The following is a 141,477-nucleotide window of genomic DNA, read 5'->3' on the forward strand; positions in this document are numbered from 1 at the left end:
CGTCTGAGCCACCAGGGAAGGCCCTGTAGAAGGATAAGGTAGACCTGAAAATCACTATGAACTGATTCAACATAATTAAGATTTATGCAACTTCCATACAACAGTAGGATGCAAATTCTATTATTATTTCCATGTCAGTGCATAGGAATGCCAATACAGTGTCCCGGATGAGAAACTAGTACCTGGCCTTGAATGGGAGGAGGTGGGACAAAAATTACTGGGTTAAAATCCTGGACTTGCCACTTTCGCTTGCAGGTCCTCAGACAAGTCACTTCCACTCTCTGGGTCTCAGTCCTCTGATTTAAAAAACAAACAACAACAAAAAAGGATGGGCTAAAGAGACATTTCATCTCTTTTTGCCTCCTGAAGTCTGTGCCAGGGTTGTGTGTGCCCCACGTAGAGGGATAGGACTCAACCTGCACTGGTTGTGCAGCCTGCTCTGGCTCCCCCTCGTCCTAGTTGCAACTGGGACCCAGGGTTGGAGATTCCGGGAGGAAATGGAGCGGCAGGGGCTCTGGGAGCTGCTCCTGGGTCCAGTTCCCAGGACTCACAGCTGCATCCTCCGGGGGCCCCAGCTGGCCCCACCGCCCCACCCGCCAGCGGCCTGGAGGCTCCTGCAGATCTCGCTGGCTCATTCCCACGGACATCGTGCCTGGATCTGGGAAGTCCCCTGGTGGGATCTCCAGGGTCCATCCGCGTAGCGACTGCATTAAACCTAACCTGAGGAATTTATCTGCAACCCAGAAAGATGAATCTTCAACCTTGGGTTAGATTCAGCCCGTCTGGAGGGTACAACAATTATCTACATTTTTAATGGGCTCCCTGGTCATTCTGTAGTAAAGGGTTCCCCGGGGCCGTACTTTAAACGGAGTCCCAGTGGGAGAAAGGGGCAGTCCCAGAGCCACAGAGTTGTTCTGTTTTTCTTTTTGGCTCGCTTTGTCTCCATGGCCCTCATATCTCTGTTTTTGACTCTTAAGTCTCCTTCCTCTCCTTTCTTGGACTGGCCCCGGGGTTGGCCTCTCCCCAGGCATCCGGCCCCTTTTGTGATTCCGGAGGAATCCCCCGAGCCGCCTGGCCCCGCCCCAGACCCCACCCCTCCCGCGCGGCGATCTTCTCCCATTGGACTCTTCGTACACCGCCCGCGCTGCCATTGGCTGAGCCTACGTCTTCGCTCGCCCCACCTCCGCCGGCCCCGCGGCGGTCCTTTTAGGGCGGGCGGGGGCGGGGCGGGGCCGCACAGAAGGGCGGGGCAATTGGAGGGCGGGACCGAGCTTCCTGCCCCGCCCCGCCGGGTCCCAGTCCTCCGGCACGAGTCTCGCAGCCACAGCAACGGCCTCTCCGAGGCGGCCGGACAGAACCTCGACGGTCGAACCAACGACTGAATCCCAGAGAACAGGTAAGGGAGGGGTGCTGGGGCGCCCCGCATCTCAGCATATCTCGGGGGCCACTTGGTCTCTCTACTCCTCTCGCTCCCTCTGCCCTGACAACCCCCCTTCGATCAGTATTCCAGCCTCAGTTTCCATCTCCCTCTCTGTTTCTCCCTTTCCCCGTCTCTTGCTGTGGGGTCAGGGGAGGCAGACTGGATCTGATCTGCCTCCCCCCACCCCCCGCATGGGTAGTGCTCTGAGACCAGGACTCTGATGGACTCTGCCCGTTTCACAGTGCAGGGCGCCAGGTCCCAGGGCCAGATTCCAGAGCCAGGAGGGCATTCCAGGTGTGGGCAGCCAGGCCAAAGACGTGGAGGTGAGGATGTGTGTGACTTCTGGCTGATCCAGGCAGCTGAGGGAGTCCGGAGCCAGGCCCACCCAGACTGGCCACCTGGGAGTTCCCCAATAGCCTGAAGCCTTGGTCTCAGTTTTGTCAGCTGTGAACTGGGGCTTCGTCACTGAGGTAATTGGCAGTTGACCTGACCCAGATCTGTGTGCATCACCACCCCCTCTATCCTGGGGGGGCTCAGCTGGAGGAGGGGCAGCCCCATGTGTAAACAGGCCTCTGAGGTTACTTCCTGAGCAGGTCTCAGCCCAGCTGGGGGAGGTGAACATCCTGGGTTTGGGGGTGGGTGGGTAGCATAGCAGGGTGAGGGCAGTTCAGCCCAGTGGTTGGGGAACCCAGACTTTGGAATCAGACAAACCAGAGTTCCTGCTCTGCCGCTCACCACTGTACCTTGAACAAGTTGATTCCATTCTCCCAGCTTCAGTTTCCTGTCTGAGGGACACAATAACTCCCCCAGGGGTGAGGGTAGTTTGCAGAATTAAATGCAGGAAAATGGGCCCTGCGTGTCTCTCCCCTGGCCCCCACCTCCTCCTTCTCACCCCCCTCACTCTGCTCCAGCCACACAGCCGCCACACTCCACCGATGCACCAGGCACCCTCCTGCCTTAGGGCCTTTGCAGGAGCTGTTCCCTTTACCTGAATGCCAGGTGCCCAGGAGCCAACTTTAAAACATAACAAGTTGCCTAGATGGGCCGGGCCAAGGGCCGGTGGAGCCAGGGCTGGGCAGCTGGGAGGGGCGGAGGAGGAGCCGACCCAGCGACGCTGTACCTATGGAAACCAGAACAAAGAACTGTCATCCCAACCACAGGAACACCTGGGCTGAGCTTTGCCCACTTGGCAGGCCCGGTGGTCTGGGACACCAGTGGTGGGTGAGTGCCCAGATCTCTTGAGGGGAGGCAAACTGGGGGCTCGAACCCCACTCTGATGGAGGGTGGGGGTCCCTGAGTTAAAAGACCAGTCAGGCAGGTGCAGATTGGAGGCCCTGTGGTATCCCCTTCTGCTGTGTGGCCTTGGGCAGGTCAGGGGCTGCCTGAGCCTCAGTTTCCTCACCTGAGGCCTGGGGAGGGGAGGGGCCTTTTGGTTGCTTGGTGATCTGATGTTCTGATGTGACGGCTTCAGAAGGCGTCAATGTCTCTGTCTGTCAAATGGGGCCACAACAGGGGGCCTAGGACATAACTCCTGCTTTTGTCATGGAAATAGCTCCAGAGGCAGTTGCTGAAGAAATGACTCAAGCTTGTGCAGGTTCAGCCCCAGGTGTTACAGACTGAGATGACCTAGAGACAGGCAGGACGTGACCTTACAGAGAGCTCGGACTTTTACCCCAGAATCCCCCACGTATACCCCTCCATCTGACGACTTCCACCAGAATCACACCATGTGAGGCATTCAGGAGGCACTCTCTGGCCAGATCCTTGGGATCTTCCAAGACTCCATCCTCCAAGCCTCACTTTTCCCTTCTGTCCAAAGGGGCGGTGGAGGTTGGGGCGTGTCCACCTGGTAGAGACTCTTCCAGAAGGGTTTGTGCTTTGCTTCTATGTGACCTTAGGATATCTGTCTTTCCCTTTGCCTCAGTTTCCCTGGCTGGAGAGTGGGGCCCTTGGACGACATCTCTGGCTTCCTTTCTGGCACTGAAAGGTCATCTATTCATTCAACAAACTGCTTCTGGGTGTCTACTGTGAGGCAAGACTGGTGCAGGGTGCCAGGGCCCAGCAATGACCCAAGTCCATGTGGTGCATGCCTCCCTCCCACCCGGATTCGGCTCACAGACATTCATCCAGAGAAAGTCATTAGGCTTAGCTGTAATTGCATGAAGGACTGGAAAGACGGATGGATGGGGAAGTTAGTTGAGATGGGGAATTTGGGAGGGACTCCTGAGAAGCTCAATGGCAAGAAAGAAATAGCCATGCAGAGAGAAGGGGCAATCCAGGCAAAGGGCACAATCCATGCAAAGGCCCTGGGGCAGCACCAGGCTCCATGGGCTGGTGGAACAACCAGGAGGCCTGTGTGTCAGGAGCAAAGTGAGTGGGGGGCGGGGAGAGAGAAGGAGGGGAGGGTGGGGAGGGGACGGAGTAGGTCGTAAATGGCCTTGTGGGCCATGGGAGGACTTGGGATTTTACTTTGAGGGAGGTGGGAGCCCTGAAGGGCTGTGGGCAGAGGAGGGGAGGACTCGGGTGTTCACCGGCGCCCTCTGGCGGCTTCTCCGGAGAGGAACCCGGGACTGGGGACGGGGACCAGAGACAGGACGGAGGCTGCAGAGAGGTGAGAAGTGGGTGGAGCCGGGACTCTAAAGGGCTGCGTCCACAGTCCTGCCAGGTGACTTTCGAACCTCTGCCACTTGCTGTTAAAAATCAGCTCGAGTCTCAACCTCTCCTGTCCTCTGCAGTGGGGTGGGCTTCGGTCTCCCAACATTCATTTTTGCCATCTGTTCCTTACCCCCAACCCCTGTCCCTTGCCCAACCCCTGCTCTTTCTTCAGTGGAGATCTGACCACCGTGGAAAGTGTCCCAGTTCTTGCCGCAGCCTGGCAGGCAGGCATACCCTGCCCATCCTTGGGGTGGCCCCCGAAGGCTCTGGGAAACCCGGTTTGAGAACCACTGGTATCCCCTCCCCCACCCCCATCTCAGACAAACAGGTAGACCCCAGCCCCGCTTTCTCCATATCCAAATGGGCGCCAAATGTGAGGTCTGAGTGATGGTTGGTAAAGGGCTGGAAGCAGCGGGTACCCTCGTGTTGGCTTCAAACAGCAGGTGCTGTGGTGTTGGCGGAGGGTATGGAATGGGAACAAGGACCGTGGGGGCATTTACCGTGGAGGGCGGAGACCCGGAGCCCCGGCCCCCACCCCAGGCTGCCCTGGGCCCCTGCAGCCGGGGCTGAGGGAGGGGTAGGGGCGGCAGCGCTGGCCCTGATGAGCGGGCCCATCAATTATTGATGCCCTTTGTTGGGACATGAAGAATTCATGTGGAGGGCAGGCTGCTCCGTGGACCAGTGGCATGCGGGAGCGGGCCTCGCCCCAATCATCAGAGTCACTTGCTGTATTGTTGGGAATTTTGCCACCAGTTGTTAATATCCCCGTTATTAAAAATGACAGACTGTCAATAAAACTGGAAGAAAAAATAAATTTAAAAAAATGACAGGTTGTGAACTTACAGTCAAATACATTGTTTAAAACAAAGGTATGGATAAGAATTCCCTGGCCGTCCAGTGGTTAGGACTCCCAGCTTTTACTGCAGGGGACCCAAGTTCCATCCCTGGTGGATAAATTAATCGCACAAGCTGCATGGCACTGCCAAAAAGAAAACACCCACAGAGCTACAGAATACTATCCAGCCATAAAAAAGAGTGAAGGCCTGACACTCGTTACAATGCAGATAAACCTTGAAAACAGGATGCCCAGTGAGAGAAGCCAGACACAGAAGGACACAAAATGTGTAATTCCATTTATATGAAAAAATAGGCAAATCCAATGGAGATGGAAAGTAAATTAGTGGTTGCCAGGGCCTGGGGGAGGGGATGGGGAGTGACTGCTGATGGGGATGGGATTTCTTTATTTAAAAAAAAAAGGGACTTCCCTGGTGGTCCCGAGGTTAAGAATCTGCCTTGTAATGCAGAGGACACTGGCTTGATCTCTGGTCCAGGACGATCCATATGCCTCAGGGCAACTAAACCTGTGCACCGCATCTACTGAACCTGCTCTCTAGAGCCTGTGAGCTGCAGCTACTGAGCCCAAGCACCTAGAGCCTATGTGCCCCAACAAGAGAAGCCACTGCAATGAGAAGCCCACACCCTGCAGCAAAGAGTAGCCCCACTTGCCGCAACTAAAGCAAGTCCAGGTGCAGCAGTTCATACCCAGCATTCCTTCCCCCAAAAAAGAATAATAAATAAAATACATAGATATAGATGTATTTTATTTGCTGGGTTGCACTGGGATCTTTTGGCTTACAAACTCTTATATGCCATGCATGCGGGATCCAGTTCCCTGAGCAGGGATCAAACCTGGGCCCCATTCTTGGAATCTTAGCCACTGGACAACCAGGGAAGTTCAAGGGCTGGGGTTTCTTTCTGGAGGGATGAGAATGTTTCGGAATTAAATAGTGGTGATGGTTACCCAGGTCAGTGAATATATAAAACTCACTGAATTGTACGCTTTAAAAGCCTGGATTTTATTGTATGTGACTTAAATACCTCAAAGTAACTTATAAAAAAGCAAAGGTCATAAATGGTCAAAAATCCTAACTTTCAGGACTTCCTTGGTGGTCCAGTGCTTAAGACTATGACCTTCCAATGAAGGGGGCACAGGTTCCATCTCTGGTCTGGAAACTAAAATCCCGCGTGCCTGGCAGTACAGCCGAAAAAAGAAAAAATATATCCTTTCTAATTATTTTACTGCATTGTGCAATGACCTGTATGCTCTCGAGGTCATTTCTGTTTGGTGGAAATGGTGAGCATTTTGTTCCAACTCTGTGGTCAAGTTGGAAGCTTGAAACTGGCCATGGCAAGAGAATTTACACCATGGATATTGGCAGATGCTACGAACCAGGGTTTGATGTATTGTTCAGTCATCATCTAATCCAGAGGTTGGCCAGCCTTTTTCTATAAAGGGTCAGATAGTAAATATTTTTGGCTTTGCAAGCTGTATAGCCTCTGTTGCCTCTATTCAAGGCTGTGCTTTAATATGTATACAAATGGGCATGGCTGAGTGCCAATAAAACTTTACAGAAACAGGCAGCTGGCCAGAGTTTGCCACCCCCAGTATAATTCCAGGTAATGTCAATAAGGAAAATTAAATTTTAAAGGGTGGTGTATCTCTAGTTGCTTGCTTTCGAATAGCACAAAAAGACTTGAGGGGATATTCCCTCACTGTTGGAAAACCACTGTTGGATTCTGCAAAAAAGGCGCTCACTTGGCCAACAAGTGAGTAAGTGAAGTCCAAGTCTGCTCTGTTCATATGAAAGAAGATCCAGTGGCATCCACATCAGAACTGCTTTCATTTATCCATAGCAACCATAGATTGGCTATTGGTACCAGTTTTACATTTGGGCTTCCCTGGTGGCTTAGTGGTAAAGCACCCATCTGCCAATGCAGGAGACATGTGTTCGATCCCTGGGTCAGGAAGATCTCCTGGAGGAGGAAACGCAACCCACTCCAGTATTCTTTCCTGGGAAATCCCATGGGCAGAGGAGCCTGATGGGCTGTAGTCCATGGAGTCACAAAATAGACATGACTTAGCGACTTAACACCACCACCACCACGTTAGGCAAAACTCACTGAGAACATTTATCGAGCATCGATTGGCTGCGTGAAATTTACAGCAAGGTTTGCTATTTTCCTAAGTTGCACGGTGCACATCCTTTATGTCAGGAAAGTTTATGGAAAACATACGTATGTACCTACATGCCTACATTCCCCCCGTCCTCCCCCCCTCCCCTGGGGGAGCTGGTGGCTAAAAACTTTTCAGCAGGTGGTGAACGGGATGAGTTGTAGCATTCCCAGGGCACCTGGGGAGGAGTGGGGCCCCTGGGAGTCAGGGTGGAATCCCCATCACCCCCATGCCCAGTGTCCAGCACTGGGAATGTGTGGGTGGAGAGGCCACCCCCAGCATGCTCAGTTCAGGTTGGATGGAGGGCCGTGGGGAGAGTCTCCCCATCTGATGGAGACCCCGGAGCTGGACCGTGCCTAGTATGTTGCAGGGACAGTGAGAGAGGTGAACTGGGGAAGGTCACGGATGGGGCAGGGGTGGGGCTTGGCCCTCCTCCAGAGTTTGGGGACTGAAAGGATTGGGAGGAACAGATCTGCCGGGCTGGGTGCCCTTCCTCTCTGGGAGGGCTCACATAGAGTCCTGTCTCCCCGCCTCTGCCTGGGCAAGGAAAGGATGCTGTCGTGTCTAGAGCAACCCAAGGCTCCAGGTCAGTGTTTGGTCAGTTTAGGAGCTGGAGTGTCCGATATGGGGGCAAGGACAAAGGTCAGAGCCAAAGAGACAAAAGTGGGGTTGGCAGAGGGCAAAAGTCTGAGGGATGGAGCCCCAGGGTTCTGGGAAGAACATGGAGTTGACAGTCAGGGACTCAGCGACTGGACACACATTTCACAGATGGGAAAGCTGCCCTCGGGGGCTGGGGCTGGTCTGGGGTCTTGGTGGGGAGACCTCAGAGCTATGGGAGGACTTGGACAGTGGGCTCCTAGGAGGCTGGGGACCAGCCATTGGTCTCCTCTCTGCACGGCCCTGCCCCAGGGCCTTTGCACCTGCTGTTCCCTCTGCCTGGCTCACCTTTCCTCAGACCCCCGCCTTCCAGTCCCAGCTGCAGGGGCTCCTCCTCCAGGAAAACTTCCTGACTGCTGGCCTAGGTCACCTGCCATCCCTGGCTGTCACTGCCGCCCCACCCAGGCCTTATCTGTCTCTGAAATTATCCTGTTTATTCCATGTTCATTGGTTCCTGCTGTCTCCTCCTTCCAGCAGGGGTGACCCCTCTTGGGTGGCTGTTTTGGAAATTTGGAGGGCTTTCCCCCCCACTTGTGATGATAACAGGATGTGCTTGCATTTCGGGGGCAGGGACCAGGGACACTAGGCATCCAGCCATGCTCAGGGCAGCCCGTCAGCTCACAACTCCCTCATGTCCCGGCATCTGCCAATGCACTTTCTATGAATTTGACTATTCTAGGTCTGAGTGGAGTCAGTATTTGTCTGCACCTGATGTATACCGGAATGCATTTTTAAGGTTAACCTGCGACATGTCCTACAAACAGATGGTACTTTTGGAGTTCTTTTTTTGATAGAAATTTGCATCTAAATGTTCACTGTGATGCTTCATTAAGGGGCAAACCTCTGACAGATTCACTCCATCATTGAGTGCAGTGGGCCTGAGGTTTTCTTTTTTGAAGATTTTTGTTTTCTTCTGTGGACCATTTCCATTTGCTCTCCTTATGATTTTCTTTCTTTCTGGCTGTGCTGGGTCTTCGTTGCTGCGTGGGCTTTTCTCTAGCTGCTCTAGTGCTCAGGCTTCTCATTGCAGTGACTTCCCCTGTTGCAGAGGTTGGACGCTTGGGCTTCAGCAGTTGCAGTTCCTGGGCTCCAGAGCACAGGCTCAATGGTCGTGGCTCATGGGCTTAGCTGCTTCGTGGCATACGGGATCTTCCCACATCAGGAATCAAACCCATGTCTCCTGCATTGGCAGGCAGATTTATTATTACTGAGCCACCAGGGGAAGCCCTTAAAGTCTTTGTTGGAATTTTGTTACGATATTGGTTCTATTTTATGTTTGGGGTTTTTTTTTGGCCATGAGACGTGTGGGATCTTAGTTCTCCAGCTAGAGACTGAACCCACACCTCCAGGATTAGAAGCACAGAGTCTTAACCACTGGACCTCCAGGGAAGTCCCAATTTATTTAACATTTTAAAAAATTATTTATTATTTTTGGTTGTGCTGGGCCTTTGTTGCTGTGTGGGCTTTCTCTAGTTGGGGCAAGCAGGGGCTACTCTCCAGTAGAGGTATGCAGGCTTCTCATTGTGGCGGCTTCTCTTGCTGCAGAGCACGGGCTCTAGGGTACATGGGCTTCAGCAGCTGAGGCTCGTGGGCTCAGCAGTCGCAGCTCCCAGGCTCTAGAGCACAGGCTCAGTAGCTGTGGCACAGGGGCTTAGATGCTCCCAGATCAGGGATCGAACCCATTTCTCCTGCATTGGCAAGCAGATTCTTTACCACTGAGACATCAGGAAAAGCCTATTTAACGTTTTTAAAGTGAGGCATTACATATATAAAGGCTTCCCTGGTGGCTCAGCGGGAAAGAATCTGCCTGTCAATGCAGGAGGTGCCGGTTTGGTCCCTGGGTGGGGAAGATCCCCTGGAGAAGGAAATGGCAATCCACTCCAGTATTCTTGCTTGGGAAAGCCCATGGACAGAGACACCTGGCGGGTTACAGTCCAGGGTGTCACAGAGTCAGACACGACTTAGTGACTAAACAACAACAAATATATAGTAAGGGGCACAAAGGTATAAAATATGTCCACTGGATATAGGTGCAGTGAGTGTTCAGCTTGATGATGTATAATCACATATTGTAAAATTCACTAAAGTGTTCATATCCCAAAACATTCTTCTACCCCCAAAAGACATCCTGTCTCCATTAGCAATCACTCTCCATTCTGTGCTCCCCAGCCTCTGGCATCCTGTGTGGCATGGCCAAAAAAAAGATTTTTTTTTTTTTAAAGAAATATTCCAGAGTTCGCCTATACAATTCTGCTCACTGTTCTCACCACCTATTATTTTTATACTGGTGGGTGGAGATAGACAATGCCGCCTGTAGACTCTGTTTCAGGGAAGTGAAGGCACCCAAATTATTTTGGAACAAGGAGGTGGCATGGGATCTAGCAGGCCAGGATCCCTGGGGAGGCGGGGACCCAATCTCTTTTGGTCCAGCTATACAATCTGCCTGATGAGCAGGAGAACCAGGTTCGATCCCCGGGTCAGGAAGATCCCCTAAAGGAGGAAATGGCAACCCATTCCAGTATTCTTGCCTGTGAAATCCCATGGACAGAGGAGCCTGGCGGGTTACAGTCCACGGGGTCACAAAGAGTTAGACACGACTGAAGCGACTTAGCACACACATCCCCAGCCCTGGGGGGGACACAGCCGGTGCTCTATAAACACTCACTGAGGACCTGAATGAGCGTTCCAGTCGAGCCCTGGAAACTTCATCGGGCACTTCTGGCTCATGACAATAGTGGGGTGATCTGGCATTGGGTCCGCTGGGCAGTACCTGGGAAGGCCCTGCCCCCGCCAGGCCCCTCCCGGCTGGCCTGCCCTTGGACCTGGATGAGCACAGCTGGCAGGAAGGAAGGCTGGGGTCTATTTTGGTCCCCAGAGTGCTCCCCTGGGAGAGCAGTCATCTCCCTGTCTGGCTGCTTGGAGCGGGGGCCGTTTCTGATAGAACAATGGATAGAGGCAGGGGTGCTGCCGTGCAGATGGGCTGGTCCAGGTGTCACAGATCTGGGGACTGGTTGGAGGGGCTAAGAGTGTGGAGTCTTCCACTCCACCCCCCACCTCTCTTCCTCCTATGCTTGGCAGGGTGGGGGTGGGGCAAAGCCAGTAAATAGGACCAGCCTCCCCTCTGAACCAGCACGCACGAGCTCAGGACTTGCAGACCGGAAGGTCAAGGCCCAGAGAGGGGCAGATCCCTGCCTGGGGTCACACAGTAATGGAATAGGGCAGAAAGACCTGAGCGCCAGGGTTCTTGGGATCCAGGGAAAGGCCTTCCCTCTCTCTGAGACTCAGTCTGTCCATTTGTAAACTGGGGGACCCAGGGTGCTGGGAGTTCCCTCTGGGTTCCAATGTCTGCAGACACCCTCCCCTTATTCATTCAACAAACACTTACTGGGTGCCTGCTGGGTACCAGACCCCAGGCTGGCCACCAGAGCAAGAAACATACAGCCCCTGCCCACGCTGTCAGGCCTGGTATGATGGACACTGAGACCAAGGGCTCAGGGCTGCGATGAAGGACGGACGCCCAGGGAACCATGGGAGCCAACGGGGCACCCGGCACAGCCTGGGACATCCAGAAGTCTTCCTAGAGGACGTGACAGTAACTCTGAGACTTGAATGAGGAGCATGAGTTTACAGGTGATGAGAGCAGGAGGGGTCCCCATAGAGAGAACAGAATAGAATGCCCTAGGGACTTCCCTGGCGATCCAGTGGTTAAGGCTATGTGCTTGCAATGCAGGGGGTGTGGATTTGATCCCAGGATGGGGAACTAAGATCCCATATGCCACCTAGTGTGATCAAAAAGAAAAATATAGAATGTTCTAGAGAAATTGGTGAGAAGGCATCCTTGCTGAGAATATAGTGGAGAAATAGGTCTGTTCAGAGAGCTAAAGGACACAGAGCTTGAAGGTCAGAAGTCGGGACAGTGGTCCAGCCTCTTGTCCAGGGAAAGTTCACAGCCTGGGGGGCCCTCAGGTTGGCCACAAGTTTCTGCCCTGGGATGGAGTCAGTTCTCCATCCTGACAGTCACCATCCTCCATTTTACAGATGGGGAAACTGAGGCATAGGGCAGTTATGTTGATTGGCCACGTGGTCAGAGCTAGGAGCAGGCCCCAGATATCAGGCCTGGTTTTGTCACGGGGGATATCTCCCAGCCCGCCAAGACTGCGGGTGACTCCCAGGCATCAACTGGGGAAGGCAGAGGTAGCTGGAGTGCTGAAAGGGTGGGGCAGGCCGTCCCTGTGTTGCTGTGTGGCCTTGGGGAAATGGCTAAGCCTCTCTGAGCCTGGTTTCTTCTGCAAATGGGCAACCAGCTCAGTACAATACCAGGCAGAAGTTGTGAAACAGGCACCGGCCACTGCTCAGGGCCTGCCATGTGATGCTGAGTCACCCGCACCCTGCTCTGGCCCCAGCCTGTGGACAGGATCCGGGACTGGTGTGGGGGGCAGGGAGGCCCAGGTCATTCATCCCCAGGCCTACCCTGACCTCTGTGGGCAGCAAGAGGGCGGCTGAGGGTTGGGACTCCTCCCGGCGTCTGAGCTAACACAAAGAGGGGCTTTGTGGGGGCTCCCGTGGCTGAGTGGGCACCCACATGGCATTCCTGGTCTGGCTGGCCTGCAGCTGGGGTGGGGGGTGGATTCTGACCAGAGCCTGGGGCAGCAGTGGGGGAGGGCTGGGGGTGGGTCTCAGGCTCTCTCATTCATTGGGCAGATGTTTCTGGAATCTCCAGAAACAGAGTGGATAGGGAATCATGCCATTACCTCCCCTGAGATCTGTGGTGAGGCAGACCACTGAGGCAGCAAAGCCAGGGTGTGGAGCAGGGACAGGGGATGCCTGGGGTGCTGGGTGACTCATAGGAGGTGCCTCACTGTCAGTTTGGCTGTTCAGGGATGACTTCCTAGAGGTGGTGTCCAGGCGGAGCTGAGGGATGAAGCTGCCAGGGGAAGAGGCAGGGGCTTGGAGGTCAGGGCTTTGGGGCATATATATGAATCCACCAAGGAAGAGGCAGGGGTTTGGGGGCTAAGGTATTGAGGGATGTATAGGAGTTCACCAGGGAAGAGGCAGGGACCCAAATGGAGTGTGGGGCTTGGTCTCAAGAGCCATGAGGAACTTCCAGCTGGTTCTTAGAAGGAAAGAACTATGCCCAGATGTTCAGTTTAGGAGGAATTCTGGTGCTGAGGGGGAGGCTTTAGAGCCTGGGAAATCTGGAAGACGGCCATGGCAGGAAGGACATAAGGGACAGGCAGAGGTCCAAGCTTCTGCAGTCGGAAGCGTGGTTGCTGTTCCAAGAGCACCAGTCTGCCACTCACCTCGGTCACCTTCCCGGTCCTTTCCTGGGTGGAAGCTGATGCATGTCAGTGTTTCTGTATCAAAGGAGTCATCAGAAAGCTGTGCTTCCAAAAACCCCACAAATGGCGCTGGGGAACCCCCAGCCAGCTGCTGCCCCCTGACTCATCCAGGGCCTGACTAAGGCCTCAGGGATGTCTGCTGTAAACTTGTGGGGTTGGGAAGATGGGGGGTTGCTAACTGCGCTCCTCCCCCACCCTGAACGGCCTGAGGCTGGGGTTGGGACCCTGTCTCATGGAGCTGTGCGATGAGGCCAGGACCCTGTGCTCACTCATCCTGAGCCCTTCTCAGCTCACAGCAAGGCTACAGTGCGTTTGCGAGGCTGGAGCCAGGGCCCACATGTGGTGGGATTCAGAAGGCCCTACTCATTAATATCCAAAGTATATAATCAGTTTCATACAACTCAGTAACAGAAAAAACAAACATCCTGATCAGAAAATGGACAGACCTAAATAGACATTTCTTCAAAGACATACAGATGGCCAATAGGCACAAGAAAAGATCCTAATAGAAGAGAAATGCAAATCAGACTACAATGAGGTATCACCCCACACCTTTTAGAATCAATTCAGTTCAGTTGCTCAGTTGTGTCCAACTCTTCGTGACCCCATGGACTGCAGCATGCCAGGCTTCCCTGTCCATCACCAACTTTTAGAGCTTACTCAAACTCATGTCCATTGAGTCAGTGGTGCCATCCAACCATCTCATCCTCTGTCGTCCTCTTAGAATGGCCATCATTAAAAAGTCAATAACAAGTGCTGGGCAGGGTGTGGAGAAAAGGGAACCCTGCCATACTTCTAGTGAAAATAGAAATTGGTGCAGTCACTATGGAGAACAGTATGCAGGTTCCTCAAAAACCTAAAACTAGCACTGCCAGATGATCTAGCAATCCCACTCCTGGGCACATATCTGGACAAAACTATAACTCAAAAAGATACGTGCACCCCTATGTTCACAGCAGCACTATTCACAATAGCCAGGACGTGGGAGCAACCTAAATGTCCATCAACAGATGAGTGGATAAAGATGTGGTGTACATATACAATGGACTCTCACTCAGCCATAAAAAGAATGAAATAACGCCATATGCAGCAACACGGACAGACCCAGAGACTCTCATACTAAGAGAACTAAGTCAGAGAAAGACAAATACCATACACGATATCACTTACATGTGGAACCTAAAGTATGGCACAAATGAACTTATCTACAAAACAGAGATACTAAGGGAACATTTAGAGATACCAAGAGACCATTTCATGCAAAGATGGGTACAAAAAAGGACAGAAACGGTATGGACCTAACAGAAGCAGAAGATATTAAGAAGAGGTGGCAAGAATACACAGGAGAGCTATACAAAAAAGATCTTTATGACCCAGATAATCACGATGGTGTGATCACTCACCTAGAGCCAGACATCCTGGAATGCGAAGTCGAGTGGGCCTTAGGAAGCATCACTACAAGAAAGCTAGTGGAGGGGATGGAATTCCATTTGAGCTATTTCAAATCCTAAAAGATGATGCTGTCAAAGTGCTGCACTCAATAACCTCAGATACGCATATAACACCACCCTTATGGCAGAAAGTGAGGAGGAACTAAAAAGCCTCTTGATGAAAGTGAAAGAGGAGAGTGAAAAAGTTGGCTTAAAACTCAACATTCAGAAAACTAAGATCATGGCATCTTGTCCCATCACTTCATGGCAAATAGATGGGGAACATGGAAACAGTGACAGACTTTATTTTGGGGGACTCTAAAATCACTGCAGATGGTGACTGCAACCATGAAATTAAAAGACACTTGCTCCTTGGAAGAAAAGCTATGACCAACCTAGACAGCATATTAGAAAGCAGAGACATTACAATGCCTACAAAGGTCCGTCCAGGCAAGGCTATGGTTTTTCCAGTGGTCGTGTATGGATGTGAGAGTTGGACTATAAAGAAAGCTGAGCGCCGAAGAATTGATGCTCTTGAACTGTGGTGTTGGAGAAGACTCTTGAGAGTCCCTTGGACTGCAAGGAGATCCAACCAGTCCAACCTAAAGGAAATCAGTCCTGAATATTCATTGGAAGGACTGATGCTGACCTGAAACTCCAATACTTTGGCCACCTGATGCAAGAACTGACTCACGGGAAAAGACCCTGATGCTGGGAAAGATTGAAGGCAGGAGGAGAAGGGGGTGACAGAGGATGAGATGGTTGGATGGCATCACCAATTCGATGGACATGAGTCTGAGCAAGCTCCGGGAGTTGGTGATGGACAGGAAAGCCTGGCAGTGCTGCAGTCCACGGGGTTGCAAAGATCAGACATGAGTGAGCGACTGAACTGAACTGAATGAAACAGAAACAGACCTAGAGACATAGAGAACAGGACTTCCCTGGTGGTGCAGTTTAAGAATCTGCCTGCCAATGCAGGAGACGCAGGTTCAATCCCTGATCTTGGAAGATCCCACATGCCATGGAGCAACTAAGCCTGTCCGTCACAACTACTGAAGCCTATGCGCCTAGAGCCCAAGCTCAGAAACAAGAGAAGCCACCACAATGAGAAGTCCGTGATCCGCAACTAGAGAAAGCCTACACAGCAACAAAGACCCAGAAAGCCAAAAAGAAAGACATAGACAACAGACTTGCAGTTGCAAGTCTGGGATTAGTTAGGAGTTTGGGATTAGCAGGTGCAAAGTATTGTTTACAGAAATGGCTAAACCACAGGTCCTAGGGTATAACACAGGGATCTATATTCTGTAATAAACCATAACAGAAGGCCCTGCCCAGATTTCACCACTACACATTAATTCCTTTAAGAAACAAATTCCCTTAGGTCCCTTAGGGTCCCTTGGGTCATCATGTCTTCAGTGTGGATGTTGTTTGTTTTTACAAGCTTTTCCTAAAAATAGCTTTTGCTATTTGTTCACAAGTTTCTGCATCCCATCCTCCAACAACTCTGAATTTCCCTTCCCTAGGCCTTGGAGCTCCTGAATCTTCCCGCCTAGGATTCCCTCCCCATCTTGTTACCTGTCCCTTTGTCCAGGGCCTTCTGGGGCTTCTTGATCTGCTGGGGAGCCCCTGCTAAGGGCCCTTGCAACATCTCAGATGGCGGCACTTGCTGTGTTTGGGGGCAGGGAGGAAGGGTCTGGCGGTCAGCTCTGCGCACCCAGTACCTCTGTGGAGTGGGCACGTGGGCTCCCCTGGGGCTAGGCTGGTGACCCGCACTCCCGCTCCCATTTCTCAGATAGGTAAGACAGAGGTCGCCAGCATTAGCCGCCTGCCCCTGAAAGGCCCTCACAGCTGGGCCCCGCGGGCTGACGGCGGGTCTGTGTGTCTCCCCCCGCAGGGCAGATGGACACCTTCAGCACCAAGAGCCTGGCCCTCCAGGCCCAGAAGAAGCTCCTGAGCAAGATGGCCTCCCGGGCAGTGGCGTCCGCCTTCATCGACGACACCAGCAGCGAGGTGCTGGACGAGCTGTACCGCGCCACCAAGGAGTTCACCCGCAGCCGCAAGGAGGCCCAGAAGCTGGTCAAGAACCTGGTCAAGGTGGCGGTGAAGCTGGGCATCCTGCTGCGCGCCGGGCAGCTGGGCGGCGAGGAGCTGGCGCGGCTGCAGCGCTTGCGGCAGCAGGCGCGCCGCCTGGCCATGACCGCTGTTAGCTTCCACCAGGTGGACTTCACCTTTGACCGGCGCGTGCTGGCCACCGCCCTGCTCGAGTGCCGGGACCTGCTGCACCAGGCGGCCGGCGCGCACCTGACCGCCAAGTCCCACGGCCGCATTAACCACGTGTTCGGCCACCTGGCCGACTGCGACTTCCTGGCGGCGCTCTACAGCCCTGCCGAGCCCTACCGCTCCCACCTGCGCCGGATCTGCGACGGCCTCACCCGGATGCTGGATGAGGACAGCATATGATGACCTCCGACCCCGCTGCGGTTGCTTGGGGAGGGCGGAGCTCGAAGTGGGACGGAGCTAAACCTTTCCTTCCTGTCTGACTTTGGCCAATCACCCCTCCCCCAACACACACACATACACACACACAGGTGACCGTGCAGCTCCAAAGACCCGGGTGCCCTGTCCTCGGGCCCAATCTCTCCGGGCTCGGAGCCTGGCTCAGTCTGCCTGTGCCTGCGCCTCCCCCAGACACCTGGAGACCCTGCCTGCTCTGGTGCCTTAAGCCACCGTCTGTACCCCTCAAATCACTGGGTGTCTCTGACAGCTGGGGACTTCTCACTTCAGTGTTGCTTGGGCTTTTTAATTCCCGCAGAGAGGGTCACAGGGAACCAGGAGAAAGGGGGTGTTACAGAGTGAACCATCTCACCCCACCCCACCTCCCATTTCCTGGATGGAAGTCCTAACCCCTGGGACCTTTGAATGGGACCTGATCTGAAAATAGGGTGACTGCTGACGTAATTGGTTGCCATGAGTTCATATTGGAGCTGGGCAGCCCCTAATCCACCATGACTGGGGTCCTTTCGAGAAGGGCACATGTGGACACAGACTCAAGAGGGAGAATGCTATGTGAAGGTGGAGGAAGAGACTGGGCGGGCGTGTCTACAAGACAAGGAACGCCAAGCGCTGCAAGCCAGTGCCAGAAGCTGGGAGAGAGCCTGGGACACCGGCCCGGCCCACAGCTTTATGTCGGGCCTCCAGAGCTGAGCAAACAAGCTTCCGTTGTCTCAGCCTCCTAGGCTGGGCACCTTGCTCCACAGCTCAGGAAATGAGGCCAGGGAGCCGTGGTGAGGGCTTTGGTGGGCTCAGGCCTACTGGCGAGGATGGCTCTCTGTCTGCTTGGCATCGTGCCCCTGACTCCCAGGAGGGAGGGGTTGGAGTGTTTCTCCGATGCAGGCTGTCGGGAAAGCTATCTGAGACATATGCCTGTTTTTAAAGGATCGTTTCATATTTGGAAAACAAATACACATAAACACTTGTTTTTATAAGATAGGCCTCAGAGACAAAGCTCAACAAACCTTGGCTTTGGCAACACCAGCAGGTGGGACAATGCTTAACTTGCGGCATGGATGGACATGTGGGGGTGTGGGGGGTGTATTTGCGATTTGTTGGTCAGAAGTGGGCATAGGTTTTAAACGATTGCAAAACCCCACTGCAAGTCTGGCTGTGTCAGGGTGTTTTGAGCACCCTGGGGGGAGGGGGAACAGTGTCCATTTCTGTAGAACCTGGTCTGTTTAGGGGAAACGCTGCCAACAGGAGGTTTGCAGGCCATATTAGGTGAGAAGATGTTTGCTTAGCCTCATTCAGTGTTTGAGACATTTGGAATTAGTTGCCAACACTTGAAACCAAGGAAATTTCATCTCCCAATCTATCAATAGATCTTGAAAAGTCCAGAAAACTCACCTGCACTGCCTGTTGGTGAAGCTGCAGAGGTGGCCCGTCTTTGCTCCGCCACAGTACTCACCACTCCCTTTTGCCTCTCCATGGCATGCTGGGCTGGCTGGTAGATTAAGACCCCAGATCCAGGGCAGCATTTCTGTTTGGTTTCTGCCCTGATAAAGCGAAAGGCTTCCACCCAACAGTCAGCTGTTCCCCTCTCTACCTTCCACTTCCAAAGCAAACGTCCCCTCTTCCCTTGTGCCAAGAGACAGCTACTAAAATTCAAGAACAAACGTGTATTTTGATTACACCAAGAAGCCCCAGATGAAATCCTTTGCCTTCTGCTCTGTTGGCTGAAGGACATCCACATGACAAGGCTTTGGACTTGTTGTCTTGACTCTTTTCATACACTTGAGATTTAATTTAGAAAAAAAAAAAAAAAGAACCGGGACTTCCCTGGTGGTCCAGTGGCTAAGACCCCACACTTCTAATGCAGGGGGCCCGGGTTCAATTCCTGGTCCCACATGCCACAACAAAGACCTCGCACAGCCAAATAAATAAAAAGAATTAAAAAAAAAAAAAAAGAACCAAAGAGAACTAAGTAAATAAAAGCATCTAATAGCTTTCTCTCACCTGCTGGGGTTTCTACCTATTAAAAATCAAGGTTGGGGACTTCCCTGGTGTCTCAGTGGCTGAGAATCTGCCTTCCAATGCAGGGGACACAGCCTCCATTCGCGCTCTGAGAACTAAGATCCCACCTGCCACGGGGCAATTTAAGCTTGACCGTGGCAATGAAGACACAGCACAGCCAAAATAAAAAAGATAACTCCAGGTTGCACACAAATGCCATAGGTTCACAGCCTGCTGGCAGGCTGAATTCCCGCTGAGCTTGATGACAGCCTAGCAGCGGTGGTAGAGCTTGGCTTTGGCAGCCCAGAGGTGGTTCGGTCCTGCTCCTCATCATGACCTGGGGCCAGGCGGCTCTGCTCACCAGGCCCTTGGGGTAAAGGGGAGGCTTATTTGTGTCCAGAGATGCTCTGCCCTGCCCTGCCGCATCGCATCCACCACTCTGCATCTCTGCCAGTGCCCAGGATGTCAAAGTGGTGAGTCCCAACTGACCATACAAAATCAATATTTCTCTTGGCTGGGGTCTGGCCCTCACACAGCTCAGGGCCCAGGGAGCACCATTGCCTCTGTCTGTGTCCTGCTGCCTAGTTTCTGCAGGTGGCCCCGGGCAAGCATCTCCTGAGCCCTATTGAGACCCGCACGTTGCCGTGCTTGGTGAATCGAGCGTCCCCTAGGACTTGTGTGCGTCCAGAGCTGCTCTGGACTCGTGTGCTGTCCAGGGGGCGACAGGACAGAGATGGTTGGATGGCATCACCCAAACAACAGACAGGAGTTTGAGCAAGCTCCCGGAGATGGTGAAGGACAGGGAAGCCTGTCATGCTGTGGAACATGGAGTTGCAAAGAGTTGGACATAACTGAGCAACTGAACAAAAAAAAGAACTGCTCCCGAAGTGGCACAGGTCGTGTGCACTTGACCACTGAGGCTGCTGGTTCTTTCCTCGAGTCCTGTGGGTCCAAGGTCTCTGTCAGTCATTACTGGTTCTGAGCACAGCTGTTGTTCTTGCTTGTGCCTCCCTTGAACAGCTCCTACACCAGTAGTGCTGGAGCCCTGGGGCCAGACCCCATGCCCTTGGTCAGCCGGCTTCTTCTCTGGCTGGCGGGGTCCCAGTAGCACCTGGCTCCTCGATAGCACGCGGGGCGAGCCAGGTGAGTGACAGACACAGAGAGGCCTCAGCCAGCCCAGTGCGGTGATTCTGATCATCAAGGACCCGATTCACAGCCACAGGTTTCTTTCCTCCTGGTCAGAGGCCAGGCAGACACTCCACTGGGGGTCAGACTCCCAGGCCCTGCTGCTAGGAGTGGCTGAGGCATTTGGGGATTTCATTTATTTATTTTTGTTTGCCTGTGGGTGTTTTGCTATTATTTTTAAGTCACCGAGTTTGCAATCCAGCTTCAAAAAAAATAAGCAGAGACAACTATCGGGCGCAGAACAGTTGGTCTGGGAACTTCCCTGGTGGTCCAGTGGTTAAGACTCCACACATCCAAAGCAGGGGATGCTGGTTAAATCCCTAGTTGGGAAAGTAAGATCCCACATGCCATGCCAAAAAAAAAAGAAGAGCCAGTCTTCCCCAGTGCGTTCCCCTCCGGCTAGGAGTGGCCCCATAGGTGAGGCCATGTGAGCCTTGGTGAGGCTGCCTCGGGTCCGACACGTCTGCCTCTGCAGGAAAGTCCTGCCAGGAGGTTCCCTCTGCCCAGGGGTGACTCAGTTCGCCTGTCTTCTGCAGCAAAGGAAAGTAGGAGACCCCAGCCCTGTAAGCCCAGCCAATGCGGGGGGGGGGGGGGCACCAGCGCTGGATGCCAAGACTGTGGGTGCTTTTTAGTTGTCTTATTTATTTAAATATGAAATAACATTTCATTTCTGCCCAGTCAGTCTGAAAGTTGGTCCCCTGGGGAGTGAGAAGAAGGAGGCTGGTATGGGGTCCTGCAGAGCATCCTGGAGCCTGGCCTGATCCCAGCAGGGAGGAGGGGGATGCCCTGGCTTCAAAAAAGCCATGATCCCCGGGAGATGCCCCCATGCTCCCCTGGCCATGTGTTCTGATGCCTCTTCTGATGAGAAGAGCAGTGGGTCTCAGACCCACAATCTTCAGGGTGAGGGAAGGTGGGAGCCAGGTGAGTCCTAGCCCTCCAGACTCCACTCTGGGGCCTTAGCTGTCCTCCAAACGGGGCAACATCATCTGGGACAGAAAACCAAGAGCCCCCAATCCCACCTAGAAAACAAGTACTGGGCCCTCTTGGGGTCCAGCACCTTGCGTGGAGAGGAGGAAAAGCTGCCCTCAGAGGGGCTTCAGGTCACAGTTCGCTGTGTGTTGCCTTGGCCACGATCACCAGCTTGGACAGCTCAGCCTTGAAGGCCCCAGGCCTGTGGGACACTGCAAAGCAAGAGACCCTGGGTTGGTGCTCACCTCTGCAAGTCCTCTGGGTCCTGGGGGGGTGGGGGGTGGGCAACAATGGGGGCAGGGCAGGGGAGGGGCCTCCAAGTGGACTCCATAAGGAAAGGCTCCTGGCCCTGAGAGGCTTATGAGTGATGGACAGGGGGAAGGTGGGGAAGTTGAGGGCCTGTCTGGAGGGCAACAAGAAGCCACAGGAGAGGCTGAGGTAGAAAGAGCTGTGATCACTTCTGCCACGTTGAGAACAGCTGGGGGTCGGAGGTTTGCCCTGGCAAACTTGTCTGACTGTGCCCTGCTCTGCAGCCCCAGCCTGCCTCCCATTCCCTGTCTGTCCTCCCCATTTGTGTTCCCTGGGGCTCAGGGTCTGCCAGCATCCCAGGCCCCTCTGTTCTTGATCTCCACTCTGAAAAGGCCCTGTGCCCTGGAGGACCTGTGGGCAGGGCGGGTCTCCTTCCAGGCCCTCCTAAAACCCCCAGTCACACCACCACCTTCCCTCCCCTCCCACTCTCCACTTTGGTGCCTGGTGACACCCATGGCCACATGGGTTCCTCATCTCACTTCTCCCCTGTCCCTCAGGACTCTCAGGCTCCCTGACTCAGCTCAACTTCACATCCACTGTCTCACTCACTCATCCCCCATTGCTCTCACCCCTCTGAGTCCCAACTCTTTCTGCTCTGCATCTGGCCTGCATGGCTGTAGCTGAACAGGGGTCAGAGGCCACGGGGGTCTCAGAGCCTCAGGAGGTGACCCCTGCCCCTCCTGTCACGTGGCACACACGAGGTCCCAACTTCAATGCCTGAACCTGTCACAGGGCCCAGGATGCCTCCTCCCATACCCCACTGTGGAGCTGAGCAGACTTTCACACCCTCTGTTCTCTGTAAGGGACGGGCCAAGCGTGCCTGCCACCTGTGAGCAAACAGAGGCTTCTACGTTTATAAACAGAAATCAAAGGGAAAACGGCATCCTGTGATATGGGAATGTAGTATGACATTCACATGTCAGTGTTCACAAAACAAGGTCTTATTTGCATGCAGCCACCCACATGCACTTACTAGTGGTTCATGCCTGCCTTGGCCTTGTTGGGGAAGGTCAAGTTATTTCAAAGGGGGGTGTCTGCCCCTAAAGCTGAAAATATTTACCAGATGGCCCTTTTTACAGGAGGGATAGTGGCCTCCTCTCACCAGTGGTCCCTGGATCGACCCCTCATGGGGGTCTTGTCCCATCTCTCACCTTCCCTGCTGGAGAACCTGGGCTGCAGCCCCACAAACCCCTCCACCTACCTGCTGTTTTGGTCACCTCAAATTCCTCATTTTTCAGGGGAACGTCACTCTCTTTTTCAAAAGCAGCTTTCGACTGAAAGGGAACAAGTGGAAACTTTTCTAATCGGGAAAGAACACGGCTCAGTTTGCTTCCAAGAGCAGCAGAGATGACAGACTTGAGATGCTTTTTTAAGCACAGAAAAGAGAATCCGGTGGAAGTGGTGGGTTAATCCACTTACGAAATCATCAACTGGCTTCAAACCTCATGCCTTGCTGCAAATCCAAGGAGGGAAGCATCTAATTCAGTTTTTCCCTTTAGGTGATGTATGGAAATGGCATACAAGTGTGGCAGTCTCTTGAATGTAATTTTTAAAAATCAGAACTGTGTCTTTCTCAGATCAGTTAGAGTAATGGAGTTTTATAGTAAGAACAGATTACTTTAGACACAATTTTGTGGTTGTAGTTTAGTTGCTAAGTCGTGTCTGACTCTTGCAACCCCATAGACTGTAGCCTGCCAGGCTCCTGTTCTTTAAGAAATGGAGCTTCCCAGATGGCGCAGTGGTAAAGACTCCATCTGCCGATGCAGGAGAGGTAAGAGATGTGGGTTTGATTCCCTTGGTCAGGAAGATCCCCTGGAGGAGGGCATGGCAACCCATTCCAGTATTCTTGCCTGGAGACTCCTCATGGACAGAGGGGCCTGGCAGGCTACAGTCCCTGGGGTTCCAAAAGATTTGGACATGACTGAGCGACTGAGCATGAATGTATGCAAAGTAAGAAGAGACCCAAGAGAGTGATGAGTTAACAGACTGATGGTCAGTCTGATGTGTCAACAGGAGGAGCCGTGGTAGCGTTAGGCAATCAGACCCTGGTGGGGGCTGCTGGGGTGGCCACTGCTGTGACAGAGGCTCATCCTGAGCTGACTTTAAGTCAAAGAGATGGTCCTTGATGGCCTGGGGATGCCTAGGGGAAGAGCTGAGGCTTCCCTGGATGAAACCCCGCCAATAGTCAGGCCCCTACAGCAGAAGCCAGTTCCTACAGTGAATCTCTCTTGTCTGTCTCTTGTTGGTTCTGCTTCTTGGGCTGATAAAAGTGGTTTTCAAACTGTTCCCAACTCAGATGCAGAAGCAGGCATGGGCTCTGCAGAGTGGCCGGGCTCTGAAGGGAGTTGTGGGGGTCAAGAGCATGGCGGAAGGTGCTGGCTGAGCCGTGAACCACAAGTCACTGGGGCCAAAGGACGTGGGGCCCTCCCAATACCAGTGAGCCTGCCCACTGGGCCCACTTCTCCCCATCCCCAGGGCTGAGCCCCCCTGCCTCCTGACTTCCTGCCAGCTTGGCCAGCAGGAGACATAGTGGGAGGCTGGTAAAGCCTTACTGGAGGAAGACTGGTCTCTAGGGGCCAACTGGGAGCCCCTCTGGGCACTGCAGCCTGCGACCCCCCGGCCGCCCTCTAAGGGCTTGGTGTCCATCTCCTCATTATCGCTGCCTCCCCACCCCCCACCTGGGGGTCTTCAAGGCGCAGTCCATGGTGGGCCAGCCAGGCAGCCCCCAGTCTGGGCAACACTCACGTAGGCCATGCCGTACTCGATCTCGGCGCCCCGCACCTCTGCCTTGAACTGCGTAAAGTACAGGTAGGACTTGCCCTGGGGCCTGCGAAGAAAGGTGGGGAGACAGATCAGCCTGGGGCTTCGTGTCCCCCACTCCCTAAGAATCTACTTGGGGATTCCATTTTGGGGAAGGACAAACTGGGTGCCTTCAACATGATCTGCTCTTTGCAGAACATTCTTCCAGCTCCATGATGGACAAGCTTCCTCCCTTTCTGCACAGGAGATGTTTGAGGACAGGAACACTTGCGTCCATTTGCTGAACACTTCTCATCCCCTGGACAACATCCCAGGTTCGCAGTGGGGGCGGGGCGGGGCGACATTCCCAGAGGGTGACAAGCACAGGGGTTAACTAGGTAGCAGAGGAGGGTGTCTACAGCTGAGTGTGTCCCTGCGGGGGGCTGTTGGTGGGTCAGCTAAGAGGCTGCAGGATGAGGACCCTGCTCTGGGCCTGTGTGGCCCAAGTCTGTACCCACCTGGAGGGCTGGCACTCCCAAACCCATGTGATATGATGGTCTACAGGCAGGGTGATGCAGCTTGGATGACTAACCTGTAACGAGGGGGCCCCACCCCGGCTCCTCTCCTCTAGACACTTCCCTCTGAGGTCAGGAAGGGGCACAGACAGGGTCTCAACAGGGCTGGTGGTGGCGTGTTGAGGACATGGGGCTCCCACCCTCACACTACTCGGTACCCTGGAGTGGGGTACCGCTGCTGTGTGTAAGGTATCTCCCAGGAGATGGGGACTGTGCACTGAGGCCAGCACGCGTTTTCTTTGATTAAATGTCACCCTCCCTGCTCTCTATCGTATCCCATTTCTTGATCTGTCCCCTGCATTGACCCTGGGCTCTGAGGGTGAGAGCGTGGCTGGGACTTCTGCTGTGTTGGACATGTGTCGATGCTTGAGAAATCGGTTCTATGGAACCTCTCTGGCAGTCCACCCACCAATGCAGGGGACGCTGGTTTGATCCCACATGCTGTGGAGCAACTGAGCTGTCGCGCAACTACTGAGCCTGTGTGCCACAAGAAGAGAAGCCCCCGCACCATAACAAAGATCCTACTTGCAGAAACTGAGACCCAACACAGCTAAATAAAAAAAAAAAAAATCAGTTCTGCTCAGGCGATCCATTCCAGGCCACGGGCCCAGAAAAGAAGGGCCAGGATCCGAAGACACTGTAGACCCTCCTCCCCATCAGGGTGCTGAGCGCCTCCTTCTCAGGCTCCTCGAGCTGCGCTCCAGGCCGTGGGGTTACAAGAAGGGTGGGCACGGTGTCAGCCCCAGGGTGGGAGGTTAAGCCCTTGAATGATGAATGTAACTGAGGGTGACGAAGAAGAGGGTGGTGTCTGGGGAGCCCAGCCCCTCTCTTGGGGCTGCGGCCACTGCCTGAACGCCCCTGCCCCCTGCCCCCCAACCCCCTCTCAGATTCAGCTCTCCCTACCCCAGAGGGTTGCAGGACTCTGTCAGTCTGTGGGCCGCCTAGAGCAAAGGTGCCTTATCTGAGGAGGGGGGAGATCCCACCCCCAGGACCCTGACTTACCTCCAGATGGTGCAGGTGAAGTGCTGGTGGTCTTCGCTGGTCCCCAGACTCATCTGCCACTTCTGGGGAGACAGGACAGATAGGTCAACCCGGGACACACAGCCTCACCATCATGGTACACAGCCTGCACCACACTGGGAGTGAACCCCGATGTCAGCTCTGGACTTGGGGTGCTGATGTGTCAGTGCAAGTTCACTGACCCTCACAAATCCATGTGGTCAGGGATGAGGGTGGGGGGAACGGGGGTACGGGAAATCCCTGTGCCTCCCACTCAATTTTGCTGTAAGAAATAAAGTCTGTTGGGAAAAATAAAAACAAAAATAAAAGAAGGAAAGACAGTATGCTCATGCTTGCTTGTGTAAGGGCAGAGCAGTTCTGAGAGAAGATGCAAAACTGTGATAACCATGGCAACACGCAGGCCGTGGTGGGGGCTGGGCAGATGGAAGGTACTGCAGAGCTTTTCATGTTTATTTTTTCTCTTTCTGAATGACATGTATTAGCTTTTTTAAAAAATTAAATTAAGAAAATGATACCTTAGGGGCTTGCCTGGTGGACCAGTAGTGAGGTCTTTGTGCTTCCGCTGCAGGAGCACAGGTTTGATCCCTGGTCAGGGAACTAGGGTCCCACATACCACTCGGTGTGGTCAGAACATTTTTAAAATTAATAATAATACTTTAATATGGTTCCAAAACATACCACTACCAGTTTATTCTTATTTTCAGGGCCTCCAAAAAGTTGGCCAAATGCAAGGTCTGGTGGCCCGAGGTGTTTCTGAGCTTTGCTAGTAAAATGAGTGTGTCTTGTTTTTCTGAAAGAGCAAAGAAGGACTCTAATCGCTGATAAGCTGTTTTAACACTAGAACTTTCCCACTAATAAAAACAAGGCCGTTTTTATGTTAATTATGATGGGAGTAAATGGTCATTTAGAAGTCTTCTGCCTGCAGCATGAAGGCCGGAGCCAATTACTTGGGTGGGGCAGGCAAGGCAAGTGGACCATATATTTATTTTCTATTTAAAAACTACTGGGCTTCCCTGGGGGTCCAGTGGTTAAGACTCTGCACTTCTACTGCAGGGGGCATGGATTTGATCTCTGGTCAGCGAACTAAGAACCCACATGCTGCACGGTGTGGCCAAAAAATAAAACTGAACAAGACAAACAGAAAAACTCCTGCCCACAGTTTCAAGGGCTCACAGTTTTACGCTGTGAAATACATGTGGGATGGTCTTCCATAGCTCTTAAAAGTTCCATGACAGGCAAATCTTTAAACACTTTTTTTAAGACTATGAAAGCAAACTAAATTAAAAACCAAGAATTTCTTAGCAATACGGCCAACCTCCCTCTGAGTGGTTTATTAAATGAACTTGACTGTGGTCTTGAGGCTGCAGTAGGTGCCCTTGGTGAGGCTCAGATTTTGGCATCAGATACTCACATGCGGGTGTGTTTTGGGGCAACTCATTCAGACAGAGCCTCTGTGACCTTCTCTGGGAGGCTGGGGAGATCAGGATCTAAGCGACCGAGTGTAAGTAATACAGGTAAATGGTCGCCACTGTTGTTTTTCCATTAAGATATATTGACATGGAACAGATAGTGAAATGGACCCATCTGTGTGTTTTTTAAAGATTTCTTGACGTAGACTGTTTTTAGTCTTTATTGAATTTGTTACAATATTGCTTTTATGTTTTGGTTTTTCGGTCAGGAGGCATGTGGGCTCCTAGTTCCCCAACCAGGATTGAACACTCACCCGCTGTATTGGAAGGCGAAGTCTTAACCAGGACCACCAGGGAAGTCGCTGTGTCTGTTCTGAGTTACCAACTGCGACACTGATCAGCTCTGTCTCCCCAGTTGTCTATTCATCGCTGTGCAGTCAGACTGCAAATTCCCAGTCATCACTGATCTGCTCTGTCCTCAGAGCTGTGCCTCTGCACAACGCCACCCGAGTGGATCACACAGGCCACGGTCTCCCGAGTCGGTCAGTCTCATTCTGCCTCACACACGTCTGATTGCATGTGTATCAACAGTTCACTTACCTTTAACAGCTTTATTGAGAAACAGTTTATATAATACAGAATATGCTCTTTTTAATTGCACACTTCAGTGTTTCCCAGTACTTTCAGAGCTGTGCAAGCATCACCAGTATAGCCACTCCCTTTTCCCAGGGATCTTCCCTGCCCAGGGATTGAACCCGCGTCTCCTGCATTGAAGGCAGATTCTTTGCCGTTTGAGATACAAAGGAAACCCCTATCTAATTCTCACCATCCCCCAAAGAAGTCCTAAACCCATGAGCAGTCACCCCCACTCTCTCCCCCAGGCCCTAACAACCAGGAAACCACTGTATCTGTGGATCAGCCTGTTCTGCACGTTTCCCATCAGTGGAACCACCCTATATGCCCTTCTGTGCCTGCTTCTCTCACTGAGCGTCGTGTTCTCGGGATCTGTCCACGTGGTAGTGAGCTGGCCTCACCCCTTTCCATTGCTGAGTGATGCTCCTGTGTGTGAGGGACCATGCTGTGTTCATCCATCATCTGTTGAGGGACACTTGGGTGGCTTCCGCTTGTTGGCTATGACAAATCATGCTGCTCTGAACAGTCACATGCGAGCTCTGTGTGGACTTAAGTTCTCATTTCTAACAGGCAGATACAGAGGATCCAGTGGGCTGTTTCCTGCCAACGGGGCAATGGGCCAGCAGCCAGAGAGCCTGTGGGTCGCACTGTCATGTTCCCGTGGCTCTGCTGGTGGCCCGCGGTCTCTGACGACCATAGTTCTGGCTGGTGCTGCTGGAACAGGTCGTGCCGGACACGTTTGCTCTGAGGTGTTTCCTTTGGGAAGAATTCCCTCATCTGAAATGGAAGAACTGAGCCTATTGCTGGCTCAGAATCTGTGACCCAGCCGCTGTCCCAAGAGTGAGCCTGGCTCTCCTGTGAACTGTCCACCTGCACGGTCCTCTCAGGGAGGCACTACTGGTGATGCAGGCTGTGTCCTGCCTCAGGGCAGAGGTCAAAGGGCTACACCTTGGGGACCTCGGTCACATTCCAGTTGAGGGGGCCTGGGTCCTCAGCCTCAGGGGCTGCCATGTCCTTGTGTGCAAAGTGGGGGTAATGACAACCTCCCAAGGTTCTGAAGATGAAACGCGACATGTGCCTGGCTTAGCATCGCTCAGGGTGCCTGGTAAACTGCAAGGTGTTTGGAGACATCAAGATTTTATTATCCAATGAACTGACCATGGACACAATCATGGGCTTCCCCGGTAGCTCGGATGGTAAAGAATCCGCCTGCAATGCAGGAAACTTGGTTTCGTTCCCGGGGTCGGGAAGATGCCCTGGAGAAGGAAACGGCAACCCACACCAGTATTCTTGCCTGGAGAATTCCACGGACAGAGGAGCCTAGAGGGTTACAGTCCATGGAGTCACAAAGAGTTGGACATGACTGATCGACAAACAGTTTCACTTTCACAACCAAACAGGCAGGGAATGCGCTGATGAGGAGAAGGTGGTTTGGGACTAATCAGGAGCCTGAGATGGGGCATGGCTCTAAAAAGAGGTATGGACTGGGGTAGAATGTTCTACCACCTGTCACCACCCCACAGTGGACCAGACTGCTTAAAGAAGCAGCGAGGCCTGGAGGTGTCCGAGGGAGCAGTAGACAATCCTAGGATGCCCGTGGTCCTGGTGGCAGGGGGAAGGGCTGCAACAACCCTTGGTTCCACTGGGAAGAGTGTCACCAGGCGTTCACTACATTTCATTATAATACAGTTGCTGGGAGTCATTCACTTTTATTTACAAATCGATGTATCCAAAATAAGGAAAGTGGATTTCATGTCACTCTTTTAATTATCTATTTATTCATTTGGCTGCACTGGGTCTTAGTTGGGGCTTGTGGGATCTAGTTCCCTGACAAGAGACTGAACCTGGGTCTCCTGCATTCGGAGCACAGAGTCTTAGTCACTGGACCACCAGGGAGGCCCCAACTTCATATCATTCTTGAGTGGCTTTCGCCTGGGGGTAATTTTGTCCTCCAGCAAACACTGGAGGACATTTAGACACTGACTAAATTCACAGGTTCTAGGAAGTAGGATGTGGACACACTTTTTTGGAGGACCTCATTCAACTCACTACATTATGTGAAGAATTACCACAAATTTAGTAGCTTAAAAGTGACACCCGTTCATTAGCTTACAGTTCTGTAGGTCAGAAGTCTGGTGTGGCAGGGTTGCGTCCTTTGTTCAGTCTCACAAGCTAAATCAGAGTGTCAGTCAGAGGCTTCCCTGGTGGTCCACTGGTTGCAATGCAGGGGACGTGGGTTTGATCCCTGGTCGGGGAACTGAGATCTCACATGCTGCATGGCATGGTAAAGGAAATAAGAGTGGAAGCCAGACTGCACTCCCAACTAGAGATCTGGAGATTAGGGTCTTCTTCCAACGCACCTGGTTGTGGTGGGGTTCAGGTCCTTGTGGTTGGAGAGCTGAAGCCCTGATTTCCCTGCCACCAGCCAGGGGCTGCTCTGCGCTTCCAGAGGCCACACATCCTACCTCCTCACAGTCAGCTGTGGTGCTGTGGTGCACTATGCCTGTCTTATGCTTCCAACCTCTCTCACTCCATCTTCTGCCATCAGCTGGAGAAACCAGCCAGCAAGGAACTGGGGACCTCAGTCGCACACTGAAAGGAACCAGATTCTGCCAACAACTTGAATCAGTTTGGATGAGGGTTCTCCCCAGAGCCTGCAGGTGAGAGCCCAGCTGGGCTGACACCTTGATCTTGGCTTTGTGAAGCATCCAGTTGAGCTGACGGGGATTTTTGACCTTCAGAACCGTGGGATAGGGACTTCCTCTGTGGTAGTGGATAAGACTGTGCTCCCAACGCAGGGAGGCTGGGTTCCATCCCAGGTTGGGGAACTAAGATCTCACATACTGTAACTAAGCCCTCGTGCCACAAGTACTGAGCCCTCGTGCTCCAGAGTCCATGCACCACAATTAGAGAAGCCCACGAGCCCCAACAAAGACCCAGGGTAGCCAAAATAAATAACTGAAAAGAAAAAGAATGATGCGATAATAACTGGGCACTGTTTAAAGCTGTTCAGTCCGTTACTCAGCACAGAAGATGAACACGATACTGCTAAGGGAGGCTCATGAGAATGGCAGATTCAGGTCTCACATCCCTCTTTCTGTCCATATGTCTGTTCACTCTATGGAATTATGAGTAGAATCTGCCATCGCCATTGGACTTGAGCACTGTCTTTTACTGCTTAGGGAAGAACAGTCCAGTGTCCTCTAGAGAGCATGTCTGCACAGCAATGGATGCTGTCGTACTAAACTACATGGAGTTTTGAACAACTCACCTCATTGGTCCCTCCTTGAGATGCATAGGTGAACACACAGGTATATTTGTCCTAGAGAATGGAAGGAAAAAACGTCTCGGTAGCAGATAATTGTTAGCATTGGAGGCTCAGGGTCTCAGAATGTCCCTCTGAGGACAAGAAGATCCTGCTTTTGAGTATCTACACTCAGGGGGAGAAGGTAGAATCAGAGCCTTCTGGCTGATGTCCCTGGAGGCCGACGTACATGGAGGCCTGGAACTCCCCCACCAGCCTCCCCACTTGGGGAGCTCCTGGCTCTGGACAAACAACCCATGTGGCTTCTAGAAGGGTGAGATCACATCTCTTCTAGCACCCACCCATTTAGGAACATGAAATCTGGAAGTAGGGACACCTGGGGTCCCTGTGTCCACATCTTTGCTCCTCTGTGGGCCTTGGGCAAGTGCAAAGCTTTCTGTTTCTTCACCTGGGCCTCACATAAAGAATCTGGCACAATATCAGGTTATAAGGAAGTAATAAACAAATAGTGACTATTGATATCGTTGTTAGACTGGAAAGGGGGACTGGGAGAGGAAGCAATTTCTCCAACAAGCTGAGGAGGGGCTAGACTAGACCTAGGCCTGCTGCCTCTAGATAAGGAGGATCTGGCCTCAGATTTCAATGAAAAAGATGAGGGACCTTGTGCAATGGAAGGAAAGAGCAACATCTGTCCACTTCCTTCCTGGTCAGAGCTGAGGCAGAAGACTTTCTGTGAGGCCTGGAGACATATGCCCCTGGGCCTCCGGCTCTCCTCTCCCTACCTCTGGGCCCATCCTACCCTCCAATAAGGAGGGGCTCACTTGAGTCTAAACCAGACAATCCTGAAGGAAATCAACCCCGAATACTCAGTGGAAGGACTAATGACTGATACTGAAGCTGAAGCTCCAGTACTTTGGCCACCTGATGTGAAGAGCCGACTCATTAGAAAAGACCCTGATGCTGGGAAAGACAGAAGGCAGGAGGAGAAGGGGGCGACAGACGACGAGATGGTTGGACAGCATCACTGACTCAAGGGACAAGAGTTTGAGCAAACTCTGGGAGATAGCGCAGGAAAGGGAAGCCTGGCGTGGTGTAATCCATGGGGTCGCAGATTCGGACACAATTGAGCGACTGAGGAACAACACTTGGGCCTGAGGGATGGGGCTGCTTGGGCACGATGGGCAAGTGAGATGAGTTAGGGACTGAGGCTAGTGACCCAGACCCCTCAAAAAAGTCAGCCCCCAGGAGCCTCGCCTCCTCTTAATTCATTCCTGCTTCCCTACCAAGTCCCGCCCCCTAACATCAGGCCCTGCCCCGCCAGGGCCGCCCCACTGGTACCGCCCCCGCCGGTCAGCTCCCCCTCCCTAGGCCATGCCCCGGCTAGCGCCATCCCTCAGAACCCCGGGGTGTCTGAGGCACGTACCCCAGGGCCCACGTTCTGGGAGAAAGAATGCACCACGCCGCCAGGCCGCACGTCAAACGCTACCGTCGTGGGCTCGGACACCGCCTCCACCGGCCTCAGCGCCACGGCCGCCAGGAGCAACGAGACCCACAAGTTAGCGCCGCCACTGCCATTCCTTCTTCCGCTGGGCGCTGCCATCTTGGGATCAGGTTCGCGGAGGCAGGGACGGCGGACGGAGCGCGACGAGGGACACGTGGGGCGTCTGGCGGAGGCCACGTCGTCGTCGGCGCGACCACGTGATCTGGAGGCCCCCGCCCCTCCTACCCGGGCTGCCATCTTGGGGGCGGGGCTTGGAAGTCCCAGGAGCGTTCTGGGGTTGATGGAATTGAAACAGGTTTCTTGGTTTGGGGTCCATTCGTCCGTCACTAGGCAAGTGACTGACCCTTCAACTCTTGTAGTTAGTACGTGTACAACGAATGAAAGATATAAAGGCGCACCACTGAAATTCAGGTTAATGCATGTAGGCAGAATCAGGGAAATGGAAGATCACAATTGAGCAAACAACTCTTTGTTACTCCAAGATTCCTGAATCCATGCTAAAAACTGGTGGGGAAGAGGATTTTTGCATTATCTCAAAGTATTTCCCCCCGAGATGCATAACAGTTACAAAGAGAAAAGTAGTAATTTTACAGGGGCCACACCATCTTTAGCCCATTGAGCAACGTCAGTGTCGTTAAAAAAAAGACAGTGACTTCATGGAGCCACCATGGGATACAGAGAAGGACATTCTGAGTGGCGTCTCCGTGGAATTTCAGTGGAAAATGCACGGCCTCAATCTGATCAGATACCACAGAAACCCAAGTTGAGGGACACTCTACCTAGGCATCTGGCAGGTCTCTTAAAATGTCATGAAACACAAAGGCTGCGGAGCCGCCACAGAATGAGGGGACCAGCACATCGAAGGCAACTCGGATCCAGGATTGGCCCCTTGCCCTAGTCTGCGTTGTTATAACAATATCTGGGAGGCTGGCTGGCTTAAACAACACATTTCTTTCTTACAGCCTATTCTCAGTTGGGGTCCCTGCTCCTGTTAAGAAATGCTTCCCTCTTTGCAGCCGGCTGCCGTGGACCTGTTAGGAATTGGCTCCATAAATCGGAGGACGGCAGACTATTTGGTGTTTCACACAGCACAGTTCTTTTGATGTCTCCATTTCCCTACCTTTCGTGTTTGACCTTCAGTGGGTCCCTATGAAGGATTCAGTTCAGTTCAGTTCAGTTCAGTCGCTCAGTTGTGTCCGACTCTTTGCGACCCCATGAATTGCAGCACGCCAGGCCTCCCTGTCCATCACCAACTCCCGGAGTTCACTCAGTCTCACGTCCATTGAGTCGGTGATGCCACCCAGCCATCTCATCCTCTGTCGTCCCCGTCTCCTCCTGCCCCCAATCCCTCTCAGCATCAGTCTTTTCCAATGAGTAAACTCTTCGCATGAGGTGGCCAAAGTATTGGAGTTTCAGCTTTAGCATCAGTCCTTCCAGTGAACACCCAGGACTGATCTTTAGAATGGACTGGTTGGATCTCCTTGCAGTCCAAGGGACTCTCAAGAGTCTTCTCCAGCACCACAGTTCAAAAGCATCAAATCTTTGGCGATCAGCTTTCTTCACAGTCCAACTCTCACATCCATATGTGACCACTGGAAAAACCATAGCCTTGACCTTTGTTGGTAAAGTAATGTCTCTGCTTTTTAATATGCTATCTACGTTGGTCATAACTTTCCTTTCAAGGAGTAAGCGTCTTTTAATTTCATGGCTGCAATCACCATCTGCAGTGATTTTGGAGCCCCCCAAAATAAAGTCTGTCACTGTTTCCACTGTTTCCCCATCTATTTCTTATGAAGTGATGGGATCAGATGCCATGATCTTAGTTTTCTGAATGTTGAGCTTCAAGCCAACCTTTTCACTCTCCTCTTTCACTTTCATCAAGAGGCTTTTTAGTTCCTCTTCACTTTCTGCCATAAGGGTGGCATCATCTGCATATCTGAAGTTATTGATATTTCTCCCGGCAATCTTGATTCCAGCTGGTGCTTCTTCCAGCCCAGCGTTCCTCATGATGTACTCTGCATAGAAGTTAAATAAGCAGGGTGACAATATACAACCTTGACGTACTCCTTTTCCTATTTGGAACCAGTCTGTTGTTCCATGTCCAGTTCTAACCGTTGCTTCCTGACCTGCATACAGGTTTCTCAAGAGGCAGGTCAGGTGGTCTGGTATTCCCATCTCTTTCAGAATGTTCCACAGTTTATTGTGATCCACACAGTCAAAGGCTTTGGCATAGTCAATAAAGCAGAAATAGATGTTTTTCTGAAACTCTCTTGCTTTCTCCATGATCCAGCGGACGTTGGCAATTTGATCTCTGGTTCCTCTGCCTTTTCTAAAACCAGCTTGAACATCTGGAAGTTCACAGTTCACATATTGCTGAAGCCTGGCTTGGAGAATTTTGAGCATGACTTTACTAGCATGTGAGATGAGTGCAATTGTGTGGTAGTTTGAGCATTCTTTGGCATTGCCTTTCTTTGGGATTGGAATGAAAACTGATCTTTTCCAGTCCTGTGGCCACTGCTGAGTTTTCCAAATCTGCTGGCATATTGAGTGCAGCACTTTCACAGCATCATCTTTCAGGATTTGAAATAGCTCAGGTGGAATTCCATCGCCTCCACTAGCTTTGTTCGTAGTGATGCTTCCTAAGGCCCACTCGATTTCACTTTCCAGGATGTCTGGCTCTAGGTGAGTGATCACAGCATCGTGATTATCTTGGTCGTGAAGATCTTTTTTGTACAGTTCTTCTGTGTATTCTTGCCACCTCTTCTTAATATCTTCTTCTTCTGTTAGGTCTATACCATTTCTGTCCTTTATCGAGCCCATCTTTGCATGAAATATTCCCTTGGTATCTCTAATTTCCTTGAAGAGATCTCTTGTCTTTCCTATTCTGTTGTTTTCCTCTATTTCTTTGCATTGATTGCTGAGGAAGGCTTTCTTATCTCTCCTTGCTATTTTTTTGGAATTCTGCATTCAGATGCTTATATCGTTCCTTTTCTCCTTTGCTTTTCGCTTCTCTTCTTTTCACAACTATTTGTAAGGCCTCCCCAGACAGCCAGTTTGCTTTTTTGCATTTCTTTTCCATGAGGATGAACTTGATCCCTGTCTCCTATATAATGTCACAAACCTCTGTCCATAGTTCATCAGGCACTCTATCTATAAGATCTAGTCCCTTAAATCTATTTCTCATTTCCACTGTATAATCATAAGGGATTTGATTTAGATCATATTTGAATGGTCTAGTGGTTTTCCCTACTTTCTTCAATTTAAGTCTGAATTTGGCAATAAGGAGTTCATGATCTGAGCCACAGTCAGCTCCTGGTCTTGTTTTTGCTAACTGTATAGAGCTTCTCTATCTTTGGCTGCAAAGAATATCATCAATCATTCAGTGTTGACCATTGGGTGATGTCCATGTGTAGAGTCTTCTCTTGTGTTGTTGGAAGAGGGTGTTTGCTATGACCAGTGCATTCTCTTGGCAAAACTCTATTAGCCTTTGCCCTGCTTCATTCCGTATTCCAAGGCCAAATTTGCCTGTTACCCCAGGTGTTTCTTGACTTCCTACTTTTGCGTTCCAGTCCCCTATACTGAAAAGGACATCTTTTTTGGGTGTTAGTTCTAAAAGGTCTTGTAGGTGTTCATAGAACCGTTCAACTTCATCTTCTTCAGTGTTACTGGTTGGGGCATAGGCTTGAATTACTGTAATAATGAATGGTTTGCCTTGGAAAGGAACAGAGATCATTCTGTCGTTTTTGAGATTGCATCCAAGTACCGCATTTTGGACTCTTTTGTTGACCATGATGGCTACTCCATTTCTTCTAAGGGATTCCTGCCCACAGTAGTAGATATAATGGTCATCTGAGTTAAATTCACCCATTCCAGTCCATTTTAGTTCACTGATTCCTAGAATGTCGACGTTCACTCTTGCTATCTCCTGTTTGACCAATTCCAATTTGCCTTGATTCATGGACCTAACATTCCAGGTTCCTGTGCAATATTGCTCTTTACAGCATTGGACCTTGCTTCTATCACCAGTCACATCCACAACTGAGTATTTTTTTTGCTTTGGCTCCATCCCGTCATTCTTTCTGGATTTATTTCTCCACTGATTTCCAGTAGCATATTGGGTACCTACTGACCTGGGGAGTTCCTCTTTCAGTATCCTATCATTTTGCCTTTTCATACTCTTCATGGGGTTCTCAAGGCAAGAATACTGAAATGGTTTGCCATTCCCTTCTCCAGTGGACCACATTCTGTTAGACCTCTCCCCCATGACCCACCCGTCTTGGGTGGCCTCACACGGCATGGCTTAGTTTCACTGAGATAGACAGGGCTGTGGTCCGTGTGATCAGATTGGCCTGTTGTCTGTGATTATGGTTTCAGTGTGTCTGCCCTCTGATGCCCTCTCGCAACACCTACCATCTTACTTGGGTTTCTCTTAACCTTGGATGTGGGGTATCTCTTCACGGCTGCTCCAGCAAAGCGCAGCCGCTGCTCCTTACCTTGGACGAGGGGTGGCCAAATGCTGTAGCTGACAAGGTATTTTGTTGTGAGTGGTTTTGAGTTTCCTACTCAAGAGGGGTAGGGGGGTGTGTGTGTGTTTTCTTCTCAGACTGAACCCCAGCCTCTTGTTTCTGTTTTTCCTTTTTGCCTATAAAACAAAACCCAAAATAGAAACAAACACAAAACTGAAGGGATTTAAAGAAAAAAACCATAATTCCCAAGATTCTGCTTTTTAATCATGACATGAAATCTAGCAGTCAAAAAGATTTGGTAATAACGACCACGGCTTCTGTGTCCATGGTCAGGACACCATAAACAGGGTGGGTGTGGACATCATAGAGGGTGCATGAAGGAGCTCCCTTGTGGTGAATTAACAGCTCTGTATATATATATATATATTTTTTTTTTTACTGGCCACGAGGCACGTGGGATCCCAGTTCCCTGGCGCAGGGATCAAACCTGGGTCCCTTGAAGTGGAAGCTCAGTTTTAACCAACAAACTGACCACTAGGGGAGTTCCCAACAGCTCTGTATTTTGACTGTAGTGGTGGTTCTAGGAATCTGTACAGGTGACAGAGTGGAATAGAACTACACACACATATGAGTGCCTGTGAAAGCTGATAAAATCTGAATAAGGTCGAGAGTTTAGTTCATTGCGTTGTATTCACATCATGCTCCTGGCATGACAGACAGTGTATTAGGGTTAGGTAAGATGTAAGCTGGGTGAGAGTACAAGAGACTCCGCACTGTTTTTTGCAACTTCTTATGTGTCTATGGTTAATTTAAAACAAACAGGAACTTCCCTGGTGGTCCAGCGTATGGAACTCGAATGCTTACACTGCAGGGGGCACTTGTTTGATCCTTGGTCAGGGAACTAGGATCCAGCATGCCACAAGGTAGCACCCCCCCAAAAAAGTTTCTGCTTGAGATGGTTGTGGGTTGCCAACTGCCAAGCCTCCTGTGCAACCCTAGTGACTCCTTTCTCATCAACTTCTGTCACTCTGTGACTTGTGATTAGTTGCCTCTTCACTTTCACAGTGGATTACGGGCAAGATATATTCTTAATTCCTGAGATGATTCTTAATGTTCATTGGCTGAGCTTCCTACCCATCAAACATTTTTAAATCAGCAACATTGTTCAGTTTGCAACATGTGTGACAACGCACTTATTTCCTTTGTATATAAAGTGTCTATAAATGAATGAAGCCAACATATCAAAAGAAAGGTGCGCAAGGAATTCTCTGGTGGTCCAGTGGTTAGGACTCTGCGCTCTCACTATCAAGGGCTTGGATTTCATCCCTGATTGGGGAACTAAGATCCTGCAAGCCAGAAAGAAATTTAAAAAGGTTGGCAAATGATTAGCAGTAAACAAGTGCCTTAAAGCATGAAAATATTCATACACACAGAAAAGAAATATAAGTCCAGATTACAGTGAGCTGCTGTGTTTCACTCCCTAGTTCAGTTCAGTTCAGTTGCTCAGTCGTGTCCGACTCTCCGCGACCCCATGAATCACAGCACGCCAGGCCTCCCTGTCCATCACCAACTCCCGGAGTACACTCAAACTCATGTCCATCGAGTCGGTGATGCCATCCAGCCATCTCATTCTCGGTCGTCCCCTTCTCCTCCCGCCCCCAACCTTTCCCAGCATCAGAGTCTTTTCCAGTGAGTCAACTCGTCGCATGAGGTGGCCAAAGTATTGCAGCTTCAGCTTTAGCATCAGTCCCTCCAATGAACATCCAGGATTGATCTCCTCTAGAATGGACTGGTTGGATCTCCTTGCAGTATAAGGGACTCTCAAGAGTCTTCTCCAACACCACATTTCAAAAGCATCGATTCTTCGGCGATCAGCTTTCTTCACAGTCCAACTCTCACATCCAAACATGACCACGGGAAAAACCATTGCCTTGACTAGATGGACCTTGGTTGGCAAAGTAATGTCTCTGCTTTTTAAAATACTATCAAGGTTGGTCATAACTTTCCTTCCAAGGAGCAAGCATCTTTTAATTTCATGGCTGCAATCAGCATCTGCAGTGATTTTGGAGCCCAAAAAAATAAAGTCTGACACTGTTTCCACTGTTTTTCCATCTATTTCCCATGAAGTGATGGGACCAGATGCCATGATCTTTGTTTTCTGAATGTTGAGCTTCAAGCCAACCTTTTCACTCTCCTCTTTCACTTTCATCAAGAGGCTTTTGAGTTCCTCTTCACTTTCTGCCATAAGGGTAGTGTCATCTGCATATCTGAGGTTATTGATATTTCTCCCAGCAATCTTGATTCCAGCTTGTGCTTCTTCCAGCCCAGCGTTCCTCATGATGTACTCTGCATATAAGTTAAATAAGCAAGGTGACAATATACAACCTTGACGTACACCTTTTCCTATTTGGAACCAGTCTGTTGTTCCATGTCCAGTTCTAACTGTTGCTTCCTGACCTGCATACAGGTTTCTCAAGAGGCAGGTCAGGTGGTCTGGGATTCCCATCTCTTTCAGAATGTTCCACAGTTTATTGTGATACACACAGTCAAAAGGCTTTGGCATAGTCAATGAAGCAGAAATAGATGTTTTTCTGAAACTCTCTTGCTTTCTCCATGATCCAGCGGATGTTGGCAATTTGATCTCTGGTGCCTCTGCCTTTTCTAAAACCTGCTTGAACATCTGGGAGTTCACGGTTTACATACTGCTGAAGCCTGGCTTGGAGAATTTTGAGCATGACTTTGCTAGCGTGTGAGATGAGTGCAATTGTGCGGTAGTTTGAGCATTCTTTGGCATTGCCTTTCTTTGGGATTGGAATGAAGACTGACCTCTTCCAGTCCTGTTGCCACTGCTGAGTTTTCCAAATCTGCTGGCATATTGAGTGCAGCACTTTCACAGCATCATCTTTCAAGACTTGAAATAGCTCAACTGGAATTCCATCACCACCACTAGCTTTGTTAGTAGTGATGCTTTCTAAGGCCCACTTGACTTCATATTCCAAGATGTCTGGCTCTAGGTCAGTGATCACGTTATTGTGACTATCTTGGTCGTGAAGATCTTTTTTGTACAGTTCTTCTGTGTATTCCTGCCACCTCTTCTTAATATCTTCTGCTTCCGTTAGGTCCATACCATTTCTGTCCTTCATCGAGCCCATCTTTGCATGAAATGTTCCCTTGGAATCTCTAATTTTCTTGAAGAGGTCTCTTGTTTTTCCTATTCTGTTGTTTTCCTCTATTTCTTTGCATTGATCACTGAGGAAGTCTTTCTTATCTCTCCTTGCTATTCTTTGGAACTCTGCATTCAGATGCTTATATCTTTCCTTTTCTCCTTTGCTTTTCGCCTCTCTTCTTTTCACAGCTATTTGTAAGGCCTCCTCAGACAGTCATTTCGCTCTTTTGCATTTCTTTTCCATGGGGATGGTCTTGGTCCCTGTCTCCTGTACAATGTCACGAACCTCCGTCCAGAGTTCGTTAGGCACTCTATCAATCAGATCTAGTCCCTTAAATCTATTTCTCACTTCCACTGTATAATCATAAGGGATTTGATCGAGGTCATATCTGAATGGTCTAGTGGTTTTCCCTACTTTCTTCAATTTAAGTCTGAATTTGGCAATAAGGAGTTCATGATCTGACCTGGTCTTGTTTTCGCTAACTGTATACAGCTTCTCCATCTTTGGTTGCAAAGAATATAATCAGTCTGATTTCGGTGTTGACCATCTGGTTATGTCCATGTGTAGAGTCTTCTCTTGTGTTGTTGGAAGAGGGTGTTTGCTATGACCAGTGCATTCTCTTGACAAAACTATTAGCCTTTGCCCTGCTTCATTCTGTGCTCCAAGGCCAAATTTGCCTGTTACTCCAGGTGTTTCTTGACTTCCTACTTTTGCATTCCAGTCCCCTGTAATGAAAAGGACATCTTTTTTGGGTGTTAGTTCTAAAAGGTCTTGTAGGTCTTCATAGAACCGGTTAACTTCGGCTTCTTCAGCATTACTGGTTGGGGCATAGGCCTGGATTACTGTAATATTGAATGGTTTGCCTTGGAAACGAACAGAAATCATTCTGTCATTTTTAAGATTGCATCCAAGTACTGCATTTCAGACTCTTTTGTTGACCATGATGGCTACTCCATTTCTTCTAAGGGATTCCTGCCCACAGTAGTAGATATAATGGTCATCTCAGTTAATTCACCCATTCCAGTCCATTTTAATTCACTGATTCCTAGAATGTCTATGTTCACTCTTGCCATCTCCTGTTTGACCACTTCCAATTTGCCTTGATTCATGGACCTAACATTCCAGGTTCCTATGCAATATTGCTCTTTACAGCACTGGACCTTGCTTCTATCACTGGTCACATCCAGAACTGGGTATTGGTTTTGCTTTTGCTCCATCCCTTTATTCCTTCTAGTGTTAGTTCTCCACTGAGCTCCAGTAGCATACTGGGCACCTACCGACCTGGGGAATTCCTCATTCAGTATCCTATCATTTTGCCCTTTGTTACTGTTCATGGGGTTCTCAAGCTTTTCAAAAATAACAGGTGGTACTGAAGACTCTTGAGAGTCCCTTGGACTGAAAGGAGATTGAACCAGTCAACCCTAAAGGAAATCAACCCTGATATTCACTCGAATGACTGATATTGAGGCTAAAGTCCCAATACCTTGGCCACCTTTTCTAGATGACGCACTGGAAAAGACTCTGATGCCAGGAAACACTGAAGGCAAAAGGAGAAAGGGATGATAAGAGGACGGCATCATTGGATGCCATCACTGACTGGCATCATTGGATGGGTGGTTGGATGGCATCATTGACTCAATGGACATCAACTTGGGCAAACTCCAGGAAATAGTGAAGGACAGGGAAGCCTGGTGTGCTGCAGTCCATGGGATCACAAAGAGTCAGACATGACTGAGCAACTGAACAAGAGCAACACTGAAGGAATGGAGCAAGGGGCACACTTCACCAAGAGGTGTGTACATGGAGGCATTCTCCTTAGAAGGCAATATTGCAATATTCTTCAAAATTAAAAATGAATATGCCTTTTGATAATTCTAGGAAATTACGCTATAAATTCAGATGTGCCCAAAACATGTACAAGGCTGTTTGTTGCAGGATCTTTTATAGCAGAGGTTGGTCAATGACAACCTGTGGGCCAAATTTGGCCAGCTGTGTGGCTTTGTAAATTAAGTTTTATTGGCACACAGCCACACCCACTCATTTACACATTACCCCTGGCTACTTTTGAGTTGCAAGGGCCAGAGCTGAGCAGTTGGAACGGAGACTGCCTAGCCCACAAACCCTGAAATATTTACTCTCTGGCCCTTGACAAAGTCTGTTGACCCCTGATTTATACGAAAAGCCCAGAATAATCTTATCCCTTGATAAGTGCCTGGAAAAATAAACTATGGAATTCCCAGAGCAAAACAGAAGGCAGGTATTAAAAAGAGAGACTGGGGGACTTCCCTATGGTCCAGTGGTTAAGAATTTACCTGCCAATGCAGGTGACACAGGTTCAATCCCTGGTCCGGGAAGATTCCACATAACATGGCACAGCTAAGCCTGTGAGCCAAAACTGCTGAGCCCAGGCGCCGCAGCTACGTAAGCCTGCACATTCTAGAGCCCATGCTCCACAAGAGAAGCCACTGCAGCTAGAGAGTAGCCACTGCTTGCCACAAGAGACACCCTGAGCACATAAACGAAGACCCAGCACAGCCGAAAATAACATTTTCTTTTTCTAATGAGAGACTGGGGAGGGGTTACCTCTCATGGAGGTGGGGAGGGCATCATTTTCCTCTCTATACCCTTTTGTACTGGTTTATTTATTTTTGGCCACACTGCGGCATGTAGAACTTCCCCATCCAAGGATCGAACTTGTGCCCCCTGCAGTGGATGCATGGTTTCTTAACCACTGGACCACCCAAGGAAGTCCCTGGCTTATTCTTTAAGCCATTAAAAATAAAAGTGGACCTTCGCAAAGGATGGAGCAGGTGACGGCACTCGAGCCGAGGTCACTGTGCCATTAGAAACTCAAGTACCATGAGTGCCAACAGCACAGGCAGGGTCTCCAGTCTCATCTCTCAGCTGTTGGGACAGACTTGAAGAGACTGCCCCCTGCCCCCACTTGTCGGTGTGTCCTGATGCTCCAACCACCAAATCAAGCCTCTGGACAAGGAAAGATGCAAAAGGAAGTCAGGGCCGGGCTGCCCACCACAGCCTGGGCTGGGTCCCTCAGTGGCACCCACAAGCCGCCTCAGGACCACTGAGACTGTCCTTTGGGCGTCTTCCAGCTGTGGCATGGGGCCCCCTGCCATTTTGTGCCAGAGCAGCAAGGCTGAGCAAGCAGCCCCTCTCCCACCACTGCCAAGACTGCCCTGCCCTTGGCTCAGTCGCCTACTGGGACTCCCCTGCCCGCCCATGGGACCCCCATCACCAGCCCCGGGGAGTTTAGCTTACAAGGAACCTCAGGCAGGTGGCAATGCTTCCATCTGGAATTGTTTAATGTGTCTACTTCCTTACACACATAATTATAAAAGAATAAGAATTGATAAAAATATTTTCTTTCCATAATATGTAGAGGTGGTTTGTCTCTCTGGTGGGGTTTTTTGTTGTTGTTGGGTTTTCTTTCTTTTTTAACCCGCCCCTGGCAGAACTCTTGGCGGGAGGGAAAGGAAGAGTAAGAATAACCCTGAGGCGGGGAGGGTTCCATTCCCAACCCTGGAAGCCCAGTTAGTGCAGGCCAGGCAGAAACGTGGGACCAGATGGCCGGGCTGGAGAGGGGGCAGCAGCCGCTGGCCAGCAGAGCCCCAGCCGGTCACGTTTCAGAGCCTGTCTGAAAGCCGGGGGAGAGCCAGGCTGGAGGGCTGCCCGCTCCCCTGCACACTACTTGCGGTCTGCTGGGCGCACGACTCCTGTTTTGGGTGCTGGCTGGGGTGAACCTGGCAGCCAGCGGCAGACCCAGATTCTAGGTTTAGGCACCCCTAGCTTTCTTTTAAATAATAAAGAAAAACGCCCCCACACCCCGCCAAAAAAACAAAAATCGTAAGAAGTGGGCGCAGGTCGGGAGGACAGGCAACCGCATGCTTCTGCACTGGTGGCTGGGCCTGAACCTAGGCCTGGCCACCCTCCACCCCACCCTGTCCCCGGGGGGAGCAATGCAAAGGCCAGGCTTCTCTGAGTATCTTCAGGCCTCCAGAGCCCAGTGGAGTTGAGGCTCCCAGACAATGGAGAGTGGAGGGATGGCTTGAGGAAGTGCTTTATGGACGTTGGCCTCAGCGCTCCATCCTGACAACCCTGAAGCAGCAGGCAGAAAACCCAGGAGCATGAACAAAAATGATCAAAGGCGTGGGGGCGAAGGTGGTGGCTCCCAGGGCAGGCAGTCCCGCGGGCTGGTGGGAGGAGGCGCAGTGCGGGGCCTGCGAGGCCACTCGGTCCCTCCTGCCCCCAGCATGCGCAATGGCGGCTGTGGAGCCACTTGTGCTCTGACTGTGCAGGCCCCTCCTGAGGTGGCCCCGGGCTCAGAGGTGTTCCTGAAGAAAGTGCAGCAGTGTGACTTCATAGTGCTCACCGGACTCGGGGCAGCGGATGCTGTGTCTCTCATTGGGGTAGATCTGCGGGCAAAGAGAAGGCAAGGCTGGTGGCACCGAGGTCCCTGCACCCTGAATCTCGCCCTCTGAGTCTGGCTCCCAGCATCTCCCCTCAGGGCCTTGGTCCCACCCTTGCCACCCTGGGAAGAGGTCTTGCTCTGGAACTGAGGGACCCAGGTTCGAATCCCCCCTCCATGAACAACTTGCTGGGCAAGTGATTCTGGGCAAGTGACAGCCTCCCCCTATGAAAGCTGAGTGAAAAACTCAGACCTTGTAGGGTCTGCGTGGCCTGGGCCAGCTAATGCAGATATGAAAGCACATATGAAAGCCTTGAGACGCTGTACTGCTCCTCTGTCCCCCAAACCCAGGGAGCATGAGGTACTCATATCCGCAGAGGGGCTGGGGCTTCAAATCATGGAGACATTTGTTGCCCTCCGCTTGAGCCACTGCATTTTACCAACAGGCCCCACTGGAAATCCCCACAAGACACACCAAGGCTCCATGAAGGCCTCACTCTAGGAGGGCCTGCCCCCAGGCTTTGCCAAGTGCTTCCTGCTGCTGCTGCTACTGCTAAGTCACTTCAGTCGTGTCCGACTCTGTGTGACCCCATAGACGGAAGCCCACCAGGCTCCCCCGTCCCTGGGATTCTCCAGGCAAGAACACTGGAGTGGGTTGCCATTTCCTTCTCCAATGTGTGAAAGTGAAAAGTGACAGTGAAGTCGCTCAGTCGTGTCCGACCCATAGCGACCCCACGGACTGCAGCCTACCAGGCTCCTCCATCCATGGGATTTTTTAGGCAAGAATACTGGAGTGGCTTGCCATTGCCTTCTCCGCAAGTGCGTCCTAGGACCTCGCAATAACCAAGGTGGGGACCATCCCCTGAGAGAAGTGGCAGTGTGCTGGTGACAGGGGCCACGCCCAAGGAATCACCCAGTCCCTGAGACCTGGCTGAGTGGAAGCAGGCTCTCGGTGGATGGTGACAGTGAGGCGGGTCCTGCTTCTGGCCATGGAGTGAGGGTTCCCGGGGCAGGTGTGAAACCTGCTTCACACCCTAGAATGCATCTAACTGCTCAGAGATCTTCCCTCCTCCACCCTTGCCTTGAGTATTCCATCCTGGACGAGTCACAAGTCTCATACTGTCCCCAGCTCAGAGGAGTTGCCAGGCTGAGATCAAGACCTGGACTCCTGGGTCCTACTGATCCCACAGCTTCATAGGTCCCACTCCTTCAGGGTCCAGGGCAGTAGCACGACCTGGGACAGACACCCACCCCTCTACGCCACCCTGGGTCCTGGGTGCTTGGTCACTTCCTCCTCCTGGGCTGTGAGGGCAAGGAGAGGCTCATCTGGCTCCCCACTCTGCTCCCAACCCCCAGTTGTGGGCCTGGTCTGCGGCAACAATGTGACGTGTGAACAAGTTTGGCCTGTCAGGCTCCAGGCCAAGTGTTTCAGGGTGTCTGAAGCAGAAAGTGGGTGTGTTCCATCCCCCCGTCTCCCACCCTCCAAGGGAGCATCCTGTCTCACTTTCAACTTCCCCTGGGAGGCAGAGGAATAAGTTTCCAGACCCCCATGTGCTAAATGTTTTTCCTGAGAGCACTCATTTGACCCTCAACACCTCTCAGAGGCAGGGGTTATCAAGCCCATTTCATAGATAAGGAGACCAGGCCCAAGGTTAAAGGACCTGCCACCTATGGTCACTCAGGGAGAGAGGGGCTACCCCAACCAGGAGACTCAGGCCTTCAGGCTCAGACGGGACACTTGAGGATCCACCCTGGCCCTGCCTGACTCCTCAACTCTGATGTGCAGCTGCTGCTGGCCGCTGTTGGAGGTGCATGTGAAGTTCAGGGCGGGGTTGCTCCCAACAGCTCCTCACCCTGTGGGAGCCTCGCCGCCCTCCTGCCCTGTCTGGCCAGTGCATGCACAGCCATAGATTCTTGAGGCCTGTCCCTCCTGCCCGGTGACCCTCAGTTTTTCCATCTGTTGAATGGCAACGTGTCCTCCCCTGACAGAACTGAGCACGTGAAAGCGTCCAGGAAGCAGAAAGACTGCATGGTGGCAGCAGGTAATCAAATCTGTCCTTCTTACCTCCAGCACCAGGCCTCCCCCAACCAACCCCCTGACCACGTCCCGCCCCTGGAGTCCACCAGGCCTCTTGCTCTCCACTCCCAGCCCCTTTCCTGCTGGGAGAACTGACTGGTGCATGCCCTAATGGCCCCATGGGCCTGTCTACATGGCTGCCTGAAAGATGACCAACCTTTCCTCACCCTTAGAAAAAAATACAGCCCTCCCCTGAGACCCACTCCCAAAGCCCGGTCCTATACCATAAAAGCCCCATCCTTACCACTGAAGCCCCACCCTCTCGTGAGGGCCCGCCCTCTTCTGAGACCCCGCCCTTACTGCTTAAGGGCATTTAAGGAGGCACTGGAGGCACTGCCCGCCTGGCCACGCTGGTCACCCGGCCCTGGTCCTCAGCTCTTCTGCTAGCTGCAACCACGCTGGTCTCTTGTCCCTGAGCCGCTTCCTTTCACTAATCTGTGTCTAGTGTCCTCCACAGACGACCCCTAGGCCTAGCTGAGTCCCCATTCACTCATTAGCATCCTTAAATGTCACCTCCTCAGGGAATTCCTCTCCGACCCCTGTTCAAGGTAACCCTCCCCAGTCCCCAGTCCCCCGTCCCTGCTTCATACTTTCTGGGTGGGATTCCGAACTTCAAAGCAAGCTTCTTGGTTTAAAATAACGCGCGTGCTCCTGCAGTAAGAGCGTGTGCTCCCCCAGTTCCCAGAGGTGGCCACCAGAGGGCGGAGTGGACCGCGAGACATTTACTGAATGGACTCGGGGAGCCAGGGTAATTACCAATTACCGTGAGGAGCCAGGCAGTCAGATGTGAGGATGGAGGCAGGGACATGGGTTTTCCCCAGTGCTCCCTCCCCATCCACGCTGCTGCCCACCCTGAGAGCTCCTGGGAGGAGCCACTCACTTGGAGCTGGTAAGGCTTTCCTGCGCGGATCAGCTGGGAGACGAGGAAATTTGTATGGAAAAAGTGCACGTTCTCATCCAGGAAGCCGTGCAGGATGAGCAGGCGGTTGGGCCTGGAAGACAAGGTTGGGGTGAGGGTCTGGGGCCGAACCCCCTTCTCCCACCCTGCCCCATGGCAGTGAAGAGGCAGCAGCAGTAACTTGGCAGCAGATGGTGGAGCAACCCAGTGACCTGGCGTGACTGGCATGTCTGGGAGACGCCTGGCCAGGAGGGGAGGGTGTGGCCGGTGGTACCTGGAATGCCCTGAGGTTCCAGAAGCTTCTAGAATGTGCTAGACCTGCCCCACCCAACACCACCAGTGGCTACCAAGCACTTGACATGTGGTATGGGTGGTGGAAGATGATTCCTTTTGAAATTTTGACATAAAAATAGCTTACTGAGGTGACACATGATCTAAAATTCACTCATTTTAAAGGGAACAATTCAGGGGCATTTGGTGCATTCACAATGTCACGAGCCATCACCTGGATCCTAAGTTACAGGACATTTCCATCACTCTGAAGCAAACTCTATGCCCATGAGCAATTGCTCTCAGTCCCTGGCAATGACCAGGCTTCTGTCTTTTTATTATTCCAGTGAACTGAAATGAATGCAAAAATTAATGGAAGTGGCTGCAGAGCTGTGGGTTCTTAGCTTGGCTGCACCATGGCGGCCCCTGGAGTCCAAGTCACCCTCTAGACTGAAGAGAACAGCCTCTCAGGGAGAGAGGCCAGGGTGGGATCAGTCTGGGACAAGAACCTTTGCACTAAAGGTGGACGTTCACCAGACACAAGGCACATCAGAAATGACCACGCCATTTTCTTTCTGATGGGAAAACCAGAAACCAGTGCCCAAAGCATACATGGAATATCAGAGCTGGGCCAACACACGTAGGTTTTACAACCACTGTGGCCCTTGGTTCTGAGGCAGAACCCACAAGACAGGCAGTTAGGGCTCAAAACTGACTCACGGGGCCCACGGCAGGCCACGTGCTTAGGAGGTGAGGGGTGCCAGGGTGTCCAAAGTAGTGTCACTCTAGAACTTCCTCTCCATGTTTCTGGGGGCAGGGCTGGGGGGCTTCCCTCCCTCCTTGGTCCAAGAGAACCTGGGGGCCTGCTCTCTGTGAGGAGCGGTGAGGGAGGGAAGGCACAGACAGAGAAGCGGGTGTGGAAGCCATGCCCACCCGGCCCCAGGAGAACCCAGCTTCATGGAGGGCCGGCCTCAGTGAGCTGGCAGGTAGGCGGGAGGGGGCCTTACTCATTGGGCAGCTTCTCCACGTGCAGGGCCACGGAACCCGCCTCGTAGCCAAGCTGGTTGTTCTCTGGGACATCCATGTAGCGTTCTGTGTAGCCCGTGTCGTAGGCCATCCACACTGTGACCGGGGCACCTGCGATGGCCACCTGGGGGCCCCCGTGGGTGAAGGGGTGGCAGGAGAAAGAGAGAGACACACACACAGAGGTCATGTCCCAGGAGCCTGCGTTTGGCCTGTGGTCCCGGGGCCTCCCCCGGAGAACATGAGGAGCAGGCATGCACACAGGGGCTGGCGGGGAGGGGCCCTCTGACGTGTCTCCCCCGTGGACCGTGCACTGTCGTGGGAGGGTGGGTGAGCTGGGCGAGCGCTCAGGCTGGACTCGGCCCCTCCCTGGGCCCACTGCCTTCCTGCCTCCTCCTCCTCATCGCCCTGGCAGCGCCGCCGGCCTGGGGGCCCCTCCCCCGACGCTCTCCACACCATGCCCCACCTCTGCCCGTCCGGGGCCGGGGTCCCGAGCTCAGCCTCCCACAGAGAGCTGCTGGCGGGGTTTTGTGCAGCCGGACGCCATCCTGGGGTCAGCAGTGGCGGGCAATGAGGAGGGGGGCTCGGCCCCATGGGGCTGCTGCAGGGAGAAACAGCCACGTGGCAAGGCCCCTGCCGAGATGCCTCCCCCAGGGGGGCGGGCTCCAAGGGGCACGGGGACACTGGCAGATGGGGGGAGAAGGTAGGGCGGGACCCACCTTGAACACCTGGGGCTTGTGGATCAGCCCCATGAGCGAGAGGAAGCCTCCGTAGGACCAGCCGTGGATGGCCACCCGGCTCAGGTCAATGAAGCCGTACTTCTCGGCTACGAACTGCAAGCCCTCCACCTGGTCCTCGATTTCCACCTGGCCCTGGGGGATGAGGCCGGGTACCCCTCAGTGGCCTCCTCCCAGGACTGTGCCCACTGTCTCCCTTCCCTCGCAGGGGGCCCTCTGTGGAAGTCACCCTCTCTCCAGGGCCCGTGCAAACCTCTCGGGGTGGTGGTCAGCTGGACCTGGCACCAACCCTGCCCTGCCATCTCCTGGCTGGCTCTGATAAAGTCACATCCCCTCTCTGGGCCTCAGTTTCCCCATCCCCAAAATGAGGAGGTTGACATGAAGAGTACGGATTTTACAGTGGGTGCGAGGATGAAATGAGATGCGAGATGCCCTGTATTCAGAGGCCTGGTGTGTGCCAAGACTCAAACAGCTGGTGTTATACCACCTCCATCCTCATCACCACTATCACCATCAAATTCCTCATCACCAGCATCACCCCCACCACCATCAACATCCCCACCACCACCACTAGCACCACTTCCACAGCCACCAGTGCCTGTCTGGCCTAGCCCTTGGGGCTTCCTGCTGATCGGGCCTATACTGACATGCCTAGCTGCATCTGGGTCTTAGGCACCAGGTGGGGCATATGTATACCTGTCTCCCCACAGGGTACCGCTCAGAGCTGAGCAGCAGAGTGGACATTCCTCTAGTTCCATAGCCTGTCCCACTTAGGACTGACATGCTGGCCAGGACTGTCCTTGAGGAAGGTGCCTCAGGGCCGCCCCCAAACCCCAGGTCCCCCGACCTTCACCACACAAGAAGGGAATGGGAAGAGACATTACCATCTGGTTTTTCAGAGCCCCTTCGAATCGAAGCCCTCGCTGACAGGAGCCCCTGCCATCAATCACGACCACAGCATAGCCCAGGGATGCCAGGGTGTTGAGCCGCAAGTACTTGATTCCTTTGAAGGAGTTATTGACCAGCTGCACCTGTGGGGAAGGCAAGGCAGGTGTGAGTCCTGCACTCTATCATGAAGACTATGGATGGCCCGGAGAGGAAGGCTCCTGTCCCAGGTCCTCCCTGGGATTACTCCCTTATTTCTTCAGCTACATTTTGCCTCTTTTGTACCCCTGTTATATCTAGAAACAGACACAGAAGCTGATGGGGAGGGTGGCAGGTTGGTGGTGCCAGGCAGTGTGTCCGCCAAGTAATGTGGCTTACGCTGGTCCCTTGCTGCTGCTGCTAAGTCACTTCAGTCGTGTCCGACTCTGCATGACCCCATAGATGGAAGCCCACCAGGCTCCCCCGTCCCTGGGATTCTCCAGGCAAGAACACTGGAGTGGGCTGCCATTTCCTTCTCCAATGTGTGAAAGTGAAAACTGAAAGCGAAGTCGCTCAGTCGTGTCCGACCCTCAGCGACCCCACGGACTGCAGCCTACCAGGCTCCTCCATCCATGGGATTTTCTAGGCAACAGTACTGGAGTGGCTTGCCATTGCCTTCTCCGATGCTGGTCCCTTACTTAGGCACAATTCATGTTCGGGGCCTCGTCATCTTCTGGGTGGTGTCCTGCTGGCTGCAGGGTGTTGACAGCACCTCCAGCCTCTACCCACTAGATGCCAGGAGCACCCCCACCCCAGCTGTGATGACTACAAATGTTCCCAGAAGTCACCGAGTGTCTCCTGGGGGACAGCCACCCCAGCTGAGAACCGCTGTCTCAGATGCACCTGCTTGCCAACCTGCCTGCCTGGCCTGTCCCCTTCTCAGAGGGCTGGGCCCAGGGCCCCAAGCTGGTGGCCAGGGGTAAGAGTGGGCCACTGCTGGGTGGGTGGCCCAGACACACAGACAGGGTTCGGGGGGCTTCCCAGAGGGACAGGGAGTATCAACAGGCAAAGGGGGAGGAGGCTGTGCAGTGAGCGGGTGGTCCCCAAGAATCCCGTGTGGTCAGTGGGGATGGGCAGCAACACTAGGAGGGGCCCCTCGAGCCCTGGGTGGAGGGGGGTTATGGGGGAAGGGCGTGCCCACCTGTGGGCCTCCATACACAAAGAGAACAGTGGGGTGCTTCTTCCCCGGCTGCACAGCGTGGGGCTTGTAGATCATGCCGTAGAGCCGCACATCTGACCGCGTGTGGAAATGGAAGATTTCCGGAGGCACATAATCCGGGGGGCAGCCTGTGGAGAGAGTGGCTGTGGCTCCAAGGGCCAGGGTGAGCCAAGGCAGGCTCAAATCTGAGCGGGGCCCACGTCTGGCCAAACCCACACTCCCACAAACCCAGAGGGTGGACCAGAAGCATCCCATCTTCTGCGCTTCCTGGCAGTTATAACCAGAGTCTGCAGGCTGGAAGTGACCTGCACCCTGGGTGCCTGCTCAGGCCAGGACATGGTCTGGTCTGGGACCCTCTCCAGAGCCCCCGATGCTGGTTCCTCTCCCCCAGAGGTGACAGCAGCTCTGGGATCTGATTAAGGTCGGTTTTATGGTGGGGGGGAGGGGTCTTCTCTCTGATTTTTATGGTTACCTCTGTTTTTGCAAAGCAACACTGGCTTTTCAGTCCAGTGGTGAAGAGAACTCTTTTAAATTTCTTTAAGTAAACAGGGTGTCAATTTAAAAGGCAAATGAGTCAACAGTGATATAGGCCAGGGGTCCACAAGTGTTTACTGTAGAAGGCCAGGTAATATTTTTGGTTTTATATGCAAAAGAGACATTCTGTGTGTCTGGGTTGTCACCACACTTGTCCCTCTGTATCGTCAGGGGACTGGATCCAGGGCACCCCCCCAGATACCAAAAGCCGCAGATACTCAAGTCCCTCATATAAGGTGGCATACACACACCCTCCTGTGTGCTTTCAGTCACCTCTGAGTTACTTTTTATACCTGAGACAACACAAACACTACTAACTAGTGGTGGGTCTGACTAACTAGTTGGACTAACTAGTTGTGAACACAGTGTAAGCGCTACATAAACAGTTGCCGTGCACAAGTCAGGTTTTGCCTTTTGGCACGCTCTGTGGTTGGCTGAATCTGTGGCTGGGGGACCTGTGGCCGTGAAGGGCTGTGTGCACTTGACTCCACTGCGGCTGCCCAGAGAGGCCACAGATGAGGCCGAAACAACTGAGCATGGCCAGGTGTGGCCAGAGGCCAGTTTACCCACTCCTCTCAGAGCTGACCCACAAACACAGCCAGATTAGGCTTTGGAGGAAAATGGTGACCCCATGTGCCTGCCTGCACATCCAGGGCTCGGCATCAGGACGCCTGAGCCCCCTTCGCTGTCCCTGTTCAGTGCTGGGTGGCACCTTATTAGGGCCCTCTCCCCTCAGTTTCCTCATCTGTGAACCAGGGCCAGGTTCCAGGACTGAGCTGTCAGATGGAGGAGGCTGCTTATTTACTCATGTTCTGGGGGCAGTGATGGTAACAAACTGCTTTCCAGCCCATTCAAAGTGTTGAAAGTATTAGTCGCTCGGTCGTAACTGACTCTTTGTGACCCATGGGTTATGGCCTGCCAGGCTCCTCTGTCCACAGAATTCTCCAGACAAGAATACTGGAGTGTATTTCCATTTTCTTCTCCAGGGGATCTTCCCGACCCAAGGATTGAAACTGGGTCTCCTGCATTGCAGGCAGATTCTTTACCATCTGAGCCATAGGAAAGTCTGTTAATACCCACAACCCCTAGGGATCTTATGTCCTACGGTGTCCTGGAAATCTACAAGGGGCAGCCCTGTGCTCAGGGGAGGGTGGCCTATTTAGTGAGTGATCCCCATGGCAGGGTGCTCTGCAGAGCATTCAGTTTACAACTCGTGGGCTGCCACGGGGCCATTCAGTAGGTAACGAAATATTTAAGACAGATGAACTGGACTGGCCTTCGCTTCCGCAGCTAGAATTGGAACCCGGGTGGAAGCCTGGCCGCCCTGGAGGTTCCTGGGTTATTTGACCAGCTGCCTCCCACTCCCTGAGGCCCCTAGCAACCGACCCCAGGCAGGGGCCATCTGCTCTGCACAGGTGCACTTGGCCGTGTAGGGACCCCGCCGCCTGGCAGAGCCGGCTCCTGCCCTTTGTATGTGCTCTCTCTGGGACAGCAGCACAAAAACTTGAGGCTGTCTCTGGGGCCCCACAGGACAGTTCGGGGCTGTGGTTACGCTCGATCGGTTCTCGGGGCTCTGGGCCACTTGCTGCCTTGCGCTCACCCGCGTTATTCACCAGGGCTCGGGCGGTGAGGCACTCGGTCAAGGTCCCGGGGGTCTGGGGTTACTCACTGGCTGCCTCCATCATGCTGGCCCAGAACCGGGGCTGCTTGTGCAAAGGGTCGTCGTCAGGGCCGCTCAGCTTGTAGACATGCACACAGGGTGGCGTACCCACGCTGCTATAGTGGCTGATGAACATGTCGAAGTTCTGCAGGCAGGATGGGGCGCTGAGACCATGGGGTGCCTGCCATCACCCCCACTGTGCCAATGCCTTCCCCCATCACCTCCGCCTGCATCACCTGCCTGCCATCTATACCCCGTGCGGTGTGTGCTCGTGTGACCCTGCTGCTACCACCACCCCTGCCCTGAAAGGTGAGACGAACCTGTCCCTTGACCAGGGGGGCCCCGGGTGGTGACTGAGGGACCTGGGGGCGGGTTCAGACCCAGACCTGCCCATCCTGCTGCTCCTACAGCCAGCAGACTACACTGCCTACTTGTCTGGGTCGGGGTGGCCCTGTGGTCATGTTCCAGATTGCTGCCTGATATTTTGGAATGTTCCAAGGGAGGGCACATTGGGGAGGGGCCCACCTGGCTCATGGAGCAGCTGTGGGAGAAGCCAGGCGTAGTGAGGCGCACGATCTCGCCGGCCACCTCGTAGCTGACCACATAAAGGTGGTGCTCCAGGGGCGTGTCCTTCGTGCCTTGGAAGTACACCAGCTTCGTCTCCTCGTTGACCCAGATCTGCAGGTGGCACAGGGGCTCCTGGTGACATGGCCCCCAGGGCCTCCCTCCCCGCCCCCAGGGAGGGCTCAGTGTTCTGTGAACAGGGAGGACTGTTCTCCCAGAGCTGGCTTCAGCCCACTGGCTGAAGAGCTGTCTGGGAGACTGTCCTGGATCCCGCGGGGAAGAAGCCCACTCCACTAGAGCTGGGCTAACCACATGTCCTCTGGTCCGACTTGGAATCAGAACTCCCAGTCTAGACAGCTCCTTCCAGGCGGGCCCAGAGCAGCCGGAGGGGGACTGAAGGCACAGTGTGGGGGGGATACCGAAGCTGAGGGATGGCCTGTCCTGGGTCCAGCAGCCCCCAGTCCTGGTCCCCAGTGGGGACAGCCCACCTTCTGACCCAAGTGCTCAGGGTTAAGAAGTATTAACTCCCTGCCTCGCTATTTCCTGGAGGAAAAGCCCATCAAGCCTGGGCATGGTTCTCAGGCAGTGACCTCAGGAGGAGGAGGAAAGAACCTCGTTCTGGGGACGGAAGAGGCACTGCCTTGCTGGGCTGACCGTGCAGCACAGATATTCTGAACAGGCCTTTATGCCCCTGGGAACTGATCTCAAGGATGGCACTGGAGGAGCAAATTCCAAAAGAAGGCACAGCGATGCCCCAAGTGCTCTTCAGATGAGAGAGCTGATGATAGCTGGAATGTCCTAAAGACAGGCTGGCTCCACCCTTACGGCACACCTCTCTAGGGCCACAAGAAGCCGTGCAACCCTACAAACCCTCTAAAGTACTCATGTTCCTGTGCAAACAGGAAAGACCTACAGTGATTCCCCACCGTGGTCACTTCTAGGGACGGAGGCAGGTCACGGGGGCCTGGGTGAGGATGGAAGGGGACCGTATAGAGAAATTCAATTTTTACAACAAATGCTGATATGCTGGTTGTCATGTGCTCACTGGAAAATAAATGCAGGTTTTCTGAAAATGGAGGATGTCACTGGAAAATCCCAAACCACCGGTAGCTAAGTTGTGTGCTGGTTTTGTCACCAAGACTCTGGGAGAAGCTGTGTGGGTGGGAAGGAGGGTCTGCAGGTGAGGGACCCACCCAGGCCTGGGGCACAGGGTAGAGCATATGGCTATGGGCAGGGACAGCAAAGGGCATTCTTTCCTTTTCTCTTTCTTAAAATGTTGCTTTTTTTATTTTAAAGAAAATTTCTAGGTAAAAAGATAGTGTGTGCAGAGGGTTAAACTCTGACCATGGAGAAAGGTTTTTTTTTTCCAGCCATGAGCACGGCATGTGGGATCTTAGTTCCCCTACCAGGCACTGAATCCAGGCCCTGGCAGAGACAGCACTGAGTCCTAACCACTGGACCACCCAGCAAGTCCCCAGAGAAAGATTTTAATACTGTCCTGTGTGTCTGCCAGCTGCTAAAGGCCTTCAAAGTACTTTAAAGCAGGTTTCTCACCTGGGGCTGCTCTGTGCCCCCGGGCCATTTGGCAGCCTCTGGACACATCTGTGGTCATCGCAGCTGGGGTGGAGGCCGGGGAGGCTGCTCCACGCCCACAGTGCCCATAGTTGCCCTGAGTGTCCACAGCACTGAGGGAGACTGCTGTGGAGATGGGAGGGCTGGAGCTGTTTGATGGCCCCATGTCACAGCAAGGAAACAGTCTTAGTGCTTGGCTGGCTGGGCCGGGCGAGGCCATGAGCCCAGGGACTCCTCCAGCAAGACCCAAGCACAGCAGAGCCACCCCGTAGGGACAGGTGTGGCCCCACTGTCATGGGCACAGTGCCTTATATTATCCGGGCCCAAGGAAGCCACTTGTCTCCTGGTCGAATGTTTTCATACTGCTACTTCCTACCGTATGCACAGTGCACATGTGTGTGCTGACCCAAGTGTGCCCTGGGTGGTCTCGCCTAGAATGGGGGCTGGCAGGTCAGGTGAGGTGCAGGTGGATGCCCTCTCCGCCCCCTGCCCAGGGGTGCCCAGGCCCCTTCTCTCGGCAGCACACGGGCCACCCAGCTCTGGGCTTTAAAAAGGTTGGCCTACATCTCCTCTTGGGCACTTGGACAGCTTAGGTCTGTCTGAGTCTTTGGACCAGGAGACCTTTATATAAGCTGGGAGGGAGGGAGGGCTCCAGGACATTTGATTAAGGGGTCTCTCTGTAAAATCGAGAATTCTGCAGACCTGGCCCCCAGTGATGGATGCAGGGCGATTCCACGGTGTGCCCCACCAATGTCCACAGGTAGCTTCATGCAGCGGAAGGAGGCCAAGTGGATGCTCCTGATGGCAGGGAGAATGGGCCAGGCCCCCACCCACCAGGATCCAACAAAGGAAATGCAGACAACCCTGCTTCCGGACCCAGGATCTCCTGCTGGTGGGGAGTGCAAACCCCATGGCCCTCAGTTGCAGAGCAGGAGCGGGTGGCCAGGTGGGGGGCGTGGGGGTGGAGGAGCAGCCACAGGCTCTGGAAGGGTCAGGACCGTGTGTGTGTGCGCGTGTATGTATGTGTGGAGACTCGGGTACCTTGGAGCCGTGCCTCGCCAAAACCTCCCACTCGCCGCTGGTCAGTGCGATCTCCTCCTTGATGGGGCATTTAAATTCATCTGGAAGGATAGGAAAAGAGGTGAAGGGGGCCTGGGGAAGCTGTGACGCAGACTCAAGGCACAAAATGGACTTGCTGCAAAGCCCAGGCAGCTGGGGGACAGGCAGGTGGACCGGTCAGGACCCTGGCATGGGATGCAGACCTGAGATCTGCATTTTTATCAAAAGCATCCAATTTTCGGGACTTCCCTGGCGGCCCAGTGGTTAGGACTGAGCTTCTCCTGCCTCCAAGCTTCCACTGCAGGTGTGAAGATTTGATTCCCTCTCAGGGAACTATTAATAAGATTCCACATGCAGACTGGTAAGGCCAAAAAAAAAAAAGGCACCCAATTTTAGAACCCTGTGGGCCAAACCACCTCCTTCCAGGCCTTGGACTTGTGACTGGTTAGGACAGGTTGGAAACGAGGTCTTGAATAAACTCTGGGACTGAGCAAAGGCTCAGTGGAGTTACAGCAGGTTTTTAAAATTTTTGGGGGGGTGGGTCTCTCTTTTTTATATATTTATTTACTTATTTTTGGTCGCGCTTGGGGTTTGGTATTACACCTGGGCTCTCTCCAGTTGTGGTGAGCGGGGTTCTCATCGGGGTGGCCTCTCTTGTTGAGAAGTAAGGGCTCCAGGGAGCACAGGCTTAGTTGCTCCACAGCATGTGGAATCCTCCTGACCCAGGGACTGAACCTGTGTCCGCTACATTAGCAGATGGATTCTCAACCACTAGACCACCAGGGAAGTCCTCACTTTAGAGTTCTTATCAGGTAAATAACAATATGTAATGTTTCTTGCCATGTGTTAGAAATTTTATATTAAAAACAGTTTATGAGCAGTAGCTACAGATCTTTTCTATTCTCTTGGTCTGAAGCAAACTACTGTCAATGTCTCCTATGGAGGGACAGATGTCCCCACACAGATCTATAGGGTGCACAGAACAGAGACCTGGGCTAAGGTGACCATCACCAGAGGACCCAGGAGGGACTCACTGCGAGGTGGGTGCACCACTGCCTGCCCCCATTCCTTCCCCGATGCCCACACTGTTGGGCCCACATGGGGAGCCGAGTTGCACAGGCCTCCCCTAGGGCTGGCAGCCCTGCCAATGCACTGCTCCGGCTCTATAGCCTCTGTGCCCCTCATTACCAAGCCACCCCCACGAGACCCCCAGCAAGCCTGGGTGATGGCACAGCCTGCTGGTACCCCTGCCTTGCTCCAACTCACTCTGAGCTTCTGAGCCATCTTCTGGGTTCAAGCCCATTCTCCTCACAGCCCAGAGGGTCCCACCGACCACACCAGGCCTTCCCACCCTTGCCCCCTAACTACTCTGCTCCAGCCATACGGGCCTCTTCACTGTCCCTCCCCCACACCAGGCCCGGTCCTGCCCCCAGGCCTTTGCACTGGCTGTGCCCTCTGCCTACAGCACTATGTGACCACCTCTGCCACAGGTCTCTGCCCTGTGTCACGTGACCTACTGATATGCTCTGGGCCTCCGGGTGTCTTTCACTGTCTCTGGATGTCTGCCTGTCTCCCTTCTAGAGCAGAATTGTCCACACTTGTCTCTTTCTACAGTGACCCTCCCTGCGTGCAGGGCAGGGCAGCTTCTCCTATAAAGGGTCAGATAGCACAGCCTTGGTACACAAAGGGCCTTGGCATGCAGTTGGTGCTGGATGAACTCTGCTGCCAAAAGAAACCAGTCGTGGCTGTGATAGCCCTTCCAGACCAGGAACGGCGTTGGGAAAGGCCAGTCTCTTAATTACAAACACCCACTCCCTGTGGGGTGGGACCCGTGAACAAGCCGTGCACTGAACCACCGGCAAGAGTGGTGAGTAAGTATTAGTCGGGCTTGCTCACCTTCCCCGGGGCTGAAGGGCTGGGTCCAGTCGTAGCCGTGGGGCCGCAGGACAGCGGTGACTTTGTATAGGTGGCAGAAGCCAGTCTTGCACTCGTTGGCACGGATGAAGCAGAGCTCGTCGGCTCCCTCTGCTTGGGGGAAGGGGTAGAAGATGTCGTGAACCTGTCCGGGCAGAGAGAGGACGTGTCATAAGTCGGGGTTGTGGCAGGAGCATCTGGGGGGAAACTTGGGCTGTGTCTCTTTGAGAAAGGGGAGGCTTGGACAGTCTGGCCCAAGGGCAGTCCCCGCCAACCCTCCCTCCTGAGCTGGCTTCTCCACACTGAGGAGCTGGGGACCTGGGGGCGGGGACATGGGAAACCAGGAGGTGCGGGAGGACAGGGCCCGCACACCCCAGCTCTTACATTGATCCACACGTCGGTGACCTCCTCATACACCACGTACGGCTGGATGTCCCTGGGCACAGCCCTGGCGAAGGCCGCCCGCTGCTCCTCGTTGTCGGTGGTAGGGATGAACAGGGCTGGGGGCAGTAGGACCAGCTGGAGGCGCTGCTGGGGCCGGTCCAGGAACATGGCCCAGGCACTGGAGGGTGAGATGGGAGGACCAGAAACTCAGGGCCTGGGGCAGGCCAGCCAGGGCCTGACAACCCCTGCCCATTCGTGTGCATGATCAGAATGGCTCCTCCTGTCAGCTTCAGTGACTCGCAAGTGACTATGCAGCACAGAAAGCCTCCCTGACTGGCAAGCACGCCCAGGAGGGAGATGGGGGTGGTGGGGAGGGGGTTGGGGTAGGTGCTGACAAAACTGTACAATCCAGCTGTTCTGCAAACACCTTGTGTCGCTGGTGAACTTAGGTGACTTCTGCCAAATCCTCAGCCCTTATTTGTCCTTTGTTTCACATCTTGCTCTAAGTGGAAAGTTAGCTTAAATCTTTTTCGTTTGTTTTTTTGTCGCAACGCATAGCATGCAGAATCTTAGTTCCCAAACCAGGGATTGAACCCTCGTCTTCTTGCAGTGAAAGTGCGGAGTCCTAACCACTGGACTGCCAGGGAAGTCCCAACTTCAATGTATTGTAAACAGAGATCTGTTTGAGTCAGAGGTGGAAAAGTTGACTCTCAACAGAAAGACAGACCAGATGCCCTCAACACGGGCCACTGTTCCTTTCTCAACTACTCAACCCTGCCTGTGTGGGGTGAGCGGCCACAGAGGTGTGGCCATGTGCCAATAAAGCTTTATCTCTGGACATTGAAATATGGATTTCCTATCATTTCCATGTGATGAAATGCTCCTCTTTGGATCCCCGGCCCCACATCACTGGAAAATGGAAAAGCCATTCTTGTGAGCTGCATGGTGATGGGCACCTGGCCCCCTGGTGTGCTTTGGGGCTCTGAAATAGTGTGTCTGCCCCAACCCAGGGCAGAAGTGACTGTGAGGGGTGTCTTGGACTCTGAGGGATGACACTCACTACTTGCCATCCTGGGTCCAGCCGGCCCTGGCGAGGTACTCGACCTTCGGGAAGAGCAAGCTGAATGGCTGCACCAGCTCCTTCTCCTGCATTGACATGATCTAAAGGGGAACAGACAGACATGGGTTACCATCCGGCCTGGCTGAGTGCTGCCACTGCCATGAGTCACTGTGTCTCCCCAGAGACCCTCCTCCTGGGACCCAAGGAGGGGGTCTAACTTGGAAATGGGGCAGTTACAGATGTAATCAGTTAAGATGAGGTCATACTGGGGTGTGGGGGCCTAAACCCACAGGATGAGTGTCCCTATAAAAGGGGGAGATATGGACACAGGCGCCATGTGTCCCATCTTGTGACATGATGCAGGGAAAACGTGGCATCCCCAGGCCTCTGAGAGCCAGGGACAGGTCTTCTGCAAAGCCTCCAGAGGAAGCCTCCCTGTCAACACTCTGGTTTCAGACCCTCAGCCTCCAGAACAGGAAATGATAGACTTTGGGGACTGAAGCCTCCCAGGGGTCTTTGCTGTGACAGCCTGTTGACTGGAAACCAAGGGTTCTGGCATGGCTGTTGCTGAAGAGCCAGGTGGCCTTGTGCAAGACAAGCCTCTGGCACCTGCAGCTTCCTGGAGATGACACAGGGCTAGTGGATGGGAGAGAGGCCAGAGGGCCCAGCACATCCCACACCCAGGCCTGCCCCCAACCTCTGCATTCCCCAGCTGTAGGTTAGTGGGCAAAAGCCCCCAGCCATCTCAGGACTCTGCTCATCTGAGGCGGGGGTCTGGAACTATTTACAACAGCTAGTGGGGCTTGGCAAAGTTGCTTAGCGCAGGTCCCTGGAGGATCCACCAGAACATTCCAGTCAGGAGTGGAGAAGGGGTTTGGTTAGGGCCTGCTGCTGCTGCTAAGTCACTTCAGTCATGTCCGACTCTGTGTGACCCCATAGACGGAAGCCCACCAGGGTCTCCCGTCCCTGGGATTCTCCAAGCAAGATCACTGGAGTGGGTTGCCATTTCCTTCTCCAATGTGTGAAAGTGAAGTCGCTCAGTAGTGTCCGACCCTTAGCGACCCCACGGACTGCAGCCTACGAGGCTCCTCCATCCATGGGATTTTCGTGCCCAAACCAAAACCAACCCCTAAATCGTGAAAATAAGTGTAGTTTATCTCAGGCACTTTTCTGAAACGTTATACAAGAAGCTGTTCTGGCTAAAGTATGAAGGGGCTTTCTGGCTCACCAGGCTGCTCTGATCTCTGCCATGAGGGGGCATCCCCCAACATCCTCACATGGAGTTGGGTATCCCCCCCCTACCCTTCTCCCCACAGCCTCCTCTGCCCTCCTGGCTATGGATCCTGAAGAGTGACTCCCTGGGTGATGAGGACCCCCATCCGTGATGCTGACTAGGTGACGGAGAGAAGGATCCAGAACACTGATGCATCTGCTGAAGTGACGGATAAGGAACTGCCCAGGGGCAGGGGCAGGGGTACCCTTGGTCTAAGGACAGGTCCCCCAGGTGACTGCACCCCCACTCCCTGGACTCTGTTCCAGAAGCTCTGCAAGCCACCGCCCTTCCAGGCAGCCCAACCCCTGCAGGGCCTCCGCTCAAAGCTCACTCACAGGGGTCCCCTCTCCGTACCTCAGGGCCAATCCCTGTCTGAGTCCAGGTTCAGGGTGATGGGTGGAAGGGTGCGGCCCGGGTGGAGCCTCTTTGGGTTCAGCTGGCCAGAGAAGCACCTGACCTGGAGTGGGGGGTGAGGGGCCACCTGGTCTCCCAGCACAGACCCCGGCTCCCCTCCTCATCTGCACGCTTCTTCCAGGTGCCGTGGCCACACTTACCTTGCCCTGACTGTCGGTCTGGAACTCAGCCAGTTTCAAGGCAATCTTGGGGTTCTTGCTGCCTGCAGAAAGGAAAGCGAGGTGGGCCTGGCAGGTGGACCAACAGGGCTGACAGCAGGAGTCGGGGCAGCGGCTTGGGGGGTGCAGGTGATGCTCACAGGCTGCGACCCAGCTGACATGGAGGGAGGGAAGGACGGCACCAACTGTCCAAAGGTCCCTCTGTGGGTGTGTCACCCTCCCTGGCCTGGGGAACAAAGGCCCCCAGGCAAGACTGACTGTGAGCCTGGACCATGGTCCCAGTGGTGATGTGGCTACATCTTTGCTGTGTAAGAACAGAGATCAGGCCTGGGCTGGTCGGGGGTCATGGGGGGACACAAGACAGGAGGAAGACATTTCCCTGCCTCGGATCATCTTGAAGGCTGGGTGCAAAGTCGGCACATGCCCCTAATAAAAACACCCATGATGCAGAAACAGGGCCCATGTCTGGCAACAGCTGGTGCTCAACAGTCAGGAGGCAGGCAGCCTATAGGCTGGGACAGCTGAGATAGGCTCTCCAGGCAGGATTCAGTTCCTATGACATGTCTCATCTCTGGCCCCATGGCTCTAGCGCCCTGGCAGGTGATATCTTGGAGCTCCACTTCCTCATCTTTCCAGCAATGGAAGAGAAAGGCTGACCTCCCCATTCACACCAGGGCCTGGAAATTTCCCCAGGAAGGCTCTGCCTAGCACAGCCCACAGTTGGCAGGAACAAGTCTCTTGGAGGCTTCCAAGGGGCCCTGAAGGTGCTAAACCTGGCCTGCATGAGTATCTTGTGTGGTTCACCAAGTTTGTTTTTCTTTTTTAAAATTGTGTGACTACGCCTAGCATGGCATGTGGGATCTTGGCCCTCCAACCAGGGATCAAACCTGCACGCCCTGCAAAGTCTTAACCATTGGACGCCAGGGAAATCCCACTAAAAGTATTTTTAAATAATCTGAGACATGTTTAAGAACTGGTAGATTTCTGGGACTTGGTGGTTCAGTGGTTAAGACTCGGAGCTTCCAATGCATGGGGTGCAGGTTCGATCACTGGTCGGGGGGGCTAAGATCCCACAAGCCTCTTGGCCAAAAACTGAAATATAAAACAGAAGCAATGTTATAAAAAAATTCAACAAAAACTTTAAAAATGATCCATGTTAAAAAAAATAAATTGGTAGATTTCATGAGTCTGGATTTCTGGCTTCTCTTGAGACACGGGGCAAACTCTGTACTCTCACAAGGCAGTGAGTGTCCAATGCGTCCTCGGAGGGGCCACATCCACCACTGCCTCCCCAGGGCTCCTGTTGTCTCCTGGGTCCCAAGGCAGGACGCCAGTCACCACTGATGGTGGCGCTGGCCCAGCGGTTGTTCCCAAGCCCAGCCTGCTTCTCTGGGTCTATCCTTGCCTGGGTCCTAGGCCCATCCTGGTTGGTGCCTCACCATGTTCCACGAGGTTTCAGACATCTCCGAGCTGCCCTGACCTGTCCTGGGCCCTGACCTAACCCAGGCCCTCACCTGTCCGGGGGTACCGGTAGGAGTCCGTCTTCCTTTCCTCCAGCGCAGGGGAGGGCACGTGGATGATCTCCACCTCGGACTCGTCCACTTCCTCGTACAGGATCCGCAGTGTCTTACAGCCTTCTGACCCTGGGAGGGATCAGGGCACCTGCTGAGGGTGCCAGGCAGTCCCCTGCTGTCCCCCACTCCTGCCCACACAGGACTCTGCTCAACCACAGTGGGGCCCAGACACCCAAAGCTGCCAAAGCCTCCACCTAGCACGTCTAGTCTCCAAGCTGTGACGTCCAAGCTGGCCCATCTGTGGGACTTGGTCACACCCACCCGAGCAGACCAGCACTTGGGACTGGGGCAAGAAAGGGTGCCGTGAACACTGTCAGGAGAAGGAAGCGAGTAGCCAGGAGCCGCTGGCTTCGCAAGCAGCACGTGGGCTGCCGGTGCCACAGTCAAAGGGACGGAGTCCCAGCCATTCCTTTCTCGGTCGCTGAGAGGGGTCCCCTCTGCGTCTCATACCCTTGTCTAACTCGCTGGAGTGGACCAACAACATCTGCCAAATGTGGCTAAGCCCACTTGGCCTGCAGATCTCCATGCCTGCTCTGTAGGGTGCTGGTTACAGCAAGCGGAGTGAGTATCCCTGGGCTCCCGCATGTGGGGGGCTCTAACTGAGGGGTTCTGAGCTGCGGAGAATAGCAAAGTGAGAACCCTGATATCATCAAGGCCAGTGGATGACAGCAGGGGTCATTCTGTGTCCCCAATGGACCTATGCCATGTCTGGAGACATCTGTGGTTGTCATGAAAGCTTGGGAGACCACAGCCTCCCAAAGAGAAGCAGCCCACCTCCATGCCCACAGGGACAAGGGGAGAAGACCTCATTTTATAGACCACGAAGTCGAAGGATGGGACAGTCACCTGCTTCTGGCAGGCAGAGTCATGAGCAGTGACCTGACCCGACTCCGACTTCTGACCTGGAGCCCTTCTCCCTGGTGGGCCTCAGGCACACCAGGTGTTATGGTGGTGAAAGACACTGGCCAGATGGAGGAGTGTGGACAGTGTCCTCTCCAGAAACATGCTGATCTCCGCCAGGTCTTGGGAGTGCCAGCAGCCTACCCAACCCTGACAATTTAGCCTCTACCTGGGTGCTGGCTAGAGTGTATGGCACTTGTTTCCCCCAACTGAACAATTTGCAGACCAAGCTTGTATTCACGGTTGGACCATGAAGTTTTCTTTACAAATCAACCTAAGGAAAACGTGAGCTAATATAAAGGTGGAAGTGGATGGCCGAGGGGGTGGTGCATGACTGCGGCGGTGGACACCAATGCCTGGTCCCCAGGATCCTGGGTTTTGTGGCCCCATGCCCACTGGCACTCAGGTCAGAGGGACTGTGAGCAGCGGAGGCCTGGGCCAGTTCTGCTTATGCTGTGGAGGGTCTGACGCTACTCACTGGCCCCGGAAATGACTGTTCCCTAGCTCAGGAGGCAGACTGTGCTCTGCTAAACAGGGAAAAGGTGACACTCCTGGCCTTAGGCACAGCTAAGAAAAACAGATACAAAAGGGCCCACTGCTCTGGCTTCTTCCTAACTTGTTGGCAAAACCCACCAAACTTCTAGGTGCATGTAGCTTCAACTCATCTCTCTTCCAGCTGAGAATTTCTCTAAGGTGAGATTTTCTTTTCTTTCCTCTTTTTATTTTAAATTAATTTATAGCTGTGATGGGTCTTCACTGCTGCAAGTGGGCTTTCTCCAGTTTCAGCTAGTGGGGCTACTCTCTAGCTGTGGCACCCAAGACATCCACAGGTAGAGGACTGATTCTCTGTGTTCTGACTGCAATGGACTGAATGTGTGCATTCCCCCAGAATTCAAATGGTAGATCCTAGCTCCCCACTACTCAGTGTGATGTATTGGAGGGTGGGGCCTTCGGGACGTGATCAGGTCATGAGGGTGGAGCCCTCATGAAGGGGATTAGTGCCCTTACAAAAAGGAGACCCCAGAAAACTCCCTGCCCCTTCAGCATGTGAGGACAGGGAGATAAGACGGCAACTGGAAGTGAGGGAAAGTCCCTCACCAGACAACTACTCTGCCTTGGTCATGGACTCCTAGTCCCCGCAACAGTGAGAAATAAACATCTGTTGTTTAGAAGCTGCCCTGGCTGTGGTATTCTATGACGGCAGCCTGAGTGTCGCCAGCAAGCTGGTCGAGGCTGATCTTAAATGAAAAGTGTGAAGGGCAGACTAGCATGTATATTGTGCTTCTGTTAACAGAAGTGCATTTGCAGAAGTGTGTTTTTTTTTTTTAGCACCTTGCAGCATGAGGGATCTTAGTTCCCCAGCCAGGGATCAAACCCGCATCCCCTGCAGTGGAAGCGCAGAGTCTCAACCCCTGGATCACCAGGGAAGTCCCTTGCACAAGTGTTTTTAAACCAGAGAGGCACTTACCCTCCCAAGAGGCTGTGGGGCACCACCAGTAGCCAGTGAAGCGGTCAAATTCCTCCTGGATGACAAAGGTGGCCACACCTGCAGACTTGGGGTCATCGAGGACACTGGACAAGCCTGGAGAGGACAGAGCCAGATGGGAGATGAGGGGTCTGGTTCACAGGAGGGCTGCTCTCCTGGTACTGCTGATGTTGGGGGGCATCCTGGGAGCCATACTGGGCGCCATGGGGTGCAGAACAGTATCGCCACCCCACCCACTCCATGCCAGGTACACCCTTGCCCCGCTGTGGCAGCTAACAATGTCTCAGCACATGGCCAGTGTCCCAGTTGCCCCAGCTGAGCATCTCAGGCTTATCAAGAGGGCATCAGGACCTGGGGCAGGATAGTAAGCAGGGATCGGCCATAGCCCTCGGATTTCCATAGGCATCTGCACAGGGGTGACATAACGTCGGGCAGGCAGGGGCCTGAGGCAAGCCTGGATCTGGTGAGCTCTGGGCTGGAAGCGTGGAGGGGGACAGGAGGGCAAGGGTAGGAAGGCTGAGATGGGCAGCATCTAGTGGGCAGGCCAGGCCCCCATGGCCTGGGTGATTCACACAGAGAAAAGTCAGGCAGCTGGACTTTGTGGGGCTACTGTGGGAGTGGGGTGGGGGGTTGCGGTGGCTGGGAGACAGGCTCTGAGCAGGTGCTGGTAGTTTGGTGGGGGCGCATGGTAGGGCAGGAGTCTCCAGCAGAAGCTGGAGTGGTGGCTGTGGGGACTGACCACAAGGGGAAGCGGGTTCCCATCCGCCCCACCCTCCACATAGGGACACAGGGAGGGGACTGGTAGGTAGTGGTGGTGGTGTTCCCGTCGCCCCCGCGTCCACCCCCACCCCAACCCCCGCCCGGCCTCACCCTTGTGGCAGAAGGTCAGCCTCCGCTCCTCGCCCGTCTCAATGTTGGCCACCCACAAGTCGCTGTTGTTGATGAAGGAGAAGAAGGCAGGGTCGGCGGGACAGATCTTAGGGTCCATCCGTGGCCCTGAACACTGGGTTTTGATCTCCAGGGGCTTCATGGGGGACACCTGCAGACAGAGAGGCCTGGCTCAGCAGGGCAGGAGGCCCCAGCCATTCCCCCGCCCTCCCCACCAGTGAGTGTGGCTCACCATGAAGCCATTCTTGCCGCCGTCCCGGCAGTGGAAGAGGCTGTTACTGGCCTGGAAAAGGAAGAGGCCACTCTCGCTGTGGAAGTCGTAGGAGGTGATGCCGAAGACGCCCAGGCGTTTCCGCTCTCGCAGCAGCTCCTCCTCCCGGGAGTAGACCCCGTGGTGTGGCGTGGCCTAGGGACACAAGGGGGACATCAGCGTCAGCAGTCGAGGCCTCAGCCCCCTTTCCCCACCGACTCTCTCCCAGACAGATGGGGCTGGGCTCCCAACCAGTGCCACCCTACAGACCCCTGCCCTCCGGCCTGGATCACAGCCCCTTCCTACGAGAACATCTGAGCTCATTCCACCCACCACCACATGGTCCCACTCTGCGCGGGGCAGGGGACGGGCAGATTCAGAACCACCGAGACGCCTGGGGAGGGGGGGCAGCGGATGGGTGAGCAGGTGCACTATGGGGGACACCGTGCAGCTGCCCCAAGGAGAACTCCCAACATCACGTGGGAATTCAGAGAAACAGTAAAAGGAAGAAGCACGTTTTTATGTTTTAAACTTCTTTTTCTCTGGCCGTGCTGCAAGGCCTGCAGGATCTTAGTTCCCCCGACTAGATATTGACCCTTTGCCCCCTGCAGTGGAAGTGTGGAGTCCTAACCACTGGACCGCAGAAGAGAGATCCCAAAAATGTGTTTTTAAAGAGCAGAATCCAAAGCAAAATAAGCACCCCCGGCAAAGAAAGCCATACAAATAGGAGTTGGTGGGCTTGGCGACTTCTGACCAGGACAGGCGACAAGCAAAGGGGAGAGGGCTGCATGGGTCCTCTCCCTGGAGTACTGTCATATATTCATGATCCAAAAGCAGTCAATGTAAACCAGTACAAAAGGCACTCTCCCCGCTCACCAGCCACATCCTCTTTGGAAGTGAGGCGACTTGGACCACACGGGTCATTAGCTAAACGTCTATAAAAGGGCCTCAAGCCCAAGTTACTCGCACACTTTTGATGAGGTTTTTAAAGGGAGAGGGGCTTCCAGCGGGCACTATCATCACAAGCCTGCGCTGCGGTTCAGGTGCCCTGGGGGAAGGAGAGAGCGAGCGTAGGGCAGGTGTTCAGGGCTAGGCACTCCTCCCGGGGGGAAGGGCTGGGACCCCTCAAAGGCCAAGTGCCCCAGCCACGGGGAGGGCCCGACTCAACCACGGGGCTCACCTGGAAGTGATCCAGCATCTGTTTCCACGACAGGAGCAGCAGTGCCTCCTTGCGGACCTTCCTGGGGATCTCAGAGTAGAGGAGGGAGTTCTCTCGGCTGCCATAAGGCATCCCTTGTGGGGAAGAGAAAAAAGCAGAGTAAGCACCCTTGCCAACTCTAGCCTAGCCCAGGGCTAGAAGAGAGCCTCAGGTGGGACGGGCCTAGGACCTAGACTCCCCACGGCTCCTGGGACTGGGCCTGGCTGGCTCCTCCTACTTCTCCAGCCCCTTGGCCGCACATCCCTCCCCACAGAATCCATAGACAGAATTTACACTGGCCAGCAGGAGCAGCAGGCTCTTCCACCTGAAATGTTAGAGCCAAATATGTCAGCCTCAGTTACTGAACAAAAAGCACCCAAGAGGACAAAATTGGGGGTCAGTGATCCCCGACTCCCCACAGTTTGGGCTCCGGTTGTGTATTCTGCTCTACTATGGGCTCTTGCAAAGGCCAGGAAATAGTCTCGGATCAGAGGAAGGGCAAAGTTCCAGAATGACAGGGAGAAGTGTATTCAAGCCCAGCCCCTCCCCCTCTGCAGTGCTGACACCAGGTTAGTCAGCTTCTGTGGGGCTATCTTGGGCACTGGAGGGTGTGAAGCAGCCTCCCTGGCCCTACCCACTGGATGCCAAGAGCCCCATCAGTGTGACAACCACGGGATGTCCCCAGACACGACTGAATATCGTCTCCTGGGGCAGGAGCACCCGACTGAGCGCCGCTGATCTGTAGAGCAGAGTGGCTGCCTGGGCAGAATTCTGTGTGGGAGAGTGAGGTCAGAAATACAGAGCACTTGGCACAGACAGCAGCAAATATGGCAAGGACACACCTTCCAACCCGAAGTGTCTTTGCCTTGATGGACAATGGCACGATGGCTGTGGGAGCAGGATGCTTCTCCTGGGGAGCCTGGGGGTCTCCACTCTCCAGGTACCAGGCTGGGGCACTGGGGCAGGGCTCCCTGAAAGCAGGTTGTGGCCCAGGAACGCACCATGACCGACAGCGGATCGCAGAGAGTGGGCGCCTCTCTTTGACCCCTTTCAATTCCAAAATCCTCCAGGAGGAAGACTGGGTTTGGTACTGGTCTCCTGTCCTCATATGCACCCTCACTTCTAAGACTGGAGGCTGGGGGCCCCAAGTTTGGTGCCTCTAGAGCTAAACAGAGCTTCATAAGTAATACCCAACCCACCGCAGTAACTCGTACAGGAAGCTTCTCAATACAGCAAGCGACTTGCATTTTCGACTTGTGACAGTTTGCTCATGAAGCATAGTTGGTAAAGATGTGAAAATGCAAAGCTAACTTGGATGTACAAGTGAGAAGTGTTCACAATTCAACATCTAAGGACGTTAAGCCAGGGGCCCCTAACCCCGTCTGGAACCAGGCCTCACATCAGGAGGGGAGTGCTAGGAAGCCAAGCTTCATCTGTGTTTACAGTCGCTCCCACTGCTCGTGTCACCACCTGGGCCCTGCCCCACATCAGATGAGCGGCATTAGCCTCTCAGGAGCAAATCCTACTGTGAACCGCACACGAGAGGAACCCAGGTTACAAGCTCCTCATGAGAATCTTCCTGAAACCATCCCACCTCCACTCAGCGGAAAAACTGTCTTCTGTGAAACTGGTCCCTGGTGCCAAAAAGGTTGAGGACCGCTGCTCTAAGCTGCTGCAGCTAGACTCACTCCAAACTAGAGGCACAGAGTTGACACCACCCACCCAGGCCACCCATGGGGCCATCTTCCTTCCCAAGTTCACAAGACAAGTGGGGACGGGAATCATGTGGTGGGTGACTCTTTTCCTGTAAAATGTCCAGAACAGGCAAGTCCACAGACAGGAAGCGAGTCAGTGGTTGCAAGGGCTGGGGGAAGGGATGGGGGCAGGGATGGGGAGTGACTGCTCACGGGGATGGGGATTGCCTTGGGTGATGGAATGTTCTGGAACTAGACAGGACGGTTGCGCAATCCTGTGACTGACTGTACCCAAAACCACAGTGCCGTCTGCCTTTAAGAGAAGGGATTTGATGGGACGTGAATTACTTCTCAATTAAACAACAAACAAGGCCCCGTGTGGACTGCTGGGAGGGGGCAGGTGGCCATTCTCAACCAAGCGCTGTGGGCTCTGAACAGCCCTGGTCCACAGGCTCTCTGGGAGCCCGAGCCTTCCAGACAGGAAGTTAGCAGTGCAGCCCTACCAAAGAACACCAGAGACACCTCCCCTCCCCACTGACTAATAAGCACTAACATGAAAAGGGACATGCACTCTGGCACATTCCCTGAAGCAGCTGCCCCAGGCCCTGGTGTTGGTGGGGATCGGTGTGCACAGTGAGGGTCTGGGATGGCTGAGCGTGGCCACTGACTTCTGCTGGCACTTCTCTTACCAGCTCCACCATCTCAGCACCCCATCCCAAAGCCCCCCAGCATGTCAGGTGGCCCAGGACCTGGACACAGAACACGAGATCTCCCTTACACCTGAAGGGACTCCCAGTGCCACTGAGGCCCCGTGCCCTCCTCCACTGGACACGTGACACCCATTTGCAGCAGAGAAGAGCCGACCCACTAGGAGCAGTGGAGCCCTGGATCCAAAGCCCATCTTCTGGGACAGCAGTGGACATGTTCCCTTCTCTGCTCTGTCCCACATGCATTGGGCTCCAAGAGAGACTTCCCAAAGGGGGGTGATGGGGCCTGCCAGGGAAGCAGGGCTCCCGGAGGAGCAGGGGGACAGGCCACATGCTCAGAGCACCAGAGTAGGCTGGGCATCAACCTGGGAGGTCCTTTCTGTTCAACCCATAAATGTGTCTTACTACCAGCACTCCCCCAGCACTGAGCTATAAATATATAGGGGCTCAGGGGACACCTGATCCAGGAACCTGGATGTAACGTGACGTCAAAGGCACCCCAGGGTGCTGAGTGATACAGACTGGATCAGCTCAAGGGTGATCTAACCCAAGAGAAGCGGGATGGCTCTGGGCTATTCTAGGCATGTTTCGGGGTCTCAGTGGCTCTACCACCCTTGTCTGGAGCTGGCCCAGACCCCTGGGGTGGGCTCTCAGAACCTTCTGCAAACCCAAGGCCCAGACCCGTGCACAGGCCGAGGCCGACCAGAGGAGTGGACATCTGACCTACATTGAGGCAATCATATTCAGAGAAAGGTGGTCCGTTTCTGGTGGTGGCTGGAACCAGACGTGTGATCCTGGGAGTGTGGCAGCAGAAGGCAAGTGGGAAGTGAGGGTGGAGCCGCAGAGAGAAACACATGAAGTGGATGCCTGGGCTCCATTTAGCTCAGGCTTCTCAGTGTTGGGAGGCACGGGGCGGGCTGGAGGAGGGCCCTGACACCCATGTCTTTACTATGAGGCTCAAAGTAACTCAGAGCATTTCTGCCCTTTCAGTAGCTCTGTGGTTGGTTTAATGATGGCTCCCAAAGACGCCCAGATCCTAACTCCAGGAACTGGTGAGCATGGTACCTGCCTGGCAAGGGGGCCTTTACAATTGGGATTATGGTAAAGATCTCAAGCTGGGGAGATCAGGCTGGATTATGCAGGGGGACCCTAACGAGCCTGATAAGAGGCAGGTGGGGAGATTTCAGACACACAGGAGAGAAGGCAATGTGACCAGGGAGGCAAAAACTGCAGCAATGCAGCCACAAGCCGAGGAATGCCAACGGGTGCCAAGAGCCAGAAACAGCAAAGAACACATCCCCCCACCCCATGAGCCTCAGGAAGATGACCAGCCCTGCAGATGCCAGGCTCTCGGCTGAGAAACTGATTTCAGGTTTCTGGCCTCCAGCACTGAGACAAAATACACTTCTGTCATTTTAAACCACCAGGTCAGTGGTCACTAGTGTCAGCAGCTGTCCTGGGACACTCAAATAAGTACCTTGACCTGGGAGGGCAACTTGAACTTAAGTGAGCTAGGGACCCAAGTGAGACTGCATGCAGGACAGGTGAGGGACTGGGGACCATGGAACCACAGGAAAAAGAAAAAGACAGGCTGCAGCTTGCCACGGTCACAGAGTCTGGGCCACATTCAGTCCTCTCTTTTTCCTCTCCCTGGGGTAAATGAAACCTGAAGCCCGCCCTAATCTCTCCTAGGCTAAAGCTGGCAAACTTTTTTCCACAGAGGCCAGAGACAGTAAGTATTTTTGGCTGTGCAGCCCACATAACCTCTGTCCCAGTTACGCGCGAAAGCCGCCTAAGGTGGTCTGCACACCCACGGGTGTGGTCGCACACCAGCACAACTGGATTTCTAAAAACAGCTGGCCGCCGCTCACCGGTCCTTCCAGACCATTCCTCCCTCTGACTCCGCCTGCCAAACTGCCATCTGGTCTCCACGTGGGCCTCTGCAGGGAGGGAGAGCATCCGACAGCCCCTGCAGTCACTGTCACGGGCCTTGGCGTGAGGGCAGCGCTGGTCAGGGTCTTGGCGTGGGGGCAGCACGGGGCGGGGGATGACCTTCAATTGTACGTTCGCGCCATCACTCATTCCAATACTGACCGAGGGCTGACCGGGGTCAGGCTGAGGGTATGTGGAGGGTGACACGGCCCTGAAGATCCAGAGCTGGGGTTAAAACCCTGCCTCGGATCAACAATCATGGGTCAGGCTGTGTTCAAAGGAACATGACTGGCGCCATTCCTTTTGGCCTGGAAGACCCTCAGGCAATATTCATTTGCTCAACAGGTATCTGTCATCCACCTCCTAGGAGCCAGGCCGGGGCCCAGCTGTCGAGGCCACAGGTGTGCGTGAGGCCACACCATGCCCCGAAGGTCAGCGGGGAACACAAGTGCAGCCATAACTGCCTATGACATAGGAAGCCCTGCATAGAGGCACACCCCAGGAGGTGGAAGTGAGCAGCAACTGACATGCTTATCCAGGGATCCGGGGCTGGAAGAGAAAACCTCCAACCATCTGCCCACGGTGATGCAATCGTGCCAACTCTCTGTGAGCCTCTGGGTCCTTCTCAACACACCACAAGCCGGCAAGCCTCCACGGGAGTGACCTTCCACTCCCACTGTGGGGAGTCACGTTGCTCACCAGCCACCCCGGCCCAGCCCAGGCCACTGGGAAGTGACTCAGGGGGCAGGCCTAGCTGACAGGCACTGGAAACTATCTCAGGGCCTTGGGCCCATCTATCAGGCCCAAACCTGGAGCTGCTGCTACATGGATGGGGCAAGACTGCCCTCTGTGCTGGCCACCATACAGCTGAGGCCCTGGGGGACCCTTGCCCCAGGCTATCACTCTTCACAGCCGTCACCTGTAGGTGGGACCACATCATTTGCAGAACAGCTTGCCCCAGGCCCAGCGCTCTGTCTGGACCTTCTGATTCACTGGGCTGGCTGATATCTGGGGACAAGAGGACGTCGTAACAGCTGGCCCAGAAACATGGTGCGGGGGCAGGGCACCCAGGGGCCTTACCCAGGTAGTAGAGGCGGTGGGAGTGGGGGCCTGACTCGTCCGTCTTCTGCACGAACTGGAAGTCGTGTGGTGCCTTGTTGACCACGAGGCCCGAGTTCTTGCGGCTACCGTGGATGATGCTGCGGAGCCCCTCCCACGAGTGCTTCTGCACCTGGAAGCGGGACGCCGGGTCCTCCGTCTCTGCCGCGTCACCCCGCTCAGACGTCGGCACCCCAGTGGCCATCCTCTCCGCCCCTTGGGAATTCAGCGAGAAGCTACGAGGAGAGTGGGGGAGAGAAGGAAGGACAGGAGGGAACACGATGAGAAGCAGGGTGGCACCCAAGTTCCACTCACAAGCTGCCCCCTACTCCTGACTCCCCTGGCCAGGCCCTACCCCTAGGCACCCTGCCCCGCCCCCGAGGGTGCCTCAAATTCTTCCACTTCTTTCCAGCCACGAGCCCACACACCCCCACCACCAGCACCTCCTGGCTAAACACTGCCACTGTCTCCCAGCTCAGCCTCGTACATGTTGCAAATCTGATCCTGCGACTTAAAACCCTTCCTTGGTTTCCCACACTAACCGGGGATAAAACCAAGCACTCACATGGCCTTTGCTGACTTTTGTCCTCTGACCTCTGCCAGGCCTTCAAACCTCACCCCACTTCATCAATCTAGGCCTTCTCTCAGCTTCGCAAACAAGCCACGCTCCTTCCCACTCCACAGCCTTTGTCTGTGCTGGCCTTCTGCCTGGAACACCTCTGCCCCACTCCATACTGGACTAGCTTCTAATCAGATCTCAGCATAAGTGTCTGTCAGGGCTGTGGATGGCCATCTGGACCAAAACCGTACATCCATCTTTCATGTGCCCCCTGGCTGCTCCACCCTCAGAGTGTTTTGTCATGGTGACTGTTCACGGATCCCCTGCCTGTTTCCGCTCAGCATCCCCCCCACACCTTGTCTATCCTGGCCACGGCAGTGTACCTGGAACCTCACACAGCCCCTGGTGCACAGGAGGCATTCCTTGGAGAGCCACAGTGATGATCTCCACCAGGAGACACTCTCTCACTCCCCAAGAACTGAGCATAAGGTGCAGGTGGGCAAATCTCGTGGCCCATGCTGTCAGCTCACCAGCCAGCAGGGAAAGCTGTCCTGTCTCACGAGAGGGGCTCAGAGAGCCAGGCAGACATCTGCTGGTCATCAGAGAGCCTCAGGTGAGAGGATGGACAGGCACCCCTTTCCCCAAAGGCCACTCCACTCTCTCCGCCCACTCCAGGGAAGGTTGCTGCTGTGTAATCCCCTCCCCACCCCCTGCACTAGCGGCTTCTTGACTGAACTAGACTGGCCAGGCAAATATTTATTTTATGGAAATCTAAACACAGCCTCAAAGATCCTGGTTCTAGAAGAACCAGGGTCGTCTGGTGAGGCCAGCCAACATGGGCAGGGCAGCCTGGATTTCCTGCGAGGGTACCAAATAGCCAAAGGTCTTGTTTAGACTCCGGGATACCTCATCCTCTGGGATTAGTACCTCTGTGGGCACATGTACATGTTCCCTTGTAGGAGGAACTGGCTTTCAAGAAGTCGTGGACAGAGCTAGGGCTCCACCTTCACGTGGGGGCCTTAAGACTTCCAGAAGGCTTTGCCCCTTGCTAGTACGAGATCCCTGCCCGCTGTCAGAGGCGACAGAAGAAAGAGACATGGGGAGGCACCCATGACTGCCGAGCACCCACTGTAGGCTGATCTTCAGACTCCTCTTTCCAACTGAGCCCCTGCTTGGTCCTTTCTGACCCAGCTGAGCTGGGGGAGGGGCAACAAACTGACACGGTCTGCCCCCCAGACACTTCAGCTGCCCCCACACTGGCTCTGAAGACAAGGACCATAGGCCATCAGAGCCTTTGCGGCCATCAGGTCAAATAAAGCAAACCCTGACAGGACGGCACCCTTGCCAAGGGGCACCCATGGCCTATCCTGGCCTGCCAAAGAGCTGCGGTTCACCTCGAGGGCACCAGGGGCCATGGGCGGGGCTGGGAAGGGGCCAGGCCAGGACCAGCTGGGCGCTACAGAGCCCATGCAGCCCCGGCACTGTTGGCAGCAAGCTCAGAAAACCAAGGCAGGGCAAGTCCCATAACCGCCAAGACCCGGCCCGCCCCCACCTCCACCCCCACTCCACAGTGCCACCACAATTCCACCTGTGATCATGGCAGAAAAACAAACTGGCCTTGGGTGCTCTCATGGGGGACCCCAGAGACAGAAAGCAAGCCTGGCAAAAACCCTCATGGAATCTCATGGCTTATATCCACAGCAAAGGAAAATAAAAATGATCTTGCCTCCGATCAGTGCAGAGAGCCCAGGAAGCAAAAACACGATCCAAGAGATGAGAAACGAAATGAAACATCGGGAGGACCTTCTAGGAACCTTCTAGACGTGGCTGGGCAGTCCAAGCTCGCAGGCAGGCCAACACTTGCTGCTGGGCCCTGGCCCTCGGCTCGCCTCTCCCCTCCCCAGGGGCAGAAAGAGAGGCTCAGAGAGGGGAACAGGTGAACAGAATGCAGCCCTCGGGAAGCAAGCCTGTGCCGGCCCTGCCTCATTCAGCGCCAGCTGGGGCTTGGCTTCTTGAGTCAAGAGTTTACACAGCTGGGGAAATGAAAGCGGATTCCAAGCTACCTAGGCCAGACCCACCTACGCCTTCTTTTTGCCAATCGATAGGACGGCCCACAGCCCACACCACCACCAGCACCCAGGTCGGGACCTGCCAGCAGGGACGCTGTCAAGGCCCGCTTGGCTTCTGAGATGTGACTGAGCCAGCGCTTCTCAAGCTGGAACCACCTGTCCCTGGAGTATCAGCCAGAGTCCCAGGTGATGAGGGAAGCAGGCAGAAGGCAAGAAGGCAGGAGGCACCAGACGAAGGGAGGTTTGGGCCAGGACCACCATGCTCCAGAAACGCCTGGGAGTGGCCTCAGGGACCTCATAGCACCCCTCCTGCCAGGGGATCCCCGGAAAGAGCAAGCCATCCTCCGCTCTATGAGGGCCACCCCCAGCACCGCCCAGGCCTTCAGCTTCTGTAAGTCCATGTGCGGCCCAGCCCACGCCCACCCCAGACCTGGTGCACAGGGGAGAGGAGACTCCAGCCCCATTGTGAACCGACGTCCGAATGCGCAGGCACCACACAAACTCAGAGCCACATCTGGGTAACAAATTATACACTTAATGCCAGCCCTGTCTTCCAGAACCGTCTTCTGTTCCCTTCCTGCCCACCCCTGCCCCGATCCTTGCACTCACTGAAAGCAGGTGAGCCTGTGGATCAGAAAACTGATACTGACAGAGATCGGCTCAGCTGAGGAATTTTCGTGGTCCCTTCCTCTCGTGCCAGGCCCCACACGTAGAACGGACGAGTGACTGGGTTTTGTGAGGATAACTGTATTTGATCTTCACTAAAACCTTGGGAAGTGAGTTCTGGGCTCTCACCCTAAAGGTGACAGGAAAGCAGGCTCTGAGGTCAAGTGGCCCACCCAACCTTCCCCACAAAAAAGGGCAGGAGCCCCACGCCCACATCCTGACCATCTGGCCAGTGGTTCTGTCTTCTCCCCAGGGGACACTGGGTGATGTCTGGGGACACTTGGGGTTGTCATGACTGTGGGTGGGGGTGGATGCTCCACTCCTACAATGCCAGGGCAGGCACTGAAGGACCTAGCCCAGTGGCGAAAATACCAAGGCTGGAACTTCCACATTCCCAATACAGGGGGCTCAGGTTGATCCCTGGTCAGGAAACTATATCCCTCATGCCTCAACTAAGAGTTTCAAGGCCACAACCAAGACCCGACACAGCCTGATAAATAAATAAAAATATATTTTTTAAATGCCAAGGCTGACTAACTCTGCTAGCCCACACTGCCGCCCTCACAGAAGAGCCAGAAGCACACCTTGGGAAAAACCAGAAACCTGGGGACAGCCAAGGTTTGTCTTAGACCCTCCAGACCTAAGATTCCATTAGAAATTTGGGAACCTCTGCGATGTCCCCACTGACCAGGGATCCCCAGGCGTCCCTTACCTTCTCCAATGTTCTGTGTTCACGTTGTCCAGCCGCAGCTTCTTAACCTTCCGCATTAACCACTTGGCTGACCTCAGGGTGGGTGAGCCTGCGAGGGGAGAGATCGCAGGGCTGCAGCTCCGGCAGTGTGGAGAGGCGAGGCCTAACTCCCCTTCAAACGCAGCCCTCCCAGAACTTTCCTGGCTGTACAGCGGGCTCGAGCTTGATCCTCGGTCGGGGAACTAAGATCCCACGTGCCATGTGGGGTGACCAAAAAAAAAAAACCAAAAATACCAAAAGCAGCCCTCTGGTCTGCAAAGAACACTCAATACCAAGGGCCTTCTCATGCTCAGTCGTGTCTGACTCTTTGCCACCCAATGGACTGTAGCCTGCCAGGCTCCTCTGTCCATGGGATTCTCCAGGTAAGAATACTGGAGTGGGCAGCCACTTTCCTTCTCCAGGGGCTCTTCCCGACCCAGGGATTGAACCTGTGTCTTTGTAACTCCTGCATATACAGGGAGATTCTTTCTCACTGCACCACCAGGGAAGTCCCTCTCATGGGGCAGATGTTAGAAATCTGAAGGCCTATGCAGGTGTTTACCAGGAAGCGGGCAGTTCTCCCCAGCTGAGAGTCCTGAGAAGACACGAGTTTCACATGACTAGGGAGATACCACCCACAGCACTTTTGGGGAATCAAATAAACCCACATTCCCCACAGTGGTTGCTCCCCAATGGCTGTTCCGACCCCACTCCTCCCAGATCTTGACCACCATCTCCAGCCACACTGGCCTTAACCTCCCTAAACATTCAGACAACCCCACTTCCGGGATTTTGCACTCCCCAGCCCCTCTGCCTAGAATACCCCTGCCCTGCTTTTTGTAAGACCTGCTCCCCCTTGTCCTTCGGGTCCCAGTATCAGCTCCTCAGGGGTCGTTCCTGGCACTTGGTCCACAGCGCTCCTCTGTCAGCCCCATCTCAATGCCTGGGCATTTCTGCAGGCACTCATTCTAAGACAGTAGTTCTCAGTGGGATTTTGCCCTCCACCCTTGCCCAGGGCATCTTTGGTGATGCCTGTTGACATTTTTGGTTGTTCTGATGGCGGGGGTGGGGGGGTTTACTGACACCCAGTCGGTGGGGTCTGGGATGCTACTTATCTCCCTACGTGTCCACGACAGCCCACCCCCACTCTCTCCAAGAATGATCTGGTCTCAGTGTCCTAAGTGCCAAGGGGGAGAAACTCTGTTTACGGTCTGGGGGGCAAAAACTGAGTACGATTCTTAGACTCACACTAGACACCAAAGTAAATCACCTGAGGTTTAGATGGCATACCAGGGTGGCCCCCGGGGCCTGTGAGTCACTCCTTCTCTGTCTGTGTGCTTAGATGTGTACAGCCTCCCAGGGCCTCTGCAGGTCAGGTGATACTGGTACGCAGACGGGTCTCAATGAGGCCCAGTGGCCCCAGGGGACTGTTTTGGTTGTCAGGACTGGGAGGCAGGCGGCTGGCATCTCGTGGGTGAGACCAGGGATGCAGATAAGCCCCCACAATAAGCAGGATAAACCCACTCCCACCGCAAAGAATAATCTGGCCCCTAACGCCACTAGAGCTGAGGCTGAGAACCCCTCTCTGGGTAGATGACCACTCCCAACAGGATGTCAGCTCCATGGAGGCAGACCTCCACTTGTCTCTTCCCACTGTGGCCCTGACAGACAGGATGCACTCAACAGACATCTCAGGTTGAGTGAACACGTCCCTGTCCTCACTTGAATGCTGTCTAAAGTCAAAGGGACCGTTGGTGTGGGGGGCACTCCACCACCTTCTTGACAAGACAGGTGCCCCAATGGTTAAAGGAAAATAAAGCAGTGGAATGTCCTTGGTGGTCCAGTGGCTAAGACTCTGTGCTCCCAACACAGGGATCCCAGGTTCAATCCCTGGTCAGGGAACTAGATCCTGCATGACACAATGAAGATCTGGTGCAGCCAAGCAAATATTTGAAAGAGGAAAAAGAAAGCAGAGCCTGGTCCCAGGATAGAGAATCACCCAGAAGTGAAGCAAAACGTCACTAGAAAGCAGCACCAATTTCACCGCAGACCAGGGACGAAAACTGTGGGCTCTGGTGTCAGAGAGATTTGGGGTCAAATCCTGATTCTGCCACTGAGACCTTGAAGGAGTCGCCTAACATCTCTGTGCCTCAGTTTCCCCAGTTGTAAAACAGGACCAACGCCCTGTTCGTTGGCAGGGCCAACGCCTAATACTACTGTGAGGATTGAGATTACAGGGGTAAAATCACACACACAGAAACCACAGGGCAGCTAATACTGTCACCAGAACAAGTTATTTAAAATCAGTAGTTACTTAAATAACAAGTACTTAATAACAGAGTAACAAGTTACTTGAAATCTCCTAGAGGAGAACTGGACTCAAGCCCCTTTCAGAGCTAGAATCCAAGTCATTCCAGAATCCAGTGCCAGGCACCCTGTTAGATGGGGAGTGGGGAGCAGAGGGTGGGCGTGGTGTGTGTGTGTCTGCATGTGTAGCCACACATCCACCAAATACTTTTTTTTCTCCTCCTGGATAGAAAAAAAAAGTCTCCAACCAGAGCAAAGCTGAAGCCACTAGCCTGGGGCCAGGCTAACTGTCCCCCAGGGCTGTAGAAAACCACTTCCTCCCAGATTCTATATCCTGGAACAGACAAATGAATCCCTTTCACCCATACCCAGCAGTCTGGCCACCCCACCCCATCGCCACTGACCTCTAAAGGGTCCAGAGAACCTCCATTTCAGCTGCAGATGTGGTTCACAGACCTTGACAGAGTAAATGTGTCATTAACACAGCGACTTAACAGAAGGACTAACTCCCTCACGCTCCTGTCACTTGCGAGTCCCCAGTGGTTGGGCCTGATTCATTGTACCCAGTAGATCTCAATGATGCCTCACAGCCCCGCAGCGCTGTTTGCACGCCCTGGACCACACCCCGCAGGAAAGTCCTGCCACCAGGCACCAATTCGACCAGGATCCAGCAAGGGACTACAGGGACTGGTGACCACACTGCACCCTTCCTGGGCTTTTAGTCCCAGCTCCTGTAAAGGTTTATGCTTGCCGCTCAGGCGAGTGACTTCCTCACAGTCGGGGGCAGGGATGCGCTCAAAGGGAACAGGGGCCACTTCTGCCGCACAGATGGGGAAGTGTTAAAGACTCTGTTGGAAGAGGGTGGATGGCTGGACAGGGCTGGGAAGGAGGCTGAGGGAAGCGGGCTGGACCCCATGGGGATGTGGGGTGAAGGGGTGGGGGCCGGACGCAGGGCGGGGCAGTGGCCTCTGCTCTCATATAGGCAGCATGTGTCTGCATAAAGAGAGGACAAGGTGGGGACCTCCAGAGACGACGGGGAAGAGAAGGCGTTATTGAGTGCGGCCACCCCGGGAAAGGGGTCAGAGCCCGGTGGCCCGGGCAGCAACGGGATGGGAGAGGACGTCGGGTCAGGCCGGGCAGAGGAGAGACTGAGAGCCACGGGGCGAAGGAGAAGCGGAGGCGGGGACTGGAGGAACCGCGCGTTTCGTCAACGGCCGGGCCGGGGAGCGCGCAGGCGGGGACGGAGGGCCCCGGGGAGGCCGTTCCACGTAGGGTCCAGAGTCGGGACTGAAGCGGGGCGGGTCAATGGCGGGTTCAGGGTTGCGGCCGAGGCCGGACGGGGCGTGGGGGTGCTGCTCACCGGGACTTGGGGCCGGCGCGAGGGCGGCGGCCGGGCTGGGCAGGACGTCCCGGGCTCGGCGGCACCTCAAACTCGCGGCTCCATGCCCGGGACTGCGGCCCCGGAAGTGGCGGGCACGGGGCACAGCGGCGCCGGCGGACACGGGGTACCCGGCAGCCCAGGCCCCTTTGACCCGGAAGTCGAGTGGCCCAGGCGGCGGCCTGGGATTGGTCGCGGCCCGGCCGGTACCAAGAAGCCCGGGGCGCTTGGGGGAGACGCGTCAGCAGGGCCCCCGCAGTAAATGGGGTGTGTGGCGATTTCCTGTGCGAGGAAGGGACACTGGAAGAAGACACCCCTGGTAACTTGGTATCACCCAACCAAACCGCTAATACTTTTACTAAGGGCATTGTGAGAACTCCTACTTCGCCCAGGCGTTGGTGGTATAGTGGTTAGCATAGCTGCCTTCCAAGCAGTTGACCCGGGTTCGATTCCCGGCCAACGCAACACTTACTTTTTTTTTTTAATAGCTTCTTTTACTGTCTATTTAAAATTATCTAAACATCAAGCTAGTATTTCTATTAATTTACAATCACTTCTACAATTCCAGAATAACTTTAAAAAAACAAGAAGAAATTTTAAAAGCGCCTAAGGAGATCCAACCAGTCCATTCTAAAGGAGATCAGCCCTGGGTGTTCATTGGAAGGACTGATGCTGAAGCTGAAACTCCAATACTTTGGCCACCTCATGCGACGAGTTGACTCACTGGAAAAGACTGATGCTGGGAAGGATTGGGGACGGGACGAGAAGGGGACGACAGAGAATGAGATGGCTGGATGGCATCACCGACTCTGTGGACATGAGTTTGAGTGAACTCCGGGAATTGGTGATGGACAGGGAGGCCTGGCATGCTGTGATTCATGAGGTCGCAAAGAGTCGGACACGACTGAGCGACTGAACTGAATCTGAATTTCTACTGTAGTAAATTTTAAAGTCCCATAGTAAAGATTCTAAGTGTTTCCATCTGGGTTTTGAACCAGGTATCTTTCTTGTGGGAGGTGACAGTGATAACCGCTACACTAGGGAAACAGACAAGAGTCACACTTCTTGAGTTTATTATAGACAATGTTACAGAAGTTTTTACATTGTAGCTCCTGAAATGACTATTATTTGGTTCGGTGCCCCCATGTTGATTTCCACTCTTCCTAAATGTCCATCACTCTGCCTGATGCCCTGGAAGCTAGAAGGAGGAAAATAACCCCATCTCAACAAGTACAACAAACACACTATTAAAACAATCCAAGACAGAAATTGCTTTCAAACTCATTCTGAAGTCAACGTTTCATTAGTTCGTCTCATAGATTCCTTATTTTAAACTCTTTCCTGTCTACAAATATTAACCAGGCTGTTTCAGCCCAAACCAGTTTCTAAAGTAATTTTCTGTAAAAGATCTCGCTGCTGGGTGCATCGAATTTGGAAGGGAAAAAAAAAAAAAAATCAGGACATAGAAAAAAGTTAACTGAAGATAATTTAAATGAGTTTTCATTTAACTGGAGTTAACTCATTTTAGAGCATTTCTTTTTTTAAGAGAGATAGTGGAAGGAAGGGAGGTAATCATAAGGATTTAGATTCAGATTACTGCAAAATCTGCTTTTTTTTTTTTTTGCCCCTTGCAGGGCCAGGATTAGAAGGAGAGTGAGGCACAGACCGCAGGTGCAAAAATTAAGGTGGCTCTAAAAAACTCAACAATCAAGATAAATAATATTTTAATACATTATCCTAAGATATTAATATCAAACTAATGGCAAAAAGCAACCTCACAGTGGACAAAATATCAAAGTCTTAAATCAAGACAGGTTTTGGCAGTGTCTTACCAAGCCGTATTACAGTCTGAGGCAAGAACAAAAATGTGTGCCCTTCTATGTCTGGTTTTAACATATTTTTAAGTCCTATTTTCCCCTAGAACATCATTGAAAATATTGAAACTTAAAAGTAGGTATATTAAAATTCACAACATTAAGAACTTATAATTTTATGTTTCTGTGTTTAATGGAAGCAAACATATCGATACCACTTTCAACATAGGCTCGAGGCGGGGATTCACTATTAAAAATTACTTAAAACATACCGAGGGACTTCCCTGCTGGTCCAGTGGCTAACACTCCAAACTCCCTGTGCAGGGGGCCCCCGATTCGATCCCTGGTTAGGGCACTAGATCTCACATGCTGCACGTAAAAGTTCCAACATGCTGCAACTAAGACACGGCACAGCAAAATATATAATTTTTAAAAAAATCATATTGAGAAGCACACAGTTTTCCTTTTCCTGCACTAGGTCTTAGCTGCAGCACACAAGATCTTTGATCTTTGTTGTGGCATGTGAACTCTTAGTCACAACAAGCAGGGTCTAGTTCCCTGACCAGGGATTGAAACTGGGCCCCCTGCTTTGGAAGTATGGAGTCTTAGCCACTGGACCCCCAGGGAAGTCCCCTCTTCTCCTTACAAGGATCTCTTTCATTATAGTAGGCCCACACAGATAATGCAAAATAATCGCTCCAGCTCAAGACCCTGAACTTAATCTCACCTGCAAAGTCCCTTGTGCCATGGAAGGGAGCATCTGGGCATTAGAATGTGGACATTGTGGGGGGCATTATTCTGCCAACTACACCTCCCCCTGCCATTAAAAATTCTGTGGCATCCTTTTTGACAGCTGCATAGTATTCCATCTATTCATTCATTCAGCAAGTATTTACTGACTACTTATTATGTAACCATCTCTCTCATCCTCCCCATCATGGCCCGCGTGGACCAGTGTGGTCACCTGCATCCTCTCAACCCCCACAGCATGTGGTTTCTTGCAGCAGCCACTGCACCTGTGAGCACCTGACTCAGGCCCCACTCTGCCTCTGCCCACAGCCCTCCAGGACGCCCATTTCCCTTGGGAGAAAAGTCCACGTCCTCCCATGGCCCATAAGGTCCTGCACGCCCTGCCCCATCCTCTCCCTGCCCCCCACTTCCTCTCTCCTTCCCCCTCACTCTGCTGCAGTCACATGGGCCTGCTCGCTGTCCCTCCACCATACTAGGTATGGTCCTGCCCCAAGGACCATACAGCTTTGCACAAGCTGTGCCTGCCGCATTCTCCCACGTATTTCCAGGGCTCGCTCCTTCTCCGAGTCTTGGTTTTAATGCTACTTCTGAAGAGGGGCCTTCCTTGGGCCCAGCTAACCTTAATCTTCTCCCCTAACTTTGGCAGCCATAAATTCAGTCCCTATCACATCACTGTTCCTTCAATGACTTATCGGTCTCTGAAACAACCCCATATGTAGATCTGTTTACTTCTTTCTCCTCTGTCTGCCCCACTGGACTGTAAGCTTTACCAGTTCAGGGGTTTTGTTGTTGTTACTTGTTTGTTTATTTGTTTGTTTAAATCTATTTTGTTCCCTACATGTCACTATGGGCTCAGGAAACATGTGTTGAAATTACAAACAAATGAATAGCTGCTCAGAGGAGAGAAAATACCAAGGTAAGGTATGAAAATACCTTGTTATGGGGATGGAGTAACACAGTTGGGCTTCCTGGTGAAGGACAATACCTTGCAAAGCCTGCTCTTTCCTGCATCAAGGTCTGAAAGGTCACTTATCTGCAAACAAAACAAAAACAAAAAACAACAAAAAGAAAACCTTCTTTAAAAGTATTTCTTGTACTTCCCTGATGGTCCAGTGGTTAAGATTCCGCCTTCTGGGGCTTCCCTAGTGGCTCAGTAGTGAAGAGTCCACCCGCCAATGTAGGAGACTCCAGTTGGATCCCTGATCTAGGAGGATCCCATATGCCGCAGAGCAACTCAGCTCATTGGCCACAACTATTGAGCCTGTGCTCTAGATCCCAGGAACTGCAACTACTGAAGTTTGGTGCCCTCGAGCCTGTGCTCCACAATGGGGGAGGCCACTGCATTAAGAAGCCTGTGCAGTGCAATGAAGAGTAGCCTCTGCTCGCTGCAACTAGAGAAAAGCCCGCACAGCAGCAAAGACCCAGCACAGCCAAAAATATATAAATTTTTTAAATTATAAAAAAAAAAGAATCTGCCTGCCAATGCAGGGGATACAGGTTTGATCCCTGGTCCAGAAAGATTCCACGTGTCACAGGACAACTAAGCCCACGTGCCTAAACTACTGAAGCCTGCATGCCTAGAACCTGTGCTCTGCAACGAGAAGCCACTAAATGAGAAGCCCACCCACCGCAACTAGAGAGTAGCCCCCACTCGCTGCAACTAGAGAAAGCCTGAGCACAGCAATGAAGACCCAGCCCAGCCAAATATAAATAATTTTTTAAATAAAAATAAAACATTCATTTTAAAAAGCTCATTGAAGGAATTCATTAAAAAATCATTTCTTGTGTCCTTCAAATTGACTCAAGGCAGTCAGTCTGCTGTGTGACACCCAGAAAGCCATTCCCCTTCTCTGAGTCTGTGTCCAGGAGATGTCCTTGCAGAGGCTAGAAACTCAGGTGCCTCGAATGAAAAACGATGATAATTTCATCTTTCCACTAGGTGTCAGCAGGAGCCCAGACCACAGGCACCTTGCATTATCCATACCACCCCACCATTATCCCCTTCCTGCCACACATCCCATCCTTCCTCCCAGCTCCTCACTGAGGCCCAGATTTCTCCCCTCTAACACCTACCCCCAGTATTTGCAGAAGTGTCCTTGTCCCCAGGCAGGCAGCCTCAGCAGGCAGAGTCTATTCTACCAAAGTGCTCAGCCTTCCAGGGGCCTTCAGGAAGGTTGGAGGGAAGAAGAGGAAAGAGGAAAGAAAGAAGAGAAATGAGTAAGGATTCAGTGTTCACAGTCTGGGAAACATCTCTTGTAAAGGCTGTCTGCAACAGATCACTTTGTACCTCCAGCAAATGTGAGCTGAGACCCTTTCTAAGAAAATGTTACATTTTACACTCTTAGGGGATTTCCCAAGTGGTCCAGTGGCTGAGACTCCAAACTCCCAATGCAGGGGACCCAGGTTCCATCCCTGGTTAGGGAACTAGATCCCACACGCCACAACTAAGATCTGGCGCAGCCAAGTAAATAAATAAACCCCCAACAACCCCCCAGCAGCCTGCTTTTTAATGCGCAGGCATGGAGAGTTTAGTAACATGCTCAAGGAGGCACAGAGAGGTTAAGTAACTTGCCCAAGGTCACACAGCTTATAAGTAGTAGGTGATAGATTCAGTTGTTTCCCGGGTGACTCAGTGGTAAAGAATGCACCTGCCAATGCAGAAGACATGGTTTCAGTCCCTGGGTTGCGGAAGATCCCCTGGAGGAAAAAATGGCAACCCATTCCAGTGTTCTTGCCTGGGAAATTCCATGGACAGAAGAGCCTGATGGGCTGTAGTCCACGGGGTCTCAAGAGTTGGACACGAATTTCTTTATCATAACTCTCATTATGTCCATTTTACAGATGGGGAAACTAGGCTTGATGATTTAAGTTACACAAGAAGCAGTGTACTGGGGAGACAGACACACAGAGAGATTAATTTCATAAACAACCTCCCTCACTTGTTTTTTGCTACTGAGAAATATTTTTAAACTATTTATTCCCTAGGTGTTGGAACCACAACAGTCATGTTTGAATGAATCAATTCTTTGATTACCTGGGGAGGTTTGCAGTAGCTGGGAACTCCTCTGCCCACCTTATCTTTATAATTTTCATCAGTTTATGAAATGATGCCTTCTTGCCTGCAGCCCATGTGGATTTCTCCCCCCCACCCACCGAACACAATCCCTAGCACTGGGGGGGGGTCCCATAAATTCTTTTTTTTAGATTTTTTTTAACTGGAGTATAATTGCTTTACAATGTTGTGTTAGTATCTGCTGTACAACAATGTGTCAGCTATGTGTATACATATATCCCCTCCCTCTTGAGGCTTCCACCCACCCCTCTGGGTCATCACAGAGCAGTGACTTGAACTCCTTGTGCTATACACAGAGAGGGAGGTCATTAAATTCTATTCCACCAGTCACCATCACTACAACTGCAGATAACATTAATGGAAGACCTCATAGGTGCTGGGTGAACTTCTAACCTACTTCATCCTTGTGACACTGAGAGACATGATCAGTAATTCCATTGTATAGATGGGGAAACCGAGGCCCAAAGAAATGAAGTCATCTGTCAGCCAGCTGGGGAGCGCCAATTCTAACCTGGCATTCTGACTCCAGAACACACAATTCTAAACCTCTCCATGGCTAACCTAGCGCCTATAAATTAGAAAGGACCTTCTCCATCAAGAGACGATGACACAGTGAGCTTGTTATTTCTGTCATGGGGAGGCAGGGTTGGTTGATGAGAGAAGCAGAAGCCTTGGGCTGCTGGCAGAAGCTACCGAATGGAGAGCTTTGGGACGGGGCGGTGGGGGGGGGGCATGTGTGGATGAGGCCTGCCCCTTTCCCTGCCTCATTCCCACAGGCTCTGCCTCTCACCTCCCCGCATTTCCAGGGCACTTTACAGTTGTGGTTATTCTTAGCTCTGCACAATCAAACTGTCATTCTCTGAAGGCTAAATGTGGGGGGAGATGGGATGTGGTGGGGGCAGGGTATAGAGGGATGTGAGAAAGATTTTCTCATTCCCCAGATCTGTCTCCCCGACCCTCACACACACACACAAATGTCCTACTGGAGTCTCCCCAGGACTAAACTCCTCTCTCACTCTCTCTTGGACAGCCTGGTGAATTCAGCCTCACTGTGTGCCACTGGGCAGATGGTTTTCCCTCTCTGAGCCTCAACTTTCTCATCTCTGAAATGGAGATAATAAAAATAGTGCTCCCTCAGGGAGGGTCGTGTGTGTGTGCGTGCGTGTGTGAGTCGTGTTCAACTCTTTGTGACCCCTGGACTGCAGCCTCTCAGGCTGTTCTGTCCATGGGATTCTCCAGGCAGGAATACTGGAGCGGGTGCTATTTCATTCTCCAAGGGACGGTCCCAACTCAGGGATCAAATCTGAGTCTCTTGCATCTCTTGTGTTGGCAGGCAGGTTCTTTACCACTAGCGCCACCTGGGAAGCTGTGAGTTCACAGCCAAGAATTGCAGGAAGGGTTTCCTGCCACAGACCCCTGGCTCCTAGCGAGTCAGCGGAGTCCTTTCTCCTGTTGTTCAGCTCAGTCCCCTCCTCACTTGTGCCCGGACCTGTCCCCACTCAGGCAGGGAAACACCCGGGTCTCCAGATTGTCCCTCAGACAACTTCTTGTCGTTTCTGCTTCTCCCCAAGCCTTGCCTACCTATCTGAGCCATGGCTCTGTCCGCGGTACACAGCCTGTGGTATTCAGGAAGGACATTAACTGTGTGAATGAATGAATGTTTTGTGACTTCCTTCTAGAAATCTCTTTCCTTTAGCCAACTTGCCCATGAGTCTACTACATTCAAAGTTCATCCCCAGGACCCCTGGTGGTCCAGTGTCTAAGACTCCCTGATCCCAATCCAGGGGGCCCTGGTTTGATCTCTGCTTAGGGAGCTAGATCTCACATGCCACAACTAAAGATCCCACATGCTGAAACTAAGACCCTGCACAGTCAAGTAAATAAATATTTAAAAACAAAAACACCCCCCCTAAAACAAAGTCCATTCCCTAAGGTAGGTTCATTCTCTAAGTTACTATAGCATAGTGATTAGGAACATGGGCATTGAATCCCTAAAGCCTTGGTTCAAATCTCAACCTTGCCCATATCCCCACCTCTTTTTTATTTGGCAGCACCGTGCAGCCTGTGGGATCTTAGTTTCCAACCAGGGATAAAATCCACACCTCCTACCGTGGGAACTCGGAGTCCTGATCACTGGACATTGGACCTCCAGGGAATTCCCTCAACCTTGTCCCTTAATAGCTGTGTGACATCAGATAGGTAGGTGTCTGACCCTCTCTGTGCTTCAAGCCATCATCACAAGTGGTTTCATGTAAGGGTTAATTTATGTGAGGGGAGGAGTACCCAGTCTGGTGGGTCCACAGTCCTTTCCCAGATTTCCAGACCTTGACCTTGAATTGGCAGGGATGGAGTAAGAGGGATTCCACTAAGGAATGGGGCCCATTGGTGTGTCTAGGACATGGCGGGGTGCTGATTTGAGTAAGCTGCTGCTGCCACACCCAACCCAAGGTTCAGGGGAGACAGATGGGCACTAGCTCCTGGGGATCCATGCTATAACCATTTCCTAGATGGTTGAAAGGAGATCCAACTAGTCCATCCTGAAGGAAATCAGTCCTGAATAGTCATTGGAAGAACTGATGCTGAAGCTGCAACTGCAATATTTTGGCCACCTGATACAAAGAACTGACTCATTGGAAAAGACCCTGATGCTGGGAAAGACTGAAGGTGGGAAGAGGAGACTACAGAGGATGAGATGGTTGGATGGCATCACCGACGCAATGCACATTAGTTTGAGTAAACTCTGGGAGTTGGTGATGGACAGGGAGGCCTGGCATGCTGCAGTCCATGGGGTCGCAAAGAGTCGAACACGACTGAGCAGAACTGAACTGAGATAGGAAAACTGAGGCAGAGTCCCTGTCTGTTTTCCTGCCCTCTCCTGGCTGTGGGAAGGGAGAGGAACAGAGCAGCTGGGGGGAAGGGTGGAAGTGGGATGGAGGGACGCATGAGACAAAGGAGGGTTGGGGTCTATTTATTAGCTGTAATCGCTGTCTCCGGGGCTGAATTAGACCAAATTACAGCAGCCCGCCCCTAAGGACAGCAGGCTTCCAGCATTGTCTGCGGGAGCAAGCAGACAGCAGCGGAAGCTGCTGTGGCTTGGCGGTGGCTGGGGGGGCCTCCTTCGACAATGAAGCCCCCCAATTAGCCAGGGAGGGAGGCGGGAAAGCAGAAGCCAGGCCCCAACTCGCAGGGCTGTGCAGAGTCCCAATGAATTCAGCTCCACAAAAGCCAATTAAAGATGGCAGGGGGCTGAGTGGGCCGAGGAGGAAGGAGGAGGGAAGCAGGGTCGGGGACCACATGATCCAGGGTGGGGGCACCTGGGCTGGGACTCCCAGGCCCACAGGGACCTGTGCAGTGGGGACAGTTGAACGACACCCCGAAAAGCACAGAAGGAGCCGAGTTCTGTCCTTTGCCAGGCCTATTCCCTCAGACATTATTAGGAAGACAGGGATGCCCTGGGGACCTGGAAGGGCAACAAGGCCCCTTGGGGAAAGGGCCACAGGACAGCCTTGGGAAGTGTGCACACACACACTTACCCCTGAACAGGCCACTGGCTTTCCTTGGTCAACAAGGGTCAGCTGGTCAGTCCCTTGGTCATTAGTTGGGGGGCTGTGGGGTCCACTCCTTCAGGCTGGGAGGTGGGGTGGGAAGGACTCTCCCAGGGGGAAGCAGGCCAGGCCTCCTGGAAGCTCTCCGGGATTGCTGCAGGCCCTCTCTGGGGAGTCTTCAATCCCAGGTGCTGTCTCCTCCCCACTCTCTGTGGTCCTCTCTTTCAGAGCCCCCTCCCATTCTCTGAGCTCCTCTCTGACTTCCCCCCTCTCTCTGTGCCCTCTCCACTCCGAGTCCCCTCCATTTCCAGAGCCCCTTCCCTCCTCTTCCTCCTCCTCTTGAACACCCCATCACCACCACCAGCCTCCCTCCCTGGGATCCGAAAGATGGGAGTCCTCAGCCTGGCCTAGCTTGAGAGGCCCCATGATCCTTCCTCGGCCAGGTTTTGGGGGTTTTGAGGGAGACGGACTCCCATCCATTTCCCCTTCTCGGTGTCAGAGCAGGCCACTTGTGGGTCTGCAGTCCACACTTGGGGGGTGAGATGGGATGGGGGCTGCCATTTACCACACTGTGACTGTCAGGCGTGGGTGAGTCCTCCTGGGGATTCAGTGGCGGGGGCGGAGGAACTCCGATGTGAATGAGTGTGTGTGAGGCATCAGCCGCTGCCATGGGGACCCCACCCCAAGGAGGTGTCTTCTGTGTCAACATATGCCCAGCACTGGCTGCCAGGGAGACGCAGAGACTCCAAGACAAGAGACAGAGAGACGGGGGAAAGCTGGGAGACCCAGGGTGGGGGAGAGAGATGGGGAGAAAGGAGAAAGGATGCTGCATCCACGCCAGGCTCTCACGTGCATGCACACACACGCTGGTACATTGCGGGGTCCTCTCACCCATGCTCTGTGCCCGGATTTGGGGTCTTGCTGCTTCTCCCCTTTCCCTGATCAGCATCAGTGTCTGATGCTCTCATGGGCATTCCCCAGCCACCCATGTATTCAAAGCATGTTCTAGGGACCCGGGACAAGTCTGTCTCCTTCCGTTGCTTTCTCTCTAATCCCTCTCTGCTTCTCTCTCTTTCCTTGATTCTTTCTCTTTGTCTCTGTCCCCACCTCCCCCCTTTGACCACATCATGGGGCATATGAGAGCTTAGTTCCCTCACCAGGGATGGAACCCATGCCCCTGCAGTTGAAGCGAGCAGTCTTAACCACTGGACCACCAGGAAGTCTCTCTCGCTGCCTTTTTATTCCTGCCTGACTCTGTCTCTCTCCAACTCCGGCGCCCTGTCCTGATTTCTCAACCCAGACTGCTAGGTGCTAGGGATCACAGGAGGTGACATTCAAGCACACAGCTGTGTCACAAGAAGCAGCCTCCATGACTATCTGGAGGTGGGGCTGGAGCCAGATGACCTGGCTTCAGATTTAGCCCAGTGATTCCAACACTCCATGCAGTACCTTCCCCATCTATAAAATGGGTATAACAAGCATTGCCGTTTAGTCCCTAAGTCACGTCCAACTTTTTGAGACCCTGTGAGCTATAGCCCACCAGGCTCCTCTGTCCATGGGGATTCTCCAGGCAAGAATACTGGAGTAGGTTGCCATGCCCTCCTCCAGGGATCGAACCTGTCTGCATTGCAGGCGGATTCTTTACCATCCAAGCCACCAGGGAAGCCTGAGAATACTGGAGTGGGTAGCCTACCCCTTCTCCAGGGGATGTTCCCAACCCAGGAATCGATCTGGGGTTTCCTGTGTTGCAGGTGGATTTTTTACCAGCTGAGCTACCAGGAAATCCCCGTGTCCGAAGGATATCAGGAGGGAAAGGCAGTCCATGCAGACAATCTCTTTGAGGCAGATCAAGTGCCTAATGTACACTGAGCACAGTCATCACGGTGATGATTATGAGTTTGATCCTCACGGTGATGGGACATGGAAAGATTTTAGGTGACGGAGGACAGGACCACACTTCCCATTTCAAAGATTTCCCAGGAGCCCTCTGGGGGAGCCCCAGAGTATTCCACACAACCAGCTGGATGGTGGTTACAATGTCTACACACAGGTATGGTCTCAGTGCTCTGAACACACAAGATTTGTCTGCCTCACATGAGCAGGTGATGTCTCCATTCAAAGTAGAAGAAATACCACAAAAGGTATTCCTTCACAGAAAGACAGCTGTTTGGCACCAGGGAGAAGATGGGAGTAGTGTCCCTAGAACCTCAATGTCCTTGCCTTGTTTGGTTACTTCTATGTCCCCAGCCTGAGTTTGGCGGGTGGTGGGGGGCGTTGGAAGTGTCAGAAATCCACAGCGCAGAAGCAGCCTAGAAGCCTGGAGCTGTGAAGCCAGGCTCCTTTCCTGACTGTGTTGCCAGTGATCTGGGGCCATTTGTCCACATGCCCCATTTCCCTGCTTGCACTGCCCCAGTCCAGAAACTCGGCCCCATCTTGGCCAGAGGAGTCAGGTCCAGGGCTCTAGGGGCATCAGGCTATGGAGAATAGGTGAAAGGTCCTCCTTTCTGCCTTTTTGAGTCTAAAATGCTAACAGTGCTAAGGTTTCATTGTTCCCAGCACAGGGGCCCGGGTGCAATTCCTGGTCAGGGAACTAGATCCCACCCGCCACAACTAAAAATCAAGCATGCTGCAACAAAGATCAAAGATCATATGTACCGCAAGTGAGACCCAGTGAGGCCAAATAAATAAATAAATATTTTTAAAAGTTAACCCTATGTAGTGGGTTTGATGTGTGCCCCCCAAAAAATCTGTAGCCACCTCAAACCTCCAAGTGTGACCATTTTTTGGAAATTATGTCTTTGCAGATGTAATTAGTTGAGATGAGGTCATGCTGGATTTGGGATGGGCCCTGGATCCAAGGGCCTGGTGACTCAGATGGTAAAGAATCTGCCTACAATACAAGAGACCCAGGTTCGATCCCTGGGTCTGATCTCTGGGTCAGGAAGATCCCCTGCAGGAGGAAATGGCAACACACTCCAGTATTCTTCTCTGGAGAATTCCAAGGACCGAGGAGCCTGAAGGCAGTCTACAGTCCATGGGGTTGCAAAGAGTTGGTCATGACTGCAGATCCAATGACTGGTGTCCTTCTAAGAGGAGGGGACCCCCAGGGAGACACAGAGGAGAAGATGATGCTAAGTTGGAGGCAGAGATCTGAAAGGTATATCTATATACCAAGGAACACCAAGGACTTGGGGAAAGCACCAGAAGTTAGGAGAAAGGCATGGGACAATTTCTCCCCCACGCCCTCAAGAAAGAGCCAACCCTTCTGGCACCTTGACGTAGGACTTCTGGTCTCCAGAGCTGTGAGAGGAGACATTTCTGTTGTGTAAGCCACCGAGTTTGGGATCTCATTTGTTACAGCAGCCACAGGAGATGAATATACCCCGTTTTCCCCTAAAGTCACAGATATTTGTTATACTAATAAAATCTTTAGGAAATACAGATTTTAGTTGTTTATTTAATTTAAATTTTTAAAATTATTTGTTTATTTGGTTTGCCAGGTCTTGGTTGTGGAATTGCAGCACAGAATCTTTTTTAAGTTGTATCATGTGTGATTTTTAGCTGCAGCATGCAAACTCTTAGTTGTAGCATGTAGGATCTAGTTCCCTGACAAGGGATTGAACCCAGGCCCCTTGCATTGGGAATGGAGAATCTTAGCTATTGGACCACCAGGGAGGTCCCAGATTTGACTTGGAAGTATAGTTGAATAGTTGGGCACAATAGTTGAGCTCCCAGCCTGGCCCCTGTCTCTAGCTGGGTGTCCCCAAGGACAAGTCATTTCACCTCTCTGAGCCTCAGTTTCCTCATCTGCAAAATGGGATAACCATGCCTACTGCAGGGGGAGGTTGTCCAGATAAAACAAGATAAGCCATGTACTAAAGGGCTTGGTGCTGAGAACACAGCAAACACTCAGACAGTAATAAGAGCTTAAAGTCTACAGCTGACAGACACTGAGGTAAGCACATTTTAAAAATAAATTTTAACCATCATTATTACCAGCTATACCCAGAAGAAAATAGCAGGCACTCCTAATTCCACTTCCCACTGGTAACTTCACCCCACCCCCCACCACACTGGTAACTTTTTGGTGAGCATTCCTTTAGATGAAAAAAAAAAACAACACCATATTCCAGCACCATGTATGGGCTATTTGAACAAACCAATTGTACAAAAATGTTATGAGCTCTAACATGCTCCAAGTCCACACTATTAAGTTTATTAAAGACTATTGCCAGCTTTTAAAAGAGTGGTGATAATACTGGGATTACATTTTTTTAAGAGTCCTTAGCTACCATTAGGGTATCTGTAAATGAGATGTAATGCCTGGGAATAGCCACAAGGCTTCCCAGGTGGCTCAGTGGTAAAGAATCCACCTGCCAATGCAGAAGATTTGGATTCGATTCTTGGGTAGAAGATCTCCTAGAGTAGAAAATGGCAACCCACACCAGTATTCTTGCCTAGAAAATCCCTTGGACAGAGGAGCCTAGTGGGCTACAGTCTATAGTGTTGCAAAAAAGTTGGACACAACTTAGCAATTAAACAACAACAAATAGCCACAAATTTGAGACAGGGACAGGGAATGGGAACTCACTACTCTGTACTCTTCCTTTTGCCTGTGTTTTGAAAGATCCCCAAATCAAATGCTTTTAAAATGCCATGACCCAGGGACTTCCCTGGTGGTCCAGTGGCAAGACCTTTCCTTCTAATGCAGAGGGTATGGGTTTGATCCCTGGTTAGGGAGTTAAGATCTCATATGCCTCAAGGTCAGAAAAAAAAACAACAACCCACAACTCATAAAATAGAAACAATATTGTAAAAATTCAATAAAGATTGTTAAAAAAAAAACATGGTTCACATTAAAAAAACAAAAACTTTAAAAAATGCCATGACTGTCTTTTTACTCCTATGTAATAATATTTAACGAAGAGAAAAGGGAATTTATGTTCATATAAAGACGTGTGTTCATGAGGTTCTCAATCCTTTGGCCACTGATTTGAAAAGCCGACTCACTGGAAAAGACCTTGATGCTGGGAAAGATTGAAGACAGGAAGAGAAGTGGGCAACAGAAGATGAGATGGTTAGACATCATCACTGACTCAGTGGGCATGAGTTTGAGAAAACTCTGGGAGACAGTGAAGGACAGGGGAGCCTGGCGTTCTGTAGTCTATGGGCTTGCAAAGAGTTGGACACAACTTAGCAACTGAACAACAAAAAAGACTTGTACACAAATGTTCATAGAAGCTTTATTCATAAACAACTATTGTATTGTTTAAAAAAATGTATCTGGTCTTTGTCCCAGGTTTCTGAAAAATAACCTCTAGATCCTCGGGTTTTCCATGAACAAAAGAAGTGTCGATTGTTGACAGTGGGTCTTGACCACATCTGAGTTTATGCAAATGGGACGACTCAGGATGGGGACTGGTCATGCAGGAAACACTGACTGACTTTAAGGGTTGGGACAGGAGGGTGGCTGAAGATTAAGTTCAGTCTCACAGCCAAAGATTTGATCATTCATACCTATGTAATGAAATTCCAATTAAGACTCTGAGCACCGAAGCTTGGTAGAGCTTTTTGGTGGGTGAATAATCTGAAGTGAGGACAGTCTTGTTGGCAGCTGCGCCCTTAACTTATGGGGTCTGCCTTAACTACACATGGTTAGTGTCAGAACTGTATTGTACTGTATCACAAAAAGCCTAGGAATGACGGAGATGTCATCCCAGGTAAATGGAGAGATTGTGGTACATCCACACAATGGAATACTAAGCACTAAGAAAAAAGAACAACCTATACATCCACACAACGCATGGATGAATCTCATACAGTCTTCCATAGTGAAATGAACCACACAAAAAGAGTACAGATGGCTGGATTCCATTTACAGATGACTCCAGAAAGTGCAAACTCATTTTAGTGACTGACAGGTCAGTGGTTGCCTGGGAATGGGCGGGGGAGGGTAGGAGGGAGTGATGACAAAGGACAGGAGGAAACTTTTGGGGGTGATAGATGTGTTCATTATTTTGATGGTGGTGATGGCTTCATGGATGTCAATACCTAGCAAGTTGTACACTTTTTTTAAAAAAAAATCACTTCATTGTTTTTTGGTTAAATAGTAATCTTTTTTAAAATAATTTTATTTATTTATTTTTGGTTGTGGTGGGTCTTCATTGCTTTCAAGGCTTTCTCTAGGTTTGGATGGCAGGGGCTACTTTTCATTGCAGAGCTTGGGCTTCTCATGCAGTAGGTTCTCTCGTTTTGGAGCATGGGCTCTGGGGTGCATGGGCTCAGTAGCTGTGCTCCCAGACTCTAGTGCACAGACTCAGTAGTTGTGGCTCACCAGCTTAGCTGCTCCAAAACATGTGGGATCTTCCCTGACTAGGGATCAAACCTATGTCTCCTACATTGGCAAGTGGATTCTTTACCACTGAGCCACCAGGGAAGCCCTGTAAGTTGTACACTTTAAATGCAGCTCATTCTATGTCAATTATACCACAAGATAGCTGTTTAAAACTGTATCCATCAGGGACTTGCCTAGAAGTCCAGTGGTTAAGACTTCATGCTTCCAATACTAGGGGCGAGGGTTCAATCCCCAGTTGAGGAACCAGGATCCCACAATCTATGTGGCCAAAAAAGAAATGCATCCATTGGTTCTTTCTTTGTCCACCAGTAAGTATTTATTGAGCACCTACTGTGTGCCAGTCTCTCTCTTTGGAGCTAGGCGACATAGCTGTGAACAAGAACGATTGACACCTGCCCCGGTGATAATTTAGCTGGGGAATACAGACAGCAATAATGCAATTTAAATACACGTTCTTTGGGGGCTTTATTTTTTGGCCACCATAAGCAGCAAGCAGGATCTCAGTTCCCTGGCCAGGGACAAGGATGGAACTTGTGCCCCCTGCACTAGAAGCACAGAGTCCCAGCCACTGGACCACTGCCAGGGAATTCCCTGGATACACATTCTTTATAGAGTCAATCCTCATGATTTTCAGGCTTGAAAATGAAAGTGTTAGTCACTCAGTCATGTTCAACTCTTTGTGAGCTCATGGACTGTAGCCCTCTAGGCTCCTCTGTCCATGGAATTCTCCAGGCAAGAATACTAGAGGGGATAGCCATTCCCTTCTCCAGGGGATCTTCCCAACCTATGGATCAAACCAAGATCTCCTACATTGCAGGCAGATTCTTCACTGTCTGAGCCATACGGAAGATCCATTTTCAGGTTTGGTATATGCAAAATCACCTCAATGCTAACATTTTTCTGTTACTCCAAAGCAAATCCGTTTGACTTTCACGCTCATTCCTGGATGTGTGGAGAATGGTGAAAAATGTGTCACCACCACATGTTTCCCCTGCTGAGGCTGAGCCAGGCAATTCCTGTCTTCTGATTGCACTCAGATTGTCAACAAGTGTCCTTTGGGGGGTGATTTGAGTGCGGTATTTTCTGCGTCATTGGTGGTGGTGGTGGCGGCAGTGGTGGCTTGGTTGTCTAAAATGGCTCCAAGCAAACCAGTGGCACTCAGAGATGGGAGTGGGGGTGGGATGCAGCTCCTGGAATGGGGACCCCGCCCAAGGAAGAGGGATGAAGGGGCCTCTCTTTAAGAAGATGAACATCCAGTTTAGGCAGAGGTGGGTCTCAGAACGGCCCCACCCTACCACCCACTTCAAACATCTGCCTAGGATACATGGAACCACACACCTGTGAGCTCATGGCTCATGCCTGCATGTAGGGAAAGGTACACATGCAAATGCGGGCACACCAGTCACCTTCATGCATGCACACACACACACACATTTCTCTGCGGATTCTTCAAAATCAAAGACCCTGTGAGAACCCAGCTCAGTCCAGTGGCCTCTCTACCTCCTCCTGGTTAGGACTCCAGGCCACTTGTGTGAATGTGTGTGAATGTGACAGAAAGACACAGAAGGGGTAGGACCCAGGAGAGGAGCAGAGGCAGGCAGGCATGGGGACACGCAGAGGACAGGAGGCCCTCCCTCTGTCCCATGGCTGAGTTGGCATCATGCCACAGTCCTCACATCAGGCCTGGGAAAGGAGGTTCTTTCTGACGGAGTTTTCTAGAAGAGGGTGTGTGTATTAGTCACTCATTTGTGTCCAACTCTGCATCCCCATGGATGGTAACACACCATGCTCCTCCGTCCATGGAATTCTCCAGGCAAGAATACTGGAGTGGGTTGCCATTTCCTTCTCCAGGGGATCTTTCTGACCCAGGGACTGAAGATGGAGGCCTAGAAAGGCCTAGGGGTTGCCCAGCTATTCATGGTGTGGCTGGGGGCCTTTGAAAATAGAGGGTAAGGTTAGAACATCAGTTCTGCTGGTCTGGAAAGCACATCCTTTTTTGTCTCCTTTGGCCACACCTCGTGTGGAACTTCCCTGACCAGGGATCAGACCCACAACCCCTGCAGTGGAGGCGCAGAGTCCTAACCCCTGGAGCCCCATGGAAGTCTCAGGGTGGCACACGCTTTATCCTCTTTTTAAATGGTTTCACATAAAAATCCAGATCTCGGGCTTCTCTGGAAAAAATGGTTGGATCTGGCCAGGCTAGGCTTGCTGTTCTGTGGCGACATGTGCCCGTGAGCAGAGGCTGGGGTGAGCCGTGGCTGGCTGTGGTTGTACCTGTCATTTGTCTCTGATGCTGCCGCTTCTGTGGGTGTCCACAGGTTTGTGAACCTGTGGGTCTGTGTAGCATGGATTGTGCCTGACCACGGTGTGAGGGTGTGTGACAGGGGATTTGTGGACCACATATATGGGATGTGGTCACCGTGTCTGTCCATGCTCCTGCAGCCCACAAGTGTGCGTCTGGTTGTGTGTGAGAGGTGTCCTCCTGAGCGCCCCTCCTTTTCAGTTCCCCGCATGTCTCAGTGCTCTGCGTGAGCGTGAGTGCGGGTGTGAGCATGAGTGCGCACGTGAGCTGTACAGCCATGACCATCGGTGAAGGTCTGCGCCTGTCCTGGTGCGTGGGTGTGCTGATGACGTCTGTGATCATAAGGGGTGGGGGACGGGGGCAGGGAGTGCAGTGTCCCTGAGTGGAAACCTATGGGTGGCGCTCTCTGGGGTGTGCAAATTTTGTGTACAGGGATGGCCCTGCTCCTGGGGTCCAGGGTCCAGCCCAGTGCAGTTTTCCAGGACCTACCAGGCTTGAGATGAAGAGGCATTTCCCTCCTTTCCTCCCTCCCCCTCCACTTCCTTCCCCTCCCTCTCCCGCCCCCCTCCCTCTCTCCACGCTCCCCCCTTGCTCCCAGTCCCTGCTTGCTCCCTCTCTCCCCTCTCTTAACTCTCCGCCTGAAAGCAGTAGGGGAGAAGTGGCCGCAGGCTGCTATCAGTTCCAATAGGCTTAAGTGGCCCATTTCCTGGGCCGGCTGGGTGCCCACCGCAGACACCATTAGGGTAATGAGCCCACAGCCCCTCCCAGGCCCCAGCACCCTGGCAACCAAGGAGGGGGTGTTCCCAGGCCCACGGGGCTGCTGTTCCCCGCTGTGTGCACTCAACGGGGGATGGGAACAGAGAGGAGGGGAAGGAGAGCCCCAGAGAGAGGCAGACACGGAGGACCAAGATGCGCACGGGGTCACACAGGGCAGAAAGGCAGCGACAAAGGCCGAGAGAAAGAGCAGGACAGCCAGAGACACAAACGTTCAGAGCTGGAGAGACAGAGGGAGACGGAGGGGAAGAGGCAACGAAGCTGAAGACAGACGGCAAGTGTGGCGGGGAGGGAGAGAGTGGAAAGATAAAGGCAGACAAAGATGGAAAGACACGCGGAGTCCCCAAGGGGGAGAGCCCCAGAGGACCAGCAGGAAAAAGGGAGAGGGACGGGCCAGAGCAGGGGGGCAGCGGAGAGAAATACAAGAGAAAGACAGAAACAGAGAGAAGACAAAGAAGCAAACAGCCAAACATAAAAGAGAGAAAGTGACCCAGGCCCATGAACCGACACGTGACATCCATCAGAGGGAGATAAGGGTGGGGGGCACCATAGAAAAAGCCTGGGAGATCCTCCCAGGGAGGGAGGCAGGAATGGTGGGGGGCTGAGGGGGAGACCAAACACAGACTCAGGTGGGGACACAAGTGATAGAACCAGCCCAGGACCTTCCCTCCACCCCGCCCCTAAGGCATTTTGGCAGTAAAACCAGTAGTTACAGGTACCCTGTGTTCACAGGCTCTCAGACCCTGCACTGAGCCCTGGATGGACCTCATTTTGATCTTTAACTTATTTACCCAGCACCTGCTACATGCCAGGCACTGAGCTAGACCCTGGGGACAATGCGGGAGAGGAAAAAAAAAAAACAGAGGGAAACCCCTGTCCTGATGGTGCTGACCTTGCAGTGGGAGAGACAAATGAAAAAGTCTGTAAGAAACAATCAGAGACAGCGGTTACAACTGTTCAGCCCCGGGCTTGGAGCACCCCCTCCTCAATAAGGTGCCATGTGAGTCCACCCAAGACAAATTACAACACAGGAAAATGTACCCACCAGCGTTTGTAATAGCATTATTCATAACAGCCAGAGAGTGCAAGCAATCCACATGTCCATCGATGGATGAATGGACACACAAAATGTGGTCCACCCAGACAACAGAATATTATTCAGCCTTAAAAACGAACATGGCTTCCCTGGTGGCTCAGGCAGTAAAGAATTTGCCCACAATGCGAGAGACCTGAGTTCGATCCCTGGATTGGGACGATCCCCTGGAGGAGGGTATGGCCAACCCACTTCAGTATTCTTGCCCGGAGAATCCCCATGGACAGAGGAGTGTGGCAGGCTACAGTCCATGGGGTTGCAAAGAGTCAGACACTACTGAGCGGCTAAGCACAGCACAGCACAAAAAGGAACAAAGCACTGATTCATGTGACACATGGATGAACCTTGAAAACTTGATGCCTGTGATGAAAGAAGCCAGACACAAAAGGCCACATAGTGTCTGAGTCCATTTATATTAAACATCCAGAACAGGCAGATCCGTGGGGACTGGAAGTGGATTAGTGGTTGCCAGGAGCTGATGGACGGGTAATGGGGAGGGTCTGCTGATGAGGACGGGGTTTCCTTCCAGGGGAGGGAAAGTGTCCTGAATTAGACTGTGGCTGCACAACTCTGTGAATATATTAAAAACAGAAGAAAAAGAAACCCAGTATGAATTGTATATTTAAAGGGGTAAATTGTACAGCATGTGAATTATATCTTAATAAAGCTGTTTTATGGGCTTCCCAGGTGGTTCAGAGGTAAAGAATCCACCTGCCAATGCAGGAGACACAAGAGACATGGGTTTGATCCCTGGGTCAGGAAGATCTCCTGGAGGAGGAAATGGCAACCCACTCCAGTATTCTTGCCTGGAAAATTCCACAGACAGAGGAGCCTGGTGAGCTGCAGTCCATGGAGCTGCAAAGAGTCGACACAACTGAGCATGCACTCTCTTCTAAAGCTGTTTTAGAGAGAAAAAAAAATCTTTGTATCCAAGCTGGAGCTCATAAGAATGTCTTGAACACCAGTTCTTTGCAGCTCCAGAGACAAGATCTGGGGACTGACAGGGAATTCCCTGGTAGTCCAGTGGCTAAGACTCCACGTTCCCAGTGCAGGGACCCTGGGTTCAGATCCCAGGTCTGGGAACTATTAATAGATCCCACATGCTACAACTCCAGATCCCATGTGTCAAAACTAAGACCCAGTGCAGCCAAATAAATAAGTTAAAATATTTTTTTAAAAAAAGATCTGAAGACTGATAGCTCCTATGGGAGCAGAGGAAGCCCCAGAAGTGGGGAGGGAAGAAAGACAGAGCAGGCAGGGGGCACGGCAGAAGGTGTTCCAATAGGATGCACCTTGGAGTTGCCTCTTTCTTAATCAATCAGTCCAGGGTCCCTCCTGGGGTAGTAGCTCCCTGACATGCTGACCACGTTCAGTGTCCAATCAGAGAACACCCCCAGTTAACCACATTCCTGAACGAAAAACAGGTGACATTTGAGGTGGGCTGAGGGGATGTGGTTGGGGCACCAACGGTGCTGGAGTTGGAAACTTGGGGATGTCCTGTTGGGTTCATCCTCCACATCCATCCATATGCTCAAATCATTGGGTTATGTGCATCACCTTGTTGTATCTTCCCCAGGATACTTATGAATTACAAAGGGAAAAATAGTAACTTTCCAGTGTAGAGTCCTGGATGGCACCATTGTAATCAAGTGATTAAGGTGAACATCATCAGTGATGACACAACTTGACATTACATGCGTCTCCAGAAGATGCCCTGAGAGCACATTGTTTCTGTGGCATCCTTTTCCCCAAATGCCTAACTTCTATCTCAGTTCAGTTCTGTTCAGTTGCTCAGTCGTGTCCGACTCTTTGCAACCCCATGAATCGCAGCACGCCAGGCCTCCCTGTCCACCACCAACTCCCGGAGTCCACCCAAACTCATGTCCATCGAGTTGGTGATGCCATCCAGCCATCTCATCCTCTGTCGTCCCCTTCTCCTCCTGGCACCAATTTCTCCCAGCATCAGAGTCTTTTCCAGTGAGTCAACTCGTCGCATGAGGTGGCCAAAGTATTGGAGTTTCAGCTTCAGCATCAGTCCTTCCAATGAACACCCCAGACTGAATTCCTTTAGGATGGATTGGTTGGATCTCCTTGCAGTCCAAGGGACTCTCAAGAGTCTTCTCCAGCACCACAGTTCAAAAGCATCAATTCTTCGGCACTCAGCTTTCTTCACAGTCCAACTCTCACATCTATACATGACCACTGGAAAAACCATAGCCTTGACTAGACGGACCTTTGTTGGCAAAGTAATGTCTTTACTTCAATCTAGTTATGAGCAAACTTTAGGCAAATCCAGACTGGGGGACATTATACAAAACTATTTGACCCATGCTCTTCAAAAGTATCAAGGTTGTGAAAGACAAGACAGGAGGAGATGAAATGCCATGAGGGAGCCTGAACCAGAATCCTATTAATATTTAAGAAGATTAAGTTAATATGTGTAATAGAATTAATGATCAATAATATTAATCCCATTAAGAGGAAAAATCGGTGAAATCTGAGTAAGATCTGTTTTTGTTGTTCAGTCACTCAGTCATGTCCGACTTTTTGCAACCCCATGGACTGCCACACGCCCGGCTTCCCTGTCCTTCACTATCTCCTGGAGTTTGCTCAAACTCATGTCCATTAAGTCGGTAACGTTATCTAACCATCTCCTCCTCTGCCGCTGTCCTCTCCTTCTGCCCTCAATCTTTCCCAGCATCAGAGTCTTTTCCAAGTCTTTTGCATCAGGTGGCCAAAGTATTGGAGCTTCAGCATCAGTCCTTCCAAGGAATATTCAGGGCTGATTTCCTTTAGGATTGACTGGTTTGATCTCCTTGCAGTCCAAGGGACTCTCAAGAGTCTTCTCCAACACCACAATTCAAAAGCATCAATTATTTGGTGCTTGCCTTCTTTATGGTCCAACTTTCACATCCATACATGACTACTGAAAAAACCATTGCTTTGACTATATAGACCTTTGTCAGCAAAGTGATATCTTTCCTTTTAACATGCTATCTAGGTTTGTCATAACTTTCCTTCCAAGGAGCAAGCATCTTTTAATTTCATGGCATTAGTCATAGTCTGCAGTGATTTTGGAGCCCAAGTAAACAAAATCTGTCACTGCTTCCATTTTTTCCCCCATCTATTTGCCATGAAGTGATGGGACTGGATGCCATGATCTTAGTTTTTTGAATGTTGAGTTACAAGTCAGCTTTTTCACTCTTCTCTTTCATCCTCATCAAGAGGCTCTTTAGTTCCTTTCACTTTCTGCCATTAGAGTGGTATCCTATGCATATCTGAGATTGCTGATATTTTTTCCAGCAGTCTTGATTCCAGCTTGTGATTCATCAAAGCTGTATATTGTCAGCTTGCGTGTTTAACTTATAGGCAGAGTACATCATGCAGAATGCCAGGCTGTATGAATCTCAAGATCTATAGTTCAGTTAAATAGTATTCAATGGGATGATTAGGGAAACTTGCTGCTAAGTCACTTCAGTCGTGTCCGACTCTGTGTGACCCCATAGACGGCAGCCCATCAGGCTCCCCTGTCCATGGGATTCTCCAGGCAAGAACACTGGAGTGGGTTGCCATTTCCTTCTCCAATGTGTGAAAGTGAAAAGGGAAAGTGAAGTCGCTCAGTCATGTCTGACTCGTAGTAACCCCATGGACTGCAGCCTACCAGGCTCCTCCGTCCATGGGATTTTCTAGGCAAGAGTACTGGAGTGGCTTGCCATTGCCTTCTCCAAGGGAAACTTGAATAAGATCTTAAATCAGTTCACTATGTTGTATAAGTGGCAACTTCCTGCAGTTATCAACGGTGTTAGATTAGAAGATGAGTTACGGGTAGAGAGATATTCTGTGTACTATTTTTGCAATATTTTGTAAGCCTAAAATTATTTCAAAGTCAAATAAAAGGAACAGAGACAAAGCATGCATAAAGCAAGTAAAAAAAGAAAAATCACTGCTCTGGTGGAGTTCACACTGTTGTGGGGCAAATAGTTAAGAAACAGTATAAGTACATAAATATATCATATTAGATGGTGCTAAATGCTATGGAGAAAAATAAATTAAGGAAAAGAGATGAGATATAAGATGGGAGTTGTGTGAAAAATCTTAGATAAGGTGGCCAAAGAAGGCCTCGCTAAGAGGTCAACATTTGAGCAGAGGCTTAAAGTAGTGAGGAAATGAGACATGTAGAGTCTATAGTAAGAGCTTTTTTCTTTTTTTTTGCCACACAGCATGTGGGATCTTAGTTCCCCAACCAGGGATTGAACCCATGCCCCCTGCATTGGGAGCACAGAGACTTAACCACTGGATCACCAGGGAAATCCTGGGAAGAGCATTTTTTTTTTAATTGGAGGATACTTGCTTTACAATGTTACGTTAGTTTTTGCTGTACAACAATGTGAATAGCTGTAAGTGTACATATATCCCCTCCCTCTTGAGGCTCCACCCCATCCCTCTAGTTTATCAAGTAAAGAGCTTTTTTTTTTTTTAAATGTTGATTTATTTCTCTGGCTGGGGCAGGTCTTAGTTTTGGCATGTGGGATCCTCACTGGTAAGCCGGTTTCTTTCTATGTGCCTCGAAGGCTCAGAAGTTGTTATGAGTGGGCTTAGTTCCCCGACCAGGGATTGAACCCATGTCCACTGCATTGGAAGGCAGATTCTTAGCCATTGGACCACCAGAGAAGTCCCCAAGGGAAGAGCCTTTTAAGCAGAGCAAACAGCCACTGAAAAGACTCGGAATGGAAACATTTCACCCACATGCATATACACACACAATCAACTGGTAACAAACCGTTAGGCACTTTGCTTTATTCATTTAATAATAACATCCTGAAGGTATTTCTCAGTATATAAAGAGCTTTCTTGTTGCTTTCACTCACTGTATAATATCTCATGGCATGGATTTCTCATAATTGATTTAACCAGCCTTAGTTGATGGGCATTTATGTGGTTTACACTCTTTTGTTACACACACACACACTGTGCTGTGAGAAACAGTTTTCTACGTCTGTTATTTGGCATATTTGTGGCCCCATCTGGAGTGTAAATTCTCAGCAGTGCGATTATAGAGTCTGAGGGCAGGCTTATTTGTACGTCATCCGATTGCCCTCATGGGAAGTTGTCACTTTTAAACAGCTTTCATTCTACTGGCAATGACAGATAAAGCTGCTATAAACATGTATGGACATATCTTCATACAGACATATGTTTCTCTTTCTCTGGGGTAAATATCAAGGATTGCAACGGCTCCTAAGGGAGGTGTCTGTTTAACATTTTTAAAAGCTGTCAAGTGGTTCTCCAGAGAGGTGGTACCATTTTCTGTTCTCATGGGAAGGTTTTACGCAGGAGAGTGACTAGCTCAGGCTGACATTTCCCAGAGCTGCCTGGGGACACGGGAGGGGGAGGCAGGTGTGTCACAGGGAGCCAGGAAAACTTCAGAGGGCTTCCCTGGTGGCCCAGTGGTTAGGAATCCACCTGCCAATGCAGGGGACACAGGTTTGATCCCTGGTCGGGGAAGATCGCAAGTGCTGTGGAACAACCAAGCCCGGGTGACACAACTATTGAGCCTGCGTGCTGAAGTTACTGAAGATGGGATAAGGGATAGTTAGGGAATTTGGGATGGATATGCACACAGTGCTGTGTTTAAAATGATAACCAACAAGAACCTGCTGTATGGCACATGAAACTCTGCTCGATGTTGCGTGGCAGCCTGGATGGGAGGGGAGTTTGGGGGTAGAATGGATGCTGAAGCACGAGCGCCTAGATTCTGTGTCCCACAAGAGAAGCTGTGGCACTGAGAAGCTTGCGCATCACAACACAGAGTAGCCCCAACTCTCCACAACCAGAGAAAGCCTGTGCAGCAGCGAAGACCCCAGAACAGTCAATAAAGAAATAAAAAGGGGAAAAAGGGGAACGTGGGAGCATCATCCAAACAAGCGGTGCTGGCAGCCTGGACCACATGTGTGACGGGAGGATGGAGAAGCCTCGGGAGTGGGAAGGAGAATGCTCGGCAGCTGATGAGAAGCTAGGCTCAGGGCTCTGCTGAAGGCCCACCGCAGAGATGTGGGGGGGCTCCTTGGTCCCTTGGGCACCCTGGAAAGAGCCAGGTGAGAAGGGAGTCAGGTCCTTCTCAGGCTCTTAGGGGCAGTTGGAGAAGCTGGGCTGGGTAGCTGAGCAGTGGACCTTAACTTACCGCCATTTCAAGGTAGAACTTTTTTAAAAATTTGGCTGTGCCAGGCCATTACAAAGAATGAAATAATGCCATTTGCAGCAACATAGATGGAGCTAGAGATTGTCATACTGAGTGAAGTAAGTCAGACGGAGAAGGAGAAATATCACATGCCATCCCTTATATGTGGGATCTAAAAAGAAGTGATACGAGTGAACTCACAAAACAGAAAGAGACAGACTTAGAGGATTAATTTCTGGGAACTTATGCTTGCTGAGGGGAAGGATGGGGGGAAGGGATAGTTAGGGAGTTTGGGATCGACATGCGCACACTGTTTCATTTAAAATGGGTAACCAACAAGGCGGAGAAGGCAATGGCAAGCCACTCCAGTACTCTTGCCTGGAAAATCCCATGGATGGAGGAGCCTGGTGGGCTGCAGTCCATGGGGTCGCTAGGGGTCGGACACGACTGAGCGACTTCACTTTCACTTTTCACTTTCACACATTGGAGAAGGAAATGGCAACCCACTCCAGTGTTCTTGCCTGGAGAATTCCAGGGATGCGGGAGCCTGGTGGGCTTCTGTCTATGGGGTCACACAGAGTCGGACACGACTGAAGTGACTTAGCAGCAGCAGCAGCAACCAACAAGGATCTACAGTATAGCACATGGAACTCTGCTCAATGTTGTGTGGAAGCCTGGATGGGAGGGGAGTTTGGGGGAGAATGGATACATGTATACGTATGGCTGGGTCCCTTCGCTGTTTACCTGCAACCGCCACCACATTGTTTGTTAATTGGCTATGTGCTTATGCGAAGTCCCTTCAGCCGTGTCTGACTCTGTGCGACCCTATGGACTGTAGCCCTCCAGGCTCCTCTGTCTATGGGGAGTCTCCAGGCAAGAATACTGGAGTGAGTTGCCACGTTTAAGGAATATGATATTTCTCCTCCTCTGTCTGACTTACTTCACTCAGTATGACAATTTCTAGGCCCATCCATGTTGCCGCAAATGGCATTATTTCATTCTTTGTAATAGCCTGGTGCAGCCAAAAAAAAAAAAAAAGTTCTACCTTGAAATCGGCTATACCCCAATACAAAATAAAAACTTTCTTTTAAAATTGTCTGCAGTGAATCTTAGCTGCAGCCTAAGCCATGGGATCTTTGATCCTCATTGCAGCATGTGGGGTCTGTTAGTTGTGGCATGCAGGATCTTTAGCTGCAACATGCAAACTCTTATTGCAACATGCAAACTCTTATTGCAACATGCAAACTCTTAGTTGCGGCATGTGGGATCTAATTCCCCGACCAGGGATTGAACCCAGGTCCCCTGCATTGGGAGCACAGAGTCTTAGCCACTGGACCACTAGGGAAGTCTCAAGGTGGAACACTGTGGATGGCATAGGCAGGTGTGGCCCCCTATTGGGAGACTGTCCTTGACTGTTCTCCTTGGCTTTCCCTGGCTCCACCCACCTGGCTCCCAACTCCTCTGCACCAGCTGGACCTGGCTCCCAAGCCGTCTGCTAATCCTGCAATGCAGCCCACGTGGAACCCCAGGATACTAGTTCTCTGTGGTGGGTGGTGGTTGTTCAGTCACTCAGTCATATCCAGCTCTTTGTGACCCCGTGGGCTGCAGCACACCAGGCTTCCCTGTTCTTCATCATCTCCCAGAGTCTGCTCCAACTCATGTTCATTGAGTCGGTGATGCCCTCCAACCATCTCATCCTCTTTCGCCCCCTTCTCCTCCTGCCCTTACTCTTTCCCAGCATCAGGGTATTTTCCAGTGAGTCGGCTCTTCACATCAGGTGGTCAAAGTATTGGAGCTTCAGCATCAGTCCTTCCAGTGAGTATCCAGGGTTGATTTCCTTCAGGATTGACTGGTGTGATCTCCTTGTTGTCCAAGGTAACCAGTTCCCCCCAAACATTAAAGCTTCAAACAATATTTATGATCTTATTGTTTCTGAGGATCAGAAGTCCAGGACAGACTCATGGGATGGTGCTTGCTGGGAGTCTCTTATGAGGTTCCAATCAGATTGTTATCAGGACTAAACAAATGGTTGGTGGGAACTGGAGAATGATGCCCTTGCATGACTGTGGGTAGGATGCCTCAGTTCTTCACCACGTGGGTCTCTCCAAAGGGCTGCCTGAGCATGAGAGAGCTGAGGCACAGAAAGGATAAGTTCCTGACCTAAAGTCAGAGAGCTAAGAGGCAGACAAGCCAGGGTTTGAGTCTGTATGGTCCAAAGCCCCTGGGTCTAACCACAGACCCATGTTCAAAGCTCTCTTGGTCCATGGCCTCTGTACAAATATCTTCCACACCTTAAGTGAGTGCAGACATCTTTTCACAGCTTTCATGTGCCTGCCCTGCTCAGAAATGTTTCAGTGTCCCCAAAGTTTATTCTAACATTCTCAAGTGTGTTACCTTTGTCTTGGGGCTGGTTGTCACTTTGAGAGTCCTTAGGGGCTCCCATGGGGTCCAACAGCCACTGACATCTCTTGGCCTCTTTTTTTTTTTTTTTAACCCTGAAGTCTTCCCTGGATTTGAGGCATTATAGTGTAGTGCTTAAATGTACCAGCTTTAGAGTCACACTGCTTGGTTTCAAATCCCTACCTCTGCTACTTCAGAATTTGCGTTCTTAGGATAGTTCTTGGGTTCCTAGAATATCTAACCAACCTTTCTGGGCTCAGTTTCCTTATCTGTCAAAAGGAGTTGTCATGAGAATTAAATTAGTAAAATCGTATCAAATGCTTAGAACAGAGCCAATATCCAAGGGCCTTAGAAATAGTCTTAAAAAAAAAAAACTGGTATGAGTGGGGTTTTACTGGTGGTCAAGTGGCTAAGACTGTGCACTCGCAAAGCAGGGGGCCCAGGTTTGATCTCTAGTCAGGAAACTAGATCCCATATGCTGCAACTAAGAGTCTGTGTGCCATAACTAAAGATCCCATGTGTTGCAATTAAGACCTGGCCAAATAAATAAAAAAAAATAACTGGTATGAGTGTCTCATTTCTAGAAAACATTTCCTCTCCCCCATCTCCCAAGTTAGCCAAAAATACTGTTTTCCTAAAATTTCCAGTCTTCTCCCAGGCAGAACTGCACTTCCCTGTCCCCCCATGAAGTCAGCTGGGGGCCATGAGATTGCCTTGAGCCAGTTAAATGTGAGCTTAAGTGACATGTGTTGTTGGAGAAGACTCTTGAGAGTCCCTTGGACAGAAAGGAGATCCAATCAGTCCATCCTAAAGGAGATCAGTCCTGGGTGTTCATTGGAAAGACTGATGTTGAAGCTGAAACTCCCAATACTTAGGCCACCTCATGCGAAGAGCTGACTCATTAGAAAAGACCCTGATACTGGGAAAGATTGAGGGCAGGAAGAGAAGGGGACAACAGAGGATGAGATGTTTGGATGGTATCACCGACTCAATGGACATGGTTTTGGGTAGACTCTGGGAGTTGGTGATAGAGAGGCCTGGCGTGCTGTGGTTCATGGGGTCACAAAGAGTCGGACATGACTGAGCGACTGAACTGAATTGAGCTGAGTGATATGTGCCCTTTCTTTGTGTGTGTACTAAGTTGCTTCAGTCCTATCTGACTCTTTGGGACCCTATGGACTGTAGACTCCTCCGTCCAAGGAATTCTATAGGCAAGAATACCGAAGTGGGTTGCCACACCTTTCTCTAGGGGATCACCGAGGGGTTTGACCCACATCTCTTACGTTTCCTGCATTGGTAGGCAGATTCTTTACCACTAGCACTACCTCAGGGGGTTGCTCTTTCTAGGTGGAAACTTTAGTAGCCAGAGCACAACGCATCATGTTGTCTCTTTCCTTCAACTAGTGACCGGTAAAGTTTGAGACAGTGGTGACTCCATCAACCTATGTCCTGAAGAAGTCCATATACAGCCCTCAGCCAAATCCCAATAGAAGGACTGGCACAAGCAAGAAGTACATCTTGAGGTTTTGAGCCACTGAGATTTGGGGATGTTTGTTACAGCAGCAAAACCTTAGCTTTCCCTAACTGATACATCCTTGTTTTTTCTGAAATCTCACTGTTTCCATCACAGAGACAAGCAGAGATTTTTCATTACCTGATACAATATGCCATGCCGTAACTGTTGGTATGGCCATACCAAGGACAATAGAGGCCATTTTTGCACCCTGGGTTCCTGCAATAACAGCTACTGTGTGCTCTTCATCCAGGAATTCAGAGACTAAATTGAGAGCTTAAAAAACAGTCATCAATCATGCCACCATCTCCCCTGATGTCTGTCTGTACATCTCTCCATCTTTTCTCAGAGGTGGCCCTTCCCAGACCCGTGACATTTTAAGGCTCTATCTCTCAGCTATCTTGCTGATGACACATTTGCTATTCCTGTTCTAATAGCAATTTTGCACACAGAGACATTTCCTCCCATTCCCTCCCACATCTTTCCTTCCCCCCAGCCACAAACAGGAAAAGAGCTTCATCTGGCATCACTATGTGATCCTGGGCAAGCCTTTCTGCCCCTGCTGGACTCAGGTTTCCTTGCTATGGTTCCAGTAACATTTTTCTGAGGGCTAATCTGTCTCTGCTATCCCATGTGGCTCCAGCATTTTTGCTCTTTGCTCTGATTGAGCTGGGAACCTGACCTCATGGAAATCATTTTCCTTAAACTAATTCCTCTGCTTCCTTGTGTATAAAACATCCATCCGTGAAGACTTCACCTTCCTGACCGCATCAGTTGGGATTCTTTGGGTCACAGGAAACCCATCTCAAACAGATTGTTATTGGTTAATAAATGTCCATGAAAACAGCAACAAAAATTGATTCCCCCATGTCCTGCCTTTCAGTGCCCACAAAAAAAAATGGTACCTGGACTTTCATGCCTCTGTTCATATCATATCACCACCCTGCTTTCCAAGAAATACAGCACAGGTGTGGCAGAAACACAGCCTCGGGTTTCCCTGGTGGTTCAGTAGTAAATAATCCATCTGCCAGTGCAGAAGACACAGGTTCGATCCCTCATCCGGGAAGATCCCACATACCTCAGAGCAACTAAGCCCATATGCCACAACTATTAAGCCTGTGTACTCTAGAGCCTGGGAGCCACAACTGCTGAGCCCGTGTGCTGCAACTGCTAAAGCCTGAGTGCCCTAGTGGCCATGCTCCACAACAAAGAGAAGTCACTGCAAGGAGAAGCCTGAACACTGCAACTAGAGAGTAGCCTCTACTCTCAAACTAGAGAAGAGTCCACGCAGCAACGAAGACCCAGCACAGCCAAAAATAAATAAATAAATAAATAAATAAAACAGAAACACAGCCTCAGCATCACTATAATCCCTCAACAGAATTTAATTGCCTCCAAAGTTTAGCTGCATAGGATTCTGGGAAATGTAGTTTCTAAGCTTCCAGACCCAGAAGTAGAAGGAGAGAGACTCCAGGCTTCCAGAAACCTCATGATGCCCCAGACATGTGGATGAGACCATTTTAGAACTTCAGCCCAACTTGTTGACCTTTGAGTCCAGTTGCATGAATAATCCCAGGCAAGAACCACCCAGCCAGACCACAGAATAACTGAGAAATAATAAACTGCTGTTGTTTGAGCCTTTAAGTTTTGGGGTGGTTTGTTATGCAGCAATAGATAACTGATAAATTACTGGCCTGTTGCGAGAATGCCACTGATGGACTGATTAATTGATCTATCCTTTTGGGCAAGGAAACAAAGGCACAACAGAGACAACAAAAGCTTGCTCTGTCTCTGCCTCTCTGTCTCCACGTGTCTGTCTGATGTTCTCTTTCCCGTCTCTCTCTCTGTCTGTTTCTCTGCTCTGCCTGGCCTCTCTCTCCCTCTTTCACGTTCTCTCTCGTATCTCCATGTTATCTCCACGTCTCTGCCTCCCTCTGTGCCCCAACACCCACTCAGCTCGGGACCCTGGGGTCTAGGGAGGACCTCCACTAAGGCAGGTGGTCAGACAACCTGAAACCCAGGGATTAGCTGCTCTGCCCCTCCCTCTCCTGCCAACCCAAGCAATTTGACACTGCTGACTTGTCCTCTCCGCCTTGATTAAATTTCCTCATCTTCACCTGTGAAGTCCCGCGTGTTCACCAATGCTGCCCTTCACTCTGCATGTTCCCAGTCCCCTCCCAGGTCACTAGACAGTCACAGGCCTGCTAACACTGACTGCACCTGCCTGGGTCCAGCCTGAGCCTCCCCACCTCCCCCAGCCTCCCCAGCATGCACGCCTGTATCGCCATCCCCCACCCAGGAGACTTGGGAACATCAACCATGTTCTCAGATAAAACCTCACTTAAAAGAAATCTTTGGTTGGCAGCTTAGGTTTTTTCCATTTTTCTACTGCTTGTTTTGAGGAGACAAGAAAATATGTGAAATTCATGTTTCTCATCTTCAGATTAAAAAAAAAAGTTTGTTTTCTAAATAATTATAGGTTTTACAGGAAGTTGTAAAAATAGCACATTCTCTTGTACCTCCCCTTCCCCCTCCACCAAGTAGTAACATCTTACATAACTCTAGAACATTTTCAAAATCAGGAACTTGGCATCAGGACCAGTTGTTAGGTAGGATGTGGGTCTTCACTTTTCCAATTATCGCTTTAAGCTCCCCTCTGGCACTCACACCTAAACATGTGCAGACACACGCCTGGTGCTGCACACACATGCTATACATACACAAACCTGAATCCATGGGCCTGAGTCACTCACACAGCGTTGCACACACACATATGTCCAAGCCAATTCAGATGCCTTCACAGATGTACACATGCACACAGATGATTACACACGTGCACAGAAAGGTGGCTGGAACACACATAGGACTCTATATACCTAAGTGAAAGCGCATGCTCATGCAGTCACACCCATGCACAACACACACACAGCCCCACACCTGCAATCCACATGCACAACAGTCACTCACACACACACACATTCAGACACCTATGCAAAAGTGCATACACACAGAGTCCCATCAACGCATGCATGCACACATGCATACACAGACACACACACAGGCAAACATGTTGTCTTGCCCTTACCATACCCATGCTGGAAAAATCCACACACGCTCACAGGGATTTATTATTAATATCATCAGCAGCCCCCCAAGTCATTATTCTGGTCACCATGGTTTCAGGAAGACACAGTCTGCATTTTCCAGTTTCTCTCCCTCCCTCCACCCCTTTTTCTCTCTCTCTGTTTAAAGAAGACATTTGCTACCTTGGTACAAGTTTTATTGGCTTTGGGGACTTCCCTGGAGGTCCAGTGGCTAAAATCCCACGCTTCCAGTGCAGGAGGCCCAGATTCAATCTCTGGTTGGGGAACTAAGATCCCTCATGCCACATGGTACAGCCAAAAAAAATTTTTTTTTTAAGTTTTACAGGCTTTGGATTTAATTGACATAGACAAATACTCAAAGTTCTAGGAGAGAGAAAGGAGACTGTTATCAAGGTCTGCACTTTGAACCCTCACAGACCCCCAACCTGTGATCCATCCCCTGTAAACCTGGCTTTCATCCATCCTGACAGGGTCTTGGGAGTCCCCCAACACTCCCACTGCTCCCTTCTAAAATTCCACCTCCCCAAACCCAGTTTAATCTCCGCCAGCATCACAATCAGGACCCTTCCAGCAACATGGGATCCCCCACACTCTCTGCTCCTCACCGGCCTGGTTGCAGTGCCCCAAATGGTTCATTTTCCCTTAAACCTCAGGGCCTTTGCACACGCTGTGTCCACCACCAGGAACACTCTCTCCTCTCGGGTCTCTTATTCGTGCCAATGCACCCTTCTGTGTCGGCTCACACAATCAGAGAAGCTGGCCCTAGTCACCTGTTACTTCCTCACAATACCCTATACTTTTCTCCAATGCTCTGTGTTAGAATGCTTCCTTGTTTAGTGTCTGTCTCCCTTTCTGAGTTGTAACCTCTATGAAGGCACAGATCTTTGTCTGCCTTGTTCACTGTTCATCTAGAATAATGTCCACCACACGGCAGATGCTCAGTAAATATGTGGCAGATAAATGGATGAATGGATGGGGACATTTTCCACCCTCAGGTCACAACGCCTGAGAAAAATGAGAATCAGATGGGTCTATGCTTTTGCAGTGATTAGGAGATGAAAAGAGGGGATGGAAATGGTCTTACTCATTCTAGGATTTTTATTGGGGCACAGCTGCTTTACAGTGTTGTGTTAGTTTCTGCTGTACAATGAAGTGAATCAGCCATAAGTACACATATATCCTCTCTCTCCCACTCCCTCATCCTACCCCACCAGCTCATCACAGAGCACCGAGCTGAGCTCCCTGTGCCATACAGCAGCTTTCCGCAAGCTATCTATGTTACACATGGCAGTGTATACATGTTGATGCCACTCTCTTAATTCATCCCATCCTCCCCTTCCCAAACTGTCAGTGAATCCATTCTCTATGTCTGTGTCTCTATTCTTGTCCTGCAAATAGGTTCATCTTTATCATTTTTCTGGAGTTTCATAGTTAGGAACAGAGCAAGCTCACATTTTATAGACGTGAAATTGGTGAACATAGGTTTGAGTCCATGCAGAAAAAGCTTTGGTAAGGTGTGCTCGAAACTGGCTAGAGAGATGGTACTAAAAGGTGGAGCTAACTGAAACATTTACTTTCCTGCTTCATATCCTTCTTCAATCTTTTTTACAAATTGCATTGTAGTGAACAATGTAATTATCAACTGCCTTGCAGTCATAGGTAGCAGATAAGTTGTCATTTAAAAAATACTTTAAAATGAGCATGTTTGTTAATATGGCGATTCGGCCTCCAACTGCTTATCTTAAGCAAATAGATATGAACCAGTATAAGGAGCTAGTCCCAAAGAGCTTTGTCACAAAGGTGCATTAGCCCTAAACTGTGACCAAGTGGGATGTCCAATGATGAGGCTCCTACTTAAGTGGCAACATGGCCATATCAGAAAATAGGATGTAGGAGAGAATTTCAATATGCAAAAGATCAGGACTACCCTGGCAATCCAGTGGTTAAGACTCTGCCTTCCACTACAGAGGGTGCAGGTTCCATCCCTGGTCAAGGAACTAAGATCCCCGTATGCTAAGGGGTGCTGTCAAAAAAACACTTTTTTTTAAGATGCAAAAAGATTTTCCCATCTATTACGTGAAATAGTGTGCTGAATCGGAGAAGGCGATGGCACCCCACTCCAGTACTCTTGCCTGGAAAATCCCATGGATGGAGGAGCCTGGTGGGCTGCAGTCCATGGGGTCACCAAGAGTCGGACACGACTGAGCAACTTCACTTTCACTTTTCACTTTCATGCATGGAGAAGGAAATGGCAACCCACTCCAATGTTCTTGCCTGGAGAATCCCAGGGACGGCAGAGCCTGGTGGGCTGCCCTCTACGGGGTCACAGAGAGTCGGATACGACTGAGGTGACTTAGCAGCAGCAGTAGCAGTGTGCTGAATGATTCAATTTTTGTAAATATATGAATGAGAACACAGATATATTAGGGGTGAGGATATTAAAAAATCGCTAGCAGCAATTCCCTCTCCATGGGGTATTTGTGGGTGACTTTTATGTTCTTTGTTGTTTTTCTCTAATCTTTAAATTATCTGCAGGCAACTTACACTCATGTAATAAGAAGAAGACAACAAGGAAGACTATTTTTGAAAACGTGAGATGATATGAACCCCTTTCCATCTTCACAGATCAGGGTTCTTCCCACTCAGTACTATTGACATTTGGGGCCAGATGAATCTTGTTTTTAGGGATGGTCCTGTGCATTTTAGCATGTTTAGGGACATCCCAGGCCTCTACCTATTATATGCCAGCAACACCTCCATCAAAAATATATCTAGGGCTTCCCTGCTGGCTTAGTGGTAAAGAATCCACCTGCCAACGCAGGAGACATGGGTTTGATCCCAGGGTTAGGAAAGATCCCACATGCAGCAAAGCAACTAAGCCCAAGCATCACAACTACTGACCGTGTGCTCTAGAACTCGCACGCCACAATGGCTGAAGCCTGAGTGCTCTAGAGTCTGTGCTCCGCAACAAAAGAACTCACTGCAATAAGTCCACGCATCACAATTAGAGAGCAGCCCCTGCTTGCCGCAACTAGAGAAACATATGCACAGCAACAAAGATGTGGTATAGCCAAAATTAAATAAATAAATGAATGAAAGCATAAAAAAAATTTTAAATGCCTCCAGACATTGCCAAATGTCCTCTGGAGGGGGGCAAACCCCCCAATCCAGCTGAGTGCCACTGACTGTTTCTATATGCTCACCACCCACACATGCTCTCCCTGGCTCTCTGACCCCTGAGCTGGCTCTCACAGGTGACCTGGGATACTGCAAGGGTCAAGAGTGACACAGGGATTATTTGACTCCTTCCTCGTCAGCAAGGCCTCACTGCTAAGTCCCTCACCTGCCTGGGGCCTCCTAGCAGCTGCTCTTAGCGGAAACCTGAGCTCCTCTTCTCGGCCGCGGCGGCCGCGGCTGGTGGTAGAGGCTGGGCAGGCAGGTGCATCCAGACCCGTAGAGGCACAGTGCGGATGAGCCAGGGGTGGAGCTCTGGGGACTGGGTGGGCTAGGCAAAAAGCAGAGAGTCTGACCACAGCTTGGGAAATCGTACCCTTGTGAAACCAGAGACCCTTGGATGCTTAGAAGCTGGCTATACTCCTCAGCATCGTTCAACACTTGGTTGAGTAGATATGCAGTGCTTGGTGTCTTACTCATGGATTGCTTCAGTCACTCTGTGTCTGCATGCTCAGTTGCTTCAGTCCTGTCTGATTTTTTGCCACCCTGTGGACTGTAGCCCACCAGGCTCCTCTGTCCATAGGATTCTCCAGGCAAGAATACTGGAGTGGGTTGCCATGCCCTCCTCCAGGGGATCTTCCTGACCCAGGGATCGAACCTGTGTCTCTTAGGTCTCCTGCATCGGCAGGTGTGTTCTTCATCACTAGTGCCACCTGGGAAGCCCATCTGGCATGGCAGATGCTCAATAAGTGTGTGCTGGATGAATGAAATGAATTACAGACTCCATCAGACAAATTCCATCTAAGAAACAACTTTTGGACTTCCTTTGTGATCCAGTGGTTAAGACTTGGTGTTCCAAATGCAGGGGGCACAGGTTCAAATCCTGGTTGTGGAACAAAGCTCCTACATGCCACGCAGTACAACCTTAAAAAAAAAAAAACTTTTCTGCTCTCTTCAAATGTCATGGAAGACAATGACAGCTGGTTGAGACAGGAACACCAAATGCAATGTGTGATTCTGACTACACCCCAGATCGGAGAAGGAAAGGGTTCTAACAAACACAATGCTGACTGTTGGAGAAATCTGAATATGGATTACATGTATTGGATAATAACATTGACTCGATGTTAAATTGCATGAATGTGTTGTATGATTATGTAAGAAGATGGCCTTTTTCTTAGAGGTGCCAAATCCCCTGGAGCTTGGTGACAATGCAAGATGTATCTATTAAAATGTGAACAACAAAATGTGAGGTGGAGCAACAGGTACCCAAGAGGTCATGGTACCAGTCTCATAACCTTTGAGATTCTTTTCAAAAGAAAAAGTGAAAATCTAATATATGGAACTACTCAGTAGTTACAAGAAACAAGTGACTGATAACACGCAACAGCCTGAATAAACCTTCAAACAAAGATGCTGAGTAAAGAAAGCCAGTCCCCAAAGCTCACACATTGTATGCACTCCTCTAACGGGCCTTCCTGAAATGACAAAACTGGAGAATCAGGAGACGTATTAGTGCTTGCCAGGGGTTTAGAGGGTAGAGTAAGGAGGATCCCACGGCAGTCCAGGGGTTAAGATCCCACACCTCTAATGCAGGGCACATGGGTTTGATCCCTGGTTGGGGAACTAAGATTCCACATGCTGAGCCAAAAAAAGGGTGGAGTAGATGGAAATTGGGGGTGGCTTTAACAGATTGACAGGAGGGCCCCCCACAGCGTCAGAAGTGTTCAGTATCAATTTTCTGGATATACATCTATAGTTTTGCAAGATGGAGTCACTTGGTAGAGGATACCGCAGACCCTGCTGTGTTTCTAGAACTGCATATGAACCTTCAATTATCACAAAATTAAAAGTTTCACAAAAGGTATATAATACTATCTAAAAATTTTAGGACTTACCTGGTGGTCCAGTAGCTAAGACTTTGAACTCCCAATGCAGGGGGCCCAGGTCTGATCCCTGGTCAGGGAACTAGATCCCACATGTCTCAACTAAAGATCCTGTATGCTGCAACTGGGGGAAAAAAAAAAAAGATTCTGCATGCTGCAACTAAGATTCTGTGCATTCAGATAAATAAATAAATATTTTCTTAAAAAATAAAAATTTCTGGGCCTTTACCATGTCCCCAGCACTGGTTAAGCATTTGACACGTGGGTTTAAAAATATATGCACCACAACCTGTCCAACTTAGTGACTGAGCAACAACAAAGCTCTTGGTGGAGGGTGGAGGGGTTCATGTCACTGTGTCCATTTCACAGAAGCAGAAATAGTCTCTGAGGCATAATGGGAGCTTTTTGAAGGAAAGCATATCAGAATCTCTGGGGGTGTTTGAGCAGGGGATGTGAAGGCTCACAAAAGACTTTATAATATCCATCATAAAGATAATTAACATCACACGCGTACATGCTTAGTCGCTCAGTCATAGCCAACTCTTTGGGACCCCATGGACTGTAGTCTGCCAGGCTCCTCCATCCATGGGATTCTCTGGCAAGAATACTGGAGTGGGTAGTCATTCCATTCTTCAGGGGATCTTCCCGATCCAGGGATTGAACCCTGGTCTCCTGAACAGGCAGGCGGATTCTTTAGCACTGAGCCACCAGGGAAGCCTTTAATTATCATCATGGTCACTTTCAATTTTTAAGTGGTGACTACATGCCTGACACTGTTTACATGCCCTCCCTACAGTAACTCACTTTATTCTCACTATGTCCTGAGGAGGCTGATTCTATTAAAAAGAACAATAGCTCTGTTTTGCAGATGAGCAAACTGAGGCATGGAATTTGTCCTGAGGGCAATAGGGAACAATGGAAGAGCTTAGAGCAGGGGAAGAACATAATCAACTTTGTAAGACTAGATGACTTGGGTGACTCTGACCACAGACACTTTTCTCCTGGATATGAGGGTCAGCTCATTCCTCTTTGTCCCAGTGCCTGGGTTCCTGGGGGCACTGTTTATAGTGAACTAGTGGGATTTTTAGGGCTTCCCTGGTGGCTCAGATGGTAAAGAATCTGCCTCCAAAGAGAGAGACCTGGGTTTGATTCCTGGGTTGGGAAGATCCCCTAGAGAAGGGAATGCAACCCACTCCAGTATTCTTGCCTTGAGAATTCCATGGACAGAGGAGCCTGGGGGGCTACAGTTCATGGAGTTGCAAAGAGCTGGACACAACTAAGCAACTAACACTTTCATTTTTTCACAGCACCCAGATTTACTGCTGGGGAACACTTCCTTCTCTAGATGCTGGGTCTTGGATAGGCTGTCAATCCACACATCCCACTCAAGCAGGGGACAGTTTCATGAATCTGAGCCAATTGGCAGAAATTTCTCAGAATTTTCCCTGAGTGGGAGGAGGTCAGGATGAATAATGCCTTTGCAGCATTATTCAGTCAACCATGGTGACCGAAGTTCCCTCAAGGGGACATCCATTGACTCCTGCTCCCCAGATCCCCAGAACTGTTCTGGGTCCCATATTCAGCCAACCTTGTGAACAATCCATTTCTTCTGTGGGGCTCACTGGTGTGGCTTCTGTTGTTGGCAACCAGAGCTCCTCCATTGAAACTCCACCTGGAAGGAAGAACTCCTGTGTTTCCTCTCTAGGACTGCTCTTAATACTTCAATTTTGACACCAAAATGTGCAGGTTTTACCATACACAAAACAGATCTCACAGATCAGTTGGGTGCCCTGAATTCAACTTTATTCTGACACAAACCCTGAGATAGCATCAGATCCCACAGGTTGAGGACCCAATCCTAAAAGACTGCCCCCTGCCTTCAGATGCTAATTGCAAGTCCTGGCCATCATCACCTGGGCCTCTGACTGACCAGCTTATAAATAAGGCTCCCTCAATGCCTTCCTCAGCTTAGGTAATTTGTTAGAGTGGCTCACAGAACTCAGGGAACTGTTTTTCTTAGTTTACTTACTAGATGATACATGTATTATGAAAACATGCAACAGTCAGATGGAGGAGAAGCACAGGGTAAGGTATAGAGGAGAGGAGGGTTTTCTGTGCCCTCTGGGGTGTGCCGCCCGCCCAGCATCTCCACGTGGTCATCAACCTGCAAGTTCTCCAGACCCATAGAGATTTTTATGGAGCTTTCATTATGTAGGCAAAACTGATAAAATTGTTGGCTACTGGGATAACATCCATTTCACCTTTAATTGCTCTTGCCATTTAGGAAATCCCAAGGGTTTAGCAGCTCTGTGCCAGTAACAGGGGGGAAGACCACATATCTCTATGTCTGCATCCGTTGTTGTTGTTCAGTCGCTCAGTCGTGTCCAGTTCTTTGCGACCCCGCGGACTGCAGCACGTCAGGCCTCCCAGTCCTTCATCATCTCCCGGAGCCTGCTCAAACTCATGTCCGTTGAGTTGGTGATGCCATCCAACCATCTCATCCTCTGTTGTCCCCTTCTCCTCCGGCCCTCAATCTTTCCCCAGCATCAGGTCTTTTCCAATGAGTCGGCTCTTCACATCAAGTGGCCAAAGTATTAGAGCTTCAGCTTTAGCATCAGGCCTTCCAATGAATATTCAGGGTTAATTTTCCTTTAGGGATTGACTGGTTTGATCTCCTTGCAGTCCAAGGGACTCTCCAACACCACAGTTCAAAAAACCATAGCTTTGACTATATGGACCAGTAGATATCTGTATCTATCTTATGATAAATCAGGACTTCTCTGGCTGTCCAGGGGTTAGGACTCAGTGGTAACCCAATGTAAGGGGAGCAGATCTGATCCTCAGTCAAGGAAATAAGATTCCACATGCCAGTGGCGCAGCCAAAAAATTTTTTTTTAATTTTTTAAATAAATCACAATATCATACCACTCCAACAAACTCTTCCAACAGCTTTCCTCTCTGCCTTTCATCCCATAATCATCTTGGTATCCTTCCACATGACCACAAAGCTTTGGAGGGAACCTGTAATGCCTATCTTATGACCAATACATTGATTGATTGAGTCCCCCTGTCCTTAATCACTCTTTGTCCTTCAAGCCTTTCAAACTCACCTGACAAGACCTTGATGCAAAATGCACCCAACTGCCACACTCATTAGCATTAAAAAAAGAAAGAAAGAAAAGTAAATAACAAGCAGAGCCTTCCCTAGCTGTTCAGTGGTTAAGACTCTACACTTCCACTGCAGGGGACAGAGGTTCGACACCTGGTTGGGAAATTAAGATCCCTCTGCCATGTGGTGCAGTCAAAAAACAAAGTACAAATAACTAATAAAATTAAACTCCCCCCCAAAAAGAGAGAAAATAGCAAGAGTTGGCGAGGATGTAGAGAAGTGGGGCCCCTTGTGCGCTGTTGGTGGTCATATAAAATGGTAAAGCCTCTAGAAAAACTGTATGCACAGTATGTAGGTTCTTCAAAAATGCTAAAAATAGAATTACCAGATGACTCAGCAGCCCTACTTCCGGGTTTATATCCAAAAGAAGTGAAAGCAGAGTCTCAAAGACACATTTTCACATGTTCCTAGCAGCATTATTCACAACAGTCAAACGGTGGAAGCAACCCAAGCGTGCACTGAGAGATGAATGGATAGACAGAACGTGAGCCACCCCTCCAAACGGAATATTATTCAGCGTTTTCAAAGGAACCGCAACAGGGATGAACCTTGAAAACACTATGCTAGTAAAATAAACCAGACAATAAAGAATATTGTAGGATTCCATTTAATATACATGAGGCTCCTATAGTAGTCAAATTCACAAAGACAGAAAGTAGCTTAGAGGTTACAGGGACTGAGGAGAAAGGTGAATGGGGAGCTTTTGCTTCTGTTTGGGAGTGATAAAGTTCTGGAAATGGTGGTGGTGGCTGTACCAAATTTTGAATTACTAAATGCCACTGAAATGTACACTCAAACTGGTTAAAAAGGCAAATTTTGTGTTGCATATATTTTACCACAATAAGCATACACACACGTAAAGTAATGGGATGTCATCTCCGTGATTAGGTTATACTATAAAAGACTCTGACTTCCCATCTTGCTAGCAGACTGTTTGCTGTCTCCTGGGCTAATGTGCTTTAATGAAGCAATCCACTGTGATGCAGAGACCCACATGGCAAAGAACTGACAGCCACCTCCAGTCAACAGCCCTCTAGGAACTGAGTCTTGCCCAGAACCACGTGAATTAGAAGTGGATCCTTCCCCAGTCAAATCTCAAATGAGACCACAGCCCTGCCCAACACCTTGAATTCAGCAAAAAAGCCTCTAAGGCAGGGAACCCAGACAAAGTCACATGCAAATTTCTGACCCAGGGACACTGTGAGATGATATATATTGTTGTTCTCAGCCACTAAGTTGTGGGGTAACTTGTTACACAACAATGGCTAATACACTATCATTATTATTACTTTTACTGTTATCATTAGCTTAATTTTATAAAGTGAAGAATTACATAGGCTTTAATAGGCACACCCTTGAAGGGTGGAGTCCCTGTCTCCTGGCTAGATGTTTGACCCTTTTGGAGCCTCAGTTTCTTCATCTGTAAAATGGGATTAATATAGGCAGGTAATGGGATGAGATGCAGGTGACATGCTTAGCTGAGGCCCTCCAGGTGGGAGTCGTCAGGTGCACAGGCTCCTGTGATGAGAATAATGATTAGGGGCACAGAGACGTCTTATCTCTGCCTTGTCTGGTGTCACTCCTTTGAATACAGGCTATGAGGCTGGAGGGCTTTCAGCAACTGTGTGCTTGTTAATGCAGGATCTGTGCCTCTCCATTCTGCCTATATACCCTGTCTGCACATGGGGGAGTCCGTGGCAAGGGTTCTGCGTGTCCCCTGGCTCCATCTGCGACCTTGAATCTGCTGGGTCCATCTTTATAGACGACGCGTTCCCAGGAGCCTAAGGGCGATTGGGCTGCGGGGAGGTGGGGGTAGGACTGGTCCTGGAGAGAGCTGGGGGAGAGAGGCAGCTCGCCTCACTCTTCGGATCCCCCCTTCTCGCCTCCTGTGAGTCTCGAGACCCTCAGCACAGCCACTTCCCCCCAGCTCTTGGCAGAGAGGACACGCGGCAGGCGTTGCCTTGGCAACGCCGGGATGCCCAGCAACAAGTCCGTGGCGGGTGTCACGTGCCTGGCGCAGGCCAATCTGAGCGTCCGCCGGGAAGCAGGTCAGTTTGGGCCAAAGTCCGCCTCCCTCTGTCCTCCCTCCCCCGCCAGCCGCTCAGAGCTAATTACCGTAATTGCTGTGGGAGAGCTCCTGTGTGCGCGGTGGCTGAGGCTGGGGGCTGGGCAGGCCCCGAGAGGTTGAGCATGCAGGGCAGAGAAGCAGGACCTTCTTACTTCAGCAACCTCGCCTTTGCCTCCATAATTGTCATCAAAGCGCTCATTAAGCGCCTACTGTGTACACCTACTGTAAGGGAGGAGGGCCAGCTCGCTAGCGGTGGGGGTGGGGAACCCTAGTCTTTTGCTTGGGTATTTCTGGGTTTGCGGGCGCGAATCAGATCAATGGGTTTGATTCCTAAAATTCGTGGTCTCACGGAACTGTTCGATAGCGGTTGGCTGTACTGAATCACACACGAACCCCCACCTCCCACCCACCCTCCACTGTTTCGGTTTCCTTCTATATGAAAAATATGCTCTTGAAGGGAGTATGTACAGACTCAGTTCTGGATAGACAGGTTCGAATCCCATCGTTTCCATTAACCACTCTGAGCCTCTGATTCCCCATCAGTTAAAAAGCAAGTTGGAAAATCCCAGTATCTATTCACGGGGATTTTAAGTATCATTGAGAGAATGTATGGGAGGCACATAGTAAGCATTCAGTAAAAGGAAGCTATTCATCATGGTCCCAGCTTTCAGTTATGGTCTGTGAGACCTTCCAAATGTCATTCGGTGGCTCTGAACTCAGTTTCTTCCATAAATAAAATGAAGGGATTGGATAAGGGACCTCATGGCGAGTTGGCTGCCACTGAAGTTCATTTCTTTGAATAATTCTTTTTAAAAGAGCCCAAATTGGAGGTTTTCACCGTGAAACACTCCTGTGGGCATTTGAGTTTTCCATTCTTCGACCAGCAGATCTCTTAAGTTCCTTCCAGTTCTTTGCTTTGTTCATTCTTTCATCAACAAGCATTAGTTGAGTCCCTGCCGTGTACTGGGCTCTGCTGCGGATTTGAATCCTCAGCCTCATTACAGAGACCAGAGGCTCCACAGACCTACTCTGTCATGGACCACAGGGAATGACCCAGGATCTCAGTGGTCGGGAGGGCATGTATCTGGCCTGCTCTCAGTTTCTCCAGGGCTGGTTTCCGCTCCAGGCCTTTGCACCCTCTGACTGATCAACCCTTGTGTTTTCCTGCACAGATAGCATGGAGGGGCCTCCTGAAACATGCTTATCTCTTCTTGGCCTCAGCTTTGGTGCACTCCCCTCCACCACTGTGGCAGTCAAAATTCTGTTCCCCTCCTCCACGGCCACTAGGACGCTAGGTCAGGCAGTCAGAGCAAGGACAGTTGTGGGGAGGGCTGTATGGGAAATTGTTTCCATACAGTTTCTGAAACATGTCCAAAAGCTGAGAAGGGAGAAGACAGCATTAATTCAGGGTCCTTCCAGGACTCAGGGCTGAAGGGGAAACCAGGCCTTTGGTGACTGGGCTATACTGCTCGACTCAGCAGCCCAAGAACCCCTCTTCAGAGACTGGGGGCTGGTCCCACTCAGGACACAAATACCAGCCACAGAATGTAGCCATACATGTGGGCTCTGGATTCAAATGGCAGCTCTCCCTTCTTCCCTGCCCTGTGTGCTTAGGCCAGCGTCTCAACCTCTATGTCTGCCTCTATCTTGGGGAAAAGAGGCTAAGAGCGGAGAGCTTGGTAGGTTAACGCGAGGATGAGATGAAGCAGAAAGATCCCACAACTAGTAGGAGCTCAGTAAATAGAAAACTGGTCTTGAAAACAGGAGGGTACCAAGAGAGGAGCCATTCAAAGGAGTGGCAGGATGACATACGGTGGAGACATCCAGCCCCAGCCTCACCCTCGGGTGTGACCATGAGCCAGCCATCTGGAGGCTCTGTGCTTCCCTCTCCCCTCATCTTTCAGACAGGGACAAAACTCCAAGTTCCGGCCACCTGGAAGGCAAGGGTGTGAGATCAGAGGAGCTAACCACCTAAGAAGGGTTCTGGAACATTCTGGAAGGCCCACAGCATCCCTCACAAATATCTACTGTGGCCCGATGTTTTCCAGACATTGTGCTTAGTGCTGGGACTAGAAGGAACTACGGGACAGCCAGGGAAAGAGTGCCTGGGAGAGGCCTGGGAAAGCTGGATTCTAGTCCTGGCTGGTTCCCTGACATACTGTGTGAGCCGGAGAAAGTTCCTCTCCCTCTCCAAGCCTCCTCAAAATGAGTCGTAGAGGATCTCTGCAATAGGAAGACCTCCCTTCAGGTCCCTCCTTTGCTCCCTACTTCCTCGGTGTCCTTAGAAGGATCTTGCCACTTCTCTGAGCCTCAGTCTCCACTTCTGAAAAAAGGGGATTCAGTAATTATGCAGCAGGGTGGCTGAGAGAAGTAAATTCGATCATTCATCCATTCACTTAATGGCTGTCAATTCTGAGCACTGGAAAATATGCACTGGCGTAAAAATGGGCAAGATCAGCCGGTCCAGTGGTTAAGAATCTGCCTTGCAATGCAGAGGACGCAAATTCACTCTCTGGTCAGAGAGCTAGGATCCCACATGCAGCGGAGCAGCAGAGCCCACACACCCTGGAGCCTGTGTGCCACGACTAGAGAGTCTGTGCACCATGACAGAAGATCCCATGTGCTGCAACTAAACCCATTGCAAATAAATAAATATTTTTTTAAAAAAAGAATAACACATGGGCAAGTTCCTTGCCCTTATAAAGCTCTGAGCATATAGTTAATGACAGATAAATGAGCACTAGTATCATTGTGATTCGGAGAAGGCAATGGCAAGCCACTCCAGTACTCTTGCCTGGAAAATCCCACGGGTGGAGGAGCCTGGTGGGCTGCAGTCCATGGGGTTGCTAGGGGTCGGACACAACTGAGCGACTTCACTTTCACACATTGGAGAAGGAAATGGCAACCCACTCGTGTTCTTGCCTGGAGAATCCCAGGGACAGGGGAGCCTGGTGGACTTCCATCTATGGGGTCACACAGAGTCGGACACGACTGAAGTGACTTAGCAGCATCATTGTGATTGGACTTCCCAGGTGACTCAGTTGTAAAGAATCTGCCTGTCAATGCAGGAGATGCTGGTTCGATTGCTGGGTTGTTAAGATTCCCTGGAGAAGGAAATGGCAACCCACTCCAGTATTCTCGCCTGGGAAATTCCATGGACAGAGGAGCCTGGCAGGTTACAGTCCATGGGATCACAAAGAGTTGGACACGACTGAGAGACTAAGCACGCAAACACACGCCATGCATTTATTACATATAAAGTGTGCGGTGTTTGACACACGATAGATGCTCAGGAAACCCTAGGTAATATTACTGCAGTAGTTTCCAGTATACATACGGCAAGCTGCTCCCCTTTGTCATGGGGTCTGAAGTTTAAACTGCCTGACCTTTGGGGTGAGTCTCCCTCGAGGGAATGGGGGCGGACTGAGACCTTCATGAGGGCTTCCCCGGTGGCCTCAGGTGGGGAGGGCGACCTGTGTGTGGTCCTGTTTGTGCACACTGTCCCTTCTGGATAAAGGCTTCCATTAATCTCCCCCTGCCTGGGCGTCAGGGTCAGGTTTCGGGGCCCCAGGCAGATGTTGTCCAGAGTAGCCCTGTTTCCTTAATCCTCGGGGCTCCAGAGCCTGTCCTTAGAAGAGAGAACAGCGGGCCCGTTGAGGCCACCATCTGTGCAGTCTTGGTTTGTAAATGCTCATGAGGGTGGCAGGAAGGAGGTCTCTATAGTAACGGCTGAGGAAGGGGCTGTGTGTGCGTGTGCCTCTCTGTGCTTGTGTGTGTGCGTGAGTGTGTGTGTGTGTGTGTGTGTAAGGCAGGGGACAGGGAGGAAGAATCATCCCAGACCCTTAACCCTTACTCCTAAACCTTTATTTCTGCCGTGATGGGCTATTAATTAATTCTCACTGCTGGCTTATTATCCCCAGAGATAATGAGCCACTACTGTTCCTAACTGGAGTCTCCCGGGGAACGTTTTCTAAAAGAGATTCATCCATTTCTGCCCACCTGCACCTGCCTGGGACATATGCAAATGGTGAGGATCCTGGGGACCCAGGGGCCTCAGGCAGAACAAAGGGGGCTCAGCTCCGTGAAGCTGAGATTCCCAGCGAACTGACAAGGGCAGAGCTCCAGTGAGCAAGGGCACAGTAAGTGATTTTTAAATGCCAGCTATGATGAATTCTGGAAGGCAGAACGCAGCCTCCTGAGGTGCCAGTGTTTGCAAGGAAAAGTGGCCCCATCTCTTTGAATGGACCTGTCAGACTGAAAAGCAGGCTCAGAGGGCTAAGAGAAGGAACCAGGGGTCCTGACTCCAAATGTGCAGAGTCCATATTCTCCCCTGACCTTTGCACATGCTGTTTCCCCCATCAGGAATGCACTTCCTGCAACTTCACCTAGCTTGCTCCTCCTCAGCCTAAGGGTTTAGACAGTGGGGCAACCTCCAGGAAGCCCTTCTTGATTTACTCCTCCTTCCTTGGCCTGAATGGGGGCAGGTGACTCCTCTGAGTTCCCACAATGGCCAAGTCTCCTCCATCACAGTTTTGTTCATTTGGAGCTCTAACAGCCTGGGACTGTCTGTCTTAGACGTTTTGTCAAAGATTATGTCTTGTTCTTCCACACATGCTAGTAAGTAAAAAAGAGCATTTTGCAAGTTTTGAATAGAATGTTTCCTTAGATGTTTAAAAAAAAAAAAAAATAGGAGAAGAGACTTCCCTGGTCGTCCAGTGGCTAAGACTCTGAGCTTCCGAAGCAGGGGACCCAGGTTTAATCCCTGGTCAGGGAACTAGATCCCACAAGCTGCAACTGAAGATCTCGCATGCAACTAAGACCTAACAGCCAAATAATTTTTTTTTAAAAGAAGGGAATGTGGAGGGGCAGTGGAGAGGAGCATGGGCTTTGGAACCAAGAGTCAGAGCTATATTCAAATTCCAGTTGTGCCACTTGCTCACTTGCTTTCTGGGTGGCCTTGTGTTAGTTTCTTAGCCACTCTGAGACTCAGTTTCTTCAACTGTAAATTGGGAACAACAATGGTATCTTATGGGGTTGTCCCAAGGCCTTAGAAATACTTGGCATGTAGAATGTTTGGCACAGAACCTGCACAAAGTAAAAGCTTGAGGAGGGAGAGAAGGAAAGGTGGGGGAGGCTTTTCTGTGTGATCTACTCCTGTCCTGAGTGAACAGACCGCTGGACACCTCTCGCTGATTATATCTCCTAATACCACCCTTGGTCATCCTCCAACACATCTATCACGACCTGTTCCCCTGCCCCCAGGGCTTTTACAACAACTGTTCCTTCAGTTCCATGATTATCCTTTAAATTTCTCCACAGCTGCCACTTTATTTTACAAATAAAGTTTTATTGGCACACAGTCACACTCATCCAGTTATATATTCTTCAAGGCTGCTTTTGAGCAACAACAGCAGAGGGGACTAGCCACGAGGGAGACCGGCTGGCTTGCAAAGCTGAAAATATTTACTTTCTGGCCCTTTACAGAAAAGTTTGCTGACTGCTGCGCTATCACAAACCCCTGGTCTGTTTTTTCTGTTTTTTTTTCATAGCAGTCATCACTGTGTGAGGTTATCCTGTTCCTTTATTTCTTTACTTGTTTGTTATCTTCTGCACTAAGCTGAGGGCAAAAAAAAATCATATTAGCTTGGTTTGCTGTTATATTCCCAGTGCCTAGCACATGTGTGTGTGTTACTCGCTCAGTCATGTCTGACTGTTTGTGACCCCATGGACTATAGCCCACCAGGCTCCTCTGTCCATGGCAAGAATACTGGAGTGGATTGCCATTCCCTTCCCTTTGCCAGGGAATCTTCCTGACCCTGGAATCGAACCTGGGTCTCCTGCATTGCAGGCAGATTCTTTGCCGTCTAAACCACCAGGAAAGTAGCTGGTATATAGCAGATAATTTTTAAAAAAAACAAAACTTTTTTTTTTTTTCTGGAGTAGATGAATGTATCAAGTAGGCTTTGGAGGTGAGGTGCAGATCTGGTCATGTCTTTCCAGGATTTTGGAGGAGAGGAGACTTAAGAAATCCTCTAAACAAACCCCTGCTTCCCTGGTGGTTCAGCTGGTAAAGAATCTGCCTGCAATGCAGGAGACCTGGGTTAGATCCCTGGCTTGGGAAGAACCCCTGGAGGAGGGCATGGCAACGCACTCCAGTATTCTTGCCTGAGGATTCCCATGGACAGAGAAGCCTAGGAGGCTGCAGTCCATGAGGTCACAAAGAGTCGGACACAAGTGAGTGACTAAGCACACAAATTGGGGGGGGCAGACCCTGTGTACACTTAGGCACACCCTTGTAGAAAACAGCGATGGGGCCAAGTTTCAGGGTTGAAAGGAAGAGCCTGGAGTCTGACTCATCTTTGTATTACAAAGCCCACCCCTCTGCAAAAGAAATGGAAGATGGGACAACGAAATGTAATGCATGATTCTGAATTGGATCCTGGCTTGGGAAGAAATGCCATTAAAGACAGGACTGGCAATAGCTAGCTAGCAGGAGGCTGCTATATAGCACAGGGAGCTCAGCTCTGTGCTCTGTAATCACTTAGAGGGGTGGGGTGGGAAGGTGGGAGGGAGGCTCAAGAAGAAAGGGATATATGTATACACATGGCTGGCTGATTCACACTGTTGTACAGCAGAAACTAACACAATATTGTAAAGCAATTATATTAAAAAAAAAAAGTAACACACAGGACTGGGACAACTGGTGATACTGGAATGTGGACTTTGGATTAGACAGTGGTAGTGTAACAGTTTTACCTTTTTGGTTGGGATCACTGCATTAAGTTACATAGTAGACTTGATCTTGGGGAATGTGTGCTCAAGTATTTAGGATGAAAGAGCAGTTGTGTCTGCAGCTTACGTGATTGGAACAGAGGCAAAGATATCTGTAGAGAAAAAGACAAAAGAGAAAGTCAGTCAGGCAGTTTAGTCACTCAGTCGTGTCTGACTCTTTGCGACCCCATGAATCACAGCACGCCAGGCCTCCCTGTCCATCACCAACTCCCAGAGTCCACCCAAACCCATGTCCATTGAGTCGGTGATGCCATCCAACCATCTCATCCTCTGTCGTCCCCTTCTCCTCCTGCCCTTAATCTTTCCCACTATCAGAGTCTTTTCCAATGAGTCAGCTCTTTGCATGAGGTGGCCAAAGTATTGGAGCTTAGCTTCAGCATCAGTCCTTCCAATGAACACCCAGGACTGATTTCCTTTAGGATGGACTGGTTTGATCTCCTTGCAGTCCAAGGGACTCTCAAGAGTCTTCTCCAACACCACAGTTCAAAAGCATAAATTATTCTGCACTCAGCTTTCTTTATAGTCCAACTCTCACATCCATACATGACCACTGGAAAAACCATAGCCTTGACTAGACAGACCTTTTTGGACAAAGTAATGTCTCTGCTTTTTAATATGCTAAGTTGGTCATAACTTTCTTTCCAAGGAGTAAACGTCTTTTAATTTCATGGCTGCAATCACCATCTGCAGTGATTTTGTCCCAGAAAAATAAAGTCAGCCACTGTTTCCCCATCTATTTGCCATGAAGTGATGGGACCGGATGCCATGAAAGTAAACATGGCCAAATGTTAACAATGGGTGGATTAATCCAGGTAAAGATGATATGAGAGTTCATTGCACTATTCCTGCAACTTTCCTGTGGGTTTGAATTTCTTTTTAAAAAAAATTTTTTTTTAAGAGGAGAACAAATAAATGAGGTAGCCACCCCCAGACTTCATTCCTGTTTCTTCCTCTTCCTTTCACAGCAGGCTCCATGCTCCGCCTTTGGAGCTGGGAAGTCAGAGCTGTCCTCCACGTGGGAGGCTGAATGGAAGAATTAAGGCAGAGTGTTTCAGCTGCACTCCCACAAGTCATGTAGCTGACAGTGAACTTGTTGAGTATCTACCATGTGTTAGAATTCCCTTCTGCATCCATCCTTATGTTTTTTGTTTTAATGTTTTATTTTTGGCTGTGCTGGATTTTTGTTGCTGTGAGGGCTTTTCTCTAGTTGTGGTGAGCAGGGGCTACTCTTTAGTTGCAGTGCTTGGGCTTCTCATTGTGGTGGTTTCTCTGGTTGCAGGGCATAGGGTCTAGGGTACTCAGGCTTCAGTAGTTGTGGTGCTCAGGCTCAGTAGTTGCAGCTCCCAGGACCTAGAGCACAGGCTCAATAGTTGTGCCTGGGCTTAGTTGCTCTGCAGCATGTGGGATCTTCCCAGACCAGGGATCAAACCTGTGTCTCCTGCATTGGCAGGCAGAATTCTCTACCATTGAGCCACTAGGGGAGCCCCATTCCTATGGGTTTGACTGAACTTTTCCCCAGTGCATGGATGGGGCTAACCCTTGGTTTGGCACTTTGTTGACAAACAGTAGGTGTCTTATCTGATGCCTCTGAATTCACAGGGGATCTCCAGGTAGCTCATTTGTGAGCTCAATTTCCACACAATGAGCAGCTTCCTCAGGGGACGTTCACACTAGGGACAGCACAAGCCGGGACACAAGTCCCTCTGTTTTCACACATAGTACTTCCAAGCATAGTTACATCTTCATGTCTTCCTCCATAAAGGTAGGGTTGGTTGCTGAATTCATGTATGTGTCCCCATTCTCTAATACAAGAAAAGTCTGTTGAGTCAGTACGTGAGTGAACTGTCTTGGAAAACGATCATAGCTACACTATTGGGAAACATATCATGTTCAGACATGATTTCTAGTGCCATGCCAAGCTGCACTGGAGCCTGAGGCAAGAGGAGAAATCAGTGCTGTTGATCATGTCTTTACTTAAAGTTAGGTATTCAGTTCATTGTGGATTTTTTGTATTGATTGCTGGGGGGTTTTTGTAGCCCCTTAAGTTTTGCATCTGAGGCCACTGGCTCCCTCACCCCAGCCCAGTCCTGATTATTTATTTCCAACATGCAATCCCCAAGCATATGATTTAATTCCTCATCTCAGTGCTCTGAGAAGGTACTACCATCATCGTCATTTCACAACTGAGGAAACGGAAGCATGAAGAGGTTTGATTGCACCAGAACACCCACAGCAAGGAGGAGAAAAACGTGAGTTTGAAGCCAGGTTCGTGTGTGTTTTGGCTCAGAGCCAGCTCAGGAAAGCAAAACAATAAACTAAAGTTATGAGTTTGGTTTTGAATCAAGGAACAAAAAGCTCTAGGCTTGCAACCAAGAGTTTGCATGCCTCAACTAAAGATCCCACATGCCGCACTAAGACCAGGAGCAGCCAAATAAATAAATATATATATTTAAAGAATCCTAGCAAGTTATTCGGAGAAGGCAATGGCAAGCCACTCCAGTACTCTTGCCTAGAAAATCCCATGGATGAAGGAGCCTGGTAGGCTGCAGTCTGTGGGGTCGTTAAGGGTTGGACACGACTGAGCGATTTCACTTTCACTTTTCACTTTCACACATTGGAGAAGGAAATGGCAACCCACTCCAGTGTTCTTGCCTGGAGAATCCCAGGGATGGGGGAGCCTGGTGAGCTGCCGTCTATGGGGTCACACAGAGTCGGACACGACTGAAGTGACTTAGCAGCAGCAGCAGCAGCAGCAAGTTATTAGGAGAAGGCAGTGGCAACCCACTCCAGTACTCTTGCCTGGAGAGTCCCATGGACGGAGGAGCCTGGTGGGCTGCAGTCCATGGGGTCACAACGAGTCGAACACGACTGAGCGACTTCACTTTCACTTTTCACTTTCATGCACTGGAGAAGGAAATGGCAACCCACTTCAGTGTTCTTGCCTGGAGAGTCCCAGGGACGGCGGAGCCTTTTGGCTGCTGTCTATGGGGTCGCACAGAGTCGGACACGACTGAAGTGACTTAGCAGCAGCAGCAGCAGCAAGTTATTTTAAAAAAAAAAAATTCTCGGCTTTAATCTCACCTCAGTCCCAGCCTCCCCTGAGCCCTCTAGTCCACAGACTGCAGTTTCCTTATCTGGAACTGGACTTAAATGTTCTTCACCGTGCACTGGTTTTCTCTCTCCTGATTCAGCAATAGCACAAGCTGGAGATGGGGAGAAGCAGATACAGACCAGGGTTCCTGAGCCGACAGGGAGTTCGAGGGGGTTGGGCCCTGGGGGAAGACCCTGAGGAACACAATGAGTGCCCCTTCCCCCTCCTGAAAACCTCTAACCCAGGTTTTGGGCCGATGCCAGACTTTTATTCTGAAGCCGAGGCCACAACCTATGAGGTAATCTTTGGAGTTGCATTCGAGGCGGAGTCCCATTGGCAGGTTGGCGAAGCCCCTCCCCCAGATTCCCGGTGCCCCGCCTTCCCTGAAGCTCATAAAAGCGCAGGTCCCCCGCCTAGGCAGCCACTGGACACCTGCAACTGCCTACAGGACTGAAAGCAGGTGAGGCACAGGGCTGGATGAAGCTGCGTGGGGGGAGGGGTTGGTCTGAGGGACCCGGGTTCCTGTGAATGAGGCTGGTTTGCAGGTCAGGGCATGGACATTTTCCTAATAGGCGAGGAAGACTGTGAAGTTTGACGGTCTGGAAAGCAGAGGTCAGCCGCGCTATCTGGGAGGTAAGTTCTGGAAACATGCCACGAGGTGGGGTGCAGGTATAAGTCCTAGTTAAGACCTCTCCGTGTCTCCCCTACCTAGCGCCAGAAAGTGCGCCTGGAAGAAGAGTGGAGGGGAAAAAACTGTACTGGTTCCCAAGAGGGAGAAGAACAGAGGGGACTGGAGTGACCTGGGGAGGAGGGGAAAGCAAATCAAGTTTCTTCAGCACCGAGGCGAAGAACAGCTCTCCGACGACCACGGAAGGAAATTGCTATTTATTTCAGCACCGAGACTCCGGACAGCGCCGCTCGGGGTCCAGGAAGCTAGCCACAACCTGCTTCAGCACCAGAGCTCCGGACAGCTCCTAGGGATTTCAGGGCCGACTTCATTTCAGAACCAGGACGCTGGATAGCTTCCCTGATACCGGGAAGACCTTGTACTCACGAGGAGGCGGGGCGGAGGGAGGGGGATGGCGGGTGGGGGGGTACAGAGGGTGGCCTGAAGTGTCTGATGTTTCTGGAGACTTGTTCTTCATTTAATGAATCTCTCAACGAATTATTTTTCAGACAAGCAGGTGAGATAAAAGTGCACACACACAAAAATCGAATTTCCAACAGGTGAGATGGCCAATCGGTAGTACGGCGGGGGGGGGGGCGGGGGGGGGAGGGCAGGCGCCTACCAACATGGCATTAGTGTCCTCTTTCCAGACTTCCGTGAGAAGCATACTGCCAAGCGTTTTACATACATTATATCTTGCCTTCTTTGGCCCTGGGACATGAGTTTTTGTTACACTCAGGTGACAGTTGAGGAAACTGAGACCCAAAGAGGGGCAGGGATGTAACAAGCCCAAGAGTGAAGCTGCAAGTCAACCCCACAGCTTCCCAACTCCAAATTCCATGTTTCCAATATAGCTGGGTGGGAGTTGGGCCCTTGGGGATCAGACCCTGCCTCTCTCCAGGAGGACCAGAAATGGATACCAGGAGACAGTGGAGAACAGGTGTCACGGCTTAGCTCAGGTGAGGGGAGATAACTCGGTGGGGATCTAAGACATGGGGCAGCCAGTGGCGAAGAAGACTGGAGCGGTTGTGGTCTAGTGCTGTGTGGAAGACTAGTGATTTTGTTGTTCTGATGTACTATGACAACAAGTCACAGCTTCCTCATAGCGTGGACTCCCATCGACCTCCTCCCAAGATGAACAAGGAAGTGTTGGGGGTGGGCACTCAGGGAGGAATCACTTCCACCCAGGGGTTGGGCTGACTAATGCCATGGAACAAGGGCAGGGGAGGGAACAATATAGGGGGCATGCACCCCAAGAACATATGGCAATATATGCTGTTGGCCATGTCCCTCAGATGCACCCCACAGGCCTGGAAATACAAAACACCTGACTCTGAGCCCAGGGCTCTTAACCATCTCATTACACCTTCCTGGGGGATCAATGAGGGAATGGCATTTGAAGGCCTCCCTAGGTTAGGGTTTTACAGAGACTTCTCAATAAAAGTTCTGAGGAGTGATTTTTTTCCCCCTCCCCGACCCTGCCATCAGTTCCATAGACCAATTACAGGAACACGTACAAACCTGTGTCTAGTAGGTGGGTTGTGGCATCACTGAAGCTCTCCCCCAATTCTCTCTGACCCCCCAATTAAGTCACAGACATGACATCCAACTCAGTTCAGTCTCAGAACAGCCTTCACCTTTGCTCTGCACCTCCCCCGCCACCCAGAGTGCCCCAGGGCTCATTCTGCCTCTTCATCCAAGCCTCATTTCATCAAGAGAATCCTTCTTTGTTGCCTGACCATTCCCTATGTCCAGTCTACATTATACATTCTCACTGACCTGGCGAAGCTTCCACTGGCACTTGGTCTAATTGTTTTTGTGCTAGTTATTTACAGAACTGTCCCCCAACGACATTGTGAGCTCCATGAGGGCAGAGACTGTGCTTGTATGTTCAGTACTGTGTCCCTGGTACCCAGGCCTGGTACACAGCAGGTGCTCAATAAACATATTTGTTGACTCAATAAAGGCATCTGGGAATAAACCAATAGACCCATCAATAAATGAATTGATGGTTTTGGAACATACATGAAGACCCCACTTCTCTCTGGTCTCCCCTGAAGAGATACCAGAGGGTGATGGTTGCAGCAGGTGTTTATTGGGAAGAATAATTAAATTTGCGGACACTCAAGGGCCAGCCAGCCAACTAATAGCCCCAGGAGAGAGCCAGGCTCGTTTAATTAGCAATTACAAGGCATTGATTCCTCATTAGCTCTGGCAACCCCGTCTCCCTCCTCAGCCCCAGACGAATGAAATCTTTCTCTTTCCCAGGAGTACTGCCTCAGTGGGTCCATTAACAAGCAGAGAAAATAGGATTACGAGATATCTAAATGCCAGAGGCTCTTCATGAATGAGGAGGGGAGAGAGAGTTCAATATCTGGGTTAAGGCTAATTGTGAGAGACTTTCTGGTATATTTAGAATTCTTCTCTGGGAATGGGAGAGCTTTCAGATATGAAAAGGCACCTGGAGACTGCCCTTTAGGGACCCCAGTGAAGGAGAAGGTTCTGCCCTTGTAGGATAGAATAGCTATCCCTGGGTATTTCTCCATCACTCCAAATTAATAACGTCAAGCTGAATGCCCAATCTACCCAACTCCCAACTTGCCCCTCCCTCCAGGCCCCCATCACGTGGCAGGCTCTCCACATCCCAGAGATCCTCCCTCTCCCATATTCCCCAAGGAAAGCCATTCTCATCATATCTGTCCTCTTCTCCAGCCCCCTGCCTCCATCACTATCTGGTCATCTCACAGTCTCTTCCTTCTTCCCTCAAAACACACACACAGCCACTTCACTCCCCACATACAGTGAGGGGTCTTTCTAGATCGCAAATCTGACCATGTCCCACCCTTGCTTTAACTCTTTCAAGACTCCTATCACCTGCAGGATAAGAGTCAAATATCCTCACTGGCATGATCTGGCCCCTCCTTGCTGAGAGTAATAGCCTATCATTTCCTGCCAGGTATACTCAACAACTAGCCTGCCCACTATCACCTCTTGCTTGAATTCTCCAATTTTAATATGAGGATGATTCCCCTAGGAAACTCTAGAGAATGCACCTTCCCAGGATCCTCTCAGTTTCAATAAGCCAGGGGTGGGGTAGGTCAATGAATCTGCATTTTGAGCAGCTTCCCCATTGATTCTTATTTAGGTGAATCCTTCCTCTGATTTAAAATAAAAAAAAAAGCCCCACTAGTCTTGGGACTTCCCTGGTGGTCCAGTGGTTAAGATTCCATGCTTTTACTGCAGGGGATGTGGGTTCAATCCCTGGTCTGGGAAATAAGAGTCCATATTCTGTGGAATGTAACAAAAAACAAACAAAAAAACACCAACCTTTTATTTCTTCCAATGACCACTTGGTGGGGAACCCCAGTTAATCGCACCAGTTTCATCTTTGTAGCCCCCTCATGCCCAGCTCCATGCTAGCATCTAATAAGCATTCAGTTGAGTTGCTAATGTATGATACCCTGTCACATTCATCAGACACAAAAGCACGGGGGCCACATGTACCTACAAAAATGAGCCATCACTGAATGTACCTATAAAGATGTCCATCCGTCACCAGAGGTGCTGTGGACATAGGAACTGAAGGTACAACCCATGGAGCCATCTTATTATATTTCATCAGTGTCCAACTAGCTTAATTTGGAAAATCCATGAAAGTAGAGCCTGAGACGAGTTTGGTTGATTTGGAAGGTAGTCCCAAGAAAGCAGACATGAAGAAACCAGAGTGAGGCAAAGAAGGAGGAGACACCAATATACAGGAAGATAGTGGAGTTCTTCTAACAAAATGGAAGTTTATTTTCTTCCCTTTGACTCATCAATTTAATGCCTAGATCTACATAGAAGGGAAAAGAATATTTCCACAGAGCAAATTTCACAAAAACAGTCATGACAGCTTTGTTGGGAACAGCTAAAAAGTAACTACTGGCAAATGGATAAACAAACTGTGGTAGAGCCACACCATGGGACACCTCTCGGGGTGCAGGGGGGAAGGAACAAATTGATGACACAGGCAGCAGCCCAGATGACTAAAAGTCACGCAGAACAAAAGGAGTTGGACACAAAAGGATACATACTGCATGACTCCATTTATATGATATTTAAGAACTGGCAGGGAATTCCCTGACAGTCCAGTGACTGAGACTCCCTGCTTCCACTGCAGGGGACACAGGTTTCATCCCTGGTCGGGAAGTAGATGCCACATGCCACAACGAAGAGTTCACATGCCGCAAGGAAGATCAAAGATCCTGAGTGCTGCAACTAGGACCCAGCGTGGCCAAATAAATAAGTACATAAATAAATATTAAAAAAAGAGAAAGTGACTCCTTCCACGGGGTCGTTCAGAAAAAATAATTTATTGCTCTCTGATGGGATTAGATGGGCTTCCCTGGTGGCTCAGACAGTAAAGAATCTGCCTGCAATGTCGGAAACCTGGGTTCGATCCCTGGGTTGGGAAGATCCCCTGGAGAAGGGTATGGCAACCCACTCCAGTATTCTTGCCGGGAGAATCCCCATGGAGAGGAGCCTGGTGGGCTACGGTCCATGAGGTCACAAAAAGTTGGACCCGACTGAGCAGCCGAGCATACTGATGGGATCAGAAGCCTTTCCAAGGCATGGGGCAGGGCAGTAAAGGATGCTGAGCAGGGACATCGGGCGAGCGCTTTGTCTCTGTCAGCCTCAGCTTCCCTGTCTGTGCAATGGAGTGATTACGGCTTCGTTCTTCAAACTGTTAAAAGATCAAGGAGACAGCGTGTGCAAGTGCATGGCACCATGGACTCAGGAAATGATGATGCTGACAAAAGTATAAAGAGGGACAAACAATGGCTTGATATACAAGAGGAAAGGAAGAAAAAGAGGGAGGAAGAAGGAAAGAAGAAAGGAAGGGAGGGAGGAAAGAAAAGGGAGGGAGAGAGGAAAGATGGAAGGAAAGAAGGAAGAGTGACGGACCCATTTCTCAGGGCCTGGACAGAGACTGATCCGGTTCTTCTTGAGAAACTGCCTAAGTCCACACCTGGATCACTCCCTGTATCAGCTCTGACTCCAGGGCCACCGCACAACTGCTCTGATTGCCCCATTGTCTTGGAACTAGCGGCGACTAGGGACAGCCCCACTGCCTTGGCCATGCCACACAGCTTGTGGGATGGGATCTCGGTTCCTTGTCGGGGATTGAACCTGAGCCCTCAGCAGTGAAGACACAGAGTCCTAACCTCTGGATCACAGGGAAATTCCCTATTTCAACCATTTTAAAGTGACAATTCAGTGGCATTTGGTACATTCACAAAGATCCAGAGCCAGCACCACTACCTACTTCCAGAACATTCCATCATCCTAAAAGGAACCCCATGCCCGTTAAGCAGTCACTCCTCATTTCCCTCTCCCCACAGCACCTGGCAACCATCCATCTGCTGTCTGCCCCTGAGGATTTATCTGTTCTGGACATTTCATATAAATGGCATCATGCCCCATGTGGTCTGTGGCTTCTTTCACTGAACATAATTTTTTCAAGGTAGTGTGTATCAGCGCTTCCTTACTTTTTCATGGCTGAGCAATATTCCACGATGCGACTATACTATATTTTCTCCATCCAGACATTGTTTTGACAACCCCAACTACATTACCTCCTATGAGGTTGTTCCTGTTCAGTTGCTAAGTCATGTCTGACTCTTTTCAACCCCATGGACTACAACATGTCAGGCACTTCTGTCCTCCACTACTCCTGGAGTTTGCTCAAATCCATTGAGTCGGCGATGCTATTTAACCATCTCATCCTCTGCCACCGCCTTCTCTTGTTGCCTTCAATCAGGTACCATTACTATACCCCATTTTAGAGGAGAGAAAACTAGGGCCCAGAGAGGTCAAGCAAGTTGCTCAAGGTTGCACAGCTAGTGGCTGTCAGAGCCAGGAGCTGAACTTGGGCGCTCTGTGACCAGGGTAT

The 141,477-nt window shown here is 51.2% G+C and overlaps 3 protein-coding genes, 1 long non-coding RNA gene and 1 other non-coding gene across 10 annotated transcripts; 2 read left to right on the forward strand and 3 right to left on the reverse strand.

The window, feature by feature from the left end:
- Window positions 1-1,285: 1,285 nt before the first annotated feature.
- On the forward strand, window positions 1,286-19,460 carry TIPE1 (TNF alpha induced protein 8 like 1). 3 transcript variants are annotated; one of them, XM_055429932.2, is made up of 2 exons: window positions 1,286-1,396; window positions 16,409-19,453. In XM_055429932.2, exon 2 carries the CDS (start codon window positions 16,414-16,416, stop codon window positions 16,972-16,974), a length of 561 nt encoding a protein of 186 aa, XP_055285907.1. In that variant the 5' UTR covers window positions 1,286-1,396; window positions 16,409-16,413; the 3' UTR covers window positions 16,975-19,453. The 3 variants fall into 3 exon arrangements, with proteins under 3 accessions (XP_055285907.1, XP_055285909.1, XP_055285908.1); XM_055429934.2 differs by having other exon boundaries at window positions 1,314-1,396; window positions 16,414-19,460; XM_055429933.2 differs by lacking the exon at window positions 1,286-1,396 and adding an exon at window positions 2,537-2,641 and having other exon boundaries at window positions 16,409-19,460.
- A 1,367-nt stretch (window positions 19,461-20,827) lies between these two features.
- Window positions 20,828-32,769, reverse strand: MYDGF (myeloid derived growth factor). The gene is made up of 6 exons (XM_055429935.2): window positions 32,548-32,769; window positions 31,131-31,181; window positions 25,800-25,861; window positions 24,229-24,310; window positions 22,685-22,757; window positions 20,828-21,386 (listed from the first exon to the last, which is right to left on the reverse strand). Exons 1-6 carry the CDS (start codon window positions 32,722-32,724, stop codon window positions 21,307-21,309), a joined length of 525 nt encoding a protein of 174 aa, XP_055285910.1. The 5' UTR covers window positions 32,725-32,769; the 3' UTR covers window positions 20,828-21,306.
- Window positions 32,770-43,553: 10,784 nt separating this feature from the next.
- On the reverse strand, window positions 43,554-81,964 carry DPP9 (dipeptidyl peptidase 9). Of its 4 annotated transcripts, XM_055428754.2 has the most exons (22): window positions 81,780-81,929; window positions 80,824-80,875; window positions 78,095-78,182; window positions 74,071-74,324; window positions 68,640-68,752; window positions 67,442-67,615; window positions 67,192-67,360; window positions 66,304-66,417; window positions 63,876-64,004; window positions 62,344-62,405; window positions 60,517-60,617; window positions 59,457-59,634; window positions 59,055-59,217; window positions 57,141-57,220; window positions 54,489-54,641; window positions 53,973-54,108; window positions 51,752-51,897; window positions 50,571-50,717; window positions 49,669-49,821; window positions 48,934-49,076; window positions 47,639-47,750; window positions 43,554-44,688 (listed from the first exon to the last, which is right to left on the reverse strand). In XM_055428754.2, exons 3-22 carry the CDS (start codon window positions 78,148-78,150, stop codon window positions 44,596-44,598), a joined length of 2,676 nt encoding a protein of 891 aa, XP_055284729.1. In that variant the 5' UTR covers window positions 78,151-78,182; window positions 80,824-80,875; window positions 81,780-81,929; the 3' UTR covers window positions 43,554-44,595. The 4 variants fall into 4 exon arrangements, with proteins under 4 accessions (XP_055284729.1, XP_055284730.1, XP_055284731.1 ...); XM_055428755.2 differs by lacking the exon at window positions 80,824-80,875 and having other exon boundaries at window positions 81,780-81,964; XM_055428758.2 differs by lacking the exons at window positions 43,554-44,688; window positions 47,639-47,750 and adding an exon at window positions 49,416-49,550 and having other exon boundaries at window positions 48,939-49,076; window positions 81,780-81,930.
- Window positions 81,965-82,189: 225 nt separating this feature from the next.
- On the forward strand, window positions 82,190-82,261 carry TRNAG-UCC (transfer RNA glycine (anticodon UCC)). Its single transcript has one exon. It is a non-coding gene; the product is annotated as a tRNA-Gly (tRNA).
- A 47,602-nt stretch (window positions 82,262-129,863) lies between these two features.
- Window positions 129,864-135,950, reverse strand: LOC129558016 (uncharacterized). The gene is made up of 3 exons (XR_016038072.1): window positions 134,869-135,950; window positions 131,752-131,879; window positions 129,864-130,612 (listed from the first exon to the last, which is right to left on the reverse strand). It is a non-coding gene; the product is annotated as an uncharacterized LOC129558016 (long non-coding RNA).
- Window positions 135,951-141,477: the final 5,527 nt, after the last annotated feature.

This window comes from Moschus berezovskii, chromosome 8, assembly GCF_049115385.1.
Source record: "Moschus berezovskii isolate FMDL1 chromosome 8, NW_MosBer_1.0, whole genome shotgun sequence".
NCBI classification, from domain to species: domain Eukaryota; kingdom Metazoa; phylum Chordata; class Mammalia; order Artiodactyla; family Moschidae; genus Moschus; species Moschus berezovskii.

Bases quoted from the DNA above. Each gene is read 5' to 3' on its own strand.
- TIPE1 (XM_055429932.2), top strand. From the start codon at position 16,414: ATGGACACCTTCAGCACCAAGAGCCTGGCCCTCCAGGCCCAGAAGAAG.
- MYDGF (XM_055429935.2), bottom strand. From the start codon at position 32,724: ATGGCAGCGCCCAGCGGAAGAAGGAATGGCAGTGGCGGCGCTAACTTG. The intron at 31,182-32,547 runs GTACGTGCCTCA...TCCATTCTCTAG, and splicing joins CCCAGAACGTGGGCCCTGGG to GACAAATATACCTGTGTGTT. The intron at 21,387-22,684 runs GTAGGTGGAGGG...CTTGCTTTGCAG, and splicing joins TGAGGTGACCAAAACAGCAG to TGTCCCACAGGCCTGGGGCC.
- DPP9 (XM_055428755.2), bottom strand. From the start codon at position 78,150: ATGCGGAAGGTTAAGAAGCTGCGGCTGGACAACGTGAACACAGAACAT. The intron at 68,753-74,070 runs GTAAGGCCCCTG...CTTCCCCACAAG, and splicing joins CCACCGCCTCTACTACCTGG to GGATGCCTTATGGCAGCCGA. The intron at 67,616-68,639 runs GTGAGCCCCGTG...TTGTGTCCCTAG, and splicing joins AGATGCTGGATCACTTCCAG to GCCACGCCACACCACGGGGT.